The 144,179-nt window shown below is 43.4% G+C and overlaps 4 protein-coding genes across 8 annotated transcripts; 2 read left to right on the top strand and 2 right to left on the bottom strand.

Annotated features, from left to right (window-relative positions):
- Positions 1 to 26,049: 26,049 nt before the first annotated feature.
- On the bottom strand, positions 26,050 to 48,750 carry FTCDNL1 (formiminotransferase cyclodeaminase N-terminal like). Its single transcript, XM_030580936.1, is given in 6 exon segments — positions 26,050 to 26,489; positions 38,104 to 38,295; positions 40,020 to 40,170; positions 43,321 to 43,436; positions 47,890 to 48,013; positions 48,717 to 48,750. Coding segments are annotated over 5 exon segments (1,014 nt in total). The 5' UTR covers positions 48,005 to 48,013; positions 48,717 to 48,750.
- Positions 48,751 to 75,287: 26,537 nt separating this feature from the next.
- Positions 75,288 to 82,473, top strand: C11H2orf69 (chromosome 11 C2orf69 homolog). Its single transcript, XM_030579323.1, has 2 exons — positions 75,288 to 75,587; positions 78,387 to 82,473. The coding sequence occupies exons 1-2, from the start codon at positions 75,288 to 75,290 to the stop codon at positions 79,218 to 79,220; spliced, it is 1,134 nt and encodes a 377-aa protein (XP_030435183.1). The 3' UTR covers positions 79,221 to 82,473.
- A 1,498-nt stretch (positions 82,474 to 83,971) lies between these two features.
- Positions 83,972 to 116,896, bottom strand: TYW5 (tRNA-yW synthesizing protein 5). 5 transcript variants are annotated; one of them, XM_030579327.1, is made up of 9 exons: positions 116,640 to 116,896; positions 113,782 to 113,936; positions 101,955 to 102,024; positions 100,937 to 100,981; positions 100,186 to 100,323; positions 99,046 to 99,133; positions 98,351 to 98,467; positions 84,750 to 84,923; positions 83,972 to 84,034 (listed from the first exon to the last, which is right to left on the bottom strand). In XM_030579327.1, the coding sequence occupies exons 1-8, from the start codon at positions 116,715 to 116,717 to the stop codon at positions 84,790 to 84,792; spliced, it is 825 nt and encodes a 274-aa protein (XP_030435187.1). In that variant the 5' UTR covers positions 116,718 to 116,896; the 3' UTR covers positions 83,972 to 84,034; positions 84,750 to 84,789. The 5 variants fall into 5 exon arrangements, with proteins under 5 accessions (XP_030435187.1, XP_030435188.1, XP_030435189.1 ...); XM_030579328.1 differs by lacking the exons at positions 83,972 to 84,034; positions 84,750 to 84,923 and adding exons at positions 90,761 to 94,834; positions 115,155 to 115,270 and having other exon boundaries at positions 116,640 to 116,726; XM_030579329.1 differs by lacking the exons at positions 83,972 to 84,034; positions 84,750 to 84,923 and adding exons at positions 90,761 to 94,834; positions 115,155 to 115,270 and having other exon boundaries at positions 116,679 to 116,694.
- A 92-nt stretch (positions 116,897 to 116,988) lies between these two features.
- On the top strand, positions 116,989 to 128,090 carry MAIP1 (matrix AAA peptidase interacting protein 1). The gene is made up of 5 exons (XM_030580563.1): positions 116,989 to 117,312; positions 121,347 to 121,418; positions 123,365 to 123,491; positions 125,776 to 125,926; positions 127,820 to 128,090. Exons 1-5 carry the CDS (start codon positions 116,989 to 116,991, stop codon positions 127,896 to 127,898), a joined length of 753 nt encoding a protein of 250 aa, XP_030436423.1. The 3' UTR covers positions 127,899 to 128,090.
- Positions 128,091 to 144,179: the final 16,089 nt, after the last annotated feature.

The following is a 144,179-nucleotide window of genomic DNA, read 5'->3' as shown; positions in this document are numbered from 1 at the left end:
CTTGGTTACTAGGTGATCTTATAGGTGTTGGGGGCAGCTGAGGATAAAAAGGAACTGGGTGCTGCATAAAGGTATTTTGAGGATACACAGGGGGACAAGGAACAGTGCTTTGGGAAGGCTGTGGGATATCACGGTTTATATTTGTCTGCATGGCTACAAGAGACTCAAAAGACTTGGTTTGGCGAAACAGGAGTCTCATCATCTGCCTGGCTATTCTTTTGGCAGACAATTCCTGTCTCCTGCTTTCAGTCAGCCTCCATTCCTGTAAACTTTTTCTCCACGCCTCAGTCTTCCTACTTTCCCTGTCGTAGTGGTTCAGAACGGTCTTTATCAGCTCCTCTTTTGATTTTCTAGGATTGCGCCTCAAATTCTGCAATCTACGTGAGGCTGGTGACACAGCTGCATTTCTCGAGTTGTCTAGAAAAAATAGAGATAGAGACATGTAAAACACAGGGGCATCATTGTTTATTATCAACTTTTGAAGGACACTGGAAACTGTAGGTAGCATCCCTCTCACATACCTCACATAACACTGTAGAGCTCAAGAAAGCTAAGACATGTCTAGCTGTGCGGTGAGTACTTTTGCTTAAAATTCTCCCCTGTTAGTGGGATGCCTTGGTTCCTGCTTGGAAGGGGGGCCGGGTGAAAAGCACCCCGTAGGACACGGTTCCCGCTTGGAAGGGGGGTGGGGGACGGACAGAGCACACCGCAGAGCAGGTTTCACGTTTGGAAGGGGGGTTGGGGGACGAACACACCGCAGAGCAGGTTTCACGTTTGGAAGGGGGGGTGGGGGACGAGCACACCGCAGAGCAGGTTTCACGTTTGGAAGGGGGAGTGGGGGACGAACACACCGCAGAGCAGGTTTCACGTTTGGAAGGGGGGTTGGGGGACGAACACACCGCAAAGCCGGTTTCACGTTTGGAAGGGGGGGTGGGGGACGAGCACACCGCAGAGCAGGTTTCACGTTTGGAAGGGGGGTTGGGGGACGAACACACCGCAAAGCCGGTTTCACGTTTGGAAGGGGGGGTGGGGGACGAGCACACCGCAGAGCAGGTTTCACGTTTGGAAGGGGGGGTGGGGGACGAACACACCGCAGAGCAGGTTTCACGTTTGGAAGGGGGGTTGGGGGACGAACACACCGCAAAGCCGGTTTCACGTTTGGAAGGGGGGTTGGGGGACGAACACACCGCAGAGCAGGTTTCACGTTTGGAAGGGGGGTTGGGGGACGAGCACACCGCAGAGCAGGTTTCACGTTTGGAAGGGGGGTTGGGGGACGAACACACCGCAAAGCCGGTTTCACGTTTGGAAGGGGGGGTGGGGGACGAGCACACCGCAGAGCAGGTTTCACGTTTGGAAGGGGGGGTGGGGGACGAACACACCGCAGAGCAGGTGAGGAAGAAGCACCCCGCCTGGATGCCTACGTGCTGGGAAGGGTGTGGGGGGGGGTGGATTGGGGCAGAGGAAACAGACCGCCTTGCGCTGGGGAGCCGTGCTTCTAGCTACCTGCCCTCAATTATCCCTAAACTATCCACAGGCTTTCATAATGCCAGACATATCACTGCTGCGTGTTACCAAGGAAGAGCGGGAGGGTCTTCTACAGGAATGTGGATACCGCCCTGGCCCCTATGCAGCTCGCCTGTGTGCGGCCATGGTTCCCCCACCCCTCGCTGCACAGTGGATCGGACGAGTTAGCCTGAACGGGACAGGGACCACGGTGGCTCTACCTATAAACTTGTTAAAGCACATTGCCCAAGATCTAGCTGCAACTTTTCAAGAGATTACTCAGGCAGATTACACAGATGTCATAGATCAAATCAATGGGCTATTCCACGTTTAGGCATGCTGGCAGTCAGCCATAACGAGAATCCTGCTATCACAAAGCAGTGCAGTCTACTTACCACGAGCACGACCCTCAGCTTCCTCATCAACGTCCGCTTCCAGCTGCTGGGACTGGCTAGTCTCCTCAGGGCTAGAGAAGAGCTCCTGACTGCCTGTGTCCTGAGACTCCGGGGTGTCCCCCTCAACGCCAGTAGTATCACTGTATTCATCCTCTACACCATCCCCCACGTCTCCCTGCTCTGAACTCTCCATCGTGCTCCTAGGATTCACGGTGGGGTCACACCCAAGAATGGCATCCAGCTCCTTGTAAAACCTGCAGGTTGTGGGGGCTGCTCCTGAGCGTCGGTTTCCCTCACGGGCTTTGCAGTATGCACTCCTCAACTCCTTAATTTTTACTCTGCATTGCAAGGCGTCCCGTTCGTAGCCCCTTCTCATCATGGACTGCGATATCTGACCATAGGTATCGTAGTTTCTCCTTCTGGAGCGCAGCTGTGCTTGAACAGCCTCATCTCCCCACACACTAATTAGATCCTGCAGCTCTGCATTGGTCCATGCTGGGGCTCGTTTGCTGCGTGGAGGCATGGTCGCTGAATGATTGATTGATTAATTGCACTCCACGCCTGACTGAGCAAACAGGAAGGTGATTTTTTAAATTTCCCGGGGTATTTAAAGGAGGGGTCAGGTGAGCACAGGGCAGAGGAGTTTTCTTGATTACCAGAGAGGTATCCTCAGGTATGCTGGGATACCTGCTTATTCCACGGAGGTCAAGAAAAGCGCTGGTGAGTGTCTACATTGCATTACCAGCGCTGGATCACCAGCGCTGGATCCTCTACACCCGAGACAAAACGGGAGTACGGCCAGCGCTGCAAACAGGGAGTTGCAGCGCTGGTGATCACCTGCAGATGTGTACACCCTCAAAGTTGCAGCGCTGTAACTCCCTCACCAGCGCTGCAACTTTCAGATGTAGACAAGCCCTATGAAGGGACAAGGACTCCCACATTAGCAGCCAGCTGCTGCCCTCTAATGTACATGATTCCACAGTGAACCATCTCAGCAGCAGTGAAAGCAAGAGCACAGAATAACTCCACTTAGGACCTCCCCTGAAATGCACATTGGTTTTGCAGGGGAAAAATGAGAAAATTAAGGTGATTAGAGACGCATCTAGCTCCCTCCCAACCCATAACGCAGACTGTGATAGTGATGGGTGACTCAGAACAGGGGTTCTCAACAAATTTTTTGGTGGCCTCAGAGCACAGCCACCAATTCTTGCTGGTGGCCACTCTGACAATTTTTCCTAAAATACTGAATTAACTTTAGGAAAAACAAATAAATATGCACATATGCATGTCCCAATCATTGTAATTTATGTAGGATTTTTTGTTTTGCAGATTCAATACAAATAATGTACAATTGTCGCTATTCTTTACTCAACCTAAATAGAATAGAAACACAAATAAGGTGCTTTGCACATTCTTGTCTTTTTTCTTATGTCTTTTGCTTGCTTTCCTTTAAAAAGACTTGCTAGTTATTAAGTCTGCTGTGAAAAGTGATATTAATAAACATACAAGTATCACTTTTCCACAGCAGACTAACTCAGCTTCAGCAAACCTGGGGACAAATTAAGCCCTGAATGGGAAGATGGATATGGAGGCAGCAAGGGCTAGGGGCTATGGGGGTAGTAGTGACTGTGGAGCCAGAGCTCACCTCTGTATGGCCAAGGAATGGAGCCTGAAGCCCCGTGGCTGGAGCCTGCCACCTGCCCGGCCCTGGGAAGATGGGGAACTCATTAGCTGTGTGCTCCTCCAGATTCTCTCTCTCTCTGGTGGGCACAACCCTGGGGGTGGGGGCCACAGCTACCCCCCCCCCTCACAAATCACTGCCCAGGAGGCTGTGGCCGTAAGAAAAGTCCCTGGTAGCTGCATGTGGCCACAGTGGCTGCATTTGAGAAATGCTGACTTAGAGGTACAGTGCAGGTTTTATGCTGAAACAGAGGTAGCAGCAGGTAACAGTCATATCAATTCTCAGCACTAGTCAGCACTGAAAAAGAAAACACGAGCCGTGATCATAATGAAAGGGAGAAACCCATTATTTTAATTTGCTCAAGTAAGTTTGATAACCCAGGACCTGATTCTCCTCTGATTTACCCCAGTGTAAAAGAGGAGTAACCTCAGTGAAGTCTATGAAGCTACAAGAGGGTATAACTAGTGTGACTGAATGAAGAATCAGGCCCCTGATGCATAAAGGTGCTAAATCTGAAGTCAAGAAGTCAGTAGGTACTTGATGAGACTCTTTATGACTGGATGCTCTCTTCTGACTGTGGAATATTGTCGGAATCTAACTCTATTGCCCTAATAGGCTTCATATGTAAATAAATTGAGGAAACTCTTCATCATATTTTAACTGGGAGTGGAAGGAGTTCATTAAAAAACCCACTATGGCAATGATAATAGTACATTTTCTTTACCATTTCTGATTTATTTTCGGAGAAAAAGGGGTAAACAATTAGAGAAGAAAGGGAAATAGAAAAGCCATCAGCCTAGCAGGCTGGCTCCCCTCCCACTGTTATCCTTCTGATACCAAAACCATGGAGTGTATCACTCACAGTCTAGCAAAGCAAAGCACCCCATTATAATTATGCTTCTAAAAGATGTGGCTAGTGGAGGACGCCAAAACTGGCTTTCAGTGTTAAACAATAAAGTATATTTATTTTATCCACTGTGTCATTTCCCAGATGATATCATCCACACAGCCCCCTCCAGGACTAGGATGACGGGGAGTAGATTTTTGACAGATGCATTTGCAAGGTTCCATGTTTCACTGAGATACAGCACTCGTCGAACAATAGGAGGCCTCATTCTGCTCTCATTTACACCAGTGTGAATCGGGTGTAACTGTTGAAGTCTGTGGAGTTGCACTAAAGTAAGACAGGAACCAGGCCCACAGTGTGCATAAATTCTTTCCACTTTTATGCATTAGGTCAGGGGTTCTCAAACTGAGGGTCAACCTCAACCCCAAGCCCCGCTTTGCCTCCAGCATTTATAATGGTGTTATATACAATTATATAAAAGTGTTTTTAATTTATAAGGAGGTGTGAAAACCAAGGGAGGAGAAACTGGTTTTGTAATTGGCAAGCCATTCACAGTCTTTGTTTAATCCTGAGCTGATGGTGTCAAATTTGCAGATGAACTGAAGCTCAGCAGTTTCTCTTTAAAGTCTGGTCCTGAAGTTTTTTTGCTGCAGGATGGCCACCCTAAGGTCTGCTATAGTGTGGCTAGGGAGGTTGAAGTGTTCTCCTACAGGTTTTTGTGTATTGCCATTCCTAATATCTGATTTGTGCCCGTTTATCCTTTTCCGTAGCGACTGTCCAGTTTGACCAATGTACATAGCAGAAGGGCATTGCTGGCATATGATGGTGTATATTACATTGGTGGACGTGCAGGTGAATGAACCGGTGATGGTGTGGCTGATCTGGTTAGGTCCGGTGATGGTGTCACTGGTGTAGATATGTGGGCAGAGTTGGCATTGAGGTTTGTTGCATGGATTGGTTCCCGAGCTAAAGTTACTATGGTGCGGTGTGCAGTTACTGGTGAGAATGTTTCAAGTTGGCAGGTTGCCTGTGGGCGAGGACTGGCCTGCCACCCAAGGCCTGTGAAAGTGTGGGATCATTGTCCAGGATGGGTTGTAGATCCCTGATGATGCGTTGGAGAGGTTTTAGCTGGGGACTGTATGTGATGGCCAGTGGAGTCCTGTTGGTTTCTTTCTTGGGGTTGTCTTGCAGTAGGAGGCTTCTGGGTACACATCTGGCTCTGTTGATCTGTTTCCTTATTTCCTCATGCAGGTATTGTAGTTTTGAGAATGCTTGGTGGAGATTTTGTAGGTGTTGGTCTCTGTTTGAGGGGTTAGAGCAGATGTGGTTGTACCTCAGTGCTTGGCTGTAGACAATGGATCGTGTGATGTGCCCGGGATGGAAGCTGGAGGCATGAAGGTAGGCATAGATGTTGGTAGGTTTTCGGTATAGGGTGGTGGTAATGTGACCATCACTTATTTGCACCGTGGTGTCTAGGAAGTGGACCTCCCGAGTAGATTGGTCCAGGCTGAGGTTGATGGTGGGGTGGAAGCTGTTGAAATCGTGGTGGAATTTTTCCAGAATCTCCTTCCCATGGGTCCAGATGATGAAGATGTCATCAGTGTAGCATAGGTACACACTGGCCACACTATAGCAGACCTTAAGGTGGCCATCCTGCAGCAAAAAAACTTCAGGACCAGACTTCAAAGAGAAACTGCTGAGCTTCAGTTCATCTGCAAATTTGACACCATCAGCTCAGGATTAAACAAAGACTGTGAATGGCTTGCCAATTACAAAACCAGTTTCTCCTCCCTTGGTTTTCACACCTCAACTGCTAGAACAGGGCCTCATCCTCCCTGATTGAACTACCTCATTATCTCTAGCTTGCCTACGTGTATATACCTGCCCCTGGAAATTTCCGCTACATGCATCTGACAAAGTGGGTATTCACCCACGAAAGCTCATGCTCCAAAACGTCTGTTAGTCTATAAGGTGCCACAGGATTCTTTGCTGCTTTTACAGATCCAGACTAACACGGCTACCCCTCTGATACTAGACTAGATGAGATAATCGACCCACGTTGGATCGACATGTTGACATACTCCAAGATACAGGGGTATGGACAATGCAGGACTGAGCCCTACTGCAACAGGGTGTTCTACTTACTGCTGGATGGCGCCACCTCCTGGCAGTTCTGGGGATCAGCTCAATCAGGCCAACACCCCTCCCCCTGGTTACACCCCATCAGTTTCTCCTCCGCAGCCCCCTCTCGCTCTCAGGAACTGCAGCTGTCTTCTCCGTGACTCATCCCCTCCAGCTAGGTCACTAGTGTGGTTTCTGGGGTAGGGGCTGCATGTATCAAGGTTTGTACTCTCCAGCAGTCTTCTGCTTCACTGCCTCACAGTGCCAGGCTGGCAGGGGAACCCAGGCCCACCCTCTACTCCAGGTTCCAGCTCAGGTAGTTTCTACACAGCAGCCAAGGTCCATTCCCTGCACCTTGCTGCCTTTCCCTGAGCCACTTCCATACCTTCTGACCTTTCCTACTCCTCTGAGTTTGCCAGTCTCTTCACTCCCTCCTCCCAGAGAGAAACTTTAGGCAACTGTCTCTGCAACCCCAAACACTCCTCCCATCTCCCAGGGAGTGACTGCAGCCTTCTCCCTGCTACCCCTTGCGTTTCCATTTTCCTGTTTTTTATAGAACCCCCGCCTGTCTCTCACAGGTGAGCTTCTCTCTGATTAGCTGCCTCCAGCCTAAAGTTTCTCCCTTTGCAGTCTAATTAACTGATTGGGCACACCTAGTCCAAGTCAGCTCTGGCAGGGCCAGTGTGGGGAGCACACCCCATTACACCTACATTCAAAAATTCAGTTATGTTAGAAATATGGACAGATAAGTCTAGAAATTTAAAGTCCAGGTTAAAACCATGTGTGGCTAACATCTCACACCACTTCAAGGGGGAGAAAAGAACATACTGATGGAGACAGGATACTGAGCCTGTGGGATTCAGTCTGGGAAAGAGAAATTCTTATACAATGTCTTATTCTCACACAACCATCCTGGCAGTGGGGACCAGTGATTTCCCTAGACCCCCCCAGGGGGGTTGTACACCCCCCCTGAATTTCCCCAACACACCCCCTAGCTTTGTGAGCTAGTTACATACCAATTTAGTGACTGTTTGGAAATCTGAATTTAAACTGAAACATTAATACACACTTACACTGTATAAGCTTTTATGATAAAATATGTGTATCTGAAAAAGTATACTAGATTTGATAAGTATGAACATAGACTAGCTTCCTTGCTTCCTTATACAGCTGTTGTTTTTTTTGATGTCAGTGCATTCATGATGTTGGCCAACCTAATAATATCAAATGATGATTTGTAAGCAAAGTCTAAATGAGCTCTCCCTGACAGCTAGTGATGAGCTGGGGCTGTGGGGCCAGATTATATTTACATTCACACCTAATCTACCTAGGTGTCCAGCAAACAGAGCTGTGTTGTCCAAGTGATAGATTTTGGCTGGGGTTGGGTTACAAACCACTTGAATGTGGCAGGAAGGGGGGATGAAATGTTGTTCTTATTGTATGAGTAAAGGGCAGTAGAACTGTACTTAGCCTGTGATGATTTGAAGGCATCAAGAGAGAGGGTGGGGACCTGTCCCTCTCCACTGTTTAAAGACAGAGCTGATTAGGCTCCATAGACAGTCTTTTGTTCTGTTAAGTGACCACTGCAGCTGAAATCACTGACAATCAGGTTTAAGTGCTTAGTCCTGTTGTGGGGACAGTGTTCCTGTGGGACAGCGTTTTTGTGGAAGAGACAGCCTAGACTGCACTAGCAGTGAGGTTCCCCCAATGAGAGCTCAGCTGAAATCACTGAGAGCCGGTGGAACCTCAAGAGACCAACTCGCAGAGGTCACAGGAGCTAGGGGCAGGTGGCAGCAGAAGGTGACTGCGCAGGGCCATTGGCAACAGAGTGAAGTGGAGTGAACAGTGGCACAATGAACAGCTGTGGCCAGAGCAAACAGTGAGCAGCTGGAGGAACAATCAAAGTGCCTTCTTGTCCCCCACCTGGAAGGTGTACTCACATGAAAGCACCTCTGAACTCTGAGTGTACTCTCCACTGACCAAGGACAACACCAGTGAGTGGGTTGTAGGGGAGGGAAAAGTTAAATAAACATTTGTTTGTTGGACTATATTTTAGTCACTTTGCTCCAGAATGCTAGATTTGTGACTGGGAATAGAAACATATAATAAATATGTTTCCTAGTAGGCCAAGATTTTTAAAATGCATTATTTGCCAAGGTTGTTATCTCACATTGTTGCTATCTTGAGAGGTCATTATTTTGGGGAGTTTCTGTACTAAACATTTTTATTATTCTAATTAATTTTTACATAAGAATGGTCATACTGGGTCAGACCAATGGTCCATATAGCCCAGTACCCTGTCTTACAACAGTGGTGCTTCAAAGGGAATGAACAGAACAGGTAATCATCAAGTGACCATCCCCTGTTGCCCATTCCCAGCTTCTGACAAACAGGCTAGGGACACTCAGAGCATGGTATTGCATCCCTCTCCATCCTGGCTAATAGCCACGGATGGACCTGTTCTCCAGGAATTTATCTAGTTCTTTTTATAATCCTGTTATAGTTTTGGTCTTCATAGCATCCCCTGGCAAAGAGTTCCCTGGGTTGACTTTATATTGTGTGAAGAAGTACTTCCTTTTGTTTTTTTAAAACCTGCTGCCTATTAATTTCATTGGGTGACTGCTAGTTCTTGTGTTATGTGAAGGATTAAATAAAATTTCCTTATTCACTTTCTTCGCACCAGTCAAGATTTTGTAGACCTCTATCATATCCCCATTAGTCATCTCTTTTCTAAGCTGAAAATTCCCAGTCATTTTAATCTCTCCTCCTGTTTCATACCCCTGATCATTTTAGTTGCCCATCTCTGTACCTTTTCGAATTCCAATATATATATTTTTAGGATGGGTGACCAGATCTGCACACACTATTCAAGGTGTGCACGTACCATGGATTTATATAGAGGCAATGTGATATTTTCTGTCTTATTATCTACCCCTTTCTTAATGATTCCCAACATGGTTTGCTTTTGTGACTGCTGCTGCACAGAGAACTATCCACAATGACTCCAAGATCTTTCCTGAGCGGTAACAGCTAATTCAGATGCCATCATTTTGTATGTATAGTTGAGATTGCTTTCCCATGTGCATTACTTTGCATTTATCAACATTTAATTTAATTTGCCATTTTGTTGCCCAATCACCCAGTTTTGTGAGATCCCTTAGTAGCTCTTCGCAGTCTGCCTGGGACTTAACTATCTTGAATAGTTTTGTATCATCTGCAAATTTTGCCACCTCACTGTTTACCCATTTTTCCAGATGAATATGTTGAACAGCACTGGTCCCAGTACTGACCCCTCATGGATATCACTATTTATCTCTCTCCATTCTGAAAACTGATAATTTATTCCTACCCTTTGTTTCCCATCTTTTAACCAGTTACTGATTCATGAGAGGACTGCCCTCTTATCCCATGATGGCTTACTTTTCAAAATTCAATTTAAATTAAATACATTTTTTTAATTATTTTTTATTTATTTTTTTTTTAGAAATCTAGATCTGTTATGTGTTTTGGTGTAACTTGCATTTTCCTTATGTTAAATTTGCATAATCCCAACAAAACATTTACTTTATTCATATCTCTTTTATATATCTCATTGGACCTGACACCCCCCCCTGTATACTCGAACACCCCCACTAATTTCAGTTCCTGGGGAAACCACTGGTGGGGACAGACTCCAGAAGCAGCTGCTGTGCCCAGCTCTCAGAGGCCAAAGAGAGGGTCACCATGTAGTGAGAAACCCCCCACATGTACAAAAACCTCAGCCTCAATCGTGCATCTTCTGTTTTCTCTTAGAGCTGCAAATCCCCTCTCCTGCTTCTGGTTAAATAAGATGTAGGCTACATTTAATCTGACTCAGTTTTCCCAGCACACAAAAAATTAAGTGCAAGGCATTTCATTTTCAGAGACAACTATAAATTTAGGCTTGTGTAAATATGAATTGAGGCATTTTAAGAAAGCATGTTGTTTATCTGGTTAAAGCCATATTTAGCCTTTTCAGCCAGGACACTGCAGTGGCTCCTCCAGTATATCACCTAATACATGTTTTGGTGCTTGTACTCATTTAGAAAATTATTATATATGCATTTGACCCAGCAGATAGGGTACATCATAAATCAAGCTTATTTTTTTAACCCAATACATTATAACAATCCTTCAGAGTTCACAGACTGTAGCCTGGTAAAACTGTGATGGCTCTCAAGCATCCATAGAACTAACAGTATTTACATGGTGCCTTTCATCCCACAGCAGCCTAAAGTGCTTTACTAACATGTTAAGTGCTTTTAACTCCAACTGATGTCAATGGGATTTGAGAGCACTCAGCACTTCTCAGGACTTTGTTCTTCATGTATAATGTAGCCTCTGGGGTGGAGGACAGCAGTCGACCAACACACAGCATACTGCACAACACTGAAATTTTGACCAAGTTGCCAGAGAAACCCTGACTATCATAAAGCGCCAGGAAATCTCTGATGGCCATGCAGAGGAGACAGGACTTTACTTTTAAATAAAGATCCACTATAATTTAACCTGTTAACCGCTGTAGAACCATACAGTATATGGTGAAAGCAAAATCCTCCTCTCCAGTCCACACTGCAGATTACTGATGAGTTCCTTCTACTTATTCCACTGATGTCAGAGCAAGTTCTGCACATGTAATGACATGCAACAAACAGACAGTGTGAAAGAGCAAAGAGAAATTTACCTTAAGTCTGCTCAAAATATGAACGTGTGTGTGTTTGGTAAAAGCTTGAGCTTGAAACAGTATGCAGCATCGCACAATTTTGAAAATCAGCTACTGTCCATGAGCTGCACATGAACAAAGTATTTGTGACTATTATCACTCAGTCGTTTTCTAGTTTGCTTGTTTTCAAAATACCGAGGAGATCTTGAGCACTGGCCTGCATTACGAAGACGTGACCTGGTAAATTTGAGTTTTAAAGAAAAAAAAAAAGCATTTTAAAGTTTTAGGTGTAGGGGGGAGAGAGAAAGTTAGTTCTAGGACAATGAGACTACTCACATATATAAGGACAGACTACTTGCATAAATAAAGGTTGCAGGATTGGCTCTGGTTTCAAATCCTTAAGGTAGGGAAAGCTGCTAGTTTCTAGTAGAAATACTTAAACTTACGATACTGTACAAATCGCATCACTATAATTTCTTAAGCAGTATCTCTGAAAAAAAGCTGGTAGACCTGCTATAAATTATTCCAGTGTAAATCCAGAGCAATCCCATTGAACCCAGTGAGGTTATTCTACATTTACACTGGGACAAAAAGCAGGATCTGACCCATCTCACTAACTGCTACATTATTTCAGATTCAGATGGATAGAAGCAGAACTGGGAAAAGTACTGAAATTTTTACACACACACACACACACACACACACACACCCCTTTGAATTTTTAAACAAATTCACTTGTGTCCACTTCCTGCAGTTATTCTAGCAATCAGGTTTATTGGCAGGAATGTTTATGAAAACTAAATTCTAAGTGAGTATTGGGGAATCTTTGCACAGTGAGAATTTTAGAACCAAATATTTGCCTTGAAACCTAATTTTTTTTGAGTAAATATTATCCAGTAAGGAAACAGAAATATGCTTATGTAACCTACATGCCCAATCAGAAATAAACAACTCAAATTTTGAATGATCAGATACATGCAATGAACTGCTTGTGCACGACCTATAGACTGCGAATGAAACTCCAAAAGTTACTTGGTGAATAATTAATAAGCTAGAAAAAGTTGTAGACTGCTCACAATGTGGGAACAGAAGGAAATGCAAAAATTGCTTCCTCCAAATTATCTTTGCCATCTGTGTATCTTGAATACTGTTCTTTTTATTTTCATGCAGCAGAATTTGAGAACAGAGTGATGTAAATCACTGATGTTTCAGTTCACTACCCAAACCAAAAAAAATTTCATTTCAGATCAACACAACATGGAAGTTTTTCAGTTTTCTCAGATAAACAAAATGTTTTTGTTTAGGATCAAACTTAGGGTTTCATTTGACCTGATACACCATAAACATTTCATGTTGGGGTATTTAACTGCTTTTTGTCCTTAGAAGTGAAGGAAATTTGGAAACGCTATTCACAAAACCATCACAGGAGGAGGTGCAGTTGTTCTCCCACCTCCAATTTGAACTGGAATCAGGTGCCATCCCTCCTTGGTGAGTGCCCTGACCATCAGGCTATAGAATCATTCTGACTCTCTCATTCTGGCCCAATAAATGAATATCGATTTATATAAAGTAGAACAGCTTCGGCAGGAGCTATTGAGAGACAGGGCCGACCCTACAATACCCCATCGCATGGTTAGGGCACTTTTCCTGCAGTGTGGAAGACCCACATTCAAGTTCCTGCTCCAAATCAGGTAGAGTGGTGACTTGAACATTCCAGATCCCAGGTGAGTGTTCTAACCACTGACGTATACGGTGTAAGGGGGGAAGTGACATCACCACCAGTTTTGTGGATGGCACCTAAGTCCCTTTGCGAATCCAGCTCGACAAAATAATTTTGGCTGAAACTATTTAGTGAATTCATGTTGAGTTTGTGAACAGTTTTGATAGACCCCAAACTGCACATTTTGGCGAATAAACTATTTGAAAATTGTCACCTGGCTCTATTTGAAAAGTCCTAAACCCCCCATATGCCAAAATTCTTTGAGAGAGAGTGTAATTTTCAATGAAAATAAAGAATGCTGCTGCATTTATGCATGTCCATATGGATCTGGCACTTTTCAACAGAGATCTGAATTTATTTCATGTGCCCTCTATTTTGGACATTCACAGAATTGGTACATTCAAACATGCAAATCAGTTTGAAAGTTTGATCCAAATAGTGCACTTCTGCTCTTATATTTCTTAAGCAAAAATGTAGGGCTCTTTCACAATCAAATTATGATGCACCTTGTTATCAAGAATTTTGAATGAGAATGCCTTGAAATTGCAGTGTGCAGAAACAAACACCTCACCCAATATATTCTGTTTCATATGTGCTAAAGGAACCTCACTATCTAGCACAGTACATATTTTTTGCCAGAAGGAGGAGATCCAACACAAGATGCATTGGTATCTACAGCACCAGCTCTGGAGATCAGGGTGCTTTAAATTATTGAGATCACATGATTGATAACCATCATGACCGCCTTCAAAGTTTCTCTCATTAGCTGTTCTGTATATAATGTTATTTTTCACCCACTTCAACCAAAGCTGTCAACAAACAGATATCAGTCTATGTTCCTTTGGGTTATCTTGTCACATCTGCCATCTGAAAACCATTACACAACACTTGAAGCTGAAAACCACTGAACATGCAAAGCTGAACAGCACTTTTGAAGGTATGCCTTCCCGACAATATGATTTCTCTCTCTTCTGAGGTTTAGGGGATGATTTCATTTGCTTTGAGAAAAGTAAACAAGCACCAAGTGAATTAAGAGTTCACTTCCACAGGTTTCAGAAGACAATTAGTTATATGATATTCTATGACCAAGATTTTCAAAAGTGACTTTTGGATGCCTCAATTTATGGCTGTGACATCATGAAGTGGTCTGAATTTCAAAGGGTAACTAGTGAGAAATCTCTGAAAAACCAAGCCGCTTTAAAGTCTCCCTCATTAAGCATCCAAAATTGGAGGTACCTATAATCAGGGGCGGCTCTAGGCATTTTGCCGCCCCAAGCACGGCAGGCAGGCTGCCTTCGGTGGCTTGCCTGCGGAGAGATCAATGGTCTTGTGGCTTCAGCAGACCTCCCGCAGGCGCCCCCCATGGCTTGGCATGCTGGGGCCTGGACCCACCCCTGCCTATAATCATTAGTCAATTTTTAGAATCTTAACCTACACATTTGTCAGGAGAAATCTAACCTTTGTGTTTTGTTCACCAGGCTCCCACAGGGATATATCTGAGTAATAACAAAGTTTAAACAGAATATGGATTTCAGGATTTGGTCCTATACCTTTGTAATGTATAGTGAGGGCCAAATCCTTAGCTAGTGTAAATTATCACTCCATTAAAGCTAAAGGAAGCATGACAATTTATAGCAGAGGAAGATCCAGTTCCAACTGTTCTAGTCTCTTCTGTAATGACAGATTCATATTTCAATTATATCATACAGTAAATATTTATATTAAGATTGTAGCCACAGAATTGTTATTTGGGCTTCCCAAAAAAGATTGTTCTCCACTTATGAATTTAACAGGAAAGATATTCTTTCTGCTGATTTTTTAAAACCAACCATAGAATTTGATAGAGACTGTTACATTCCTGCTAGTAACTTTTACAGGATAGTTCATAACCCTGTAGAAAAGATATTGTCTTGTAAATACTATAGTTTTTTAAAAAGTAATTTCTTTAGAATCATACTAGATTTTAGAGAATTATATTGACTTCTTTTCTATAAAACTTTATAGAACTTTTCCCATCAGGGTTTTAATTGTAATTTAGCAACAACAAAGAGGCTATAAACCTCTTGCCTTTATGAATACCAAGCAACCTTGCTTATGAAATAAGTTACAAAAGAGAAAAGAGATTGATTATTATGAAGAAATCAAGCACCTCAGTATCATTAAGGAGTCTTTAAAAGACACTGTATTGCAATAGGACTAGGTAACAGGTTGGTTTTTGGTTGGTTGGTTGTGTTTTTTTTTAAGATGAAAATTTTTTTTAATAAAACATAATTTTACTCTGGAAGTAGGGAGTGAGATGATCGAGTATGAGAGCTCAAATGGTTGAAATCAATGCTTAAATCAATGCTCAGATGCTTAAAATAAAGCAAATGCTGAAGTACTTTGCTGGATTTGGGGCAGGCTGGTCAGTACCATGCAAGAGCTGAGCGCTCAGTCAGCACTGGGGGAAGAGGGAGGGAAATCAGTTGCCTCACCAGAAACAAACAGTCTTTACACCTGAGTTTCTCTCTTCAACTGCTGTGTTTTTTTTACAGTGCATTGGTTACAAAGAGACAGACCAGACATAACGGTTTTACACCAACAAACAGAAAACCGCCACCTAGGGGTACAACCTACTTCTGTAACAGACACTTTGTTGCACGCTCTCTGCATGCTCAAAAACCTTCTGAGTCTTAAGTGGCTAGTTTTGTAGAGTCTCTTGTATATTCTCCCAGATTCTAACTGGGCCTTCTGTCCCCATCCTTGCCATGTGACTCTACCCTGACCAGTTTAAAGCTTAGTCAGGGAGTTAATGCCACGCTGGGTGCCCAGGACGCTTCCACAGCCAGGCTGAGTTTTTCCCAGCACAATAGAGGCTGAAAGTAAAAAAACCTAATAAAAAGATTAATAGAGTAAAAAAAGCAAGATCAAAATGATCTGTGGCATTAACATTAGAAAAGTGAGTCTCAGAGAGCCAGACACTCAAATGGGAAAGTAAACAGAAACTCTTAATAATAGAGCACTTTATCAGCATCATAGACAATTGCACATAATAGTTGAAATTCTGGTCCCGTTGAAAAAAGAAGCAAACTTCCATTGACTACAATGGGGCAAGGACCTCATCCTTGAGAATAAGCCTGTGCAACTCCACTGAGTTCAATGGAGGGCTGAACTTGCATCTCCATATCACTTGCTATGTGCTGTAGCCCAGCCATGGGAAGGTTTACTGCAATCCCACACTTTGGTGTTGAAAGTTAAACACAGACTTATCTTAAAAAAGAAACTTTTTTCCCCTATTGTTACCTGCAGCATCTAAGTGACAGTGATTTGGCCTAGACGCTTATAACCCTGCAAGGAACTTTGCACAAGTGGAACCCTGCCCCCACATGAAGTCAGTGGGACTCTGTGGAAGTATGGGGCCTGCTTACACAGAGCTCCTTGCAGGATCAGGGCCCTAACGTTCAGAATGAGCCTTGAAGTTGTCATATAAGCTTACCCATCTACAGTGTTATGTGAACAGCACATAAAGACTAGGCCCAGAATGTCTCTCAAAAGCAGGGATTTAGCACATACACTGCCAATGTACTATGAAAACCTTGTACCCTCCTCCCTCCCCACCCCCAAAATTAAATAGTAAAATGAGGATATTTATACAAAACAAAACAACATATAAACTCTGGTTTTGCTCAGCCAGAGGGAATGATAAATTTCTTACAGGCCTCCATTATACTGGTCCTTTGTTGACCACTGACTCCACTTCCAGGGCAGTGGAAACCAATTACTGTTGGACAAGGCTGTACATTCATGGCAAGAACAACACACTTTTTCCCCCCACATTTTCATTTTTTTTAACCCAATTTATGTTGAAGTCCTTTTCCCTTTTGCATTCTAAGCATGTCATCATAAAAAAAACCCTTCAGTTACCATCTGTGTTTTTTTTCTTACTTCAACCCAAAATAAACTGATGTGTGTGAGTACAGAATACATTGTTGGGTGTGTTTTGATATAGTGTTATGGTCTGTTAAAATATCTACATTTTAAATCCAAAATGTAGTTTGTAAAGATAGAGCAGCAATTCAAGATGGAGTCTGAACTGCCATCTTGTGACCACCATCTTGTTGTTTACTGTTATCATGAACCAGTCATGACTAGATCCAACTGGTTTTTCCCGCCACTGGCAACTCCAAGGACAATTTTACCTCAGACTGTTTCTCGCCTTTGCTGGGACTGTACCATACTTTCCCGCCAGTAAATGCATAAAGGGACTGAACTCACCGACAAGTGGCACAGTCCATTCCAGTGGCTGTGCGTGCGTGGTTCAGATCTTCACAGCACCAGTGCATCGTTGAAGGGCACCACCATTCCTGAAGTGAAGAGAATGGGAAGAAGACATTCCATCTTACCTGCTCCTGTTCCTGGGTACATCATCACCAGAGGGTTTTGGTCTGCTTCTTCCCCCCGATACATCGAGGGACTCTCCAGTGCTCCTCCTCGGCGGGTTCCAGTTACCCAAAGAATGCAGGTCCTGGACTTCACCGCTGCCACAGACACGCTGATAGTCAGGCAATTAGGGTTCTCTTAATTGGGGATTTTATACTGTTTATTGCCAGGGTGAATTTGTATTTTGGGCCGGAGCTTCATGCTCCTGTTTTAAAGCTGTTGTTTCACTGTTCTATATTGTTATTTAGCTACTGCTTTTTCTCATTTACCCCTTCCCTTATTGTACTCATTCCCTTAATACACTTTCCTGTTGTTTTTAACTTTACTTATAGTCACTCTTTATTTCTTACACTACACATAGGGAAGATGAAGGGAGATCTATCAGTCCACCAGTGACAGACATGGCAGAGGAAGGGCCTGTTCCTCTGAGTAAAAGGGGCTTGTCTTATCTCTTGTTACCTACACCACTACACATTTAGAGTTGCCTTGGCTCCCCTTTGAGGTAACAACGCAGTATATACAAAAAAGAAGCTCGCTAGAAAAAAATAAACCTACAACATTTCAGCTCTGTTTGCTATCTAGGCAATGATGAGTAGTGGAGCAAGAGTGAACACTGACCTGAAAATATTAGGCAGGATAGCAAAGGAAGAGTGGGCATCAGGAAATTTGAGTTCTATCCCAAACTTTGCTACTGACTTGCTGTGTAGCTTGAGGCAAGTCATTTAATTTCACTATGCCTCGAGTCTCCCTGTTGGTAAAATGTGGATAGTTATTTTGTAATTTGTTTTGAGATACTCAGGCAACAGGAACTACAGAACAGAAGGTACTTATTAGCCAAATTTTTATCTACTCTAGCAAAACACGCAGAATGACCTGAGCCGCCAAGAGGAGCGGGATCAACACCTACATAGTTTAAATTCACTTTTTTCTTAGGTCTTGTGCCATTCAGCTTTGCTTCAATCACTGGCTTCCACTGCCAAGAGCATGCTGGAGCATCATCATGAAAGTGAAATGACAAGTTGTGCAAGTACCAGAAAGATGTTTGGATTTTTTTCCATTTAAATATATGTCAGCTGGCCTTGCTGGACAGTGTCAATCTACAGTGAGGTTCCCCCCAAACACTGAGCTGAGATTCCTGTGGACGTTCTCACTACCTGTGTTCTGTTCTGGAACCATGCCATGGTCATTGCACTACTGACCACTGCAATTTAGGTGCCTTACATTAGTTGAGACAATTTGCTCTTTCAGGGCTAACTGCTCATCTGGTTTGTGATCTGCATGGTGGCCTAAGCCAAAGGACTGGTCATACGGGAGAGAAAAAATGCAGATATTTCCGCACATGTTCTTTGCTCTATAAGGAAAGTTTAATGCAAAACAAGTTGGGCATGAAAAGGGTCATTTATGAGACTTGCAGCCACATCCACTTACTTTCACTTTTGGTGTTGTCTGTTATAGTCAGCATCACAGGGTCCGCACACGTTACTGGCCTTGCGTGCTTGTGTCCCTGTGCTTAGGCTAGTCAAAGAAGGGGTCCCAACGCTTCTCTCAGTTGCTTCATCTGTGTCTTTTTATTTACAGTGCTCAGTGCAGCCCCAATTCTCCCAACATCGATCTCGACTCTGACCCTTCTCTGGGTCTCTCAGCCCCAGAAGCTTCCTGTAGTCAGTAGAGACAAAGCTGCAGTCCCTCTGTCTTCTCCCCTGGCTAGCCTCCTACTGAGCCTTTCCCTGCGCTTATATCTCCTCCCAGTCACCAGCCCAGCTGGTTCCACTTGACTCAGCTGATTCCCCTGAGACTGAGCTCGTTAGGGCCTGCAGCTGAGCTCCTTGCTGAGTGTCTGGGTCCTCCCCCTGCCCCGCACCCAGCTACCCTGTTGAGAAGCAGGGGAGGAGCCAAACCTTTAACAGGGCATCCAAGGGGTTTATACCCCTGCCCTGCCACAGTCAGCTACACTCTCTTAATTGTAGAAAACTTAAATTACAGAAAGTGATGTACTTGGAGCCAGAGTTCTCAAGAGCTGGTAGAAATAAAGCAGCACCTCTTGAAAAAGGCCCAGTTCCTGCCTCAAAAACCTTACAGTCAATGGTCACAAACTCGCCTCTGGCCCCATATGGAGTCCCAGTGAAATCTCTGAGACGCTGCCTGCATGAGGGAGCAGGCTGGTATTGTGAGTGAAGTCTGCAAAGGAGACAAGTTCAGATACAGACTAGGACTAAACAATGCATGGCCCTGAAAGCAAGAACAAGAAGCTAGCACTCGATACACAATGCAAGGGGAAGCCAATGGAGTGATTCGAAGAGGGGGAGGATGTGGTCAGAAATAAAAAAAAGATGATTTTGGCAGCAGCATTTTATAGAATGTGGAGGAGAGAAAGGTGAATATTGTGAAGATGGAAACCTTTGAGGAAAATGATTTTGCTAGCCTGGCTTCTGTCTGAATCACCAACCTCAAACCCCAGAAATGACAGTGAATTGTCTCTCACAATAGTTATCTTTTCATCAATTTTATTTAAAACTAAACCATAGACAAATAGGTGCAAGTCTAAACTCTAGCTTCAGTCAGACAGTGACTGCTCTCCCTGTGAGTCACCAAAAACAACCTCTACAACACAGCGTCACCCATAGCTCCTATCCCATGTCCTGTACCAGAACATAGATAGGTCGCTGATTTCACTGCCATTGATGGCTGGAGGCTGCTGAGATGTAGTTCCAGAGGCCATAGAGAAGTCCCTATTCAATAGCTTTTCCCGTTTCTAAGTACTTGCTGTTAATCTACAGGTTGACATTGTTCTCTGCAGTTTCAATATTATTTTAAAAATCACACTTTTACTTTCCTTCCCCCAAGCTTAATAATTAACAAAAAGAAATAAAGTTCCCAACACTTAGTTTCATCCCCCTGTTTGGGACCTGTCACTAGTCTCATCTTTTACTCTGGAAGGAATCTCCTCCCAGCCATCCATGGCCTAGGAGTGGCCAACTGACTTTTTTAAACTTCCTTCCCTGAAGAAAACATCAATTCAAAGCATAATTGTCCAGCAAGAACTACGCTCCAACCATCATAAGCTCCCAGATTCAGCTAGTCAGCTTTCCAGATCAGGTGAAACTTCATCAGTCCCTCTTTTTGTTGAGCTGTGACAGACCTCCCTTTTGCTGCCAGTCCTCCTGCCACACCTATAAAGGGGTGGTGCATCTCATGCTCCCTGGCCTGTATGCATTAGTCAAGGGTCACCCATTTGTCAGTCAGAGGTCTGGATGTACTGCTATCCCTTCCTCTCCCTGCTGAGATGAGCCAGGGAGCTAGGAGAGCATGTGGGGCTGTCACTGAGGCATGTTCAAATATGGTGCTGGAACTGCTCAGCATGAAGCCAAAGTAGTGGGTCCTCCTGCTGGCCTCCAATCCAACCTAGTGCTGCTCATCTCAGCCTTCAAATGCTGCTGAAGCCCAGGTATATAAAGAGGCATTACAGTTGCTCCTCTTTGCTTCATAGCCCTAATCTACACTACAAGGTTAGGTTGTACTTAGCCACGTTAGGTCGATTTTATAAGCAATGCGGCTACACAACCAACCCAGTTTCATCAACCTAAAGGGCTCTTAAAATGGACTGCTGTAGTCCTCCCTGGCGAGGGGAGTAGAGCTAAAATCAACCTTCCTGGTTTGAATTTAGGGTAGTGCAGATGCAGTGTAGTGCAATTCGATGGTATTGGCCTCCTGGAGCTATCCCAGAGTGCTCCAATGTGACCGCTCTGGACAGCACTTTCAACTCCGATGCACTAGCCAGGTACACAGGAAAAACTCCAGGAACTTTTGTATTTCATTTCCTGTTTGGTCAGCCTGGCGAGCTTAGCAGCACAGGTGACCATGCAGTCCCAGAATTGCAATTGAGCTCCAGCATGGAGCAAACGGGAGACATTGGTGTGATGGTACCTCCGATAAGGCTCTATGGAAATATGCTTAGAATGTGTTTTGTGCTTCATATGCCATGTAATATTTATCTGTAAAGGTTATGATCTACTGAATGTATTAATCCTATTTGCATGCATGTATCATTTTTGTATTCAAAGTTATGAATGTTATGAATGTTGGCTGTGTACTGGCTTGATTTCTAAATAACCTTAGTAGAGCATTTTGTCAGTTCCTGGAGAAAGGAATGTTGAAATTAAGTACCTAATCAAGAAACACTTAAAGGACAATGGATCTTGGAATGCTCCAATTCACATAAGAAGTATACTTGAGGATGTTCAAGGTAGCATGTAAACAATGGATGCTACCTATAAAAACTGTGAGTCATGAATGGACATGTGACTTGCCCAGATGACTCCAAAACTTCATCTTGGAGCTGGACTTTGCATAGGAGTGAGTCTCCACCCATAAGCGAAAGTCTATTTAAACTCCTGGGAGACCCCTCCATTTTGTCTTCAGCTGGCTAAACAGAGAGCATTGCCAACCCACAGGATACTTGGAAGACACTGGAACAAAGGACAGTGTGCAAGGGATGTGAGTGATTGCTGGACCCAGGCTAAAAGGAGATTAGTCAGTAAAAGGGAGCATTCTGGAACTGGTGAGAATCTTATCTATATTCAGTCTGATTAGACACAGATTTGTGCATTTTATTTTATTTTGCTTGGTGACTTACTTTGTTCTGTCTGTTACTACTTAGAACCACTTTAATCCTACTTTCTGTATTTAATAAAATCACTTTTTACTTACTAATTAACTCAGAGTATGTATTAATACCTGGGGGAGCAAACAACTGTGCATATCTCTCTATCAGTGTTACAGAGGGCGAACAATTTATGAGTTTACCCTATATAAGTTTTATACATGGTAAAATAGATTTATTTGGGATTTAGACCCCATTGGGAGTTGGGCATCCAGGTGTTAAAGACAAGCACACTTCTGTTAGCTGCTTTCAGGTAAACCTGCAGTTTTGGGGCAAGTAATTCAAACCCTGGGTCTCTGTTGGAGCAGATGGGAGTGTCTGGCTCAGCAAGATAGGGTGCTGGAGTCTTGAGGTGGCAGGGAAAACAGGAGCAGAGGTAGTCTTGGCACATCAGTTGGCAGGTTCCAGAGGGGTTTCTGTGATCCAACCTGTCACAACTGGATCTGATTGCTGTATAGGGAGAAGAATCTGTGCAGGCAGAACTCTGATCAAAAAGAAGAAATGCTAACATATATGCCAAAATCCCACAGGGCATGGTGGAGAGAGGCTACACCAGGGACACACAGCAGTGCTGTGTGAAAGTTAAGGAGCTCAGGCAAGCCTACGACAAGACAAAGGAGGCACACGGTCGCTCTGGGTGAGAGCCCCATACATGCTGCTTCTATGATTAGCTGCATGTCATTCTATGGAGGGGACCCTACCAGTACCCCACCACTGTCCGTGGATACCTGCAAGGGGGAATCTCACGCAACATGGAGGAGGATTTTGTGGATGAGGAAGAGGAGGAGGAGGAGGAGGAGAATGCGCAACAGGCAAGCGGAGAATCCATTTTCCCTAACAGCCAGGACCATTTCATCACCCTGGAGCCAATACCCTCCCAAGGCGGGTTCCCAGACCCTGAAGGTGGAGAAGGCACCTCTGGTGGGTGCACATTTGTAACTACACTACAGGGGTTAAAAGCAATTGTGTTTAATGTTTGATTTGCCCTGAAGACTTGTGATACATTCATGGCCAGTACAGCTACTGGAAAAGTCTGTTAACATGTCTGAGGATGGAGCGGGAATCCTCTAGGGAAATCTCCATGAAGCTCTCCTGGAGGTACTCTGAAAGCCTTTGCATAAGATTTCTGGGGAGGGCTGCCTTATTTCGTCCTCCACAGTAGGACACTTTACCATGCCAAACTAGTACCAAGTAGTCTGGAATCATTGCAGCACAAAGCATAGCAGCGAATAGTCCTGGGTTTTGGTTGTATTCATGCAAATTCAGTCTTTATCTTTCTGTCAGCCTCAGGAGAGTGATATCATTCATGGTCACCTGGTTGAAATAGGGGAATTTTTGTAAGGGAACAGTAAAAGGACCCCATTCAGGCTGGGCTGTTTGTGCTTGGCTAAAAGGGATCATCCCGGAGAATAGCCACGCGATGAGGGGAGGGGTGTGCAGCATATCCAACCCAAAACTGCAGCTCCCTCCTTTTAAATGGCAAACCCAACCGGCATTGCTTGCTATGGGAAAGGAGGGTGCTGCAGTTTGAAACCATTCCCACATGTTATGAAGGCAGAAGAAGCCAACCCCACATACCCTTTTGCTTACCATTGCTGCCTGGAAACCAAATTCTGTTGTCCAGCCATGTATGTTGTGTCCTGTACCTAAGGTCCATGTACTGTCTGCTGTGAATTGCTTGATTCACTGTGAAAGAGTCTCTCTTGTGTTCTCAGAAATGTACCTTCTTAAATTTTACTCTCCCTTTTTATCTCCCCTGCAGATGCAAATGTTTCTATGCTCCTCGTATCGTCTCCATCCTGAGGTTATCACAGATTAGAAGAAAAAAATGCACTTGCATCGACATGTTTTCAGAGCTCATGCAGTCCTCCCCCACTGATAGGGCACAGCTGAATGAATGGAGTGCAATTGGTGGCAGAGGCCAGGAAAGCATTAAGTGAGTGTGATCAGAACATGCAGGAGCAGATGCTGACGCTAATGGGGGAGCAAACGGACACGATTAGCCTTCTGGTGGAGCTGCAGGAAAGGCAGGAAGAGCACAGATCACCACTGCATCCATTGTATAACCGCCTGCTCTCCTCAAGTTCCATATCCTCCTCATTCAGAGGCCCAACAATGCGGGGGGAGAGGGAGAGGCTGCGGGCACCCAGCCACTCCACTCCAGAGAATGGCCCAAGCAACAGAAGGCTGTCATTCAAACAGTTTTGATTTGTAGTGTGGCTACAATAAGCAATGTGGCCTTGTCCTTTCCTCCTCCCTCACCCCACCTGGGCTACCTTGTCAGTGATCTCACTTTTTTTTAAATAAATAAAAAATGCTTGGATTAAAAACAATAGGCACTTTATTTCCTTTGTCATCTGTGGTCGAAGGGGAGAGGGGGATTTGCTTACAGGGAAGTAAATTCAACAAAGGGGGCGGTTTTGCATCAAGGAGAAACACACACAACTGTCACACCGTAGCCTGGCCTGTCATGAAACTGGTTTTCAAAGCCTCTCTGATGTGTAGCGCACCATGCTGTGCTCTTCTAATCGCCCTGGTGCCTGGCTGTTCAACAATGGCCACCAGGCGATTTGCCTCAATCTCCCACCCCGCCATAAACATCTCCCTCTTACTCTCACAGATATTATGGAGCACACAGCAAGCAGCAATAATAAGGTGAATATTGGTTGCGCTGAGGTCTAACCTAGTCAGCAAACAGCACCAGAGCGCTTTTAAACATCCAAAGGCACATTCTACCACCATTCTGCGCTTGCTCAGCCTATAGTTGAACTGCTCCTCATTACTGTCCAGACTGCCTGTGTATGGCTTCATGAGCCGTGGGAGCAAGAGGTAGACTGGGTCCCCAGGGATAACTATTGGCATTTCAACATCTCCAATGGTAATTTTCTGGTCTGGGAAGTAAGTCCCTTCTTGCAGCTGTTCGAACAGCCCAGAGTTCCTAAAGATGCGAGCATCATGCACCTTTCCCGGACACCCCACGTTGATGTTGGTGTAACGACATGTACCCAAAAACATCCGTAACAATGTTTTTGCCCCATCAGGCATTGGGAGCTTAACCCAGAATTCCAATGGGCAGTGGGGACTGTGGGATAGCTACCCAGAGTACACCACTCTGTGAGTCAATGCTAGCCACGATATTGAGGACACACTCCGCTGAGCTACTGCGCTTAGTGGGGACACACATGATCAACTGTATATAATCACTTTCTAAAGATCAAGTATCAGAGGGTAGCCGTGTTAGTCTAGATCTGCAAAAGCAGCAAAGAGTCCTGTGGCACCTTATAAGACTAACAGACGTATTGGAGCATGAGCTTTCATGGGTGAATATCCACTTTGTTGGTGGACTCTTTGCTGCTTTTTCTAAAGATCGCCTTCTATAAATTAGACCTAATTTCCTCATGTAGACATATAGTCCCTCTGCTGGAATTGGCAGAAAGCATTCAAATGTCAAACATTTTAAATGAGTGAAAAAACAACACATATTTAGTGAAAGATTTCCCCATTTTTTGACCAGCTCTACTAACTGCTATCTTCCCAGACAAAAAAAAGAACGAACCCCTTCCACTGTCCCCTTACATTCAAGGCCCCACTTCCCCACACTCCAGACAAGCAATTTTTCCCCTGTCAGTGTGATGAAGCCTTGAACACTGACGTGAGGTCCAACAGTTGGCACCCAGAGATGGTCAAACTATTGCTAGATGAGGGCCTGCAAACACCTGGATCTCAAGGAAGTGGGACAGTTGATCACTAGACAACCCATTAAAACCAACAGACCCCTAGAATCAGGCATGACAAACCATCTTTGGTTTTCTCTGTTAGTATATAACATCATCCACTGATCAGATCACGGGGGCAATCAATACACACTTGTAAGCATGAAATGGTTCCAACTTTGCAAATGTGCATTTGTGTCTCCCCACATAAACAAAATAATGTGGGTTTCTTTAATTAGTAAGGACCATAATTTAATTAGTAAGGACCATAACATACTATGATTCATAACTGCTGAAGTAAAATGGACATCACATGAACATGCCTCCCCTCATCCTCCAGAATTCTCTAATGCCTTTCTTTAATGCATATGTGGCACAGTGCTTACATTCCTCTGGAGTAAATCCAACTAAGGCTGTCCCGGCAGTATTTATTCCATAGTCGCTGGCCAATTTTTTAATTTGAGCCTCTGTAGATTGAGGGGATACATAAGAAAAAGTCTTCCCAAGAACACAGTACGAAATGTACCCAGAGTCTTCATGTGCAGTCATTGTATTGTCTTGATCTTCAAAGCTCTCCAGATTACAAGCTATTTCAATTTTCTCATTGTGAGGAAAAGCCATAGTCTGTACACCCTTTAAACCACGTGTATTGCTGCCTCAGATAGCACGTGCTATATCTTTTCCTATAGCCAGGTCTTGAGCGTCTATAGTCACATTGCAATTCATCACATAGGGGTTGGCTCCAACACCTATAACCAACAGAAAAACAGATTGGTCAATTAGAACAATCCTCCTTATGAATTCCTGTGACTTTACCTCTGCGTCTGTTTTCACATTTATGATGACCTTAGGCCAGATTCTGGCCTTGAATGTGTCCCAGTGATTCCAACTGACTTCAGTGAGAGCTCTGCAAGCACATTTGAGGCCAGATCGTGCCCCCTAAGCAATTATTTTAAACTCATTTTATCTTTGTAATTCTATGCTCCTTGATTTTAATTCTGTGCTTAAGCTTTTCCTTTTATTCTCCAGTCCAATAACATTTCTTTTGTTCTGCTCCCTTACTCCAAGGTCTGCAAAAGTAGAAATCCCTTTGCAAGTGCAGAGAAACAGGCTTATTAAAACTGAACTAGGCACATTTATGCTTCCCATCACTCCCACATTCTGAAAGAATATTTCAGCTCCTAATGATGGGTCCCTGGGTCTAACTCTTGGGAATTCTGCATGAATGAATTAGATTAGAATTGATTTTATCAATATTAAATTTCCCTCCTTTCAAAATGCAATGGATCAAACATTTATCCCAAACTCTTGCAGAAAGCAAATTAGTTCAGAAAAGAAATGGAATATATATTTCCTTTTTTTTGCCTGGTTAGAAATAGGTTGATGTTTTTTAGCTGCTGCTCTTACAGAGAAAATGTCAACTGTGAATCAACTCTTGATGAAATCTCTCAACTTTGAAAAGGTAATATACACCTTCCCCTAGTCAGCGACCACTACAAGCTATTTTGGCACCCACATTGTTTCAGGGTGCCAGTGTTATTCCTCACAGTTGTTCTGGATGCCATGCTTAACTACTGACTGGAGAATCAGGCAACCTATTTTAAGGCTACTGCACAATCAAACATCTGCTAAGGGATATGATACTGTGTAGGACTTGGGGATCCCTTATGACCATGCCTCCCATTTAAGCCCCTTGTGCTTCAACCAATCTTGCTAAAATTGAGCGCAAAACAAAACAAAAAAGTAAGACTTCACTACAAACAGGATCATTCATATGCATTTTGCTGGTTAACTATATCACAAAATAATTAAGCACTAATTCAACAAATTCAAAATAGCATACTAATTTAAAGCAAAAATTGTAAATACCCTAAAAATGGATTTTAAAATGATGAGTAAGTTTGCATTCATCCACTGACACTGCTGTTTCACTCCCTTCTTTTCAACTTTTGCAGTGGGCTAGAATTTTATTTTGTTCCACTTCACATTTACTGCAATTTTCAAATATCATGCAACAAACATCCTTGGCATTTACTTTACATGTCCTAATGACCAGGCACTCTATGCCTGAATAGCACTTGTGTAGATCCTGACTATGTTTAGTTGATATTTATAATGCATGTTCTGGTGCTTGGATTACCTAGTATTTTCCCCCAGTCATTCTCTGAGCAACCATGGCATTTAGCACACAGTAGGCCTAATTCTGCTCTCAGGGTATGTCTACACTACAGCAACACCGCTACGGCATTGCAGCTGTACCACTATAGAGTGGATGCTTCCTATATTGACAGAAGGGGGGTTCCCATCAATGTAGGTAACCCACCTCTCTTAAAGGTTGTAGCTAGGTCACCGGAAGGATTCTTCTCTTGACCTAGCTTTGTCCAGGGTGGAGATTACATCGAACTAACTACATCATACAGGATGCAAAAATTTTCACCACTCTAAGTGACGTAGCTAGATCGATACAATTTTTAGGTGTAGATCAGCCTCAGTTGCACTAAAGTATATCTGGCCTAACTTCTCTAAAGGTATTGGAATTCACTTTGATTGCATTTGGGATTGTCATGGTATAATCCCCACTCTGAACCTTAGCGTCCAAAAGATGGGGTACCAGCATGAATTCCTCTAAGCTCAATTACCAGCTTAGAACCTGTAGCACTGCCACCAACCGGGAATTCCAGTGCCTGGTACACTCTGGCCACCGCAAAACTTTGCCCAGGGACCCCCAAGACCCAGACCCTCTGGATCTTAACACAAGGAAAGTAAACCCTTTCCCTCACCATTGCCTCTCCCAGGCTTCCCCTCCCTGGGTTACCCTGGAAGATCACTGTGATTCAAACTCCTTGAATCTTAAAACAGAGAGGAAAATTCACCTTCCCCCCTCCTTCTCTCTTCCCCTCCCAGATTCTCCTTGAGAGAGACAGTAATCCGGGCACAGAGAGAAATCAGCCTCTCTCTCCCCCTTCCCTCCTTTCTCCCCACCAATTCCCTGGTGAATCCAGACCCAGTCCCCTGGGTCTCACCAGAATAAAAAAAAAATAAGGTTCTTAAACAAGAAAAGCTTTTAATTAAAGAAAGAAAAAACAGTAAAAATTATCTTTATAAATTTAAAATGGAATAGGTACAGGGTCTTTCAGCTGTAGACACTGGGAACACCCTCCCAGCCTAAGTATACAAGTACAAATTAAAATCTTTTCAGCAAAATACCAATCTGAACTCCTTTCAGCCAAATACACATTTGAACTTCTTCCAACCAAATACACATTTGCAAAATAAGAAAACAACCATAAGCCTAACTTGCTTTATCTACCTAGTACTCACTAGTCTGAACTTATAAGAGCCTGTATGGGAGAGATTGGAGAGAAACCTGGTTGCACGTCTGACCCCTCTGAGCCCCCAGAGTGAACAACCACCAAAACTAACAGCACAGCACAAAAACTTCCCTCCCTCAAGATTTGAAAGTATCCTGTCCTCTGATTGGTCCTCTGGTCAGGTGACAGCCAGACTTACTGAACTTGTTAACCCTTTATAGTAAAAGAGATATAAAGTGCTTCTGTGCTATTAACTTTTCTTATCTGTTTATGACAGGGATATTTCTTGTTTACCTCAATCTCTAGGAATGAATTTTTGTTTGCAAGAAGCAAATGTCTCAAATATTTATATTAATATTTATTTACGCAAAGGTTCCGTCCACTTTATCTGTGTATCTGTCATCCAAAAACGAAATAGAAACATTGCCATGTGACTAATAATAAAGTTTGAATGATTTATTTGTATTACAGTGATGCTTAGAGATCCCAATGAGATGGGGGCCTCATTGTGATAGGAGCAGTACACACATACAGGATAGTCCCTGTCCCAAAGTGCTGTCAATCTAAACAGACTAATGGTGGGAGAAGAAAGAGACACACGGAGAAATGAATTGTCCTGCCAAAGGTTACACAGCAGGTCAGTGATCAAGGCTATCAGAAGCCAGCTCTCCCAATGCCCAATCCAGAGCCCTATCCTAGATTCAAATGCAGCCCAAAACAATTAACCTGGTTATGACCAATCTGCAAACAGCAACAAACAAGGCCAAATTCAGATAAATTATTTGTAACCCTTCTGCCCCTCTGAGTTGGCAGCAACAAGGGCCGGGTTCAGTATCCAGGGGTTCCGTTTCAATAACCCAATTCCAAACCAGCTCGAGCCCCCACCCAGTGACCTGGGAAAATTTTACACACACCCCTAGGCGCCTCAAAGAGGCAATGCTTCCCCTCTCGCAAGCACAGAGTCTTGGTGTAGCAGGAAAGATTTAATACATGAGATAAACAACAAACACTAAATTGGGAAAAACACCTCTACTAGAGTTCATAGACCAAACCGTGAGCCAAGACCCACCCCAGGATTTTGAGCTGTGTCCTCTTTCCTGGGCTTTTGAGTCCAGCAACCCCCAAATCACCCACAGTCCCAAAAGTCTCTGTCCTGGGTCAGTGCAGCCCCAAAGTTCGAGAGTCTATCTGCAGAGGTCTCCCCCGCCCCAGCCTGGTAGACAGGGGCACCTTACGTGGTCCAGGGCCGACTGCCCTGCCTCTCCGTGGGTTCTGCTCCCGCCTTCTCCACGAACTGCTGCGCTTTACCAGCCGCTCCACTCTGCTCCTCCAGCCGTCCTCAGAAACTGCTCCACTCCGCCAGCTGCTCTGCTCCACCAGCTACCTTGTGAGCTGCTCCAGCTGTCCCTGCAGACTGCTCAGCTCTGCTCGCTCTGTGGGCGCTCCACCCATCTCACAGCTACTCCACTCCGCCAGCCGCTCCGCTGCCACCAGCTGTCCCGTGATCCGCTCCAGCCGTCCCCACAAACTGCTCCACAGTATAGCTTTGGGCTCCCCACTAGTTAGCACTGTACTCAGTGCTCTCAGCTCAGTGATTTTAGCTCAGTGATTTTCAGCTCTTAGTGATTTTCAGTTCTTAGTGATTCCAGCTCATAGTAGGGGAGCCCCAGTGCTAGTGCACCATTAGCCAAAAGTGATTTCAGCTCAGTAACCTGTATCTGGGTTCTTAAGGAAATAAAAAATCAACTCTGACATTCCACAGTGGAGAGAGGAGGGGGTGCAACTGGTGCTTCTAGCTCCACAAGGAGACTGCACCACCAGGCACAAATACCTGTTCCCAGCCTCTCTCAATTCTCTGGGTTTTGGAACCCATGTCCCATGTCTAGCCAGTACCACCCAACTGAGGGTGAGCAATTTGTCACCAAGCAATCCCACAGCTTGGGAGTCTGGGATAGGGTGGGCGTGCCTATGCAAATACACTCTCTGACATTCTTTCCACCAGATGTCAGGGTAGAGCTTATCCTGACTCTGCTTACATATTCATTGCAAATACCTCTCCCTACTCTACTTATGTATCAGGGAAACGTACAAAGCCTAATGTCTCTCTCTGACAATTTTGCTGGTTTTTAAAAATTCTGAATCATGTACTGTGCAACTGGTGATCCAGTGGTACCACAAAGAACTCTACAGTTAACTGATAGTGATGTAAACTCTTTATGCCAGACTGTTTAAGAACAAAGAAAACAAATGCACTTAATTAAGATCTGATGTGTATTTTTTCCCCCATATACAAATGCAATATTTGTGTTTGGGCACTGGCAGAAATGACTGTGATCTATGGTATTAATGTCTGGTTTAAAGATGCTTGTGGCAGGCTTATGTCTGGAGCAACAAAAATTAAAATGTATTCAGACAAAACAACGGTGAAACGTCCATTAGAAAAATAAAAAGCAGTGATCATAGAAGAAAAACATGTATTCTTCTCTCAGAAAATTATTCACATATTATAACTTTTCTTAAACAGGATACAAACACTGTCATTCTCAATAAAGTCAAAGGCATTGAGAGTACTCTTTCCTCCCAGAAGTATACAAAGAGCTTTATTTTATCTGGAGGAGAGTAGATAACTCAGTAATGGTTCTGCTTATTTTCCAAGGATGTTTTCAAATTAAATAAATTGATAGTAAGTGGGCAGGGACACCCAGCTGGTTTCATGTACAAGCCTTAAGCATCAGGGAACTTTGGTTCAAGAAATCTAGATTAGACCAGCAAAGAGTCCTGTGGCACCTTATAGATTAACAGTCGTATTGGAGCATGAACTTTCGTGGGTGAATACCCACTTCGCGTAACGGACTGAATCCTCAATAGACCACCATACAACTGAGATGCTTTGGAGGAGCCCACAGTGAAATAGTAACATTGCGTGCTCCAGAATGAAGTATTTGACAGCATTGTAAAGGACATTTTGGAGGATTTGCTCACATTATATATGGCCATAGCCAGATCTACCAAAATTTTACTTGTCTGTAGTGCACACACACGCAGGCAATAACTGCGCCAGTGGTTTTTGAAGGGCATCCACTAGACAAAAGACAGCTGAACTAGAACATTCAAGAGTGTCAGTGACAGGATTCCAATATGAGTTATTTCTTGCTAGAATCACAAGTGAATAATCTGTACACTGGGGAAAGAGGAGATGGAGGAAGGGTCCATGGCACGTTTGCAAAGACATGCAGACACACTCTCTGATCCCTGTGCTGGCTGCTATCATGGATGGCTCTGTGGAGCAGCAGCTCAGCAGGGTTTTGGGGGAGCCAGGATTTGGGTGGATGGAAAATATCCACCCTGTCATCTTCCTGCTGCGTGTGGGTTTTTGGCAGTCATTTAGGTGTAGCATCCTGCCAGAACTGGGACGTTAGTATGGAGATTAATTTTACTGCTTCACAGTCAGCCTGAACAGAAATAAAACCCCACAAAACAGCACTGAGCTCTTGCCTCTCTTCCTCTGGCTAAAAAGCAAACTAGTCGGTTTGTTCCGTGATCAACTCTGCAGTGCTTCTAAAGAACAAAAATGAGCTGGAAACACACTAGGTACTGGCATGCAAATGAGTGGAACCAAAGACAGATTTGAAGCACAGCAGAGCAAAACTTTGGTGTGATGCCCCAAAGCAGATTAAATAGACATAGTTCTGGTTTTCAAGCACAACTTCAGGTGAAGCCGGTCAGCTGTATGTTCCTGCACCTCCCTCACTTGATGCTCCTTGACTTGGACCCAGCTGTTTCCTATACCATAGGGATAATGTATATTGCATAGATGTATGATTACAAAAGCCCTCTAACGTGTTGCACATTGATTAGTCCGTGTAGAACAGGGGTGAGCAAACTACAGCCTGCGGGCCAGATCCGGCCCCTTGGGGCTTTGGATCTGGCCCACAGGATTGCCATCCCTGTGGCACCACAGGCCCTGTGCCGCTCCCGGAAGTGGCCAGCACCATGTCCCTGCGGCCGATGGGGTAGGGCAAAAGGCTCCACATGCTGCCCTTGCCTGTGGGTCCCTCCCCCAAAGCTCCCATTGGCCAGGAACGAGGAACCCTGCACTCCCTCCTGCACCCTAACCCCCTGCCCCAGCCATACATTCATGGCCCTGCATGCAATTTCCCCACCCAGATGTGGCCCTCGGGCCAAAAAGTTTGCCCACCCCGGCGTAGAAGCTGTTGGTGTGTGCTAAATGTTCCCTACTATGCTTTAACGTTGTTAGTTCTGTTTCATACAGCATTTCAAACTATGCTAAAGTGTAGTAGGGAACATTTAGCAGGAACCAGCAGGGTCTAATTGGACTAATTAATGTACAGTATGTCTGTGCTTTAGAACCCACATCTCCATGCACTGCATTAGCCCAGCATGCAGGCAGAGCTCAAATGAAACCGAGATTTTGGAATTTGTTCAGCTGCCAAATTCAAAAGTAAAACTTGTGAGGCAAAAGTAAAGCCAATCCTGCTAATTCTGCAGCTCTGGGAACAACCCTGGTGCCCCTTCTGTTCTGACTAGAGATGAGGAGAAATTGTCAGGGGAGGGAGGTGGCAGACCTTGTGAATTTGGGGTGGTTTCACCGAATTGTTTTTGACTTTTAAAATAAAACCTTTTGAAATTTCCTTCAAATTTGTATTTAAAAAAAATATAAAAATTCTCAAAAAATGTTTGGTTTGACCCAACATGAATTTTCCCCAAAACTTTTAAATCTGACAATTTAAAAAAAAAGTTTTAGTTTGACTAGAAACTAGATTTTTTATTTTATTTTTCAGGGTTGCCAGCAAACCAAAAAATGTATTCTTCACCCTGCTCCAGTCCTAACCTACATGCGTGTGCTCAGAGCTCTCCTACTGTACATTCTGTAAGCAACAGTTGTGAAATTTCCTCAGGTAGAGTTTCTAGGTCCTCACACAAGCGTGAATTTGATAAATTTGTATCATGCTGATGAACTCTGAAAGGATAAGCACACATATCCACAGCTCACACCTGCCCTGAGTAATCACAGAAGCTAAATATTGTGGCAATTCTAGGGGTGGCATTTCGAAAGCAATATAGGATAGGTGGCTTTCTCATGTGCACAGCAATGCCTATGGTGCCCTTCCATCTCAGTTCATTGCAGAGCGTGGTTCTGAGTTCGTGACTCAGGACAGAAAGTCTGACCATGCTTATACATTTCTATATTGTTTTCACTGATTTCAGCAGGAGAAGGCTCAAGCTCTATGCACTCTCCCTTACAAGAGTTTGGGAGTGCTCTCCCAGCTTGTCACTTGAATTCTTTATCAAGATTCAACTAAAAGCAGCAACAATTAAAGGCTTCTTTTGCAACAATTCTCCACAACTGGGGATTTACTGTCAGAGTTCAGGATGAATGGAGAGACAAGTCTATCCATTTAATCAACATGGATCGCGTGTAACTCATAGGGGTGAGGCCACTGCCTGGTGGTTGGTCAGATGCAGCACCTCCCTGATGCCCAATATAATCAGTGTTTAGATTACCTGTCATGGAGGAGGAGCAACTCTGTGATCTATTTTAAAAAGCACACATACCATTTACTGTCAACATACCAGGCTTCAGTGTTTAAATGACTGCATAAATGTTAAAAGGGTTTGGTTGTTATTTTTTAATATGGTGCTTATTTGTAGCCCTGAAAGTCATTATTAATAGATCTTCAACCGAGCTTTGGCAAGTCACTTCACTGACCTATACATCAGTCTCCCCATCTATAAAATGGGACTAATGATGCGGACCTCCTCTGTAAAGCTCTTTGAGAGCTATTCATTAAAAGCTCTATATGAGAGCTAGAGATTATTGTTATAATAAATAATAATAATAAAACATTCACAAAAGGAGGGGCACTGCCAGTTATTTCTAAAGTCTTCTCCTGCTATCTACTTTTATTTGTAAAAACCATTTTGGAAACTTGAAACTGAAACCTGCATCTTTAGTAACTTTTATCCTACATTGTGGGGATGTGGACTAATGTGTTATTGTACTTTTCACTGTAGGAGCTGGACAGATGGCACTGATTTTATATGTTAATCATTTAAACTGTAGAGAAAAAAATATAGTGGGGTTTAATGGGGGAATAAATATAACACACAAGTGACATTCACAGCAGCGATTCAAGTTCAGAAAAGAGCAGTGTCAACACTCCCCACCCAGCTCCCCACTGTTATTACTACCTATACAAGTCTCAACTTGGTCCCCAATCCTACAAACACTTATGCATATATTCAACTTTACACACATGAACAGTCTCAATGGGACTACTCACCTTCATGCCTCAGGGCTTCAGCCAGACACCTACAGGGATCAGGAAGGGATTACCTCCCCACCATGAAGTCGGGATATGTTTGTGTTTTTTTAAACTCCTTCCTCTGAAGGCCACACAGCTGGAAATGGGATATTGGACAGAGTGAGCCTGGGCTCTGAGGTGTTGTCACCAAGCATTCTCTCTCTCAGGTGCTTGGTGGGCTGGTTCTTGCTCACATGTTCAGGGTCTAACTGATCACCCTATGTGGGTTAGAAAGGAATTTCCCCCCAGGTCAGACTGGCAGTCATCTTGGGGTTTTTTTGCCTTCCTCTGAAGCCACTGGCTGCAGGTCACTTGCCAAAATTAGCTGGGTCTCTCTCACTTAATCATTTCCCTGCCACTGCAGGGGCCTTGGACATTGGTGCACTTTGCTCCCTCCTATTCTCTGCCTGTAGCACCCGTGGGCAACAAAACTTTGGTCTCATTTGAGTTGTTAGGTTTAGTTGTGTGGGTGCTGGGTGGTGTTTGCAGACTGTAATATACAGGAGGTCAGACTAGATGAGCTGGTGTCCCTTCCGGCCTTAAACTCCATGACATTATAAAAAGAAGCAAGAGCACAAGTGCTTACAAGATCAGAATCTTAGGGCCTGACTCAGCAAGGTACATAAGCATGTGCAGAACTTTTAAGTGTGTGAGCAGCCCTATTGACTTCAGTGTGACTACTCACCTGCTTAAACTTAGGAACATGCTTAAGTACCTTGCTGAATCATGGCATCCATGGGGAAATCCAGCAATTGCCCGGAATATACCAAGCACTGGTGCTTTACAAATAAGTAAATAATCATAATAATACAAATATAAGTATTTTGTAGGCACAGACCTAATGTGGGATTTTCAATGGAACTTGAGCATCTAAGGGTATGGCTACACTTATAGTTGTACAGCGCTGGAAGTTACAGCTGTCTTCGTACAGCTGTGTAGGGAAAGCGCTGCAGTGTGGCCACACTGACAGCTACCAGCGGTGCAGTGTGGCCACATTTGCAGCACTGTTGGGAGTGGTGCATTATGGCAGCTATCCCAGTGTTCAAGTGGCTGCAACGTGCTTTTCAAAAGAGTGTGACAGAGAGCGTGGGGGAGACAGAGAGAGTGGATTTTTGGAGGTGACACTGTGTCAGCAGCTGCCTTGCAAGTTCTAAGGACTGGAAGATACACAACACCAACCTGCAATCAATTTAAAAGTTTCGAGCCCTTCCCCCACCCCTCTCTTATTCACTAAATGCAAATTATGCGCTCCTAAATAGCCTTCAGACCACATAAGAAGCTGCTCAACATGGACTCCCTCCTCCCCCTCTGCCGTGTGACTTCTCTCTTCAAGCAAACAGCTCCAAACCTTCCAAAGCAATTCTCCTGCCTGCCTGCGCTCAATCGAGCGAACAGGAGCTGTGTTTGTTTTTTAGATAAGCAGCTCGGGGGAGCTCGGAGTTCAGCCATTCTTCCGGTTTGTTGTGAGCAGGCATTCTGGGATACCTCCTAATACCCTGGAGGCCAATAACAGCGCTTTTGGTGGCCACACTTGATGAGCAGCGCTGCAATCGTTACACCCCAAGCAGACCAGGTGTACAGCCAGCGCTGCAGCCAGGGAGTTGCAGTACTGGATGTGCCTTGCAGGTGTGGACAGTTACTAAGTTGCAGCGCTGTAAACCCACACCAGCGCTGCAACTCTCCAGTGTAGCCAAGCCCTAACTCTTTAGCTTCCTTTCTAAACCCCAATCACATCACCAACATCCTGTATACAGACACAACATTCAGTTTCCTAGGTGCCCTTTTTATGGAGGATTTCACATCCCAGAAGGAAGAATATTCTTGTTCTTATCCTCCTCACTTTTTAGCTGAAGACACATAACCCAGTAAATTAAATCTGATAAACACAAGAGCTTGTATACAGACACATTTTAGTATGAAAAATACAGCCTTTATATTTGATTTTTAAATCATTTCTGCCTTGTAATACTGACTGTTTGTCTTGGATCTAGGTAACAATATAGTTGACTACCCCAATGTCTCCTTAAAGGCAGAATGATCAATGGGCAAACTTCCATAAAAACTTAAAAACTAATTGATGATTTAGCCAAAGTTATTTGCATATTTCTAAATGACCATCAGGAAAAGTAGCAGGGAAGAGAAATTCAAATGCTTAGGGAAGTCTCTCTCTCAGATTTCTTCTCAGAGAGCTGCTGGCTGAGAAAGCAGTGAAAAGTACCAGTCTTCATCATCTCTCAGTTCAAAGTACGCTTGTCTCATAAACATACAAGAGATGTAGAGTTCTGCTCCATTTTGAGAGTGCCACAAAACTGTTCAACAGCTTTAAAATAAGCTTCTTATGCTTACAACAATCTCTTTCTGTCACACTCTCCTTACAATCAGAATTTTTTAAAACCGATTCCCTCAATGGGGTTCTCATAGCATCATGAAGATTTATTGCCCTACATGTTTAAATCAGCTACTAAGATTTTCTCAATACATTCTATTAGAGGGCAAATCCTGAGGTCCCTACTCAGGTACAGAGGTCAATGGAAGTTTCTCCTGAGTATGGACTGAGTAAAGGACTTCAGGATTTGGCCCTTTTACAGGGCCTGATCCAAAGCCCATTGAAGTAAGTGAGAGTCATTCCATTGACTGCAATGGGCTTCAGAGCTGGCCCACAGTGAGCATTTTTAACCATATCAGATTCTATATTTTAGCCAGGTATTAAGCAATGGAGTTCCTACCTGTTAAACCGTATCTTTGGGAAGGCACAGCTCCTATATCAGCTTTAACTTCCATTGACTTGAAATCTCTCCCTTTAAACCAACCCAGCTGTCTTCTTCTCTGAACCAGACTTTGTTTCTCAGGTTGATCAGCTTGCCCAAAAAGAAACATACTGCATCCTGGGACACAAAGGGTCAAAATCTCAGCTATGCCTGTAGAAATTTTTTTAAAAAGCACAACACTAATGATTAACTTTACAGCAAAACAGTTAGATTTGAGTTAATTGAATGAGACCAATGCAGTAAAAACAAATAACATGACAATGGAGGGATCAGAATCCACACCCTATCCATACGGAATGCCACTATAATGACCCATCATTCCAGTGCCACTCTGATCCAGTACTATATTTCCATATTCTACAAGGCCATATGCAGCAATGGTAGCATAAAGATTAGAATCTATAACCTCACAGCGACTTCCTACACCAGGATTAAAGCTCCCCAATTCACAGTGCCCTGAAGGAGCCATGCACATTGTGTTTAATTTTTGTTCAAGTGGTCCTAAGGCATCTACTCAGGATTATTTGCTTTCACTTTGAACTATTGCTTTTATGGTGGTTCTGTTTTAACTTTGGATATTTAGATTATGCATTCAGTGACTGTGTCAAGGATAGCCTAAACCAAAATGAAAAGCTTGAATGTACAGTAGTTTAAATAATGCTTATACTGTTATCACAAAAGCTTTCCTATAGATGTAGAACAGACAACACAGTGGTTACAATTGGATTTTTCACTGGGATTTTAGAGTAATAAAAAAGTGCATAAAGTCTGCAGTTTGGAATCCATTTACATTGACTGTGTATGCTCGACTTGCACTAATGTGTATCTTGTGTCTGCAAAGTCACTTAACATTCCCCTGAACTTTGTTTCTTTCAGGTCAGTTAGGGCACGTCTACACTGACCTTTGGAGCGATCGATCCAGCGCGTGTCAATTCATTGTGTCTAGTGAAGATGTGATAAATAGACCGCCGAGCGCTCTCCCATTGACTCCGGTACTCCACTGGAGCGACGGGGGAGTATCAGCAGTCAACCTACTGCAGTGAAGACACTGCGGTAAGTAGATCTAAGTACATCAACTTCAGCTACATGATTATTCATGTAGCTGATGCATAGGTTAGATCGATTTCCACCCCCACCCACCCCACAGCGTAGACCAGGCCTTATTTAAGGCAGCTAGTGTGAAGGGATTTTAACCTTCCAACACTGAAACCTTGTACATGCTTCACTTTTACTACAGGTCAGAAACCCATCTCTATGTGAGGTGTCCACTCTAGCCGTGACACACAAAGGAAGAGTTCGAGTCTCAGTCGAAGGACGTTGATTCCCAGGCCTTCAGGGACTGAGACTGCTGCAGAAGAAGGAGCACTGTTAAGTCACCTGCATAACATCACATGACAAATCACATGATGAATGAAAATAACATTGTTCAGTGTATTTCAGAAAGGAGCTCAGATATTGTGATGAGGGCAGGTACAAGAACCTGAATGGAATAGAATATTTTCACCCTAAAGAGTCCCAAAATGCTTTGCAAGTGAGCTACTCTGTCTAATGCAAAGTATGTCATGGGACGTATTGCTGACCACAAGGTCATTGCTTTGACGCCCAGCATGGAGTTGCATGGCTGTGAGAGCCAAATTTATCTAACCCCATTTTGGTTCAGGTTCCAGTTCAGGAAAGCACTTAAGCACATGCTTAATGCACATGTTAGAATGTAAAGTGGTATAAACTGGTCATGTTAAAGCCTAGGGGAAGTTGAAACACGTACCTTTAAGCCTTATTCTAGACAAGGCCTGAGACAGAATTTAAGGAACAATATCAACCTTGCTCTTCGTCAACCCCATCCGCAGAATTGGGACTCTAAAACTTCCACTTACTTTGAGCCACTTTTCCACATTCCTCCACACCTACATCCAAAAGAGGATAGATAGGAACTAAGTCCACTGCTCCAAGGCAAGGATGGATTCCTTCCTGAATAGCCATATCAATTGACCAGAAAGCCTCAGTGCAGGCAGCAATATTAGTTGCCTAACAAATGCAAAATAGACAATTAGGGATCAGTCAAACCTGAATAAAACACTGAAGATTAGTCAGAAGGACACTTCTGTTCTGAATCACATGAAGGGATTCTATTTGAAAACACAACTAATTAAAAACCAAATAAAAGAGACAGGAAAGTTAAAATTACACTCAGCTTCTTGCTCCAGGACTAAAGTGGTGCACATAATCTCTTTCTAATTCACTTTACCCATTAATAGCACCATTTCCCCCTGCTGATCTTAGAAGAGATGTGTTGACGAAATGTCAAGGTCCTGTAACTCTTAGAAATGTGCTTACCTCAATAAAGCTGTGCATTAAACACAGAAATGGACTAAAAAACATTTGGAATGAAATAAAAATCTCATCACAAGGCAATTAATTTTGTATCCTGCTGTTTTTGGTTTCAGACCAAACTCAGTAACAGTTTATTTTACTGAAGTACTGAATGCTAAAATGTGTAATATTTGCTGCTGTTTACATTCTCATTCTGTTTTCTACTCAAAATACTGTTTTCACTTACATGTCAAATATCTGGATAGCGCCTTTTTAAGGGGGAAAAAGGAGTCTTTTATTTCTCCATCATAGTTAAAAACAAAATTAAAAATCATGTTAAGGGGACTGTGCGACAACAATATACTTACTTACCACATCATTTATTAAATAAACATAGCACTTAATAGAGGAAATTAATACGTAAGAGGAAAAATCTAATATTGGTCAGAATGTGTATATTATGTGGGCAAAGAAAGAAATGTATTCTCCTCAAAATAATCTTATCTATACAAAATAAAAACCCAGGAGCATTTTCTTGTTAAGAAAACTGTTAAATGGGAACTATCAATTGATTTATTTTTACAACAAATTTTTAGAAAAAGAATTTACAATTGCTCTTTTATTTTGGAATAATATTGTATATGTGGTTTCATAAAAAAGTGTATAATATAATTTATAGTAAACTTATTTATGTGAACTAGCATTAGAAATTGATCAACAGGGAATATTAATGAGAACATATTAATTTATGTTTCTCTTTCAGAAGGGCACTGTGCTGTGTTTATATTCTGAGATTACTAATGGAAGAACGGTATTCATCTGGGGTCAGAGTTAAGCTTGTTGTGATGTATGACTCAGGCCATGTCTACATCTAAAATTTTGCAGCGCTGGTAGTTACAGCTGTATTAGTACAGCTGTATAGGGCCAGCGCTGCAGAGTGGCCACACTTACAGCAACCAGCGCTGCAAGTGGTGTTAGATGTGGCCACACTGCAGCGCTGTTGGGCGGCTTCAAGGGGGGGTTCGGGGAACGGGAGAGCAAACCGGGAAAGGAGACCAGCTTCGCCGCGGTTTGCTCTCGCGTTCCCCGAACCCCTCTGCAAACCGCAGGGAAGGAGACCAGCTTGCTCGGGGTTCGGGGAACGAGAGAGCAAACCGGGAAAGGAGACCAGCTTCGCCGCGGTTTGCTCTCGCGTTCCCGAACCCCCTGCAAACCGCAGGGAAGGAGACCTGCTTGCTCGGGGTTCCGGGAACGAGAGAGCAAACCGGGAAAGGAGACCCGCTTCGCCGCGGTTTGCTCTCGCGTTCCCGAACCCCCTGCAAACCGCAGGGAAGGAGACCTGCTTGCTCGGGGTTCCGGGAATGAGAGAGCAAACCGGGAAAGGAGACCCGCTTCGCCGCGGTTTGCTCTCGCGTTCCCGAACCCCTCTGCAAACCGCAGGGACTCAGACCTGCTTGCTCGGGGTTCCGGGAACGAGAGAGCAAACCGGGAAAGGAGACCCGCTTCGCCGCGGTTTGCTCTCGCGTTCCCGGAGCCCCTGCAAACCGCAGGGAAGGAGACCTGCTTGCTCGGGGAACGGGAGAGCAAACCGCGGCGAAGCTGGTCTCCTTTCCCGGTTTGCTCTCGCGTTCCCGGAGCCACCCAGGAAACCGCAGGGAAGGAGACCTGCTTGCTCGGGGCTCCGGGAACTAGAGAGCAAACCGGGAAAGGAGACCCGCTTCGCCGCGGTTTGCTCTCGCGTTCCCGGAGCCACCCTGCAAACCGCAGGGAAGGAGACCTGCTTGCTCGGGGTTCCGGGAACGCGAGAGCAAGCTGGGGAAGGAGACCAGCTTGATTACCAGAGGCTTCCTCCTTCCACGGAGGTCAAGAAAAGCGCTGGTAAGTGTTTACATTGGATTACCAGCGCTGGATCACCAGCGCTGGATCCTCTACACCCGAGACAAAACGGGAGTACGGCCAGCGCTGCAAACAGGGAGTTGCAGCGCTGGTGATGCCCTGCAGATGTGTACACCTTCAAAGTTGCAGCGCTGTAACTCCCTCACCAGCGCTGCAACTTTCTGATGTAGACAAGCCCTTTGTAAAATGAAAGTAAAAAGCACAAAAACACATCCTTTTTTGAAACAAAAGGAAATTCTGCCTGGGGATGGTGTAAAGATTAGTGTAAAATATCACTGTAAACTTTACCAAATTGCTAAATAAATAAGTCCGATCATGCTAACAAGGAAACCACAGATAATTCTGTTTTTAAAGAAATGGCATTATATAGTTTTAAGAAAGCATCAGTCTCAAGTAACTTTAGAAATATATACCACTTTTAGTTATTCGGATATCCAAACAAGATCCATGTTAACTTCACATGAAAAGCTCTGAATAACTTCCTTTGAAGTGTATAAACAAAATGGATATCCATTTTGGAACTGAGCTTGCAGGTAACTCTTACCAAATGTAATCTGAGTGTAACCATTCTTTTCATGGAGTGATCCATTGGTTTTCCCACTGGAACAACAGAAACCTTATTTATTTAGCAGGACATTTTTAGAGGCATGAAGGAGAACTGAAGGAGAGCTACTATCCATTTGTGTGTGTGAAAATCTCCTCAACAATTTGCTAGAGTTCACATGGTTATTTTCCAAGGAGCTTTATACCATCACTAGGCAGTTTTCCCATTTTAAAAACGGTGTGTTTGAGGCTTGCTACTTACAGAATGTTCAATTCCAACTCCCAATTTATCCAGGAAGCCTCCAGGTAGTTACAAAGGGCAGGAAACCAGAGGTGAGCCCTGCCTTTCCCCAGTCAGTCAAAGCAGAAGTTATCTGAAAGTTCACAGAAAGCAAGAGGATTTTTGAAGTGTAAAAATATTTAAACAATGTAACAGATCCTCTTACCTAACATATCAACGGGAGCTGCTATGGTTATGACTGATCTGTTGTAATTATAATCAGAAAATATATTAAGTACTGTGGCTTGAGAATGTTTGTGTCCTGTGAGAGGAAAAACAAGAAATTTCAGACTTTTCATACACATCAAATGGCAGATGTTTAAGGGCTTGGCTACACTCAAAACTCCAAAGCTCTGCCACGGGAGTGCTCTCTTGGCAGCGCTTTGAAGTGCGAGTGTGGTCGCGGCGCCGGCTCTGGGAGAGAGCTCTTCCAGTGCTGCAGGTACTCCACCTCCCCATGGGGATTAGCTTACAGCGCTGGGAGCCGCGCTCCCAGCGTTGAGGCACTGTTTACACTGGCGCTTTGCAGCGCTGTAACTTGCTGTGCTCAGGGGGGTGTTTTTTCACACCCCTGAGCGAGAAAGTTGCGCTGTAAAGCGCCAGTGTAGCCAAGGCCTAAGACTCCGATTCACCAATCACTTAAGCATGTGCCAAACTTTATGGGGCTTAGGCACATGGTTAAAGTTAAGTTTTTAGGGCCCATCTCCTCAAAGGTATTTAGACATCTCATTGTCTTTGTATCTAGGCCTAAGTGCTTTGCTAAACAGGGACAGACTTAAACATGTCCTTACATACGTACTTTGATGAATAGAGGCCTAAATTATTCTCTCTCTTTATTTAGAGTATTCTTGATATGTGTATTGAAACCTTCAGGAGTTCCAGTCTGCTACCAAAGAGTTTGTTCCTCACGCACATAGTCCATTGACTTCAACGGGACTGCTTGTATGAATAAGGGTTCAGGAGTGAACTTCCCAGGCCTGATTCTGCAAGTCCCTCAATGCCTCCTTCTGTCGGCTTCCCCACTGACATCAAGTGCTGGGGGGACACCAATGGGAATTGTGGGATCAGCATTGCACAGAAAGCACTCTGCACGATCAGGACCATACTCTATAGCTCTACTCCATTTGAATCTAATCCTACTTTAACCCCCCACCTTACAAACGGCACTAACACAGAGCCCTGAGCCTGCACAGCCTGAGTCCCACTGAGGCCACTAACACTCTGTGCTAGATAACTATTTGCAGGATTAGCATCTAATACCAACTATGTCCCAACACACTTTGGAGAACGAAAGGCTACAGGAGAGAGGACCCTGGTATAAATTACTGAAAACCATGGTGCAAAGATGTGGTGGGAGGCCAAATTCTGACCCCATCTTTGTGGTTGCAGCTCTCATCAAAGCTAATGGGAGCTGCATGTGTGCATGTGAAGGCAGAATTTGGCCCTCTGGTGAATAAATTATAACATCCAGACAAAAGGCCAGAATGAGAGGAATAGAGAAACAGATGCAAATATTTTAGGAGTCATATCCACATTACCACTGCCAGACAAACCATAGAATATAGAAGTGCTTATGGGCTAAGCATCAGCCTAAAATTTTAGCCTAAAGGGCCTGATCCAAAGCCCAATGAAATCAATGGGAGTCCTTTAGAACAGCTTTATTTGAATTTCCTGAGTTATGTTGATTTACATCAGTCACCTTGAAGCTATTTAACACACACGTTTTTCTTGTTTAATTGAAAAAATTACAAAAAACACAAAAATCTCTTTTCTTAACAATTAAACACTAAATTCCTTATCACCTCACACCTATTCCTTCTGTGGTGAAAAAAAAACAGAAATGAGATCCTGCTATTTTAATAGTTTTTCAACATAGCTCCCGATGGGAAAAAAACATGAATGTATTTTTCAATTTGAAAAGCTTTTAGTCTCATTTTCATCCTATCCAACTGAGTAAATTGCTGAAAGAATAAAACATTCTTTCCTGAATGTCCATATAGAAAAAAAAAGATGGCTGGCAAACAGAGCTGTCAGCAGAAGTAAATTGTTTGATATTTGTAATGGAGTATAATAGCTATAATTCCATTTGAACTATTGCCACTAATAAGATAATAAAACTATGACTCAAGACTTAGCCATCCATCAGTGTTTGGCTGCCGCATATTTCTTTGTACACGCATTTAATCACAGAGCCAAGTAACTTGAAGTGTTGCTGTTTCTGAAAATGATGAGCCAGAACTGGCATTTTCTCTCTGTTAACAGCAAAAAAACTACAGCTGCATATCAACTCCTAAGGAGTTTTCTTCAGCATTTAACAGGTGTTTTCACAGATACTCCAATCTTCTTCCAAAATGCAAGCCAGTATTTAAATGCACAGAGATCAGAAAACAGCTGGAAAGAGAATACAAAAAGAAATGTTAAAAATCAATGCAACCGAGTGGCATGCTTAATATGCATATATGTAGACAGTAAATTCTTTAGGACAGGGAGCATAGGTTTTAAAAAGTCTTTGAAAAGTGCCATGCTGTGTTCTGGCTGCTATATAAACATGTAATCATTAAGAATTAATTCATAGGTTACTTGGCTGTGGGGATAATGCTGTCTATAACCAGACATCAAAACACCAGTTAGGTAAAAACCAAACTGCTTCATTATAAATGGTTTGATTAAAACAAATATATATAACAACATATGCATTTTCTCAGACCAAGAAAATTAAACAGCATTTCTCATATTCTGGATTGTTTGTTCATGTTCCCAGCAAAAGCATCTGATTAGCAAAGATGCTATGAGGCAATGAAACATAGCTGACTCCAGCTGAGTCTTTGACTGCACTAAAGTTTACCCTCTCAATGGCACACATTCCTCCCATGAACTATGGGTGCATTTCCTCTCAAAGGTGAAATTCACCTCTCTGCAGACAGCCAGCACAACATATATGCACACCACAAACTCTAATTCGAGGCACCTTAGAGACTAACAAATTTATTTGAGCATAAGTTTTCATGGGCTACAGCCCACTTCATCACATGCATGCAGTGGAAAATACAGTAGGAAGATACACACACACACACACACACACACACACACACACCATGAAGCAATGGGTGTTACCATACACACTCTAATGAGAGTGATCAGTTAAGGTGAGCTATTACCAGCAGGAGAGAAAAAGACTTTTTGTAGTGGTAATCAAAATGGTCCATTTGCAGCAGTTGACAAGAAGGTGTGAGGAACAGTATGGGCTGTAGCCCACGAAAACTTATACTCAAATAAATGTGTTAGTCTCTAAGGTGCCACAAGTACTTCTGTTCTTTTTGCGGATACAGACTAACATGGCTGCTACTTTGAAACCTGTCTAATTTGAGGGTTTACATGGGATTTAAGTGGTGCATAGGCCTTAGGCTGACTCTCTGCAAAGGGACATATTTATCTAACATGCATATCTACATTCAATACAATCAACCAGGTAGGGTGACCAGATGTCCCATTTTGTATAGGGACAGTCCCGTTTGGGAGGATTTTTTCTTATATAGGTGCCTATTAACCCCCACCCCCTGCCCTGTTTTTTCACAGTTGCTATCTGGTCACCCTACAATCAGATATTTCTGACCAAAATCATGGTGTCAAACTCCCCCTAAGGTACACAGTCAGACTTCTGCAAAGTCCAGATGCCCATGGGCTCTTCTCCTCCCCTCCCCAGGGAGTGTTACACAGTACTACACCCTGCTCTCTCTCTATCAGCCAAGCCAGTGCTGCTGTACTGCAGCCACTAGGGAGAGAGGGAGCTTGCAATAACTGGCTGAGAGTGGAGAGTCTCTGCCAGGCTCATCAGAACAGTTAGAGGATGAGGAGAAAGACCTGAAGGAAAGAGGGAGGGAGGAGCAAAAGATAAAATAAACTGCAAAAAAAAAAAAAAAAAAGTAAGATACTTTTTTCCCACCTTTCTGTCTTGTTTTGTAAGTAAGGGACAGTAGAGGGCAGTGAATGCATGGGAAAGAGAACAGACAGAGACAAAGGTGAGACTGTGCTTCCCTTCTCCCCAAGAGGTTTTCCCAAGCACCAGTCTTAGGGAGGAAGAATGGTGTTCAGATAAAGCCCAGGAGATCTATTTGTGATGCTGCCATTGACTGAATGCATGACTGGGAGTAAATCACTTAACCTGTCTCTGAGTCTTAGTCTCCCCTGCCCTCTAAAATAAGGATAATACTACCCACCTATCCCACAGGAGGTATGTGGTTCACCTCAAGTGTGTAAGCACTTTGAGACTCTGCCTTGGGAGGGGCTATAAAAATGCAGTTTATTACTAATCCATCATGAGGCCATCAGCAAAAACTATCTGTGTTAATGGATGTTATGTGACAACAGGCCACATAGGTACAGGTCATAGGTTCTCAAGGTAGGGGTGTGTGTGTGTGTGACCAGATTCATGTGTTCCCTTTTTCTCTTGTAACTCTGGGTCATAGTACAGAAACGGTTGAGAAACACCAGTATAGATTTTTTCTTTGGTGCCCCCTGCAGAAATATAATGTGCTGGAAAAACATTAGGAAAAAAGAGCCAAGCAGCAAAAAAGAAAAACGACCATTAATTGAGAACATCACCCAAAAAAGTTAAACTATTGTAATAATTTATCTCAAGGATAACAGAGCATGCAATTTAATAAACATCATATTGAAATGCTCCTATTCCAACTTATTCTGTTTGCTGCTCTTACCATTATCATCATAAAGTGCAGCTTTAGCTATTTTCTCAACAATGTCTTTTTTTCTGGCTTCTGAAATGTTAAGTAAACAGGCAGCCAGATGAAAGCCCACTTTGGTGGAAGACATTTTCACTCTCTGAAACAGAAACATAAGAAAATATTTTCTTCTCTCATCCTCATGCTTTCACTCTTGCTTATGTTTTCATTTCTGGACTTCTTTTTTAACCCATATACTTAAAAAAAGGACAATTATTTGGTAACTAAGCAACCAATCCTGCATAAATTTTCACCTCAGCATCTTCTTTTCACAAGGAGGAATGAAATCTTGAGGTTTATTTGAGAAGCCATTACATGTTGCAATAGCCATGCACACATCATCAGTTTAGCAGCAAACTCAGTACAAACACTCAAGCTATTAAAAACTGGACTATGCCATAAAACTGAAATTATTTGCCGTTCAGTGCAGGTGGAAATGAGGAGTGTGCCAGGTTATCTCAAGGACCTTTTATGAGCTTATTCACACTTCACTGGCATCAGATTTAAACATTTTGTTAAAGCTAATGTTAAAAAATTATATAGTACACAGGTAAAAAAAGAAGTGTCTGCACATCCGGGTATAGTGCTTAGATTATCCACAAACACAAAGTTTGTTTTTAAAATCATAAGATACGTACAGTCCATAATCAGCAATAACCCAAATTTAGGTGAATACATTGAATTACACATGACTGACATACTATCCAGGCTAGGCACAAAATGTTGGAGAAGGGACAGTGGGTTAAAGCAGTTAACCATCCATGACTTCACCTTGAACCAATACATTTCAAACGTTTCATTACCTACCACAGAAAGATTAGTATTTAAATATCAGTTAGAATGAACAGACATCTAAAGCTTTTATTCTATTGGATAGGTGCTCTTCTCTTTTAGTTGTGAAGTACTGTATGTAGTTAGACAGCTGCCACCTTCCATAACAGAGGAGACTGCATTTCAGTGTCAGGTATCGTGATTTTATATATAGCTGGATAGATATAAATCTCTCTCTCTCTCTCTCTCTCTCTCTCTCTCTCTCTCTCTCTCTCCAATCCAAGTTCTGCCCTCAGATGTGGCCAACTTGTAAGCCATACCGTAAATTTCATGGCATGCGTTGAGCTCTTCCAATGGAAGACTTTACACCTGCATAAGTGTCAGTCGTTATTATTGTGGCCTTTCCTAAGCACTCTGGCCAACAATGTTTGCATCATGATGGACACACATTTGAAAACAAAATTTGTGTCCCATACTATGGCAATAATACTTTTAGTTAGTATTGGTGATTGTCACTGACAGATCTGCAGTGTTTTGTGAACCCTATTAGAAGTTAATGACTAACCTGGAGAAGCACCAGGTTAGGGCAGATAAGAATCAGATTTTCATGTTATAGAAAACAATCAAAAGTCTATTAATCTATACAAATTAAAGCCTTACTCCTGCAAACTAATCCAGTCTGATGGACCCAGGCACCTTCATGAATTCAGTAGGGTTCCATGCAGGTGCCAGGGTCTGCCCACATGGATCAGCTTCCAGGATCTCAGCCTGAGCTTTTATACAAATATGAATACTAATAAAGTGCCCTAAACCTTTGTAACCAGATAAAACAGCCGGCACTACTTTTATAAAGCAGAAAACTTCTGCCGTTCACTTGTTTTCATTGTGTTTGTATATTTTAAGCTCTTTTATCTGGCATTTAGAGCAACCCCTAAGGGTATGTCTACACTGAGGGTGGAAGCAAGCCTCCCCGTCCAGGTAGGCAGACTGGAGCTAGTGGGGCTGGAACAAAACAGCTAAAAATAGCAGTCTGTAGACTGCTGGTGGGGCTGCTCAAGCCCACCCAACCCTCTAGGCTAGAGAACCAAGTCACAACTCCCGTACTGCTATTTTTAACACGTTAGCTGGTGCCCCACTTGCAGGAGTTTGCCTGCCTGGGCTGGGAGACTCACTTCCAGCTGCAGCGTAGACAGATCTTTTCAGTGCAAAATACAGGGTTTAATTCCCCATGATCCCACCTCTCATTCTAAGTCTGGATCTCCCCTGGATCTGAATTGCTCAAAGAGGTGCTGGAAAATCTACCTCCACCGCAGGAACTGAAATAAACAGCTGCACAGAGGAACTAGGAGTATTTTGTTTATGCAGCATGCTCATATTTTTCCCCACTGGAAATAAAACTGAGAGAATCAGTTATAGAACATTTGTTCACATACAATACATACAATAATAATTTTAAGCTTACACAGACTACCAGTTAATATTTTGCATATCTACAGTGCCTTCTATCCAAGGATCTCAAAACTTATTATAAACAGGCTTAAGCATTTCCACGACCAGAGCCTTAAACCTCACAAAGCCCTGTGAGGCAGGGGAGTATTGTCCTCATTTTGCAGATGGGGAACTGAAGCACAGCAGAGTTACACAATTTTGCCCAACTGTAAGTGAATAACACAGCAGAGCATAGATCCAGCTTTGCAGCTGATGTCCATGTTGCCAATTTTTGCTAATTTTATCATGAGTCTTGCAATATGTGGTGTTTTTCTAAAGCTCCAGCTCCTGGAACCAAGTGATTACAGTAACTCCTCACTCAAAGTCATCCCGGTTAATGTTGTTTCATTGCTGCAATTAGAGAACATGCTTATTTAAAGTAGTGCAATGCTCCTTTATAACATTGTTTGGCAGCCGCCTGTTTTGTCCACTGCTTGCAGAAAGAGCAGCCCGTTATGGCTAGCTGGTGGGGGCTTGGAACCAGGGTGGGCCGACAGCCCGCCTATCAGCTCCCCACTCCCCTAAGTTCCCTGTGTGGCAGCTGCCCAATTGCCCTATCAATTGCCAGACAGTTCAACTGTTCCTTCCCCCACTGCCATGTGCTGCTCCTGCCCTCTGCCTTAAAGCTGCTCCTGGGAGCCTCCTGCTTACTGGGGGGTGGGCGGGGGAGAACAGTGCAAATGTCATGGTGTCCCCCTCCCCACTGCTGCTTTACCCCATCCAGAGAGTGGGCGGGACATGACAGGCCTCAGGACGGAGGGAGCTTGCTAGTAGCAGCTGCAGTCTCAACTTGCAGATCTACTTAAAAGGGCAGTGTACTTAGAGTGGGGTCGCCATACTTACAGGGGCAATGTGCATCATAGGGTGTACGTCTCTGCCTCTCTCTGCCATGCTGTCTCCCCTCCCTCCATTCCTGCCGCCTTGTAGAGTGTGAAGGTACATTAACGAGTTAACCCTTGAGGGCTCAGCTAAGTGCTAGTTCATCATTTAGCAGTAAGGCATTCCTGGGAAATATCCCACCCTCTGACTCCAACTAAGCTTCACAGTCATCATTGCTGTGTACAGTATTAAATTGTTTGTTTAAAACTTGTATTGTGTGTATATGTGTATGTGTATATATATATATATATATATATATAAAAATACAATCTTTTGTCTGACAAAAAATTCCCTGGAACCTAACCCCCCATTTACATTAATTCTTATGGGGAAACTATATTCACTTAACATTGTTTCATTTAAAGTAGCATTTTTCAGGAAGATAACTACAACGTTAAGGGAGGAGTTACTGTATGTGAGAATCTCTGCCTCCGGTGAAATAATTTCTAGCTGTGGTGCACAGTTGCAGAGAAAGGCTTGAAAGAAACTGTGAACCAAGTGCACCCTAAAGGCTCAGAAACCAGGCAGTAACTAAAAAGGAAGGAGAAAGAGAGATAGATTTTAAGCCACTGTCATAATTTTAGGCGTCTGACGTGATTTTTGAGTGGTTGGGGTTAGCAGTATGGTGCATGCCAGACAACTAACACACATAAACAGAGACATGCTCTGGGCCATGCAGTTCAGATCTGGATCCAAAACCAAGTTTCCCCGAGCCCTGATAGCATTTGGAAGCCTCTCTCCCCTTACAATGACAAGGCTGCTGCGGCTGATTTCGGAGCCTGCGTTTGGCTGGGCGGAGTCTTGCCGTGGGGGTCATTGTCCAACTGCAAAGGCCCAGTTCAGCACTATGCCGTGGCAGGGGCAGCCCTCGGTGTTGGAAGTTGGGAAGGGATCGCTGCGCTCCCCGTGTGGGGATGGGAGCTGCGGCGCACCCCGCTGCTGCCCAGGGGGATACAGCTGGCCGATCTGTGGAGGGCGAGTGCAGCAAGGGGAAGCTGGCCGGGGCTGGGTTGTTTTACCATGGCACCACCTCTTCCCGTCCGGGGCTCTAGCTCCCACCTCCAGGGGTAGTCGGGTCCCACTCCCGATCGACGCCAACCTGCCAAGGGGGGGACAATGTCTGAGCACAATCCGCAGCCTCTTGCCTCCCTCCTCCGGCGGCGCCCGCTTCGCTGACCTGGCTGGGATCCAGGAAGCACATGGTTTTCCATGGCGGGCATTTGCAGCTTCGCCCCGCCTCCTGCACCTCCTTGCTCCATCGACCGGCTGGGAATTCGCTGCTAAGCTAGAGACCTGTGGGGAAGACCGTGCGATACGTCCATATACATGCAGCAAAATAGTTGATAACAACAATATTGACCCACCCTAGGGTGGGTTATTTCCCAGATCACTGGGGGACATGAGTGCAAAACTGGATTCCCTTCCTGCAAAGACCGTGCTGCTCCCATAGCAACATGATGTGCAGTTGGCCCTGCTACTTACCACTTACAAAAATGGAGGAGTAGCTTATGTTTTCTTTCTGCATTTTGCATGATGTATACATATCTGCCAGCCAGAAACAGGAAAATATGGATGGGCTTCTGAACTTAAATAAAGTACACTGAGGTAGGAGAGCATTCTGGCAAGGCAAGCATGGGAATATGCCAGCACCAAGATTTTCAAAACGGGCATAAAGCTAGGCTCCTAGATTCATATTTATGCATGTAAGGCCTCAAACCTGAAGCTATATCCGTGTAGGCTGTTCTTTACCATGATACAAAATCCCATTGACTTCAGTGGTGGTCTCTATGGGTGCAGGAGCCCACCTGTGCAGGGCTCTTTGCAAGAATAAGGCCCAGATACAGCAAACATGCATAGTATTCACAATAGTCAAGTTAAGCCTGCCTGTAAGTGTGTTGAATGAGGGCCTAAGTGGCCTGATTTCCAGTATAAGTGGCTTGAGCATCCAATAATTCCCACTGAAGTCATTTTTTTAAAATCAGGTCACTTAATTATGTGCCTAAATTTTAGGCACCTGTTTAAAAAGAAAACAAAAACTTGACATAAGCATTTTGTATGATCTATTCTACAGCCTTATCGATGTCTGGCCTTTCTAACATAGGGTAGCCAGGAACCAGTTACCCTGGTGACTGTGCAGTCAGACTAAATGCGAGTGACTAGATCATGCTAGATCAGAGGAAAAGTGTGCATATGCCACTTAGAGCTGTAAGCTCTTTGGAGCAGGGACTGTCTTTTTGTAATGTTGTGTGTACAGTGCCTAGCACAGTGGGGACTCAGCATCTGATAAGCCTTAAGGGCTTCCAGTTCTACTGCAATACAAGTAATAGTTCATTGCTGTGTCTACACTAAGGCTTTAAAAAAAATTTCCACCATTGCTGTAGCTCCAGTGCAAGTCCACCAGCGTTAGCAGCAGCGGGGCGGAAGCACTAGTGTAAATCAGCTTGCGAACTTTTTATCACCATATCAAGTTAAAAGGTCAAGGGCCATTCACACCTTGTCTACACCACTGCTCCCACCTACTGTAACCCACAACGGGGGAGGGGGAGTTAAAGATCCCCCTCTGTGTTGATCCACAGAAGAAGAGTTGCTACAGAGCTTTAGCTAAAGCTGTGGCAATTCATGGTTTTAGCTCTATAGGTTCCTCAGTTGTATCCCCATATGGAAGGCCAAGAGGGTAGCTGTTATGCTGGTACCTATAGGCCTGCATTGGAGCTTGCAGCAACAGTATGAGATTTTAAGGAAAAGCTTAGTGTCAGAGGTGAAAGTAAGCCAATACGGTCCAGTACAGCATACCAGCAAGAGCCAGTACACCGTGCCAGACTGCACCGGCTTCTGTGGCTAGGATTTAAAGGGCTCAGAGCTTCCACAGCTGCGGGCAGCCCAGAGCCCTTTAAATCCCGGCCGTGACTCTGGCGGCTGGGCTGGGGCCGGGATTTAAAGGGCTCTGGGCTCTCCGCAGCGGCAGGAGTTCTGGACCCTTTGAATCCCAGCCCCAGCCTGGCAAAGTTTGGGGTTCCTCATGGCGGCCAGAGCCCTGGGCCCTTTAATTTGCCCTTGAGCCCCAGGGGGCTTCCAGCCACCACTTCAGCTGGGAGCCCTTGGTTGATTTAAAGGCCTTGGGGCTCCCAGCCACAGCCAGTGCCCCAGGGCCTTTAAATCTTGAGATGCCCTGCCTCTCCTGAATGAGGCCATCCCCCCCACACGCCCCCGGACTTCGGCAGTACCTGTAAGTCCTGTAAGTTACTTTCACCCCTGCTTAGTGTAAACAAGGTCAAAGAGAAAGTGAGAAAGCTCTGGGTGGGGAAGTATGTGTGCACTTGAGCACATTAAGAATCAATGCAGTAAGAAACAATGGATCTGATCTTTGCATCTGCCCAAGCTGTGCTTGGTGTGGGACGCACAGGGCAAAGATGGTAGTGTGTCACCTTTATACTCTCTTGGTCCCTGAGGCTACTAAAGACTAGTATAACTTGCCTAAGGAGTGCTTTAACTTGCATCAGCAGCTGATGTCCCCTGAAGAGTTATTTTATCAGCCAGGGAATGCTGGAGCACAAAAGTGTGATAGCCTTTCCTCCTCCCTTCCTGCCTAAGATAGCCCTATGGTATGGGCTGTGTGGGGAGGCATAGAGCCAGCTACTGAGAACCAGCCCTATTACAAATCTCCTAGTGGTGCTGCTTAAATTAAGCTGTTAAAATTAGAAGAAAAGAGCTTCCTTGTCTGTTCCACCAATCTTAGCTTTCTAAGATCCTACTTTATAAAGCTATAATAATCAGATGGATGGTATAGTAAACATGATTCAAACAACACTGCACAGCACCATCTTGTGGTGATCAGACAGTTCATCTTTTCTTCTGAGTTTGAGGTTTCCATTTGAGTTTGTCATGTCAAAGAATTTTCACATTAAGAAATTGTGATGTTTCTGAGGAAAATTTAAAAATGAAGAGATTTCTGGTGTAAGTGCACTGTAAGTCTCAAAACAGAAAAGACACAGTGTTGTGTCAAAAGTATGTTTTATAAACCTATGTTTCTTATAGCAATTTAGACCAAAACTGAAATATATATATATAAAAACATATTTTCCATCATTCATACCGTTTGCTCACTCCTAATTTCATTCAACACATCCATTATCAGTTTTGTGTTTCTTTCTTTCTAAATCAGATTTCTGGCCCAGAGGGAGTGAAAGTTCTTAAAAGGCATTATATGGCTCCTGTACTTGTAATTAAAAGAACTGTATCGGTAGGATAAGTGAGAAGCATTTTCTAAAAAGGGGACAGGAAACATGCAAATAGATAGAACTATCTAAAGCAGTGGTTCTCAAACTTTTTTTTTTCTGTGGACCACTTGAAAATTGCTGAGGGTCTAGGAGGACCACTTAATGATCTTTCCAAATGTTGTTTGTATGGTTAGCTAACTATTGTAGAGTGCTTTAGATAAAAGTGCTATATTAAAAAAAGTAGTAATAATTAATTTTTTTGTTCTACAAATAAAAGCATATAATTCATTTAATACATTTCTAATGTGATGGATGTGCCCTCTCTCCCCTACCTGGCAGCTCCTGAGCTGAGGCTGGGAAGAAGGGCTGTCTCTCCCTGGCAGCTGCCACTCTGGAGCTGGAGAAAGTTGCCATTTTCTCTGGCTGCCGCAACCCTGCACATCCCAAATTCCCCCCAACCCCTCTTCTCACCCCACTGCCATTCCCACCTACCCCTATCCCCACAAGGCCACCACCTAACCTTACATATGCAGCTTCTCCAGGGTCCAGGCACTTAATTAGTGGAGCCATGCCTGCGCGGCTCCACTAATTAAGTGAGTGGACCTTCATTCTCTTGTGTTCGGCCATCCAGGCACGTACCTTAGAGGGAACTATCCGCGGACCACAGTTTGAGAACCTCTGATCTGAAGTGAGGAACTTGCAGCAATAGCTGATGGGCCCCCAAAGAGTTTTTTTTATCAGTCAGGGAGCTGGAGCACAGAGGTGCTATAGGCTTGCCTCCTCCTTTGACTCCCTCCAGCAGTCAAAGCTGGAGGTAGGAGAGTTTCCAAAAAGGAAGAAAATGGAGTTGTTGAGAAAAATTCCAAGAACTCTGGAAAAGAGAACACAAGCTCAATTGCTAGTGTTATAACAATGGAGGAGGCAAGCCTATAGCACCTCTGTGCTCCAGCATTCCCCGGCTTGAAACCCTGAATGTTGCCTTACCTAATTTATCTGCATTTGAGGAAGTGGCATTCCTTGCTGGTGCTTAACCTGCTCTTTTTACAGTAATGGTTATTGTTTCATTATGGTACATTTTCTTTTCTGCAATGCAACTACTTTGTATTTAGTTTAAGTATTTTTAAAGTATTCCTCCAAGTGTAACAACACAGTTACCATATGTTATCTTTAATTTTTTGTCGTATTTCCAGAGATTGCATGCAAGTACAGCAGAAATGGAATCACTTACCCCTAAAAATCAGTTCACATTTTTCAATGGGGAATAATTATCACCCAGATCCAAATAATGGGCCAAATCATGCCATCGGTTATTAAGTGGAGCTCCCCATTGAAATGAATAGAGATTCACAGTATGGTCCAATGGGATTAGACTGTCTAGTTTTTCTAGAACAGCAATATTTTTAACAGACTATACCTGGGTCCTGCAGACTTTCAGAAGAGACTAGAATCCTAAGTAATAAGGCCATGGCTACACTAGAGAGTTGCAGCGCTGGTGAGGGGGTTACAGCGCTGCAACTTAGGATGTGGCCACACTTGCAAAGCACGGCCAGCACTGCAACTCCCTGGTTGCAGCGCTGGCTGTACACCCGGTCGAGCCTCGGGTGTAGGTGTTGGGGGTGCAGGGCTCCAGGTAACTGGCAATATGGCGTGGGGTCAGAAGTTTACATTCTCAGGCCTACGACTGCCTTTCGAGCTAAAAAATATGTTCCTTTAAAGTTAGCATGAGTACATGTAATCATTTATCATTTTCTTGTGTTCTTTTGTTTATGGTACAAGATGTAATCAATCAAAGGGGGGGGGGGTCAGTAGTATGGGTTAAGGATATAGTTAATTAAAAGATCGGGTAGTTAATGAATTGTAAATGATGAATTGTGGCACCTGTGAGCATCTTTGTAAACAAGTGGGGTATATAAGGTGGGGAAAAGGATAACGATTCGTGCATGATCTGAGATTTTATATCTCCTTGCACCTTATTTGATTCAAATAAAAATACTTGCTTCTCCACTCCAGTGTGGTCATTGGGGATATGCACACTGGGCAAACGAACCCCAACTGTTGCCCCCCTGCAACAGCTTTGGCGACCGCGGCAGGATGGTCTGAGGCTGAAAAATTAGCCTTGCCCGGACCCTCTCCGGTGGCCGACGGACTGAGACAGTCACTGATGCCCAGCGCCCACCGGTGCTTTCACCGGGGGCTTCAGTGAAGTCTGGTATGGTCGACCCCGGGAGGCACAACGGTGCAACGCCCCAGAAGGTGGAGAAGCTTTGGTCCCGAGTGACGGTGAGGAACCGGTCTCGGGGATAAGGCAGGATAAAAGTTAAAGGGTTTAATCTGTCACCTGCTAAGACCTGGGGATGCCCAGGGTCTCCCGGTAAGGAATGGGACAGGGACAGTCACAGGATAAGGTAGCGTGCACGCCTTTAGAATGCATTCTGGTTGCATTCTCGGTAATTGGAAAATCTTTGGAATGGATCCACTAACTAAAGGTAAACTAAAAAGATATTGTACAATAGACTGGCCTCAATATCAGCTGGAGGATCAGGAACGGTGGCCACCGGAGGGTTCAATTAATTATAATACAATCCTCCAACTTCTTTTATTTTGTCAGCAAACTGGTAAATGGAATGAGCATATGTATGGTCAGATATTTATGTCATTATGGAACAGAACAGATATTTTGAAGCAGTGTAATTTGATTCCAACAGGCTTAGGGAAGAGTTGTGAAAATGTTTAAAACTCATTTACTGTAATAGCAGGAGCGGGGCCACATTCGGCCACAGAACCCCCATTGTATGGTGACAAATTCCCATCAATCCCGCCAATTGAGCCCACCACAGGTTTGTACCCTTTAATTACTCAAACCCGAATCGCTCGCAATGCTACGGCTACTCAGGAGTTAACCACTATGCAGGTGTATTCTCATGTTCCTTTTAACCCTGTGGATTTAGCGGCTTTTAAAGCACAGGCAGGGGAATTCTCTACCAACCCCTCCCGATTCATTTCAGTTTTTGAAGGTTGTCTGGTTAGTCATAAACCTGACTGGGATGATTGCCAGGTACTTCTGCGAACACTCCTTTCGGAAGTAGAGCGGAACCAAGTTTTAGCTAAGGCACGGGCAGAGGCAGAAAGGAGACATGAACAGGATCCGGCTACCTATAAGGAGGCAAAAGATCAGGTCCCTTTTACTGACCCCCAGTGGAACCCTAATAAGCCTGAAGGTATGGGTCCTTTAACTAATTACAAAGAACTGTTGCTGTTTGGCCTACGTCACTCGGCAGTTCGCCATAACAACTGGGCAAAGCCTTATGAGATAGTACAGGAGCCAAAGGAGAGTCCGGTAGCCTTTCTACAGCGCATCCGGGATGCAATTAGACAGCATACAACAGCCAACCCTGAGAGTCCGGAGATTGAGGCAGTCATAAAGGGTATTTTTACCAGTCGGGCTGCCCCAGATATTAAAAGAAAATTACAAAAGAAGGAAGATCTCATGGGAATGACTATGGCTCAGATCCTGGAAACAGCTAACAAGGCTTACAGTCTTCAGGATGTAGAGAAGGAGAAGAGGCAGGTAAAAATGATGGTCACGGCAGTTCAGGCTGGCCGAGGGCGGCCCCCTGTGGGTGGAAGGGGCCATGTATATAGGGGTCGAGGTCGAAGGCGCCCTGGTTCCCAAGAAAGACGGCTGGGTCGAGAGCAATGTGCACTCTGCCGACAGGAAGGACATTGGAAGAATGAGTGCCCAAACCGGGAGTGTATCCCCCAGATGACAGCAGGGACCCTGACAGATTAGGGGGGTCAGGGGAAACGGATTACCCTACCCCCGGAGCCCCGAGTAAAAATGAGGGTAGGAAGCACTGAACTGGACTTTTTGGTAGATTCAGGAGCAGCCCGAACTGCTGTAAACCAGCCCCTCCCCTTGCCCATAGAGAGCTCTCTGGTGGTAACTGGGGCAATTGGAAAAGCAGCTTCGTGCTCAGTTTATGCCCCTGCTGAATGTGCTCTGGGGAAGACTATTACACACCGGCTTGTTTATCTCCCTAAATGTCCCACTCCGTTGGTAGGACGGGACCTCCTATGCCGGTTAGGGGCTACGTTGCACTTCTCTCAAGATGAAATTGTTCTCACTCTACCCCCTGAAAATGCCTGGGTTATGGTTTTGGAACCTGAATCTGAATCTACAATTACCTGCATCCCAGAATGGGAGGAATGGGAAGGCCAGGTGTACCCTTTGGTTTGGGCTTCAGGGACCCCAGGAAAAGCCGCTCATTTAAGTCCCATAACGGTGCAGCTCTTGCCAGGAAAGGGGCCAATTTGGATTAAGCAGTACCCCATCAAGAAGGAGGCCAGGGAGGAACTACAGAAAATCATAGATAAATTCCTGCAGTGCGGGGTATTACGGGAGTGTCACTCGGCTTGGAATACCCCTATTTTACCAGCCCAGAAACCTGATGGCAGTTATCGGTTGGTGCAGGATTTAAGAGCCGTCAACGAGCGGGTTAAGACTTTACACCCCCTGGTGCCCAACCCATATACCCTGCTAGCCTCTGTGGGGGGACAGTATTCATATTTCTCAGTTCTTGATTTAAAGGATGCCTTTTTCACGATCCCGGTGGACACACAGTCCCAGGAAATTTTCTCCTTCGAATGGGAAGATGCAAACAGGAATAAAAGGCAGCTGTGTTGGACGGTGCTGGCACAAGGATTTAAGAACTCCCCCACTCTTTTCGGTCAAGCTTTATCACGGGACTTGGAAGGATGGGAAAATGAGAACAAAGTCCTTCTCCTACAGTACGTTAATGATTTATTAATCGCAGCAGTGGGACTAGAAGTATGTCTCCAGGCAACCATAAGTCTTTTAAACTTTCTCGGGCTGCGGGGGTATCGCGTGTCAAGAAATAAAGCCCAAATTGCCCTCCCCGAAGTACGTTACCTAGGCTTCCAGATCAGACGGGGGAATGCCAGCTTTCAAAGGGGAGGCTTGAAGCTATTTGTCGAGTTTCTACTCCCCGGAATCGCAAGCAGCTCAGAGCATTCCTGGGAATGGCAGGATTTTGCCGCATATGGATTCCAGAGTTTGGATTACTAGCTAAGCCACTGTATGAATGTGTTAAAGGGACCGATCAGGAACCATTTTACTGGACAACAGAGGCAAATAATGCCTTTACCTTAATAAAAAGAAAATTGATGGAAGCCCCAGCTCTGGGTCTGCCCGATCTTTCTAAGCCCTTTCAATTGTATGTACATGAAAGAAAAGGGGTGGCCCTGGGACTACTTACACAGTTATTGGGCTCTTGGAAACGCCCAGTGGCTTATTTCTCTAAACAATTGGATCAGGTTGCTAAGGGGTGGCCGGCATGCCTACGGGCAGTTGCAGCTACAGCTCTGGTGTTAGAGGAAGCAGAAAAACTAACTTTGGGGGGGGGCTGTTCAAGTATACACTCCACATATGGTCCAAGCCTTACTGGACACAAAGGGGGGTCTCTAGCTCACCCAAGCTCAGGTAGCCCGGTATCAGGCTAAGCTCTTAGAGAACCCCGAAGTTACCCTGCAGGCTTGCCCCTCCCTTAACCCAGCCCTTGCTGCCAGAAACAGAGGGCCAAGAACATGACTGCTTGGAAGTTATAGATGCCCAGTATTCCAGCCATCAGGATTTGGAAGATCAACCTCTCCTTAACGCAGACTATGAGTGGTACACGGATGGCAGTAGCACTGTTGTAAATGGACTTAGAAGGGCGGGCTATGCTGTTGTGTCTCTCCATGAAACTGTGGAGGCAAAAAGCCTGACCCCTGGAACCTCAGCCCAACTAGCCGAAATAGTGGCTTTAACCCTTGCACTTGAATTGTCAAAAGGAAAAAGAGTTAATATCTTCACGGACTGTAAATATGCTTTTGGTGTGCTACATGCCCACGCAGGTCTGTGGAAACAAAGGGGATTACTGATGGCTCAGGGCTCCCCGGTCAAGCACGGGTTACAAATTCTTCGGCTTTTAGAGGCCGTACAACTCCCCTTAAAGGTAGCAGTAATGCACTACAGGCTCATCAAAAGAAGGATCACAGAATTAACCGAGGAACACTGCTAAGACTGTGGCTCTTAAACTTGTTAAAGAGATTTTTCCTAGATTTGGCCTGCCTCGATGGATGGAGTCTGACCAGGGAACACACTTCACCTCAAAAATTGTCCAGAATGTCTCGGATATCCTCCAGCTCAACTGAAAACTTCACACCCCTTGGAGGCCACAGGCCAGTGGAGTGGTAGAACGCACTAACCAGACACTCAAAAGGCACCTAGCCAAAATATGTCAGGAAGCGTCTTTAAAGTGGCTCGATGCTCTACCTTTGGTTTTATTCCGCATTCGAGCTCTTCCTAAGGGAAGAACTGGTTTAAGCCCCTTCGAGATTATGTTTGGAAGGGCATGGCCTATGAATGGTACCCCGATCCTGCTAGGAGAATGGGAGGCTGGGTGTGGATATTTGTCTCAGTATATGTGTTCTCTGTCCGCTGTTTTATGTTCTTTTTACAGGTACATTAAGGACTCTCAGCCACTCCCTTTGGATGCACCTGTCCATTCCCTACAGCCAAATGACTTCATCCTTGTCCGTACCTGGAAGGACGAACACCTCCTGGAAAAGTGGAAAGAACCCTATCTCGTTTTACTGGTGTCCCACACGGCAGCTAAAGTAGAGGGACACAAAAGCTGGATTCACTACTCCCGACTAAAAGCTGTATCTTCACAGCAGAATCCAGACCCCGAGCAGCGGACGGTTCAGCCTACTGGGACCGGAGCATCGGAAGATTTGGGACTCAAGTTATTATTTAAATGCAAATAACTCTAATTTGGCCATGTTTTTAATACTTGTATGGGTGTTTACTGTTTCTGGACAGCTGGCCCCTTTATCCTTCCGCTTCCCAGAAAATAACTGGTGGGCCCTGTTAGCTGTTACAGCCTCTAATTCTTCCCACTTTTGTGTAGGGAGTGGTTACACTTTAGGGTCTGTATTTACTACTTGTTTTGTGGAGGTGGCTATGCCCTTGCAAGAAATTCACAAATATATGGAACTTGCTGGTTTCAATATTAAATTGACAGCTGGGCATCTGTCTCGGTTTGGCTCTATCTCAAATCCTAAGCCCTATACGAACCAGCATCGTCTTCAGATTAGGCTAATGGCCGTGTCCTCAAATGTTACTCCCTGTTTTACTATTGTAGGGGCACAGAAGTTTGATACTAATTTAACCAACCATGAGATGAATTGTTCTGTTTCCCCAACCCCGACTTCTTATTTTTTTGCACACTTATACCTTCCCGTGGGTGGTTTTTGCTCTGCGGACTAACCGCATTTACCTATGTCCCAGCTAACAGTTCGGGAGGCCCTTGTTCTCTCGGACGATTAACCATGGGGGTTGTCCCTGGCCATCCTCTAGTTTTAAAGACACCTAGACCTACCCGAGCCCGGAGGGCTTGGCGTGGCCTGCCTCTGGACGAAACATGTGATTCTAAGGTAAACTTGGTGCCTAAATCTCAGGCCATAGCCCTTGCTACTTCATTGGTCGGAGTCCCAGGCCTGGCCTTAGATGCAGAGCTCTAGCTTGCTAAAGTGGCCTGTGCCCTTGCCAAGTCCATTAATCTAACTTCCACTTTAATCTCTGACTTGGCCTCGGAACTCACAGGGGTCCGAGAAGCGGTACTCCAAAATCGCGCTGCAATAGATTACCTCCTCTTAAGGCATAATCATGGCTGTGAGGAATTTAAAGGTCTCTGTTGCTTTAACCTTTCTGATCACAGCCAAAGCATTAAAAATAGACTAGCTAAGTTGCGTGACATTGTCACTCACATAACGCAAAATAGTGACAATGATTGGTGGGGTTCTTCGGGTTTTGGTAATTGGTTTGGGTGGCTTAAAAGCATTTTTACCTCCCTGCTAGTAGTCATAGCGATTGGTTTGCTCTTCTGCTATGGTCTGCAGTTAGGAGTGCCTTGTTGTAAAAGTTGTCTGTCTGCCCTCCATCAGCCAACAGAAATGTACCCTCTTAGGGCAGTCTCGCTGCCAACATCAGGTGGCTTGCCCTTTGACCTTATTCTAAGTAATGAATATGAGAAAACTCAACGAAAGGCCTTTGAGTATTCTCAAAGGGGGGATTGTTGGGGGGTGCAGGGCTCCAGGTAACTGGCAATATGGCGTGGGGTCAGAAGTTTACATTCTCAGGCCTACGACTGCCTTTCGAGCTAAACAATATGTTCCTTTAAAGTTAGCATGAGTACATGTAATCATTTATCATTTTCTTGTGTTATTTTGTTTATGGTACAAGATGTAATCGATCAAAGGGGGGGGTCAGTAGTATGGGTTAAGGATATAGTTAATTAAAAGATCCGGTAGCTAATGAATTGTAAATGATGAATTGTGGCACCTGTGAGCATCTTTGTAAACAAGTGGGGTATATAAGGTGGGAAAAAGGATAATGATTCGTGCATGATCTGAGATTTTATATCTCCTTGCACCTTATTTGACTCAAATAAAGATACTTGCTTCTCCACTCCGGTGTGGTCATTGGGGATACGCACACTGGGCAAACGAACCCCAACTGTTGCCCCCCCGCAACATAGGGATTCCAGCGCTGGTGATCCAGCGCTGGTCAGCAAGTGTGGACGCCCACCAGAGCTTTTATTGACCTCCGGGGTATAAGGAGTTATCCCAGAATTCCTGTCCACAACAAACCGGAATAAAGGGAGAGCTCGGAGTTCAGCCAAACTGCTTATTTAAAAAACAAACACAGCTCCTGTTTGCTGAGCGAGCGGAGGCAGGGAGGGGAATTACTTTGGAATGTTCACAGCTGTTTGCTTGAAGAGAGAAACAGCACGCTCACACGGCGGGGGGGGAGGGGGAAGTCCGTGTTGAGCAGTTGCTGATCTGGTCTGACGGGTATTTAGTAGTACATAATTTGCATTTAGTGAATGAGAGAGGAGTGGGGGAAGGGAGTTAGAACTTTTAAAATGATTGAAGGTAGGCACAGTCCTTAGAACTTGCAAGGCAGGGAGCTGAGAACAGTGTCAACTCCAAAAATCCATTCTGTCTGTCTCCTCCACGCTCCCTGTCACATTCCACCCCACTCCCCTCTTTTGAAAAGCACGTTGCAGCCACTTGAATGCTGGGATAGCTGCCCACAATGCACCACTCCCAACAGCGCTGCAAGTGCTGCAAATGTGGCCACACTGCAGCGCTGGTAGCTGTCAGTGTGGCCACACTGCAGCGCTGGCCCTACACAGCTGTACGAACACAGCTGTAACTACCAGCGCTGCAAAACTGTAAGTGTAGCCATGGCCCGATAAGTAAGGCTTATCTGTCTTTCTCTCGTCATGCACTTCTATTTCCACAATAGGTAGAACTATCTTCTTTCTGGAGACTCCTACCATCATAATTTTAATATATAAAAGGATCCTTACTGTTTTAGTGTTTGATATTAAAAATGTTATATATTAAACATGAAAACAGCAAGGATCCTTTTCAAAAGCTAATGTGTAATGGCCAGGATCAACCAAGATACTACTTCACACTTGGATTCCCTGATCCCATCAAAATGGAGAGGACAATATGTGCCTTAAAAAATGTTCTAATGACTGCTGTTTTTAAACAATCTTTCAATACTGTTGGCGCTTCACAGTCATATAAGGAAGTTAGTTGTTTTTTTTAATCTATGGTGCACGTGGAATCTTATTCCACACAGTAGCTGAAGTTGAATTAGGAATGCATAGCCCTGCTTTATTCTGTAGTCTATTCACATGTGGGAGTCATATCCTATGGAGCCTTGCTACATTTAATACACATAAGTGTGCATTAAATGAAACAAAGTCTTGCCTCTCTTTTGAAAAAGCACTATAGAATGTAACAGGGATGAAACCAATAATGTTTCGTATACATTTAATAGGGTTCTCTATATATGACTATGGAACCTATAGGAAAATACACATGCTATTCTGTTCTATGGATTATTTTTTTAGCCACTATGGCTTCTACAACAGGGGTTTATCTGTTAAATTCTACCAGATGGTAGAGCGGGGGAAAAACACAAACACGCATGCCACTGGAAAGGTTATCATTTCATCAAATTATATAGTATATTTCCTTAAGTGCTCACTAAGCACCCATCTTGTGTAGGACACCGTTCTGCTATAGAAAGTAGTTTTATATTATGGAATGTCTTATTTTTATTTAAAAAACACAACAGATTTCATACAAAAAGTGGATGAAAAGAAAATTAAGATCCTGATCCTGTTTTCAGTGGGCATCCTTGCTGATGTAGGTATCAGCCCATGTAGCTCCAGTTGCAGGATCATGGTCTACACATTCAGACTGAAGCATTCCAAAATCAAGAAATTATGAAGTTAAAGTTACTTGTGCAACCGTAACTCTGTCACCTTGTATGTATGTATTTACAGGAGTCCTTAACTACATAATCACCTTCTTGTTCCTCCAGGTCTCAGATCACATTTAGTGTGCTGTGAATGACCCCGGGGTGCTCTCACTGATTAGTGAAAATAAACATAGTTCAGTTGCCTCATTCACTGTGAACCATGCAACCTGCACATTGACTGAGGCACGGATCCTTTAGAAATAATAGTATGGGATCACATAATTAAAGATTGTATTGAAATGCATAAGCAAACGAGGCCAAGTAAAGGTAAGTAGGCAACCTTAAATTTGGCATCCCCTGACTTCTGACGACTTCATTTTGCAACCTTAATGTAGAATAATATGATTTTACATAAGGAGTTTAAATATATCTTGTTATAATGGTCAAGGTCCTTTTCTCCTTAAATCTGCCATTAGCACATGGTATTTTGCCAAATTTTCTAGGAAAGGTTACCACAGAATCAAAAATAATTGTTTTTTTTAGTAGCTGTTGTATGTTATGGTCGTTGTGCTTGAGTTGACTTTTCTTATTGATATTTAGCCTAAACAATTATTTTGTTAGGTTGCTATCCACAAATATGGATTTTATAATTATAATTAAGGCTACATTTTAGTCATGAGTATTTTTAGTAAAAGTCATGGACAGGTCACAGGCAGTAAACAAAAATTCACAGCCTGTGACCTGTCCATGACTTGTAGTATAAACTCCTGACTAAATCTTGGATGGGGGGCGACCTAGGAGTGCTGTGGGTGCTCAGGGGGACATCCTTGGGGCCGCTGCCACAGCTGCTGAGTGGGCAGCCTGGGAACCCCGCTGGTGCTTGGTGAGGGGTTGGTAAGGCTGGCAGATTACCTACCTGGCCCGCACCTCCCCAGAAGTGGTGACATCTCCCTCTGCTCCTAGGCAGAAGTGTGGCCAGGCAACTCTGCGCGCTGCCTCCATCCTGAGTGCCAGCTACCATTGTCCAGGAACCATGGCCAATGGGAGCTGCGGGCAGTGTGTTCAGGAGGAGACAGTACACAAAGCCCCCTGGCTGCACTTCTGCCTAGGAATGTCACCGCTTCCAGGGAGCCACTCCGAGGTAAGCACCACCCAGAGTCCTCACCCCCTCCTGCGCCCTAGCCCTCTCCCACACCCAAACTTCTGCTGCTGCTGGAGGAGAGGGCACGGTGGCCCAAGACTGTCCCAGCAACAATCAATGCGGCTGACCCAGGAGCTGCCTGACCTGCTCAGCCAGGTCCCAGGCTAGCTGCACCAGCTGCTGCAGAAGTCCTGGAAAGTCACGGAATCTGCAACTTCTGTGACAAACTCATAGCCTTAAATTATAAATGAACACGCGTGGAGTGGCCACATGTATTATAATACTTAACTTAGTTCCCGCAGCCAACCATCCAAACTCTTCTTCCATAACTCTGCCTACCTCTGTCATCATAGTTTACACTTGTCTTGATCCTGATTTTGCTGGAAAAACTTAATTCACTCATTAGGAACCAATTCTGCAAACCTTTGGTCATGTGAGTAGCCCCACAGACTCAATGGGGCTACTCATGTAAGAATTACCCAGGAGTGTGGCATTTGCAGGATCGACCTAATCACTTCCTCTCTGCATGTCAGTCCCCTCTATTATAATATTTTCAAAATCTTCATTCACAAAACTTAAGGAGCAGAAAAAAAATCCAATCCAACACACACATCTGGACTACTCTCTCATTCAAAGAATTAATGCCATTTCACCCGAGAGTTCTAGTTGTCTCAGAGCCTAGTTCAAAACTGATTTGGAAATCTCTCACTCCACCTATAGATCAGCCATGATAATGATGATTCCAGAACAAGGATGCACAGCAATTTTTTCTGTTCTAAGCCTTGAGGTAAGAAGTGCTGCATTATTTTCATCTAGGAAATGTCTTAACCTTTTAAACCTTTATCAGAACAGATCTTGCGCCAGCTTTCTATGTGTAATGGCCACAGAGTAAGGACAATATTGTAATCCTACTGTATCTTTATTTCTTTGAATGAGTGTTGGTAGATAAGCATTTCATAATGTTGCAGTTCAATGAAAAGCCATGGCCTTAAGATTATCATCCATTTCCACTGTATTTGGAAGAATCCTAAAAGCTAATTCTCTCTTTCCTTTAACTTTCCTCTTCTAGTCAGATATACTGTTTCACGCAAAACCTTAGGCACTGCAGAGCCTGGATGTGGTCCGTGCAAATAGGGGGAAAAGAGTTGATGTAACAATTCCTAATGACACCTTAGAAATTCACCAGTCTTCCAGTGGATACAGTATGAAAAATATATACCTTGTAAACAAATCAAATAGTTTAACCTTTGCTAATGGAACTCTTAGTAATCAATATACACAAATTTTAGAGACCACATAGACTTATTCTTCATACAGAAAAGTGTGAATGGCAGGTAATATTGTTTCACTCTTGGCAGACAGCAGAGTAAATCAATAAGCAATCAATGCCTTCTCTAATGGTTACTTTGACCTAACATGATTCTAAAGTTATGTAAGTGATCCATAACTGGAAAAACTATGCAATGCAAAAATTCAGTACCAGAAGATTATACAGAATAATAAATAACCAAAATAATTTATGAAAATACAACTTCAAATATAAACTGAAATAGAGTTGTAGGATATCTTTATTTAACTCTGATAAAGCTTGATTAAAGGATGACAGACACACCAATAAACATTCAGTCAGCAGCAACTACCTATTTCTAGGCACCTTTGAGTTAACAGAAGGCAGCCTTCATACACCTAGCCTGTGTCCAGGAGTGGTGCCAGAGTTTCTGGCACCCTAGGCAGAATTCGGGGGCAGCATTTTGTGTTCGCCCCACGGGGCGCGCAGGAGCTTCCGGTTCTGCTCCCATCGTGCAGCCGAAGAAGGAACCATCCGCCGAAATGCCGCTGTCGCCTGCGGCAGTCATTGAGCTGCTCAATTGCCTGCCACCATTTTCCACAGCACGTTGGCAGAACGTCCTTCTTCCGCAGCGTGACGGGAGCGGAAATGGAAGCTCCCGTGCGCCCCATGGGGAGCACACAAAATGCCACTCCCTGAATCCTGGCACCCTAGGAGACCACCTAAGGTCACCTAATGGAAGCGCCACCCCTTCCTGTATCTACTTACTTATATGTATCTCATCACCATAGCATTTTATCCACACAATATTTATGTGATATAGGGAAATTATTATTCCATTTTACAGATGAGAAACTGAGGCACAGGGTAACCGAAGTTACTACAATACTACAGGAATGCTATGGCAGACTCAAAAATGAACCTAGACTACAAAGTCTTAGCTCTATGCACTAGATAACCCATCCTTCCACCACTTACTCCGGAAGAGATAATGAAATATGTACTGTAGTTTACAGGTCTGGATTTATTATCATCTGTGTACAGTACTTTATATTTCACTTAAACAGCAACAGAAAAACTAAATGCTAAATCCACTCTAGTTAGCAAATAATAAGGTACACAGTTGTAGGAGCTACAGTAGAGATAGAAATGAAATAACATTAAAGTCAGATGTTATTATCCCTCTATTCTCACCACTATTGCAATTCTCATCCTTCTAGACCAGACGTGGGCAAGCTACGGCCTACAGGCCACATCTGGCCTGCGGGACCGTCCTGCCCGGCCCCTGAGCTCCCGGCTGGAGAGCCTAGTCCCTTCTCCCGCCACCATGCCACCGCATGGGCTGTGCTCTGGGCTGCCACTCCCACTGGGCAACATGGGGAGTGCAGCTGGCTCTGGACAGGTGTCGCGGCTGCAAGCTCCTGCTGCTGATAAGGGGGTGGGGAGTGGGGGAGTTGGGTAAGGGAGTGGAGGGTTCTGGAGGGCAGTCAGGGAGGAGTGGGTGGTTGGATGGGGTGGAGGTTCTGGGCGGGCGGTCAGGGGATGGGGAACAGGGAGGGTTGGTAATGGGAGTCCCGGGGAGCCTGTCGGGGGCAGGGATGTGGATAGGGGTCAGGAGGGCCATCACGGGACACGGAACAGGGGGAGGTTGGATAAGGGAGTGGTATCCCGGGAGGCAGTTAGGGGCAGGGGCCCCCAGGAGGGGACGAGGAGCAGAGAGCGGTCAGGGGACAAGGAGCAGAGGATGGTTGGATAGGGGGTGGGAGTCCCAGAGGGGATGTTAGGGGTAGGGGTGTGGATAGGGGTTGGGGCAGTCAAGGGACAGGGAGCAGGGGATTTGGATAGAGGGCAGGGGTCCCAGGAGGGGGCGGTAAGGAGACAAAGAGCATGGGGATTGGATGGGTTGAGGGTTCTAAGGCGGGCAGTCAGAGGGTGGAAAGTGGGAGGAGGCGGATGGTGGTGTGGGCCAGGCTGTTTGGGGAGGCACAGCCTTCCCTACCCGGCCTCTCCATACAGTTGCGCAATCCCGATGTGGCCCTCGGGACAAAAAGTTAGTTTAGAACAGGGGTGGGCAATCTGTCTAGTTCAACCATTTTCTGTAAAGCCACCAAGCAAACAAAATATCCGTAAGCCAACTGCCTTAAAATCTGGGGTCCAGAATTCATAATTACAGAACACAATTACTCTGCAGTGTTCAAATTGTTACCAAGTTGCTATGCTGTAGATTTCTATTATATAACATATGTATAATATTGATAATCAGCTTGGATTTTCTGTACCTAGATGAATTTGTTGTGTCTTGCTGCAAGAAGATACCTAGTAAGCAGTGTGACATAAAGTACTCAAAGTACTTTTTATACAGTTATGATCTCATCCAAGGAAACTGCCTGCTGTTGTTTGTTTTTACTGGATTCAGGGAAAAATGACTTTGGGTACATTTTTGTGTATAAACAAGATTACACCAAGAATATACCTGACTCCTACCACCAATTTCTCTTCCAAAGGGAAACAACTATGAAAGGCCTCATATTTGGCTAAATATTTGGGCCAAAGGAATAGTAATACTTTGCACTTCTATATTGCCTTCCATTCAAGAACCTCAGAGTGCTTTAAGACTGTAAGGGTTTGTCTACATAGAAAAGATTTTTTTTTTCGGTATAGGTATTTCCACTATAATTAAACTGGTATAACTATTGCAAAAAAAATGCATCCATGCTGCTTTGTTTATGCTGGCTTAATCTACTTCCCTTTGAAATCACTGCACATACGCAAGATGGAATATGTTTTTCAAAATAACTCCTCTGTATTCTAGGTAGATATCAAATGTTCTACTATTAGGCTCAATGCTTTCTGGGATTTTTCCTCACACCTTATTGTGGAATACCTACCATAACCTAACAGAAATCTGGGACTTGTACTCAAAGTCAGAAACTCCCATGATTCCTTTCCTGGTACCCCATAATTCATCTGGTTTTAGCAGAGCAGTACCATTTTCAAACTGATATCAGGCAGAATGGAGGAAGCACTGCTGCGCACCACAATCTTGATCATCATTAATAAGAGGCAGGGTCCTTCAAACGTATTGGCAATCACGGAGGCTGGTGGCTTTGGATGAATTGGAGGATGGCTTGGCAGTCGCCATGAGCATTACTGCCGTGACACCATGTGAATACTGCTAGAGGAGGAAACTCTCCTGCTAGCTCTGCATGATAATTTCCTGGGGCAGCTTCAGTTGATGGAGTGCCACTTCTGGGCTTGGCCAGCTAGCACCAATTAGTGGTACAGAATAGTGCTGTTGAACTCTGATGACGCTAGCAGTGCAAGCAAAGATTCAGGATGCAGAAAGCTACTTTCCTCAAGATCTGTGAACAGCTTACCCTAAGGATGCAGTAGTGAAACACCTACATGACAGTTCTCCTCAGCATGGAGCAGCACATGGAAGCTCGCTATGCACGGTAGCAACTGCTCAGTAACTAGATTCCAGTTTGGTGTTGGTAAGTCAGCTGTCAAGGCTGTTCTCATTGAGAGGCTGCTGCTTCCCCAGATTGTAAAGCTGGACAATGCACAGGCTGTTGTTTTGGATTTGCATTGTTGGGGTTCCTGAATTGCATAGGGACCTTTACTGGGACCCACATATCTATTATTTCTCCCCATCCACTGCAGGCTTCAGAGTTCATCATCGAGAAATACCTCTTGCTGTTGATGATACAAAGCCTGGTGACCTCCATGGTAAGTTCACCACTATTAACATGGGCTGATCTGGAAAGGTCCATGATGCCAGGATCTTTAGAAACTCACCTCTGTTTTATGCAATGAAAAAAATGGAACTTTAGCCCCTAAAACTGCTCTGGACACTAACAGTGTTTTGATTGCTCCTGTTCTGAGAGACCCAGCTTAGCCATTGCTTCCCTAGTTTATGAAACCTTTCACTGGCCACTTAGAAAGAAGCTGTTTAACTATACTCTGACAAAATGACAGTGGAGCTTCCTTGAAAGCCTGAAGGGAAGGTAAAGGTGTCTCATGACAAGACTAGAAGTTTGAGTAATATCTACCTTTTACATAGATGTCATGGGTGCCAGCTGTGTTTTGCACAACATCTGAGGGCGAGGGAGAGTCCCTCCCTGGTGGGTGAGAAGCAGAAGTTAAGAGACTTTCTAAATTATATGAACAGTCAAAGAGGGTGCCTTTGCAAAATGCCCCAGCTGTTCAGGTTTGGATAGGCCTGAGGGAAGGGATCTCGTCTGTCTGACAGAGGACCTGCAGCAAACAGGATGCTTTCTGGGGGCAAACTGTCCAGCATATAGAGGGGTTTCATGGTGGCCTGCCTGGAAAAAATACAGTCCAGCTGCTCATAGTAAATGCATGTGCTGTGAGCATTCTCAGCAATTTCATTTTTGTCTCTTGTGTTCTTGTAATTCTGCCAGAGCTCTTTGGCTTTTGGCACAGCACTGGGCCATGCCCCAGAGTACCCCTTCTGCATTTTCTGCACGTGCTATTCATAAATATTTGCATTGCAGCGATTCCTGTTAAGATGAGACAGGACATGCCCTCTCCTCTCCATAGCTTCTGGAAAGGAAGTCCAGGACCTCAGAATGGGACCAAATAGATGCAGGGTCATGACTGGTATACTAGATTCAGTATATGAATTTGCCAGTAGCCAGAGTTGCAAAGGAGTGTGTTGAGGTGTGCGCTAGGGTTTAAACAGGAAAGTGGTCAAGATAACCCTAGAGCAGTGGAGTGCACATGGATGACCAAACGTGCTCACCCAGATGTGAGGCAATGAAGTGTGGAATAATAGCAGGAGCGAGGACTATCTGAAGCAGCACAGCTAATTCAAAATGAGGATGCATCCACCTGAACCTAATAGCAATATAAAACTTATTTTGAAAGTTCTGTTGCTTCCAAAGCAGGTTTAATGAAAACAGGATAAAGACACCAGCTAAACTGAGAAAATAACTTTTGTGTATGGATGTAAGGTAGTTTGTGCCAAAGAAACTAAATTACAGTAAAAAAACAAAACAAACAAAAACCCCTCTCCTGTATACACAAGCCCCAAAATGCATATGGATGGTGCAAATGTACATGGATTGTGCACTCGGGAAGACAGGCAGAATCTACCACCAGTCCAGGCCCCAGAACAGCCACTCCGTGGCCACTACTTCAACCTATGGGCTGAAGTAGCCCATCGTAAGTGAGAGCATCTAGCCAGTGGATCTACTTGCCCAACTCTCTAAAAGATCCTCTGTGCTATCCTGTCACCACCACCACCCCAAACACAGAGAAGCCTGTTCTATGCCTTCCATGGCCTAGAAGGGAAAATTTGTCTGTAACAGAGTCCTCAAAAGGCCAGGTTGCCTACTGATTAGCACACCCAGTTTCCAGTGCCACACCTCCCAGAAGAAAAGGTCTTCAGTCCAGTTCCTAACCTTTGCATGTGGCTTAGCTCCACATCAGGGTTTTCAACATCTTTACTCTCTCCTTACTAGAGGCGTGTGTGGAAATAAGGCTTGTGCCCCTCCTGCAACAAGACAGTTAGCAGGGGAGCCCATGCCCTCCCACTCCACCAGGCTCTGACTCAGAGTCCTATGAGAAACAGTGTCAGGCACTCTGGCACGCCCCCAGAGCTGCCTCCTTGGATCACTTCCTACTGTCTCCCCCTACAGCTTGCAAGCCCAACATGAGATAGAAAAAGATAAGTGAACCTTCAGCCCCAATCAGCCTCAGCAGGCAGTCTTTGTCCTCACAGGGAGGCTTTTTCAGGAGCCCTCAGGATAAATAGGTCAATCATCCTCCCTCATCTCAGTTTAGTTGCTCCCTTCTAAGCTTCATCTCCATTTGGTGCATGCTCTGCAGGTTTGGATGGCTGGAGCTACCTGAGATGAGTATCAGAGGGGTAGCGGTGTTAGTCTGGATCTGTAAAAACAGCAAAGAATCCTGTGGCACTTTATAGACTAACAGACATTTTGGAGCATGAGCTTTTGTGGGTGAATACCCACTTTGTCAGATGCATGGGCATGCACTGAGATGAGTACTGTCCTTTAACCCTTTTGGGCCAGTGTGGGGTTTGGCCATCCCATTTACATTGTCCTCTATTAATTTAATAAATTTCAAAATGTTTTAGGCTAGGTGGAGGCTCCTGATGGCCACACATTGTCAGCACCAGCCCCCTCTCCTATCAGCCAGCCAGAAAGGAAGCAAACCTCCAACAATCAAATTAGCCCAATACCATGATTTTTCCAACAGTGGAGATGCAGAAGCAGACATTCCCCAATTCTGCCTCCTTGTGGTTGGACAAATCTCGGTATTGGGATAATTTCAGGATTTCCATGCAGTCTGTGAAATCGTCATTCACACAGGGGCTGACCACAACTGCACCCACCCTGAGCGCCGACCCTGCCAACTGCGGCCAATGGGAGCTGCAGGGGCAATGCCTGTAGGCAGAGGTGTGCAGAGACCCCTCCAGCCCCCTGCCTAGGAGCTGCTGCTAGAGAGGGGTGCAGGTTGCTTTCGGGAGCAGCCTAAGGAAAGCACTGCAACCCTCACCCTCTCCCACGCTCAACTCCCTGCCCCAGCCCAACCCCCACACCCAAACTCCCTCCCAGAGCCCAACTCCTGCCCCCCCAGACCAGAGCCCAACCCCTGCCCCAGACCTGAGCTCCCACCCAAACTCCCTCCCAGAGCCCAGCCCCTGCCCCCCCAGACCAGAGCCCAACCCCTGCCCCCCAATCCTCTGCCCCAGACCTGAGCTCCCTCCCAGAGCTTTGGGCAGGTGTGGGGGGGGTCGGACCCGTTCGGGGCAGCTGGCCCAGGGAGGCCGGGCACCCTCTGGGCCTGGCTGCCTCCCATTCCCCCTCCTGCGCTGCCTGCAGGGTCAGCAACGGGCAGTTATCCCGCACTGCGCTTTCACTTGTACTGCCGCATCCCTCACGAGGGAACCGTTGTGCCTGTTGCAAAAAGTCTGGGACACGAACAGGACCAGTGCGCATGCGTATCACCACCCTCCCTCAGCCCTTTCACGTTGGTCCGTCCTCTGGTCCATTTCCAAGAAGACGCGGGAAGCGAAGTCGCCAATAGGGGGACAGCACCCCCGGACCACGCCCCCTAAATCTCTCTCTGTGGATAGGACCTACCCCCTCCGCTCCGGCGGCATCGCCCCTGGTCTTGCGCATGCGCTGTACGCCGGCGGCAGGTGTGGCCTGGTGGTGCGGCCGCGGCGCGAGGCCCAGCGCGGGGCTGGTGGCTCCTATGAGCAGGCGCTCGCGCTGCTCGCCCGCCGCCGCCAGCTCGGTGCTGAGGGGACTGGTCAGCTCGGCTTTCCTCTGCCTGGCCCGGGCCATGAGCCTGTGCCGAGCCCCGCCGAGCTGCGGGGCGGGGCCCTCGGACGCCGGCTCCTCCCCCGCCCGCCTGAGCCCCGCTTGGCTGCGGCTGCCGCAGGTGCCGGGCGCCGACCCCGGCAGAGCCAACGACCTGTTGCTGCTGCTGCCGCCGCCGGAGCAGCCGCAGCCGCCTCGGCATCATGTCGTCTATTTCCCGGGGGACGTGCAGGTACAGGTACCGGCCGGCGGGGCGGGGAGACGGGCCAGGAGCCGCACCGAGCCGGCGCGGGGGCCGAGCAGACCGACCCGCTGCCCCGCGCTGTTCCCTTCCCCAGCGCAAACTCATGGGGGCGGGGCGGCCTCCTGCCCCCCTCCCAGGGACGGGGGCAGCCCTGGTGTGGTCTCCCTGTGCTACTAAGTCAGGCTAAACCCACTGGTGCAAGGGGAGTAGAGTTATGGTGTGTTGGGGGCGGAGCCTGCTGCCCTCATAGCTCCTGGCAGTGTGTCCATTGCAAACAGGTCATACCCACATCAAGTGTTCATACAATGGAGGAAGCTAAAGGCATGCTGTGAAGTGGTGCACATGGGAATACTGCTCCTTCGGGCAGGGATGGTGTCCCTAGCCGCTGTTTGCCAGAAGCTGGGGATGGGTCACTTGGTGATTACCTGGTCTGTTCATTCCCTCTGGGCACCTGGCATTGGCCAGTGTCGGAGGACAGGATAGTGGGCTAGATGGACCTTTGGTCTGACCCAGTATGGCCATTTATGGTTAAGTCCATAAATGGCTATTAGCCAGGATGGGTAAGGAATGGTGTCGCTAGCCTCTGTTTGTCAGAGGGTGGAGATGGGTGGAAGGAGAGAGATCACTTGATCATTGCCTGTTAGGTTCACTCCCTCTGGAGGTGCCTGGCATTGGCCACTGTCAGTGGACAGATACTGGGCTAGATGGACTTTTGGTCTGACCCGGTATGGCCATTCTTATGTTCTTATTCTTATGGCAAGCATTATAAAAATGCTGTGATAGATAAATACAGTCCTGTCCACTAGTGTGGAATATTAGTGTGATTATCTTATATGGCATGCATTGCAACTCATTGTTAAATATATTGGGTGTTTGGATCTACTAGGAGCTACTTACATTAGGATATGGTGAGAGTGTTTACAGTTAAGTAGAGTGAAAGTTGATGCCTGATTTGTTTCATCTCCCTCCTGTGCGCACTGCAGTTCTGGTTAGAGTGAACAGCTCTGTATTGTACAATTGAATTGTTTTGTTAGGGTGAAAATAGAATTAACTAAGATGATGTGTACATGTGTATGAAAATTATTTAAAAAATCTAATAAAACAAGATTGTTGTGAAATCGAGTGGTCAAAAATTAAGGTTGCTCTAGAATGTTAGCAATTTACCCATACGTTATCAGTAATCTAACAAGAAACAGGATATGATAAATCTCAAACTGTGGAGCAGCTTTAGCTCCTATAGTCTTCTGGCTCTTGAGTGCTTGGTTTAAGGTTCAGTGAACAGAGGGGAAGCAGGCATGGATCAGCATTCATGTTGTGCTCCCTGTCAGTGCCTGGGCAAGCTGAAGCTCCAGAGCAGACCAAATTCAGTGATTCACTCTGGTCACAAGCAACCTGAGGCACTTGTACATGTGCTAAGAAGAAAACTGTCTCTCTTTCTGACAGTTACTCCCCATGCATTAATGAATTATAAAATGTTAAGTCTAGCTATTTAGATTTGGAAGCTAATAAGCTACACAAGTGAAGTTTATAAACTGCTTGAACCAGGGCTTGTAGGCTTGTTCTTTCACAAACTCTTACCTAAAACTAGTAAGTAATGTTTCTTGGCCTGAAAGTTCTTGACACTGGCATCAATAATTGAGCTGTTCAGTTACAATAACTTATTGTGACTTCTGTAGTTACTTATTGTGGCAGTTGGGAGCATTTGAGTGGTTTACAGTCACTAACAAATTCATACTTGCAATGTATTTCTGAGGTAATGAAGTATTATTTATTGCACAGATGGGGAACTGAGACTTAAAAGAGATTGAGGCCCTGATCCTGCAAAGGCTTACTCACATGTTTAGCTTTGTCTCTGAGTAGTCCAATTGACTTCAATATTTCTATGGTGAAGAAAGCACAAGAGTAACATTTTGTTAGGGGAAAAAACCCTTTTCCTCCATAACCAGAATGAAGCAAAAAAATCCTGCACAAACAAAATTTTTTCTGGCTTTTTAATGTTTTACGGTTTGTGACTGTGCAAAGAATCATAGACTTTGTCCTCTGTAAACTAGGTCTGGCTTGTCAAGAGTCATGTGTCATTTCTCTTGCATTATCCTTCATGAAAAGCTAATCAATTCTAGTCCATTAACAGAAATAGGGCTGTAGAAGACCACCCATATTTCTGAGAGTTGTTTTTGTTTGCACTACTAGCCAGTTGGATATAAGTGGAATGCATTAACCTATCTTAAAAAGAAATGAGATCAGTGATGTCTTTGATTAGTTTCCTGTGTATTCTTTATCCTTAAAGTGATAAAACTAGTTTTACATTTTAAATTTTAAGGCCAAACAATAATGGTGAATTAATATTTTTGTGAGGCTGAATATAATTTAATGTAATCTGTAGTCTACAGAATCTTAGCCTTTTGAAGTGGGAATTCACCAGAACACAATAAAAATCAACACTTGGAGACTGAAGGCTGTATTTGGATAACATTTTGCTATAATATGTGTGCAGTGAGCAACATCTTTTCTTTAAGACTTGTTTAAGTTTACATATCTTACTTATCAGAAAGAAAACACATGCTTCCCATTTTGAAGATTAACCATCCTGTGATCCTGGGTATTGACTGTCTCAAAGACATACTTTCCCAAAGACAATCATGTATCCCTTTCTAGCAGCCAGCCATAGCCCTTTCCATAAGTGCTTGTGCTAGAGAGTGTGAAACAAACCGAGAGTTAAACCTTTGCTCACCAGAAACACTGCACTCCTACAACATAGTAATGTGTTGTCTGTCTCGTTTCTTTCAGAACTATCGTGACGTTATGGCCTGCCATCCAGAAAACTTTCAATGGGAGTGCTGGAGTTTAGAAAACATTGCTACTATACTCGCTCGCCGATTCCCTAATAGTTATGTTTGGGTTGTAAAATGTTCCCGTATGCATCTGCACAAATTCAGCTGCTATGATAATTTTGTGGCAAGCAATTTGTTTGGCGCACCAGAACACGGCAGTGGCTTTGGAGCTTTCACACACCTTCATGCATTGCTAGTTAATGCATTCAGTATCACCCAGAACATTTTGCTGTCCCAAAAGAGTATGTACAGTTTCAACACGGATGAAACAATAGCTGTTTGTAAGTCAAAATCTGTTCCTACGACAAATGGCTGTCCAGCATCAGAGAGAGAGAGAAATTGGGAACATTCTGATAATTCTGCTATGAGTTTTGGTACACCATCTGCTATAGGTGAAACATCATTTACTTTGATTGGCTTCAGTAAAGGTTGCGTGGTTTTGAACCAGCTGCTTTATGAGTTAAAAGAAGCTAAAAAGGACAAGAACACAGATGCCTTTATAAAAAACATAAGAGCATTTTACTGGCTGGATGGTGGTCACTCTGGAGGAAGCAATACTTGGGTTACTGACCCTGAAGTGTTAAAAGAATTTGCAGAGACAGGGATTGCAGTTCATGCTCATGTTACACCTTACCAAGTGTTTGATACAATGAGGTCATGGATTGGGAAGGAGCACAAGAAATTTTTGCAGATTCTTGAAGAATTTGGTGTGCAAGTAAATAAACTGCTTCATTTTGCAGATGAAGTCCCTTCCTTAGATAACCACTTCAGAGTTCATGAAGTGTTTTGAGACTTTGAATACACATCTGTGTACTGTTCTTTGCAAAAGCACTTTTGACATTATAAGTCTTGTAAGGTTGACTTACAATTTGTTGCGCGCTGACAGTCTCTAAAGAAGAGTACTAGATCCATTATAACGTGTTAATCTGTATATATATATAAATTCATGTAGTTTAAGAAGGGGCTTGGCCAAAGAGCCTAGATGTTTTTGCTGATATTCCTACAGCAAGAGAGATTGTATGACTCTTGGGGAAAAAGTAACAACTGTCCATAAATAGATGTATTTTTTAACGTAACAGATGGACATTTTTGTGTAAAATGTTTGTATTTTCTCTGAAACTGATTTCTGTGGCCAAAATTTTCAACCGTGCTGCCTGAAGTTAGGCTCCTACATCATATATTGCTGTCAGTAGGAGTTGTAGATGCTCAGGACCTCTGAATGTCAGGCCACTTTTAGTGGGAAACCTAATTTTGACCTCTGCTAGTAGAAGACAAGAATCTTTAAGCTTTTTGGCATAAAGGAAAAGATGATAGTTGGAACAGTCTTGGTTATATACTTCAGTGCAAATTGTACTATCTGGATAGTTTAAATCTGGTTCTGTAACTTTCCCTAAATGAAGCAAAAATACAAATGACATTTACTTTTGAAATAATGGTGCCAATCTATTCTTCCTAATAGCCACAGAAAGGGCATGGTACTTATGAAAGTTCCATTAACTAATTGCTAACCATCTGCCATTGTGTAGCCTTTCATTTGGGGACTAGAGAATATTAAACATGTAGGTATAACTTTTAAAATGACCAAGAATGCTTGTTAATGTTTAGTTTACAGTTGTTTCAACGTTCCCTTGAGGCTTGACTAACTTTTACAACTCATATGCTTTGACTATAACTGTTACCTGTGAGGTGTGTCAGTCCATTTGTATCTGAAACTTGGGCCCTTTTTGAAATCTGTAACAAATTGCTGATCATCTAAATCAAGCCATGAAATATATTGCAAGTTATGTGGTAAATTCTAGAACATGTTCTTAATTTCACAAAGAGTTTTGAAAGATCAGTTTGTGGAACCATGAACGTTTGTTAGTATATTGCACACACACACAAGAGCTCTATAGCTTTATTTTCAGAAGCATAATTTTCTATGCAATTTTTTTCTGACCAAAGTGCAAAACTCGATAAGTACAAAGGATGCTGTCAGCTAGTTTAGGCACAAAAGTTGAATGTATTTCAAAACTGCTACAAGATAGGTGAGGGATAGAATCTGTTGCCTTACAAGTCTTTTTCATATTTATCCAAGTGATAAATGAATCTTGGCTTAGAAAATCATAACCCTAAAGATAGCCACAGCTGTTGATGAACCCATGGTGGTTTGAAAAAATATTTTTGTCTGGAAGTACGTAAAACAATTGTTACAGCAACCCTTGGTTGTGAAGATGGAGCTACCAAAAATTAGTGTGGGTCTACTTTGAAAAGAGAATGTACAAATTGCACCATACTCAACTTGGTCCTTACTTAGGGTTATATCTGCTTGCTTAGCGACAGTTTTTACTTTTTCCTCCTTTTAGCTCTACAATGCTGAAAGAGAGAGCTGGATTCTTTTTTCTTCATGCATAATCACACAATTGTTTAATTCCACTCAGTTACCCCTTTGTAAGAACACTGGAGGTTAAATGGATGTCACAAACAGAATTTGGCATGTACACATCTTACTGATCGTGGTGGTATGCAAGAATGAAAAATCCAAGCTAGACTCTAGAGAAATCTTTTTTACTTGTCAACTTAGCACAATTGATATGGAAGCAAGTGAAAAACATTGCACACCAGATACCATGTTTTACAGAGTCACTTTTCAGAGTAAAACAACCCATTGAGATTAAATCTACTTTGACAGGCTTAAATGTTTGCTCATGAACAAAAAAATTAGCCTATTCAGTAATTATACATTAAAGTGCTTTAAACTATGGAGAAAATTATAGTATATAGTATGTAAAATGAATTCATAATCATTAAACTTTCCACAAGGATGTGATATCCAGCTTCTGCTGCTGTTCAAGTTTCATTGGAAGTTTTAGCCAGCACTACCTATTGACTATATTTTCAATATATTTTTAATAACTTTTTTATATACACATTCCGAAATAGAGGATTACCCCTGGTAGCACTCTTAACTACGCAAGTGGGAATCAGGGTTTTCCTATTTGAAATATATGCTTTAAAGACAACAAAGCACACATATTGTAGCCTGTTTAATAAAAATCTACTAATTGAGAGGTCTTAAGCAAATCATCCATGCTTAGACTGAAAAATACATCTTATGTTCCTTACTGGTGGGGGGTGTGTGTGTGTGTGTAATGAAAAATCTTTTCCAAAGTTGTGCAGATATTAATCTTGGTACACAAAGAAAAGAGAATTGTCTATTCTGTAATAGGCACATTTCAAAACAATATTCAGTGCTAGCCACAGTGGAAAGCTTCACTTTTAAAAGGATATTACAAACCTGTGAGAAGAGCTATTTATACTGGTTGGCAGTGCCCTCAAGGTATCTGGATGGTTGTCCTAAGGAAATCTGAATCAGTACAGCAAAAGTGGTTTACAGTAGCCAGTACATTTGATCATATTATAGTTTCCATGTTACTTTGAAGATAAATGTTCATATAAAATGCGTTTCCATCCTTAAGAGTGGTTCTTGTTCTAAGATTTGCTATTTGTCCCTGTTTTTTAATTGGAAATATTTTGACTGTTTTCACTTTCTCTAGACAGTTGCAGTATTCTATTGGACTGTGCCCCTGTCATTCACTTCAGTGCATGCTAAAAATATGTGCAAACAATGTGGAAAATTAAACATTTTTATGGGGGAAACCACCTCAGTGTGAATGTAAAACTAACTGTATTAAACAAGGAATCTGCAGTTAACTGGTGTGAGGTATACTTTGTGGATTTGTGTTCATGTACTCCTTGTATTGAATGTTGTCAAAGTGGCTTACTTAAGAAAGGCATAAGGTGGTCTGCTGTTTGTCCTGAGGGATAGTAAAATATTTCGCCTAACTGTATATAGTAAAATGCCCTTTAGAACAAGATTCAGCTCTGTGAAACTGTCAAGGTTCCTCATTACCTATTTAGTGTAGAAGTGTATATATTTTCAAATCTTGGAAACTTCGCTGTAGCAATTTTTTTTATCCCCCTTTGTTTTACTGATATAGCACCAACATATGAGGATATGTGTAAAAATACCATTCAAACATTAAAATTTGAACACTTATTTATATTTGTATCCATTTAATTATGCCATCTTTTATTTAAAAAAATTCTAAAGGTGACTAAATGAACCATAAAACAATCAAGATGCTTTATACAAGTGCAAATGTAACAGTGTAGGTTTGTACTAAAATTGAATGTAAATTATGATGGAATTGTGGTACAGCAGGTTAAGCAGTGAAACTATCCTAGTTCTACTGTAACAGTTTAAAGAGAGAAGCTCCCTTGTGAGAAGTGGTCAGATAATTAACCACTGTACAGTAGTACAGGCATTTTGTTAATTTAGATACTACAATATTTCTATATGCTGTAATGTACATTGCAGGCCTCTTGCAGTGTGGGATCCCCCCCTTGGGCTCTCCAACTGGGTCTTGGTCTTTCTCCCTACCCCTACCCCTGCTTCTGCACTGGTCTCTTCATCACACCTTCCTTATTCAGCTAGTCCCAGTTTCCACCTTCCACACAGTAGATTCTTCAGCTCATCCTTTTTAGCTCAGTGTCTTTGAATGCCCCTTGTTCCTGATTTTGTGGCAGAGGGTGGATAAAGTTTCAAATCTACTTTCTCTCTACCATTTATCATTTTGTATACTGTTTTCATATCCCTTCTGTCTCTTCTAAACAGTCCCCATCTTTTCAATTTCTTTATGGAAGCCTGTCCAAGGAATATACACTGGCTGTACACCTGTTGTGGATTGGGGGAAGGAGGAGTGTGGAACTGTGTAATCACAGATTTATAGGCCTAGTCCCAACCCCTGCAAGATGGGCTTTGTTACATGTAGGGGTTGTGCAACGTCTGCACTGCAGATAGGGCCTTCTGCAGCCATAGGCGCTGACTTCCCCTGTGCCTGGTGGATGCTTGGACCCACCCCTGGCCCTGCCCCCATTCCATCCCTTCACCAAAGTCCTAGCCCCCCCTTCCATCCTCTTTCCCCAAGTCCCTACCCCTGCCCTGTCTCCTCCCAAATGGGCTGTGTCCCTGCTCCTCTCCCTCCCTCCCAGAAAAGTCCTAAATGCCACCAAACAGCTGTTAGGCAATGGGGGGCAGGAAGCACTGGGAGGGAGGAGCAGGGACGCAGTACACTCATGGGGGGAGAAGGAGCTTGGCTGCCAGTGGGTGCAGAGCACCCACTAATTTTTCCCTGTGGGTGCTCCAGCCCTGGAGCACCCACAGAATCAGCACTTATGTCTGCAGCTCTGCCTGAGTACACTAATTCTTTCTGCTAGCATGAAGTGGTGCTGACAGTTCACTATTATTGTAGCTCAGTACTAGACTGAAATGACATCCAGTCTAATCCTACCTCTCTGTTCTGCTAACAGGACCCAGAGGGGGCTATTTACAAGATGAGATCTTAATTCATTTTAGCTTAGCTATGCTACTTATCTCTTACCTTTTCTCCATAAACACCCACTAGACTGCTTACCTCACATATGTATTTTTAAAAAGATGCATTCAACTTTCAGGAAAATACTGGGTGGGAATATAAATCAAGAATGGTGCTGTCTTGTCCTGGGTACTTAAGTTTATCCTTGTTTCTATTTTATTCCTCTGCATCCATTTGTCTAGCAACCCTGAAAAAAAATTGGGGAGGGGGGTGGGTTTAAATTCCCTTTCATATCTACCTTTTGATATGATACCTCAACATAGTCCCAAAGGTTATTGATTTAAGCAAAATGAAAAATCTTCTGTTTTGGACAGACATGATAGAACAGACAAAAGAAGAGTAAACTTCAACAAATGGTGATCTAGTGGCGGGGGGAGGGGGGGAAATAACCCGAGGATTTGGATTGAGTGCTGATACTAAAGAACCCTGGAGAGAGTTTTGATCTTTAGTTGCAAACAGCATAATGTCTCTAGTGACCTGCTTGTGTAGCAGGGCTGACACACCAAAAGTTCAAAATAATGGCATTAGTAAATCCATTTACATGTCATCAACTGGGAACCAAAATCTTGATTGCTTTATATCTTGTCAAAGTACCCCAGGTTTTTGTGATCTGTGATTAGCTTAGTTTGCTTACTGCTGGATTTAGCTCATTTTGTACTTTCTGCTTGAGCTTTGTTTTTAATACATAGAGAGCCCACAGTACAAATATAATTTCCATTATTCTTAATGTTGAAAAGGAAGAATCTGTTTGAGAGAGTGTTTGAAAATGCCCTCCTCTAATTCTCTCCTCATCCCTTCATGTTCTCTTAGGGAGGTACAGTGAGTTTACTGAAATAGAGGATTAAAGAGATTGGAGCTTAGATGTGAGAGCTGTAAGCAGAGATCAAGAGGAGGTTGCTCACTGTGCCAGCATTCCAGGATGGGGTTTTCCACACCAGCTTCTTACAAGGAAACAAATACTGGATGGGTGCGTGAGTTGGGATTTTTTTCAAAAGAGTTGTGCCTTTCAGTTGCCTGGAATGAGGTTTTGTTTTTCTTTTCTTCTCCAGCTGATAGTAAAACGTTTCCCATCATATCTGAATTGTAAAGAGACACAGTTAAAAGTAATATATATTTGAGTCCCTTTGAGAACAACCTGTGCATCTTGTATTGGACAAGAGATTCACTTTGGTTATTTCAACAAATCTTGTCCTTAATATTTCAGAAATTATGTAATTGAAGCTACTGCATCCTTTACGGTTTTCCTGTTCAAGAAATGTGCCATATATACAGTATAAATACTTTACTGGATGAACTCAGAAAACCTTGATTCATAATGGTAAAAGGGGAATTAGCCCTAAATCAGATTCCCAATGTTGTTAGCTATAGACTAAATACGTAGTTCAGAACTGAGTGTTCATCTTTATTTTAATTCAAATATGATGTAAAAGTTACTGTTTCCAAAAATTACTAGTGAAAGTTATTTTTCCTCAAGGTGGGTGGGTGTGTGTGTGTGTGTGTGTGTGTGTGTGAGAGAGAGAGAATGAACTAATTCCCTCCAAATTGTGTTCCAAAAAGCAGCACGCTTCATTAGCAAAGATTTAGGGATTCAGGTAGACTTTACAACCTAAGTACACTTAATGCCAGAAATGTAGGACAATTACATTCATTTAAACAACAACTGGTGATGTTTTATTTTGATTGAACTGAAGTCTGACTATTAAAGTTTAATTAGGGTTTAATTTTTTCGGGGAGGGGGGAAGGAAGCTGGAGTGGTGGAAGTATAATTGACATTACTAATATATTACTTCAAGCAGTAATGCAGTGCCAATTGAAGGACACTTAGTCACCACACTGATTAACATTTCTAATGAGAGCTTTCTAGTAGTTTTAATTTAATCATTCAACACAGTAGGGGCTCGCAAATGTGAAAGTATATTAGGAAGTTGTTAAGCATTCTATTAATAAGATCAGTTGAAATCACTTTATGGAAATGTTAACCCTTTCCATGAAGGTAACAAAGACCAGATTAACAAAAGAGTTTAGTATCCAATAGCTGCCATTGGCCATGACTCTGGAAAGCAACCCTATCCAGGAAAACACTTACGCATGTGCTTAAGTGCCTTCTTGAATTGGGACCATTGAAAACAGTGGATGTGGCTGTGAGATGAGCACTTTGACCACTTCAGTTAAGTGCCTAAATGAGAGCACAGCTCTCTTGCAACTCTCCACTAAAACTGTAGGTGCTGAGCACTATGAAAAGACAGCCCCATGCTATTTTCTCCTTTGTGATATTATGTTTATATTCCATAATGATATAAATGATGTAGTAACAAGCATTTCATTACTACAATTCCCACCACCATCCTTCCACTAGTAATACTTGAATTTAAACAGATCTAAATTACTAATATCCTTTAATCTAGAACAGGGGTTGGCAACCTTTCAGAAGTGGTGTCCGAGTCTTCATTTATTCATTCTAATTTTAGGTTTTGCGTGCCAGTAATACATTAATGGGTTTAGAAGGTCTCTTTCTATAAGACTGTATTATATAACTAAACTATTGTTGTATGTAAAGTAAATAAGGCTTTTAAAATGTTTAAGAAACTTCATTTAAAATTAAATTAAAATGCAGAGGCCCCCCACCCCCCCCAGCCGGTGGCCAGAACCCAGGCAGTGCGAGTGTCACTGAAAATCAGCTTGTGTGCCGCCTTCGGCACCCGTGCCATAGGTTGCCTACCCTGATCTAGAAGAAACTCTTTTGATTCACTATATTCAAGACAAAAGTCTCATAGTGGATAGTTGACTTCATGGTGGAGTACACCTTTTGCCTCAATAAAAACTCAGCTCTCTGTTTTAATATCCACCCACAACCCAAGCGTTCTCTAGGAAACATGCTCTTAGTCCAGCAATGGCTTATCCGTCAGCAGAACAGCAATTCAGTTCTCAAGTACATTTCTTATGTTCAAACTGGCTCTGGACTGGTTTAATGGAAAGCTCTCCTAGCTGTTCAAATAACATTTTCCATGCAAACAGGTACGTCTGTGTTCTTGTTTTCTCAGGCGCTCTCTCATCCTTCCAAAGGAGTCTTGAGTTTGGTAACTCTCTCAAAAGATACCTCGCAGAACAGTAACACTCCTTTCCACTTCTACAGTACATTTCAGACAAAGAACTCAAAGCACTTTGCAAACATTAAGCCTTACCAACCCTCTATTAAGAAACGCCTTCACGACACAGTTGCCAACTTTCATGTGGTAAATAAGCACCCCAACTTCCACAATAAGCCAATCATCAAGCTAATCCCATTTCAAAACAAGCCAATCTCTAAGAACCCCAGCACTCTATGGGACTAGATCCCCCTCGTGTTCAGTCTGGGACTGTGGTGGGCCTGCTGTGAACCCTTGACTCTCTCCCCCACCTTGCCAGGAGCTGATCAAAAAAAAAAAAAAACAAAAAAAACCAACACAGCTACAAGCCCAACAAGCAACTCGAGCCAATTAAGCCAAAAACAGCCCAATTTTTATTTGTTTTTTTCCCATAGGTTTGGCATGTCTGCTTCACAATTGTCTAAAAACAGTCATGATGAGTCAGCACCTTTGTTTATTATCTGTCAAAGGGCTGGTCTACAGTTTTTGTACAGATTTAACTATATAGATTTAGAAACTGCAGCCTCTCATGTGGATGCAGTTATATCATATTCTACTTTCAAGATCTCCATTTCAAATATAAGCAAACATTTCTCTCTTCAGAGTTTAAAAAAGGAGTTTTGTTTTCTTCTAACAGATTTTGAGGGGAGCTCTTCTGTTTGCTGTTTGTCCTGTTCCTTTCAGCACTGGAGTGCCAGATTTTTCCAAATTGCTGTCACCAAAGGAAGCTTTACTAAAATTTGGTCAAGGGACTAATGCAGCAGGCATCCCAAAACTGGGGAAAGGCAAATCAGTGGATTTTAACTTTTTTTTCATTTGCAGAACCCTAAAAAATTTCAAATGGAGGTGCAGACCCCTTTGGAAATCTTAGATATAGTGTGCAAACGCACAGGGGACCGTGGACCACAAGTTGAAAACTACTGCTTTAGCAGGGTTTTCAAAGGAGTGGCTACCACATGAAGTTATTAAGTCCATTCCAGCAAAACTTCCCTTCCCCAGCCATTATTGCTGGAAATATGTTGAGTTTCTGTAATGAAAGCTTTAAGCTTGACCTCTGAAACACAAAAAATCCTTTCACAGCAAAAATTGTCAGTTATGATACAAATATGCATTAGTGCAGGTTATACCCTCTAATTTTTGCTTGAGCATAGTACCATAGGGACCAGCAGGGTGATTTGCATGAGCGAGCTGTTCTTTTGTCTTAGTGTTTCTAATCCACTCTAAAATGTTAAATAGGAATGTGTTAACAACACAAACACCAGAAAAAGAAATAGTCTGATCTCAGTCCCTGCTGCTCCGTCTCTCTGTGAGGGAGCAACACGTGTCAAACCTTTCAGACAGAGACCAGAATCTATCCCCCACACCATTAGCTGTCTCAAAAATAAGTTGGAGGAAGCGTACATGTATTTGCACTCCAATCAATTTTTGGAAATTGTAGGATTTCATGTATCCTTCCCATTATCATTAGCAGAATTTGCACTTATTATTGATGTTGGCCTGTGGGTCGAGCCCTTGTATATAAGCTACATTATAGGAAATACACTGCCACTGGGTGCTGTGCATCTGTAACATATTTAGCCTATGCTGTGCATTTACGAGATGTCCAGAGACCTAAACTGGAAAAACACATTCACACTCAGGGATTTGGGAAGTGACATCTGTGTACAGAGAGTAAATGACAAACCTGCCAAGTAATTATTTTTGAAGTGGTGAAATAATGGACATTGGTGCTGTTAACAGAGTTTAGTATAAGGGCCACTATGGGTAAAATCCAGCTTGCCTTACTTATGCTATTAGCCCCCCAACAGGACTACTTGTATAAGTGAAGCAAGTAGAGTTTCATCCTAAGCACTTAGAAGGGCTCACCCTATTTGTCTACGTCTGATCTTAAATATTTTCATGACTTGTTTGGGTAACACAAAGGGTCAAACTTCAGTCCTGTCAACAGAAAGATAGGCAAGGGAGATGAATATATAAATGTCTGTTGGACATTCCATTACATGAGGTTTTTATTTCATTTTTTAAAGTGTCACATTGTTCAGCCAGCTCAGTGCTTTATGATGGATAGTTTAGATAGCCCATGCTAATAGTCTGACACTTATATTTTGACATGCATGTTTTTCATTTGATTTTTTCTTTTCCATGGCAACTATGCTAAGAAAAATATATAATGGATATCTAAAATCAAGAGTTGCCCTTTGTAATCCCACCAAGGGTAAATATTGTTTTAAATTCTTTCCAGATGTTGGTTAGCAATAAAATCAGTTACATTTAAGATATCAGTCACCAATGTTGTTGCAGTGTAACAAAACATAAGGAGGTGGCCAATTTTTGACTAGTGTTTTGGGGGGTTGCCTACATTTAACTATCTCAACTTCACCTTCTCTTATGACAGTATCATCCATCTTTATTGCTATGTTATATATGCTATTTGAAGTATTTGTTTAGTATTCTTTGTGTAGTTAGGTTACAAAAAATAACATTTTGGTAAATACCCAAACACAGAACTTTCTGGTTTATTGTGGCAAAATTCCATTTTGCTTTGGGACCCAGAAAGCCAAAATCCCACACAACACTAACATGTCCACTTCCAAGCATATTATTTTAGTAACTTTAGTGATTTTTAGGTTGATATATAGTCACGAATCATCTTAGCTTGAAGTTATTCCTTGAACACGTTGGACCTAATCCATCACTGTGCTACTTCAGTTTTACACCGATATATATGATATGATGAAACAAGCTGAATTTACTTCTACATAGTAGCTTCAAGATTTTCACAGCTAATCAGGTCATCATCAAACAAAAGAAAAAAAATAGATGATAACGAATGCTCTCAGATGATAGGCTTAAGAAAAGGAATGATCATTGCTTCATTAAAGAAAAAAAAGTTATAAAAAGGAGGATTTAAGATACCAGTTCAAAATGGGACCATGCAAGCAGTGGTAAACTGTAAACTTTTCCATTGACCTGCCTGGAATTGTGGGTAATCTCAAACCACTTTCTACTAGACAAGTATCCACAACACAATTGGCACCCTTATTGGCAATGTCTGTAGAGAGGCCTTAAACTACAGAGCCTTAGAGAGGAAATGATTCATCCCTAGAGAGCTCCACCAGAACACTGATGGGGGAGGGGGAATGGGAGTTAGTGTTGCCAGAAGCAAGAGGACATCATCAGTTTCTATGTTTAAATATAAAAATGTAATGGTGCCACTTTAAGACAGGTTGTGTGGACAGCATGTTTAAATGAATTGTTTTGTGTAAGACAAATAGCTGCATTTACTATAGCATTTGGTTCACATATTGAAATATTCTGTGCCCTCACCAAAACTTTATGCTATACTAAACGAGAATTATTTCAAACACCACACTGGGCCGTCTCAGCTCTTGATTGCAATGAAGTTACATATAGGATTCATTTGGGGTTAGAATTTTTACTTATAATAAAAACTACCGAAGAAAAATATTTTAAAACCTCATCCTGAATAATTGTGGCCTAGAAGCCATTAAGGCATGCCTTTAGATGCTACAGTAACTAGTACTATAGAAAACCTTAACACCTCCACCAGCGGGGACAGCAGCAGGAGAAAGGGCATTTAAAATCCACAAGGCCCTTCCTTCTTGTTAGAAGGACGGAAAGGCAAAAGGAGAGTGTGTGTGTGTGTATAAAGACAAGAGACCCTTATGCTTTCTGTCTCCCTAGGTTCAGCCTCCTTGTCCAGCATCTGTCATCTGGTAGGATCCCTTCCCGACCCATCCCACCCTAAATAATGAGGAGTCAATTAATAAAGGTAAAATCAAATTAAGTGTATTGAAGGGTTCATAACAAAGAGTGGGACAGATAAAAAGTGGGAATAAACAGCAAAGTGGTGTGATACAGTGATTACCCCCTCAAACTCAACCCAATAAACAAATTAAAACCTTCATAGATCAAAGCGACGGCAGGTGCTTGGGACCTCAATCCTCTGGCTAATGGCAAGCCTTTGGAGAGGAGCTCCAAGGAGTCCCTTGATGTTCCTTCGGGATCATGGGAAAGCAGAACAGATGAGACACCCGGGAGATGTTGTTTCTTCTCTTTCTCTCTTCTTTTTACAGGTGAGGAAGCTGTTGGAGAAAATCTCTAACCCTTCTACTACTAGGATGGATAGATGCCTGCAGGTGAGACTCGTGACTGTCCCTGACACTCACTCAGATGGACAGCCCTGAGGCCCTGTCCAGGGCAGCCTTTTATACACTTGCCCAGAAAACCCCTTAGAAAAGGCAGGAAACTCCTTCTGGGAAACCCCTTAGGAAAAGAAAAAAAAAAACCAAACATTCTGACTGGAAGTTGTTTAGAACTCCAGAAGAAATAAAAGAGCGGGAAAAGTAATCCATAGCTCATGTGAGCATAAAACTCCATTTTGGAACCAACATTGATTCTTGTAGTTACAAAACATCTGAAAGTGAACCCAACCTAACATTCTCTTCTATTGCCCAGCCCCAAAGTCTTTCCTCCTCTGTCCCCCATAAGACTATTGTCCTACCAACAAGCTCTGAGACTCACAGATCAGTAACATGTTGACTGCTACTTGATGCAACCTTCCTTCCTTATGAATTATTTGTGTTACTGCAGCACCTAGAGGGTCCAGCCATGGCTTTGTGGCTCAGGTGACCAAAGGAGGACACCAACCACTACGTCAAGCTTGATCTTCTTCCTTTGGGTATAGTTGGCCAGCAGAAGTTAGAATGATCTACTGAGCTGGGCACGGAGGAAGAAGGAACAGTGCAGCCCCCTGCAACTCTGTGGGCTGGCATTCTGGAAAGCTGCTGATGTCTGGCTGAGAGCAAGTGAAGCCAGAATTACCAGAGTGGAAAACAGCTGGATGCAGAATGAGGTAGTGATTCTGTGGTGGAGCTTGGCCCCCAGCCTGACACTGCTTTCTCTTTCTCCCCAGTTCCCAAAGAGGCCTCCAGGATGCTCTGCACACCCTTTCCTGAGATCCTTTGCTCCAATCTGAGAGAGTCCTTGAGTCCTTTCCAAGTCCAGTGCCTGGATGCACAGATCCTACCTTAATTCCTCCCTCCCCCCATCTATCTCTGCAGTTCTTTTAACTACAGAAGTGGAAATTTAGAGGAATCAAGTGTTTCAGTGTTCTCAGATTGCAATTCTGCCCTCAATATGCATAACTTATGCACATCAAGATTGCCTGGCTGGTTACATTCATGCCTATTCATTAGGATGGCATTGTGCCCATACACATGGTGGGAAGTTATTTTCTTTAAGTTACAGCTGCCAACAAAAATGGATTTAGATGAATAATCTGCACAGTGTTGCAAGGCCAAGCTTCTGCAGGAAGCCCCTGTTCTGTCTCCTTGTGGCACATACCTCTTAAGTCCTGCTAACAGCTTTTGACAAATCACAATTCTCAACACTGTTGGAAGTATCAGACCAACCTAAATGGCAGATAAATGACAAAACCTCAGCTACATTTATCTTACGCTGTAAGTAGTAACATAGAGATATTTAAATGGACAATGGCAGCATGTCATATTTGTCAGATGTCCCCTTATCATTCATCTTACAAAACAAGAGCAACATTATAGCTCCATCCACCAGGAAGCAACAGGCTTGTCTCTCAGGAATGGAGTCCACTTGACAGATGCTACTTCTATTCATACAGTCACACAATACATCTTAACTAGTGGAGAGTTCTTGAAGTGCTCCCAACTGATTCCATATTATGACAATATTACCAGGGCCTTCCTCTCAAATCCCATAGCTGTAGAATAAAAACCTCACCCTGATTTACCAAGTACTGTACAACTGGCTGCTGTCAGCAGTAATGCAGTTTGGTGTAATAGCAACAGCTGTGGAGATAGTGCTCCTTATATAATAAAACTAAGCAAGTTGGCAGGTCCTTTCCTTTAAGCTACAGCATACATCTAAACTTAAAAAAAACAAACTGGCATAAACTTTGCCTGTAGTTTTTGCTTTCCTGTTGGTGTCTGTGATATGATGTCCTTCTCTGTGATGTCACCACAAGGGGAAGCTGGGTGGATACTCTGTGTCTGCTCCAGGCTGTTGCTCATAGGACTGAGTTATAGAAGCATTAAGAGGAAGATCTTTCAGAACAAGGGCAGTAACCATGCCAAGAGCAATCAGCTCACTTGGACCTTCTCAGAAGTGATGGTGTCTTTACTGAGCTTTTACCGTCTGAGCTGGGATTAAGGGAGATGCATTTAGTAGTCCCTGCATGCCTTCTCTGAACCCAGCCCAGAGATCCAAGTGAGCTAATATTGAAAAGACTGCTTGAGGTTAAGTTCTAAGCCTTAACTTGTGAGAGAGCATATTTTTAAATGAAGACAGCCAGAGATGTGTATTTGACTCTGTTCAAGCATCAGAATAGCTGCATGAGTTTCTCCAGCCATTATTTCTATCCCCTGTTTACTGAGTGTTGGTGTAGGAAACAGTGCTCCTCTTGGAGTATCCAGAAATCACGAGGCCCTAGTCTGGAAGTATTTTATACACTGATTATCAGACCAGTGGTTCCTCAACACGTAAAAAGAATTGCTGATTATAGCCACCCAAGCACTCCCTTCTCTCTCTCTCTCCACACCCCACATAAAGGAAATTGAACTAACCTTCACTCTGACTTTTTAGGGAGCCTGAATTGTATAGGTTTGACAGACAGCACTTGTGAACTTTCAATACTCAGTTCTAATACAACTCTCAGCTGAGCTGGAGCATGGCTGGGAGCCCCAGATTTCACATCCATTTTAGGTTCTAACAAATCCCATTTCTTGGACTTGTGTTGATTCAATCTGTCTGCAAATAATTCCAAATCAGGGAAATTAAAAGAAAAAAAAATCTAGAGGTGCCACGTTAGCTTATACCCTACTCAAACTAAAAATTAATGCATGTAAGCAAAATACATACTCACACAAGCCAGTCAGGGCATTCTCTCTCCTTTCCTCTGCTGAGAAGAACCACAGGAATACACCTGCTGTCCCTGACTGGGTCCTGCTAAGAGCACAGCTCCTTCTCATCACCCCATAATTAGAGGAAAGGGAGGTGGCTAGTCAAGAACCCTGGCTGGTTGCTTGCCTTTTCCTATAGCTGTCCAAGTCCCACAGATCAACAGTTTCCACTACTCTAGAGAATAACCCATTTGGGCTGGAACATTCTTTTCAATAGCCACCCTGAAAAAGACACCAGGATCTAAAACAGAATTTAAGTTGCCAATGCTCTAGGTCTTATTCAGGACTATTTATTTTCTGAAATAGTTATTTGAAAGTAAACTACCCCCGAAAACAAAATGATTGTTCTAAATAACACAAACTTGGGTGGGTGTGTATGTATATGTGTGTATATATATAATTTTAAATTGACCCCTTACTGTTGTATGGATGAGACCCACAGCTGCATCAAGCAGACTATACTGCATATGGATTAATAGAAATGGGATCTATTAAAACAACCTCTATGGGCTATGAAATAAGTATTCATCCACAAACAATGAGCACTACTGTTTTTATCAAAGTCTTCTCAAAGTGTCTTCAGGTACAGTATCCATATCTGTACTTCTCCCTACTTTCAGAGGAATTTGGTTGACTTGTTGACTGTTTATTCATAGTTAGTGCTATAGGCTTTTTCTTGGATGCGTAAAACCATTCTCCGGGCATAAAAATCCCTATATTCCTCAGGCAGTTCCTCCAGTGTTTTCAAAGCCCTGTCCAAAATCTGCACAGCTCTGGAAGCAGCTGTAGGATCTTTGTTTCCGTAAGTGTCTGTTTTATCATAGCACTCAGAAGGAAGATGCTTCCAAAAGACATTCACTCCCACTCCAAATTCTTCAGAAATTACATTATGGAACCATAAAGCTGTAGGAAGAAAAAAGTCTAAAAAGATGAACTGCCATTTAAAACTTGATTTCATTTACAACAAAGATGTTTGAACCTTCTCAAACTGAATGTAACTGACATAATCACTGACATTCACTTATGTATAGGTACTTCTGACTCACTACATCATATGCTACAGCATATCAAACAATGAGTTCCTGATTCTGAAGATACTTATAAGCATGCTTAACTTTATGCATGAGTATTCCCACTGAAGTCAATGTAAAGGTAAGCAAGTGGGTAAGTGTTTGCTGGATCAGGGTCAACAGGCTTCTTTGTCCCTTATTCTTGTCATTTGTCCCATTACCTTGAATGGGAATACTTGCATAAGTAAAGAGTGCAGGATTAAGCCTTAAATCCTTAAGGGCTCCACTCCTGCAAACACTTACGTACATGAGTAACTTCACTCATTGCATACACATTTGCAAAATTAGAACCTTAACTTGCATGGATTCTCAACATGCCAGTTTAGATTACCAATATCAGTCAGTATCAGCCTTGCAAATTTCTTCTCATCTACAGCTACTTTTTTGATGGTCCAGCAAATAGTAAGGATTTTTCATTTGAGACACTTTTGCCTGGACTGCCTGTATTTGTAATTGTGTGTCATATGTATCATGTGTCAGCTTTAACTTGAAAGCTACAGCATTGCATTAGTTCTCCCATTTCAATTTTGGAATATTGTTTTTATTACTTGTTTTATATTTAGTGAAAGGAACATATCAGTTTTTTGGGTCTGCATTGTTCACCTCCTTGACTCAATCTTCCACTTTTGTTCTCGAAGAATGCCTGTTTCTGCTACAGTTTTTTTGGGATGCAGTTATATTTGAAACCTACCATTTTAAAACAACGTTTGATTTTAAGCTATTTATAACAAGGTAATCAGTAATTCCATTTAAGACAGTGCAGTAACACTGATGTGAGATCAAAATCAAGCCAAACAATCCTATTTTCTGAAATTCAGGACTGTAGTGAGGGGGCGTGGCCTTCCTCCGAGACTGACAGGGAGGGAATATACCCCCTGGTGGGCGGAGCTGAACCAGCCACACCATACCTTGCCACACTGTCCCCCTCATTTCCCACCCCACTGGATGCAGGGGTCAGGATAGGAAGTTTAAAAGGCGGGACCGACAGTTCACTTGTGCAAGAGCTGGGGAAGGGAGCAGATGTTGCTCGCCCGCTGCCAAGTGCTGCTGCGCCAAGGACAGCTGACTGACCAGTACCTGGAGGAGTAACAGGACTGCCGCTAGCCGTGTACCCTTGGGAAATGGAGAAATTCCAGGAGCCAGAGAAATACTCAGAAGGGGTAATAGGAAGTAGCCCAGGGACACCAGACATTAGTCCAGTTGTGTTGCCAGAGTCTAGGTCAGTGTTTCGGTGGGATCCCTGCTCACGCAATGGTGGAAAGCTCCAGTTCCTACTCACAGAGCTCTTAGCTTGCTTGTTACTTTGCCCTGCTCAGAGAGCCAGAACCCATAGCCTGCTTGTTGCTCTGCCCTGCACAGAGCCCTTTGAGTGCTAATTCCCCTGTTGGGCATTGCACTTATAGGCACAACATAGTGAGCTCTCTCAGAGACTGACAGGGAGGGACGGCTAAGGACCACTACACAGACTCTTTTCATTCACATAAAATGGTGCCACTTAAAGTCTTCTTTTTTCTGTGACATTTATCTTGAGTGTTTTTAATTATCAGTCTCATTTTACAATATCTGCCAAACTAATGCAGAGGCAAATATATTTTTAAATGCTGCAAAATACATTGATATAGACAAAGATCCAGTAACATAAAATAAGTATCAGTTTTCAAGATCAATTATGCTTTAGCATATCTGATTCAAAACTGAAAAAAATTGCTGACAAAAGTCAGATAGGAAGTTCTACACTGCCTAGATCAAAGAGAAAACGTGTGCAAATGTTTGTAGAATCTGGAACATTACAGCTAACTGTACAAAGTCAGTTCTCTTTGCAAGGTAATCACCTATCTTCTTTAATTCTGTTCAAAATTTAGATATAATGTTTTCTTAAAGTAATTCCTACGTCACTGAGCGATGTTGCATAGTAAGAATCAAAGTGATGAATACTAAACAAAAACAGATTTTTCATAAAATCTACATCACAATCCGCACAAATATCAAAAGAAAGGAGGAACAGGAAACACCTTCCACTAACCTACGGAATATAAAGTCTGGGTTTTTAAAAAAAAACCGCATAGCAATGAACACACCAGTGGCCAGCTGAAAGCTGAATGACAAGTTTGTTCCTGGTATATATACATTGTCTTCTTATATAACTATCCCCATTTTCCTTAATAAGAACATAAGAATGGCTGTACTGGGTCAGATAAATGATCCTTCTGTCTTCTGACACCAGCCAATGCCCAATGCTTCAGAGGGAATGAACAGAACAGGGCAATTATCAGTTATCCATCCCCCATCATCCACTCCCAGTTTCTGGCAGTCGGAGGTTTAGGGATATCCACAGCATGGGATTGTGTCTCTGGCCATCTTGGCTAATAGCCACTGATGGACCTATCCTATATGAATTTATCTAAGCCAGAGAATGATAAAATAAGGTCCAATTTTTTCATAAAGTAGTTGAAATTCATGGTTCCACAAATAATAATAATTCTTCCCTATTCCCATATCCATGACCTAGGTACTGCTTAGAACAGCACTACAATTACAATTAAAACACACACAAAGATTGTAAGTCCAAGCCCCAATCCTGTAGACACTTACACATATGCTTAACTTTAAGCAGGTGAGGAGTTCCAGTAACTTCAATGGGACTACTTAGGTGAGCAAAGGTAAGCATGTGCATCAGTGTTTCCAGGATTAGGGTTTTAAATGATCACTTGTAATTAATGGATTACTCTTTGTTCATTGCCTAGAGATGAACTGCCCTTTACATTGCTTCCCTCTTAAATACTTCAGTAAGTCTCAGGTTCTGATCCTGCAAAGTGCTGATGATGTCAGTTAAAAGATGGGTAGGCCAGCAGGAATAATTCAGCTGCCTGCTCCTGATCCCCAGTGCTGTCTCACCTTGCAAAGCAAGCAGTTTTGTATTTGCTACTGTTGCAGAAAGTTAGAAGCAGCTTAGAACAGAAAATATTCTGATTTTATTTTCAAAACTGAAAATTTGTAATTAAAAAAAAAATGTAAGGACTTAACTGTTCCATCCCTAATGGACATTATGGCATTTGCCTCTTACTTCTGCAGTGAGAAAATGTTAGCACTACAGAAGAATGAAGTGCCCATTCCCTGAATCTAAAGAAGCCATGTCAGGGAAGGGAAGGGACAAATTGATTTTAACAGAGTAAGGCTATTAAAATATACGCACATTGAGTCAAACAAGAGTATAATTTTGGTCATATGCAAAGTGTCATACATCTAGAATTGCATGAAGAGTTACAAATAAGTAATTCACATGTGGAAATGAGAATTCACAAAACAAAATTATTAAAAATAATGTGGGCCAGAGCGATTTGTCACTTACCCGGAATGAACAACACATCGCCTGCTTCAAGAGAACATTCATAGCGCCTGGCTTTCATAAAAAGGGGATATTTCTCCAGGTCTGGGTTATCCACATTTAGGACCTCTGATTTAGTGCCTAAAGAAGTTTCAACAAAATAATAAACATTCATGAATTCTTTTAACACTGCCCAATGTAAGTTACAACACTCTAAGATATAACAATTATTGGGCCAAATTCAACCCTGCTGGAACTTTATTAACTTGAACTGAGTTCCACCTGGGTTGAATGTGGCACTCTGTGCCACATTTCAAGTACAACTACAATCCTGCTGATACCAGAGAGTTTTCACTGACCATAATAGCCACCAAAGCCAAATTTCACTGAGACAGTAGAAGAACTCTATTAGAACCTAGTTACAGCCCTCTACTCCTATGCAGTTAAGAACCAGAATGCTTTATTAATCCACAGAACAATTTGAGCACTGGCAGCAGGAGTGCAAGTTCCCTAAATTACCCCAGCAATGTTCCTCAACACTAACTTGGAGGGATACTGTTAGAAATGAGAGACTAGATTAGTCAATGTCACCTCTCTGCTGAGATTTCTAACAGAGTTGCCAATTATGGCAAAGGTTTTTATATATAATGGGACACTTGCCTACTGGAAACTGAACTGAGTAAACCAAACTCAGCTAAATGTGTATGACAAGAACATACCTGATAAATACAAATATGGTGCATCTCGAGGATTGTATAGTATAACTCTCTTTTTTCCTGTTATCTGGATTAAGAAGTTATCCATTATCTGAAAAGATAACAATATACTACAAGCATACATAGCAGATAGATGTTATACAAGAGGAGAATGGGCAATATATATTCCATATAATCATTCTGTTATATAAAATATGCCATGAAAACAAAGACAAAGACAATATGAAAAGTTGTGTGTGCGTGTTTAAAAAAAAAATTGCTACTCCATATCAAATTACCCTGAAAATCTGAATCATATGGCGTATATTTTCACTCTTAATCTTACATTTTTGGCACATGTTAATTATAAATGGGAAAACTGCCTCTCCATATTTCTTTTTAATAACTTTTACTTGTTTTTTTTCTCTTTAAACTAGAACTTACAAGATTTATTGTTAAAAATTCAAAGCAATTATCTGCCTTGACTATCTAGCAAAGCAAAATATAAGGCAGAATATATTTAGAAGTGCTTTTACCATCTTTCAAACAGCCTTCTTACCTCATTTTGCTGACCAGCCACTAATAAACAGCAATGGGTTTTGCAGTAGCTCAACTACACAACATAATATTCCTGTATCTAACCCTGTCTGGTATCACATGATAGGCTCTTACTAGACAAATATATGTGAAATCAACTACAGCAGATGAGCATGAAAACCCACCACATAGATTAGCAAGGAAAGGGTCTTGCAGAGTAGCAAAATAAGCTACTTCTGCAAGGCACTGCATAGCTTCACCTCCACTGAAGCCAGCAATGTTGAGAGGTTGTTTTTTGATTCTTGGCTGCTATTTGTATGAGTAAAACCCAAATGAGTACAATGAGTAAAACCCAAAAATCCAGTCTTGCAATTTTTACTCATATGAGGCAAGGGTTTCAGGGCTAGGAAATAAACTGAGAACCAAAATGTGCTTAGAATAGCAGCTATACTTAAAATATACAATACCTAAAGTCAGTTGTTATTTACCTAGTACCCAAAAGCATGCAAGGCACCTCTCTAACCGCCAGCAGGCCCCTGCCCCCTGTAGGGCTTGTATCCTAGTGCCCCAATCCTGTAATGAGATCCACACATTTCGCCAACAAAGGCACAAAGATTATTTGCCTACATCATAGTGTGTCCAGAGTTGCAGTCCTGCTGAGCTGATGCGGAAGACACTGGAGAAGAACTGTTCCTTTTCAAAATATTCTGGGATTCGAATATCTTCTGCCAATGAAGGAAACTGCTTTCTGATATCTGCTATATCCTGAATCAAAAGGGATATAGTTCAGTGTTCCAGATAAAATCATATATTTGAAGTGAAAGCAGGGGATTAGCTCATAACTGTGTTACATCATACAGGCTAGGTCCTTAGCTGTGGCCAAGGAGCACCTGGCACTGCTGGGGGTTTGGACACAAGGGGGCCTTTTGCACACAATCTTCAGCCATCTGAGTGCTGGTCCTGTCCTCAGTATACATTAGGTCAGCCTGAGGGCTGCTCTGATTTAAGCTATCGGACAACAGTTCTGAGGGGATGCTACAGCAGCCAGGGATCATCAGGACACCCCAGTTATGCTACTGTTCTCCTGATCAATCTCTTTATACCAACAGCTGAGTGATGAGAGGTGAGGCATAGGAATCATAACGGCAGCTGTATGGCATCCCGAAAGCCTCTTATGGAGGCTTGGTCCTTCAGTGATCAGCTAAGCTTGGATTTAAGTGCCTAACTTTAAGCACTCATGTTTAAAATTTTTGGCCTACATTAATTTACAAGACAAAAAGGTTGTGTGTCTGCGTAAAGGCAAAAGCTCAGAATACGTCCCTTAAAGATTTTAAACTGCTGCTCTGAAACACGTGCCGTGCAGTCCCAAGTTACTCACCTTTCGTGGGTCTTCACCCAATGATCTCAAGTAGTATTTCTCATCCTTAACACAAACACAAAAGAGAATGATCATTAGCATGCAAGAACAAAGAATTAGAACATACAGAGCTTTGACCATCTCATTAGTTTAATGAAGAGCCTCGTTAAAATTTGGTACAACTAAATCTCATTTACAAATTCAGCTATTCTCCTATCCTGCCCTTTCTTCTATTGCTCCCTGCTGGCTACCTGAAGAAATGGAAGAAAGTGAAAATATGTTAATTAAATGAAACAGGCAAATTCAAGGGGGCAGGGAAAGATCTAAGGGTATAAAACACATGTTGCTCCATATGGAGACTTAGATCACAAATTGTCAGCAACTTCAACAGTGCTTTGAGTCTATTCAGTAACAGAGCATATGTAGAAATTAAACCCTTCAGAACACTGACACAGGAAATCACAACAATGTATTTCAGAACATACTGCATGTTACAAATAAATGATGGAAGGAATATTTGAAAAATCATTTGGAGCAGCCTAGCTTCTACTCCTATGTAAACATTGTATAACTAGATTTACTTGGGGGAGGGTGAATTCCTATTAACACACAAACCATTCAATAATTTTTGGACATAGTTATGTTAAGATATCTACTCAATTATTTAATCAATGAGTATGTTGTAACATCTCTGTATTTTACTTTGTACCTCTGATAGTTGCTATAGCTTAATTAAACACTTGAGTATTTACTTCTTTTAAAATATCTAACATATACAGTTGCTATTTTAAACATAATGTGTTTTCTTAGTCTCTTATCTTGAAACCTTTACTCATATAAAGTAGTCCTCGGTCACACAAGCAAGCCCACTGTAGTCAGTTATACAGTACACATGAGGAATGAACTCTTGAGCTCCGATCCAGCAAAGCATGCTTAATTTTAAGGTTAAGTGCTATGCTAAAATAAAAAAAAAATTTTTCAAACCAAATCTCAATATAGTGCCCTAACGAAAGAAGATGTGACACCTTAAGAAAATTACCTCAGATATAAAGTACTCGTTATGTTTGACTTCAGCTGCTCTCCGTACAAACACATCAAAAGGCAATGTTCTGAAAATATAAATATAAAAATTAATAATGCTAATCAGTGTAACAATGAATTATTTAACTACTGGACACACAATACTTAGTACCAGACCAAATTCATGTCTCTGGCCTATAACAATGTAGCAGGACAGATGATTTAATTTGTTTTAAAAAATCATCATATAGACTAACAATTGTTTGCAACAGGATGTCAAATAACTGCCAAGATAAAAATCATATTTAAAAATCTTTCATTATTATCCAGATTGTTCCTGTACTAGATCCAAATATTTTTGGCTGTAAGTCAGCTTGTAAAAAGATAATTATTTGGGATCAGATTTTCAAGAGTGCTTTATCCAAAATTTTTTTGCTCAAACTCTTGTGCTCAATGGGAGCAGCTGAGCTGGGTGCCAAGTTCTTCTGAAAAATATGGCATTTAATTTAGATGCCTAAACTAAGCTCTATTGCAAATAGGAACCCAGTTATAGGTGATGAGCATTTTTGAAAATCTGGGTCACAGTTTGTGCTGACTTTTTTGAATAAATGGGTCTGTGTTTTATATATGCTGCTGTCATAAACAGATAGCTAAGGGATAACATCTCTTTCACCTGGAAAGAAGTAATTTGATACACCTGACCAGAGGACCAATCAGGAAACAAGACTTTTTCAAATCTGGGTGGAGGGAACTTTGTGTGTGAGTCCTTTGTTCTTGGGTCTTCTGCCTGTACTCTCTCAGCTATGAGGAGTGATTTTTTCTATTTCCTGCTTTCTAATCTTCTGTTTCCAAGTTGTGAGTACAAAGATGGTTTGTTGTTTTGTATTTACATGTCTATAGTTGCTGGAGTGCTTTGAATTGTATTCTTTTTGAATAAGGCTGTTTATTCAATATTCTTTTAAGCAAATGACCCTGTATTTGTCACCTTAATACAGAGAGACCATTTTTATGTATTTTTCTTTCTTTTTTATATAAAGCTTTCTTTTAAGACCTGTTGGAGTTTTTCTTTAGTGGGGAACTCCAGGGAATTGAGTCTGCAGCTCACCAGGGAACTGGTGGGAGGAAGAAGTCAGGGGGAAATCTGTGTGTGTTAGATTTACTAGCCTGACTTTGCATTCCCTCTGGGTGAAGAGGGAAGTGCTTGTGTTTCCAGGACTGGAAATAGAGAGGGTGGACTCCCTCTGTTTAGATTCACGGAGTTTGCTTCTGTGTATCTCTCCAGGAACACCTGGAGGGGGGAAGGGAAAAGGTTTATTTCCCTTTGTTGTGAGACTCAAGGGATTTGGGTCTTGGGGTCCCCAGGGAAGGTTTTTGGGGGGACCAGAGTGCCCCAAAACACTCTAATTTTTTGGGTGGTGGCAGCTTTACCAGGTCCAAGCTGGTAACTAAGCTTGGAGGTTTTCATGCTAACCCCCATATTTTGGACGCTAAGGTCCAAATCTGGGACTAGGTTATGATATGGTGGTAGCGGTGGGATAGACAGAATCCAGAAGCCAGTTGGAATATTATATTTTTCTTTTCTCTGCTAGGGGCTTTTTAGCAGAGAGAAACAGTTTGGTTTTAAAAGGGAACCAGAGAGAATTTTTTTTCTGCTCTCTCTGGCAGCTGTGGCTTGCATATTAAGCAAGCAACCATTAAGGAGCTATTAAGGGTCTTTTGTCACACAATAGCACTCCCATTAGTAGGCAGATACCAGCACTATACTCATGCAAATAAAGTGGTTTTTCTGGTTTACTTTACATTGAAAAAATTAGCTAGAGGAAAAAAGGGAAAAAGGCACTGTTGCTAGGCAGACCCCAGGAGGCAACAGAGAACCTGCAGTTCAGACAACAAACACCGGAGGGCACCCCAACACAAGAAAACAAGATGTCACAAAAACCAGATGCAGTACAGCTGAGGCAATGGAAAAACACATAGAACTGCTCAGAACACAGATGGCCAGAGATGAGGCAACTCACAAACAAGAGATGGAAAGGCTACAAAAACAAGAAAAAGCCAACAATGCAGCCCACCAACGAGAGTTGGAAAAACAAGAAAAAGAAAGTGAAGAGAAGGAAAAACAGAGAAAACATGAACTGGACTTAGCGCAAGCTGGGCTGAATGTGCCAGCCAATCCTAACAACCCTTCCCCAGTACTTGTTCCACATCACAGGAAATTTCCCACCTACAAGGCAGGTGATGACACCGAGGCCTCCTTGGAAAATTTTGAAAGAGCCTGTCTTGAGTACAGCATCCCTGAAGACCAGTACATGGTAGAATTGAGGCCACAGCTCAGTGGACCTTTAGCAGAGGTGGCAGCTGAAATGCCTAAGGGGAACATGAACGACTATAAACTTTTTCAAACCAAGGCCAGATACAGAATGGGGATAACCCCGGATCATGCCCGTCGGCGTTTCAGAACCCAAAAATGGAAACCAGATGTGTCATTTCCCAAACACGCCTACTACGTTGGGAAAAATTATGAGGCCTGGATATCAGGACACAATGTTAAATCCTTGGAAGAACTGCACCTCCTCATACAAATGGAGCAGTTCTTGGATGGTGTTCTTGAGGACATAACACGGTACATACAAGATGGAAAACCCAAAAATCTCACTGAGGCGGGGGAGATTGGAGCCAGATGGATGGAAGTGGCAGAAAGCAAGAAAGCTACGGTCCAGGGGAACGAATACCCCAGGGGGCACACCAACCATAAACCCTACAACCGAGGACAGCCAAAGACCCCACATACAACCCAAGTCAAGCCACAGACGCCCTATTCTTCCACCTCACCAGTCTCCAGTAACTCACCTCGGCCCAATGACCCATCAGATGGAAGATGCTTTAAGTGTAACGAACTGGGACATATCAAGGCCAACTGTCCAAAGAACGCCATCCGAGTGCAATTCATTACACCACCATCACCCAAAAGATCCCCTGGCCCAGATGCCTCTAAAATACCCTTGGAGCGAAGGGAAAATTTGAGAGTGGGTGAAAAGAAGGTTACTGCATGGAGAGACACGGGGGCACAAGTGTCAGCTATCCACCAATCCTTCGTAGACCCCAAATTCATCAACCCAAAGGCCCAAGTGACAATTTACCCCTTCATGTCACAAGCTGTAAACTTGCCTACAGCTCAACTGCCTGTCCAGTACAAAGGCTGGTCAGGAATGTGGACTTTTGCAGTCTATGACAATTATCCTATCCCCATGCTACTGGGGGAAGACTTGGCCAACCAGATGAAGCGGGCCAAGCGAGTGGGAATGGTTACACGTAGCCAAACCAGGCAAGCTCCCAGCCCCTTTCCTGTTCCTGAGCTGTCCACAGACGCCCCGTCTGTGTTACCAGAGACCCAGACAGAGGTAGTGGACCCGGATACCATGCCAACCACTGAATCAGCCACAGCACCTCCAGTCCCAGGCCCGGAACTGGAACAGCAACCAGCACCAGCAAGTGCAACCACATCTTCAAACTCAACGCCAGAGGGCGCCAGCGAGCCACAACTGGCAGAAGCAACAGACAGCCATACCCAAAAGGCTCAGCCAGAGCCTAAAATACCCTCAGGTGCACCAGCAGAGAGCGGTTCACCAGCAACGGAAACAACCCCATCACCTACATCACTTCCAGAGGGACCAAGCCCAAGTCCACAGTCTGAGGAAGAACTGGTAACCCCAGCTTCAAGGGAACAGTTCCAGACTGAGCAGGAAGCAGATGACAGCCTTCAAAAAGGTTGGGCGGCGGCACGGAGCACCCCACTGCCTCTCAGCTCTTCTAATTGATCCCGGTTTGTTATAGACCAAGGACTTTTATACAAGGAGATTCTTTCTGGTGGACACCGGGAAGAATGGCAGCCGCAAAAACAGTTGGTGGTTCCAACTAAGTACCAGGGAAAGCTCTTAAGCTTAGCCCATGATCATCCCAGTGGCCATGCTGGGGTGAACAGAACCAAGGACCGATTGGGGAAGTCCTTCCACTGGGAGGGGATGGGCAAGGATGTTGCCAAGTATGTCCGGTCTTGCGAGGTATGCCAAAGAGTGGGAAAACCCCAAGACCAGGTCAAGGCCCCTCTCCAGCCACTCTCCATAATTGAGGTCCCATTTCAGCAAGTAGCTGTGGATATTCTGGGTCCTTTCCCAAAAAAGACACCCAGAGGAAAGCAGTACGTACTGACTTTCGTGGACTTTGCTACCCGATGGCCGGAAGCAGTAGCTCTAGGCAACACCAGGGCTAACACTGTGTGCCTGGCCCTAACAGACATTTGCCAGGGTAGGTTAGCCCTCCGACATCCTTACTGATTCAGGATCTAATTTCCTGGCAGGGACGATGCAAAAACTGTGGGAAACTCATGGGGTGAACCACTTGGTTGCCACCCCGTACCACCATCAAACTAATGGCCTGGTGGAAAGGTTTAATGGAACTTTGGGGGCCATGATATGTAAATTCGTCAACGAATACTCCAATAATTGGGACCTAGTGTTACAGCAGTTGCTGTTTGCCTACAGGGCTGTACCACATCCCAGTTTAGGGTTTTCACCGTTTGAACTTGTGTATGGTCACGAGGTTAAGGGACCATTACAGTTGGTAAAGCAGCAATGGGAGGGGTTTACGCCTTCTCCAGGAACTAACATTCTGGACTTTGTAAGCAACCTACAAAGGACCCTCTGACACTCTTTAGACCTTGCTAGAGAAAACCTAAAGGATGCTCAAGAAGAGCAAAAGGCCTGGTATGACAGACATGCCAGAGAACGTTCCTTCAAGGTAGGAGAGCAGGTTATGGTCTTGAAGGCACAACAGGCCCATAAGATGGAAGCATCATGGGAAGGGCCATTCACGGTCCAAGAGCGCCTGGGAACTGTGAACTACCTCATAGCATTTCCCAATTCCTCACTGAAGCCCAGAGTGTACCATGTTAATTCTCTCAAGCCTTTCTATTCCAGAGACTTACAGGTTTGTCAGTTTACAGTCCAGGGAGATGATGCTGACTGGCCTGACGGTGTCTACTATGATGGGAAAAAAGACGGTGGCGTGGAAAAGGTGAACCTCTCAACCATCCTGGAACGTCTGCAGCGGCGACAAATCAAGGAGCTGTGCACTAGGTTCGCCCCATTGTTCTCAGCCACCCCAGGACGGACTGAACGGGCATACCACTCCATTGACACAGGTAATGCTCATCCCATTAGAACCCCACCCTACCGGGTGTCTCCTCATGCCCAAGCTGCTATAGAACGGGAGATCCAGAACATGCTACAGATGGGTATAATCCGCTCATCTACCATTGCATGGGCATCTCCATTGGTTCTGGTACCCAAACCAGATGGGGAAATACGCTTTTGCGTGGACTACCGTAAGCTAAATGCAGTAACTCGTCCGGACAACTATCCAATGCCTCGCACCGATGAGCTATTGGAGAAGTTGGGACGTGCTCAGTTCATCTCTACAATAGACTTAACCAAGGGGTACTGGCAAGTACCGCTAGATGAACCTGCCAAGGAAAGGTCAGCATTCTTCACCCATGCGGAGGTGTATGAATTCAATGTCCTTCATTTCGGGCTTCGAAATGCACCCGCCACCTTCCAGAGGCTGGTAGATGGTCTACTAGCAGGACTGGGAGAATATGCAGTTGCCTACCTCGATGATGTGGCCATTTTTTCAGACTCCTGGCCCGAACACCTACTACACCTGGAAAAGGTCTTTGAGCGCATCAGGCAGGCCGGACTAACTGTTAAGGCCAAAAAGTGTCAAATAGGCCAAAACAGAGTGACTTACCTGGGCCACCAGGTGGGTCGAAGAACCATAAACCCCCTACAGGCCAAGGTGGATGCTATCCAAAAGTGGCCTGTCCCAAGGTCAAAGAAACAGGTCCAATCCTTCTTAGGCTTGGCCGGGTACTACAGGCGATTTGTACCACACTACAGCCAAATCGCTGCCCCACTGACCGACCTGACCAAAAAGACCCAGCCAAATGCAATTAAGTGGACTGATGAGTGTCAAAAGGCCTTTACCCAGCTTAAGGCAACGCTCATGTCTGACCCTGTGCTCAGGGCCCCGGACTTTGACAAGCCATTCCTAGTAACCACGGATGCATCTGAGCGTGGTATAGGAGCAGTTCTCATGCAGGAAGCAATGGATCACAACTTCCATCCTGTTGTGTTTCTCAGCAAGAAACTGTCTGAGAGGGAAAGTCACTGGTCAGTCAGTGAAAAGAAATGCTACGCCATTGTGTACGCCTTAGAAAAGCTACGCCCATATGTTTGGGGACGGCGGTTCCAGCTACAAACTGACCATGCTGCACTAAAGTGGCTTCATACTGCCAAGGGGAACAACAAGAAACTTCTTCGTTGGAGTTTAGCTCTCCAAGATTTTGATTTTAAAATTCAGCACATCTCAGGAGCTTCTAACAAAGTAGCTGATGCACTCTCCCGTGAAAGTTTCCCAGAATCCAGTAGTTAAAAAAGTGTTCTTCCACTGTAAAAGTCTGTTAGTTATATACTTAGTGGTATATGTAACGGTGCATGTGTTGTATTAATCTGTTTAAAGTTCTAGGAGGAAATCACCGCCAATGAGCTTCCCCACTGTCTTCAATTTGGGGGGGCGTGTCATAAACAGATAGCTAAGGGATAACGTCTTTCACCTGGAAAGAAGTAATCTGATACACCTGACCAGAGGACAAATCAGGAAACAAGACTTTTTCAAATCTGGGTGGAGGGAACTTTGTGTGTGAGTCCTTTGTTCTTGGGTCCTCTGCCTGTACTCTCTCAGCTATGAGGAGTGATTTTTTTCTATTTCCTGCTTTCTAATCTTCTGTTTCCAAGTTGTGAGTACAAAGATGGTTTGTTGTTTTGTATTTGCATGTCTATAGTTGCTGGAGTGCTTTGAATTGTATTCTTTTTGAATAAGGCTGTTTATTCAATATTCTTTTAAGCAAATGACCCTGTATTTGTCACCTTAATACAGAGAGACCATTTTTATGTATTTTTCTTTCTTTTTTATATAAAGCTTTCTTTTAAGACCTGTTGGAGTTTTTCTTTAGTGGGGAACTCCAGGGAATTGAGTCTGCAGCTCACCAGGGAACTGGTGGGAGGAAGAAGTCAGGGGGAAATCTGTGTGTGTTAGATTTACTAGCCTGACTTTGCATTCCCTCTGGGTGAAGAGGGATGTGCTTGTGTTTCCAGGACTGGAAATAGAGAGGGTGGACTCCTCTGTTTAGATTCACGGAGTTTGCTTCTGTGTATCTCTCCAGGAACACCTGGAGGGGGGAAGGGAAAAGGTTTATTTCCCTTTGTTGTGAGACTCAAGGGATTTGGGTCTTGGGGTCCCCAGGGAAGGTTTTTGGGGGGACCAGAGTGCCCCAAAACACTCTAATTTTTTGGGTGGTGGCAGCTTTACCAGGTCCAAGCTGGTAACTAAGCTTGGAGGTTTTCATGCTAACCCCCGTATTTTGGACACTAAGGTCCAAATCTGGGACTAGGTTATAATAGCTGCCTAAGGTGAAACCGACATTTACAATAGTCCCAAACTCCTGTCTTTTAAATTAATTCTCCTAAAGTTGCTTCTTTCAATGATTCTAGAGGGAAAAGAACTTTAGCTTTTCAGCTGGGAGGACAGCTTCAAGTAAGTTCCTATTAAAAAGAAATCACTAGGGCCCAAATCCTCAAAGGTATTTAAGAACCTAACTTCCACTGAAATAATGGGAGTTAGGTGCGTAAGTACCTTTCGAGGTCTGGGCCTACGTTCCAAGCCCAGACCCACTGAAGTCAATGGAAGTAGAATCAAGTCCTAGATGACTGTCAGTTTCACAGGGTGAGGAGGTCCTCCTAAAATGTCAATTCTTTAACAACTTTAGCAGATACTGCAATAAATAATGGTTTCTACAGATACATATTTGGGTAAGTTTGCTCCTGGTACAGAGTCAGTACAAACATAAAACATTAAAGGTCTCTTAGATCTGGTCTTCAATAGACCTTTGCCTGAACAGATATTGTAGCATTTGGCCATGCTTGATACTGGAGCAAAACAACTGCATGTAGTACTGTGACGGGTTCGGTCACAGGGACCCCCTTGGGACTGTCAACGGATGTGCTGAAATTACTTCTGAGCCCATTTTCCCTGCCAGCTTGGGACTCCAGAACCCTGCCTTGTTGAGCCAGACATGCTAGCCTGCTGCAACACAGACTCAGGGTCTGGGCCATGCCCCCAAAGCTGAAGACTTTAACCAAAAACAGCTCAGCAGGTTATTTCTCCAACACCCAGACACCCAGCTCCCAATGGGATCCAAACCCCAAATAAATCCATTTTACTCTGTATAAAGCTTATACAGGGTAAATTCATAAATTGTCTGCCCTCTATAACACCAACAGAGATTCACAGTTGTTTGCTCCCCCACATATAAATCACTTACTCTGGGATCATTAATAAACAAATGTGATTTTATTAAGTATAAAAAGTACGATTTAGGAGGTTTCAAGTAACAATAGACAGAACGAAGTAAGTCACCAAGTAAAATAAAGCAAAAACACACAAGTCTAAGCCTAATACATTAAGAAACTGATTACAGGGCTCATCCTCAGAGATGTTCCAATAAGTTTCTTTCACAGACTAGATGCCTTCCTAGTCTGGGCCCAATCTTTTCCCCGGTACAGTCCTTGTTAGTTCCAGCAGACATCTCAGATGGGATAAGCAGGGGCTCTCTCATGACTGGCAGACCCTTTTGTCCTGATCCATCCCTTTTATAGGTTTGGCACAAGGTGGGAATCTTTTGTCTCTCTAGGTCCTCAGCCCTCCTTTTAAATGGAAAAGTACCAGATTTAATATGGCTTTCATTATCAGGTGACATGGTCACATGTCACTGTAAGACTCCTAGTCTCCATTCCCTATGGGCTGGCCCACATGTACACAGGAAGGCTTTCAAGTAACTAAGACCATTTACAACTGATAGTTTCTGGAGCACCCTTAATAGCCTCCACTTAATATGTTTACACCAGTGATACAAGTTTATATCTTATTCTCTTAACTCCAGATATAGAAATAATACATGCAAACAAATAGGATGAACACACTTAATAGATTACAAGCATTCTAATGACACCATAGTGTAAAGCATATTCCAGATATGTCATATTCATAAGCATATTTCCATAAAGCCTATGGAGTGCAACGTCACAAGTACCAAATGGATTATTTTATGGTGGTTACTAATGTTTATAGCATCTATCAGCACCAGCTCATTTGAGTTCCACCCCACTACAATTTAAATTTTGATTTTTTTAAACAGCAAGAGGGTAGGGGTAAAAAAATAACATAAATAAACATATATACAAAAAAAACCAAACAACTAACTAGAACCTAATACAGATTATTTATCATAAGATTCAAAGTAGACGACGACAAATATGATGCACACTTCTCAGGAATCAGCCTATTGTTAAATATCCTGAATTTCTCATTCATCAGGAAAGATTTTTTTCCCCAGGCTGTAAAGATCACTCAAATCACTAGCTGGTACTGGTATATAGCAATTTATTTCAAGCTTCACAGAATGCAAGAACAATTAAATGCCCAGTGTTAGGAAGAAAGTTTCCCCATAGGCAAAGTTATCAATTACAGAGGGTTTACATGTCCTCTGAAATATCTGGTATTAGCCATTGTCAAATAAAGGACTAGATGGACCATTTCCCTAACAATATACAATTTCTATATTCATGTTCATGAAAAGCTTGGTCCAGCAGCTTCTGGAGTTAACTGAGAGAATCCCACCAACACTAATGGAACCGGATCAGACCCCCAGAGCCTAAACAACTACACCTCCCACTAAAAGCAATATGAGTTGCTTGCATTCAGTATATGTCTGGATCAGGTCCTTAGCAGGCCATAATGATGTCTCTGTATGAGAGCGTTTTTATTCTTGTAGTCATTTTATTTATTTTCCCCACATATATGAATACAGGTTCTGAGTTCCCCAAGTCCTCTAAAAGTGGTGAAAGTCACAAATACTTCACAACTCTAAAGATCAGATATTTAGAGAGCATCTCCATAATGCCATATACAAAAATGCAAATTTAGCCCCTAATCTGCAAAACCTAACACACCTGAGCAAATTTATGCATGTGAAATATCACCACTGAATTAAACAGAACTACTTACACGCATAATGTCAGGAAAGTACATCAGGAACCTGCAAGATCAGACTGTTAGAAGGAAAATGCAAGGATACTAAATTGCACCTCCCGTTTATAAGCCTATTTGTGTTTCATTTTTTTCCCTGGACAGTGAGATAAACACTAAACAATATATATGAGGCAAAGATGTATGACAATTTTATTTGCAGTTCAAAAAATAGTTTCAAAATGTTCAGCAGTTCAGCTGTGAATAAAGAGTGTACTGAATGTGACACCAGGGTTCACTCATTACAGACTGTAGAACATTTGATTCCATCACGTCTTCTTTCTTAAACTTTATTAAAATAATAAATGATTGAACACATCTTGTTCACACTTTGGGAAAGCAAACAGCAATTAAAATGAAGACTTTACGATTGTAGAACAACAACAAAATGGCTGAGATGCATTAGACTCTGAAGAATGTTTTAGTAAACTACGTGACATGGACAAATCTAATGAAGAGTTTCTCAGGACATTAGACATTCTCTGTGACCTGTCTCCAGACTAAAGGGCTGGTGAAATGTGTGATATTCCGTAGTTTGAGGACACTAGAAACTGCCTTAAACTTTGAAGTTGTTTGTTTTTTAACTGCTAACATCCCTCCAGCCTAAGTCTGTTGAATTAACATATCTGTAACATAACAGCATTCAAAGCAGTTCAGGTACTGAGCAGCGCTAGCTTCTAACAATATAATCACCAACACTGAGAAGGCATCAGAGAATCAGAATGACATGCCTAGTTTCAAAGTTCTTGTTGCAACAGAGTTTTTCTCAAACCCTCTCTTGGATTCCTCCATTAACTCCTTCATCTTCACTATTTCAAAAACAGATTACTTATCTTCACTTTTAGGCACTTCACGGTCTATCCCTGTGCTACTTATTAACTCTTATACAGTATCGAGACATTGACTCCTACATTCATTCATTCTTCATCACCCACTTTTAAATTTTCCAAACAAACATCTTTGCAGTCCTTCCCGGGCTGCCCCTTATGCATGGGAGGCGCTCCCTACAAGTATCTGCAGAACCACCTCGTTGTCTTCCCCCAAATACTCTTAAAACTCCTCTCTGCTGTTAGGAGTGGGGTGCATCGACAGGAGAATGTGGGGAAATTTGATTTACCACAGCCTATACTGTACCTCATCTGTGAATAAAGGGTCAAGTTTTTAAGGCCTGATCATTCTGACATCTTTCATGAACAATAAAGGCATGTTAAAAAATTGCTATCTAGGACTGCCCCCCCCCCAAAAAAAGAGAGAGAGAATAATGACACACCCATGAATTCCAAAGCCACAGCTGAAGGACAAAACTGTGATGAAATATTTCTTCTAGTACTGAAATATCTTTACCTTTTTAAATTTAAAAAAAAAAAAAAACCTTTCAGACAGTGGCACCTGAATTCAAAAGCATTTCTTTAGAAACAGAAGCTCTATAACATATCTAGTTAATGCAGTAAATAGCAATAGAAACAGTAATTATAATTAATACGTTTACAAAAAGCAAGAGAGCACCAACTTGCTGAGTGGTAATACCAACAGACCCAGGCAACATAGAAGAGTATACTTTGTATAAAACTTCAAAGCAATGTAGAATGTTTCTAAAAGTTACCAGTATGTCCCTTTAAAACAGAGGAAGCCTTGGAATAAAGTACCTATATATAAAGTTCTTACTGAGGAAGTCCATCTGTGGCACTGTGGAAACATGAATCTTTACTTCTTTAGTTCCTGCGGTTTGGCTGAGGTAATCCACTGTCCATTTGGTTGTGCAAGTGCCCAGATCTATTCCTTTCAGTACTGCTGGCTTTCTCTGAGAAGTAAACAAAAGCAGGTTTATGGCATGGCACTGAATTGGTGACAGAATCCAACAAAAACATTCAGTACTAATTTGTCAAGTTAAGTACAAGAACAAATCAATTGAATATGTACACCTGTTGCACATTAGCCAGAAGGCTCCATGAGTTTGTGCACCGAGTGTGAAAACAAAATCTGGGAAATCATGGGCCTGATTCTATTATTATACTCCTTTGCCTGTGGCAGGAATGGAATGAGAGAAAAGGTTCTTTAACCAACATTGACATTCACCATATTCTGGGGCCATGGAAGGATTTGGCAAGGCCCTGATATAACTTCAGCTCTTCTTCAAAAGGCTTAGTAGAGCACTTAGGCCATGCCCCTAGTCCACCCCCTTGACCCAGATATTGGGAGCTGGGGGCAATATTACACCAGTTCTAACACTGTCCAGGGATGCCCTCTATGCAAAGGGATATTTCCACTCATGCTAAGTCCTCTTTGTGCTGGCACAGCCTAAACAACGATTCAATCTCCATTAAAATCAATGGAAAGATTTGTTTACTTCAGTTCGTTCTGGATCAGGACCATAGAGAGCAAGGGGTCAATGACAATTACAAGAACACTTCACACTCACACAACATTTTATACTTTCAAAGCACTGCCCAAACTTTAACTAATCTTTAACTAATCCTATGAGATAGGCATTATCATCCTTTTACTGTCAGGAAAACTGAACGAGGGAGAGGTTAGGGGTCTGAGACACATAGGATGTCAGGGATAGAATAAAATTAGGAACCAGCAATTTCTTGCTCCCAGCCCAATGCTCACTCCACCGAGCCTCTCTGCAAAGACACAAAAGACCAGACTGGTGGAATTAAAGTAAAGTCCTAAGGAACCAAACCACCTGATTACTACAGAACTGTCCCAAACCATTTTCACTCATTTGCTGAATCTGTTTATAAATAGTGGGTTTGGAGAAGTTTGTTTACTTTATATATGCAGTCTTTATAAACTCAGTTCTGTAATAACTTTTTAGATCAAGAAGAGTGGAGCTGGCTCATAGCCCTCATGAGTTTCTGGTTTTAATGTAACATGCTTGATGAAGGAACACATGAGGTTAATTATCCCCTTTTATTTTTAAGCCAAACTCCAAGAGAGTAACAGACAGGCTTGCATCAGTAGCTATAACAACAAACAAAAAAACATACAAAGAAGAAACGAACACAAACCTTACCCCAATTTTAACTAATTAGAATCCCACTTGTTTCAGTAGGAGTTTTGACACAGAGACATCCAGGACTGAGCTCATCATTACATCACATTCCAGCTGGCAGAAGAGCGAGCAGTGCACTTTCAGGATGAGAAGCCAGGCAACCACGTAAGCAAACTGGGATTGTTGTGAGGATAGGTTAAAAGGAGACATTACTCCATACCATACTCCAGGCTCGGTCCTGATCCTGCACTGAGCTGTATGTGCACAAAGCCCTGTGCTCCAACCCAGCATTCAGAGAAGACAACAGAGCTGTGTGCAGGGTCTGTTTGCATGGAGCTCAATGTAGGATCAGTGCTTTAGCCTCTTTCAGCCTAGTGAGAGAGACTCCTCAGTCTTCTTGTGGCAAGCCAGGCGATGAACTGTTGTTTCAGTTCCTCAAGATCTATGCCAGCAACTTCATATAATGGAATCTGTCCCTCACCAGTATTTTTCACTTATCCCACTACTAGGAAAACATTTCATATGAACACCACATACATCACTGTTAAATGATACCAACAAAAACACTTAGCATGTCCCTTTTTTTTCTAATTATGCGGCAGCTCCTCCTTCTTTCCCCATCTATTCTCACCACATCATCTCTGTTTAGAAATACAAGCCATTTTTTTGTCAAATGGCTACCATTAGGTAAGTGAATTTGTAAAATATCAGAACCCTTTTTAGAAACTGACATACCACACAAGCAACACACTCCACAGTCTCTGATGCATCTTCATTATTTTGTTTAGTTATAATAGGTATTACATAAAAGTGGCATTCTAGTTTACATTATTTTTGAAAAATCATTTTAAAAGGCAACTTGTACACTCTTCATTTCAGTTAAAAAATCGGTTATTTTTAGATTTGTTATATTTCTTGTTTTCTTTCTCTCTCTGGGGTCCGACTGTGTTAAAACAGGAAACCCAGAATCAAAGGGTGTTCAAGTTCCAATAATTTTGGATCAAAAAATTATTTATTGTGTCAAAAGAGCCAGACAGCTGCTGTAAAGGGGACACGACAAGGAGGATGGGTAAAGGATTGCAACCTCTGGCTATACTTGGATTTCCACAGACCAGCTAAATCGCTCCTGCTCATTTTGGACATACACTGGATTTTACAGCGCTGCAACTTTCGCGCTCAGGGGTGTGAAAAATCAGTGCTGCAAGCTACCCCCGTAAGGGATGTGGTTTACGTGCAGCGCTGGGAGAGCTCTCTACGTGTGACAAGGGGACGGGAGAGGCGAGCTGCTGGAAGATGCAAGCACCGCCCTCGGATCAGGGGACCTAACACCCGGCCTGTGGCCGGGAGCTGAACCCCGCACCTCGGCAGCTGCAGCCCCGCAATCTGCAGCGCGGAGCGGGAAGTCAGGCCAGGTGCAGCGCCCACACGGAGCAGGAGTCTCCGGCCCCGGGGCGCGGGCGAGGAGGGTCCCGCCCCGAGCACACCCATCCCTCCCCCGGGCCTCACCAGCGGGTAAATGTCCTGCTGAAAGCGCTCCCTGCTGACCTCGCTGTGCCAGGCCACGGGACCCGCCGGCTGCGCCATGGCCGCCGCCCACGCCTCACTCGCACACTCCCCCGGGAAACAAGGGTTCGCCCGCCCCGCTGCTGCGGCTCCACGGGGATCTCCGTTTGCCCCCGCGCTGGGACCCGATCCTGCGAGGGGCGCCCGGGGCCGGCCTGCCTCCCTCGCGCCAGGGAACGGTGCTTCGGGCGGGCCGCTGCACGCGGGGCTGCCCGGCTTGACCTGGGCGCGTTTCCCAGGCAGGCCGCTTTCCACGCGCACCGCGCGGGGCGGGGCGGGGCGGCTCGCTAAGATGGCGCTGCCCAGCGGGCTCCGGCGCTGCCCCGGGCCGGTCCGCGCCTTCTCCGCCCACCTTCTGGCGGCGCCTGCCAGACCTGGCTGGGCCGGGCTGGGCCCGGCTGCCCTGACCCGCGCCCGGGTCCCCGCGCGCTTCTGCGCCAGCGACGAGCGGAGCCGGCGGCGGGGTCCGCCGGGGGCGGGCGGCGGCCGGAGCGTGGTGGTGGTGGGGATCCCCAACCCCTTCATCTGGGTCCGCACCAGGCTCTACTGCTTCCTCATCCGGGCCTACTTCGACCAGGAGTTCAGCGTCGAGGAGTTCACCCAGGGGGCCAAGCAGGTGACTGCGGGGCCGCCGCGCCTCCAACCTGGGGGGGGGGGCGGCGTTATCTCTCCCCCCAAAATGTGTGTGTGTGGGGGGCCGTTATCCCCCCTTCCCCCCCGCCTGGGACCCCCACTGTGTGGGTGGGCTGTTAGCCCCCCCTTCTCCCCTGCCCGAGACGCCCCCAAGTATGTGTGTGGGGAGGCGTTATCCCCCCCTTCCCTGCTGCCTGGGACCCCCAGTGTGTGTGTGGGGGGGGACGTTGGCGAACCCCCCAAGTGTGTGTGAGGAGGCCATTATCCCCCCCTCCCTGCTGCGTGGGGCCCACCTTCCTGGAACCCTCCAACTGTGTGCGTGGGGGGGGTGTTACCCCCCTTTCCCCCACCTGGAACCCCCAACTGTATGTGTGGGGGGCCATTGTCCCCCCTTCCCTGCTACCTGTATAGCTGGGAGGGAGGCAGTTAATCCCCCTCCTCGTTGCCCAATACACACACATTACTCTGTAGGGCAGGAGGCCTTTTAATCCCCCCTTACCCTTGTCTGGGACTCCCTGTGTGCCCCAGCTATGTAGGGGGGAGGCCTGTTAACCACCTTAACCTTTGGCCTGGATGCAATCATGCAAGGAGCCCTGCCACATCTTCCACTCCCCCCCCCCCCCGTGTGGATGCAGTGAAACTCCATCCTGTCACCCCATTATGGGGCCCACCCCTTGGCATATGTGGCCACCCTGGACCTTATCCCTCACTGCTCCGCTCTTCTTCTTCTCTTCCTGGTGATCTCTCTCTTTCGCCCTTTCCCCACTAAATACTGCTGCCCATTGGCTCTGGGGACAGGTATTTTGTTCAACTGGGATGAACTGTGTGTTTTGTTCATATTGTCCCAGTAGTGAGACCCCTGTGGGGGGATATTATTGCTGACAGTGGCATCATAGGAGTTGTCATTTATCCCCTTAAACCAGGAGTCAAAATTTGACAGGCTTTCCTATGTATTGTAAGGCATTAAAACAGTTGCAAACATCTATGAGAGTGATGCAGTATTAGGCATAAATGCAGTGCACTATGGTAGGCTCCAGTGTAATTTGGGAACAGAAAAGACCAATAAAATTTCAGACTGCAGAGACATCTAGTCACAGGGCAAGGAGGCCATTCAATGTGATTCTCATGGCAGCAGCATTCTGAACATTGCATTCAAGTTCTGGGTAAGTTCGCCAGCCCTCCAGGATTGTCTCCAGGAATTAAAGATTAATCTTTATAATTAAAGATAACATCATAAAATGAAACCTCCAGAAATTTGTCCAAACAAAGTTGGAAACCCTAGTTCTGGATGCCACATTACTGGAACTGTACTGATAAAATAGATAGTGCTCAGAGCAGAGCAACAGAAACTAGTTTAGCTAAAATGACTGAGAGAATGGGAATCATATGCCATTATTGGATCTTTCCTGGTGCTTGGTACCACTGATCACTGGGGCTGGATTTAAGGCATAGTCACATCTGTAGCGCTCCAGGTTCTGGAATTGCATAATGATAGAATCTCTCAGTTTTCACACTTACTTTTTTTTAATTTTTTTTTCTATTTTTTATGATTCTAAAGAAATCCTTAAGAACATGGCCTAATTTAACTGCTGTCTGCTGATTGTCACCTGCCCACTTTCTCATTATTCTAACTCTGAAACTTGCTTCTCTGAGGGCCCCCCAGTGATGGCACCTCAGCAGAAGACTTAGATGGGGATAGCCTTTGCTTCTGCCTCCACCTTATGGCTCTGTTTAGGTAATGTCAGGAGGTGCTTCCCACACATCCCCTTTAGGTAGATGGTGGCTGACTCCTCCTGGTATGGCATAGATCAGTGGTTTTCAAACTTTTTTTCTGGCAACCCAGTTGAAGAAAATTGATGCCCGTGACCCGATGGAGCTGGGGATGAGGGGTTTGGGGTGCAGGAGAGGGTAAAGGTTGGGGTGGGTGGGGCAGGGGATTGGGGCATGGGGTTAGCTTAGGCGGTTCCCAGTCAGCTGTGCAATGGGGGTGCTAAAGCAGGCTTCCTGTCTCTCTCCTGGCACTGCAGACTTCATTGCACCCCGGAAGCAGCCAGCAGCAGTTCCAGCTCCTAGGGGGAGGTACGCAAGTGGCTCTGTGCAGCTCTTGCCTGCAGGCACACTCCCCCCTCCAGCTCCAATTGGCTGGTTCCCAGCCAGTGGGAGTGCAGAGCCAGTGCTTGGGGCAGGGGCAGTGCATGGAGCCGGGTAGCCCCCCTGCTTAGGAGCCAGACCTGCTGCTGGCCACTTCCAGAGTACAGTGTAGAGCCAGGACAGGCAGGAACTAGCCTGCCCTAGCTGGGCAGCACCACTGATGGGACTTTTAACAGCCTGGGCAGCAGTGCCAACGAGAGCCACTAGTGCCTTACATTCTGCGACCTAGTACTGGGTTGCGATCTGCAGTTTGAAAACCATCAGCATAGGTGGTCTGGGGGGAGGCCTCATTCCTCCAAACAGGAGAGGTAGTGGCCCCCATAGATAGCTTGTGTGTGTGTTGGGTGGAAGACTGTGACTACCCCTCAAGCAGAGGCAGAGCTGTGTAGGATTTGCCTAGGACATCAGATTGTCTTAATCCAGCTCTGTTGATCACACACTTCTCTCTGACTTTAAAGATATAACAACAGCAAACAGGAAAGCACTGAGATGGCTCCAATCCTTCCTTTCAGGCTGCACCCTGAGTAGTGCTGGACGAACATTCTTCTGCCATCAGAGCACTCGGTTGTGCAGTTCCACAGAACTCTGTTCTTTCCTCATCCTATTTAACATCTGCATGAAGCCACTATGTGATGACACTCTGGACTCAAGTTCCACAAGCGCACAGATGACCCCATATCTCATTTATTTCCAGTGCCAACTGAACCATCTCTCGGCTCTCTTGTTGTCTAGCTGAGATCAGCATGTGGATGAAAAACAGCTGGCTAAAGTTGAACCCAAGCAAGATGGATATGTCATCTTAAAGATCTAACTACCACTGTAACTTCACTCTGTTTTGATGGAGCCTGCTCTCAAGTACTCAGGCTGGTTCATAGCCTCTGTGTTCTACTGAACTCCTTACTACTGCTGGATACTTGATAGCAATGGCTGCTAAAAGTGCTTTTTTTCTGCATGTACCTCATACTGCTGCAGAAATCATTTGGCCACAGTGATTCATGCCCTTGTGACCTGAAGACTTGACTGCTGCATTTCCCTGTATTAGTAGTTCACTGACTGGCCTCAGTTGGTCCAGAATGCAGCACCATGTTTCTACAGCAAAACAAATTAGCAACATCACCCTGGTCCACTGCTCACTGTACTGGCTTTCCCATAGAATACAGTCATATTCAAGTCTCAGCTTGAAGGCCTGTGGAATTGACCCAAGATATAGATCTCATTGACAGTTATGTTTCGTAGGAAAAGTATATGTTAGTTGTCGCGTATGAGATGGGGAGATGGTTTTCTTGGCAGATGGCCAGGGCTTTGCCGTTTTTCTGGAGGAAGTGAGAATACTCAGACTTTGCTGTTTTCAGAGCAAAGAATAAAACTTGTTGTGTAGGGAAGGCCATTTCCAGCTGCTTCTAGGGAAGGACAGTAGAAACTAGTCTAACTTTATGGGAGGGCAATTATACTATGCTTTTGCTGATGTGTAAAGGGTCGATACTCACGAGTGGTGTGAATACTGAGAAGGCATTCACACCCTTTGTGTATGGGTAGAATGGAGAGAGATTATACAGGGTGGTATTAGGGGATAAAGACTAAGAATGGGGAAAGCGTAAGCTAAACATCCGGAAAAAAAATATTTTTTGATCTGGAGTAGTTTTGTAAGCAAAGTGGCCATGGTCCCATTAGATGGATTGCCTAAAACTAGATGGAACAAGACACTAGAAAATATACTGGAGGCAACAATCCTGCCCAAGCAATGTGATGGAACTAGATGATTTAATGAGTGTTTTTCTATATCTAATGTCTGATTCTCTGGTTACTGGAAAATGAGTTGACCTGGAGTTAGTGAAATGTTTGCTTATCTATTTTTATGTTTTGTAGGCCTTTGCTCTTGTTTCAAAGCTGTTGTCTCAATGTAAACTTGATCTGTTGGAGGAATTCGTATCAAAAGAGGTAAAGAGTATTTTATTTCTTTTCTAAAATCTCCAACACAGAATGAAGAATATTTCTCTGTCTCACCCTTTAATCTGCCAATGGGTTGCCAGTCATCTAAAGTGAAGTTTAGCTTGTTGTTAAACACAAATAGTACCAATTTGGTCTAACTGAGGAAGAACTCTTTAATAAAGATCAGGAGAATCTTAGTCTTCAGACTAAAGGAGGACCGACAAGCTTATCTCTAAGGGCATGATCAGTTACTGTATAAGGAAAATTGTCCAATTGCTCTTACTATTAGGACAATGGAGCAGCTGCCAGAAGAGTCCAGTGAGTCATCAAAAAAGGATCAAAAAATATAATCCATTGCAGAAGAGGGTGGATAACAGGGGCAGACTTGCAAACTTCTATTCACATGGGGCAAGTGAGTGGAAGTTCCTACTGTGACCACCAGTACCATTCACTAGTGCCAAAACTTTAGGTGAGCAACATAGACCTGCCCAATGGAGAATTCATTTCTTGTGCACTCCCTGTCTAACTGGTTCCCGTCCCATGTAGGTCACACTGCTACCTAGTCCTAAACTGGAGACCTTGATCTTGCATCAGGGCCTCAAGAATATAGCCAAACTGGCCAGTTTTAATTGTCAGTGTGAATTTTGAACCACTGGGACTGTTTTCGTGGTCACCTCCGGAGAGGGGTGTCTCAGATCCAGAAGAGTCTCATGTGGGAGCTGCTTCAGCTGTATGTTTGTGTTACTGTGTGCCAGTAGCTTGGGCTGCCTGGTGCCCCTCATGCCTATGGAGAGAGAACCCTAATGCGACTGTGGTGTAGTGCCAATGCACCATCTTGCCTCCTCTCTCTGAGTAGAAGTAGCAATGAAATGTGAGTTTGTTCCTAGTGAGCTCTTTCAAGAGGGCATTGCCCCTTCCTCCTCCCACCCCAAACTATGGGTTCAGCAGGTTTTCATAGAAGCTCTATCAGTGCTGAAAGGAAGCCACTCACAATCAGAGGAAGGGGAAGAAATGGGGAGCCATCCCACAAAGGAGGAGAAAGGGAAACAATTATTAGGAGCCATGTGTGACCCAAGGTGGGGCAGACTGAAACTGCAAAACGGTGATTGCAGTTAGGGCCAGCTAGTCGACTTCTTCTTGTTCACACCTATGTTGATGAACATCATGACAATCTTTTGCAGGTTAGATGGTGCTCAGTGAATGTGGTTTTGAAAATTGTGAATGGGGTCTGGGCTCTGTGTATCCAGGCCTTGTTTTAAGACAAATTAAATTTTGCCATTATCGCAGTGTGAACAAATTTGGAGGATGGTGTGTAGAGAAAAAAGGCAAAGTTCCACTGTCCTGTCTGACCTGTGCACTGAATGAGGCAAGGGTCATGGACAATTAATATAATTATAGACAACTGTAATGTATAAGCATAAGGGCACTCACATACCATGGTAATGTGTAGTACAAAACTTAAATATAGAAAGAAGCAGAGAGAAGGTTAAATAGAAGGGGGGAGCAGAGTTTAGATTTTGAGGAAAACTTTAACCGATGCTTTCTGACATGAGTGTTTCACTTTGCAATGTTAATGTTCTTCAGATGTAGCTTTTTGTGTAGAATTTGGATATTCTGTCTTAATTTGTTTGTAAACCCACATTGCACAGAATACATTTAAGTTAGTTACTGTGAGCATTTTAATTCTTTTCATGTCCTGACTCTTGTGCATTTAAATGTTGCATTGATGTAACTTTTTACATTTAACCATTCTTCAGTCAGAAGGGAATACTATGGGATATTTTTTTTGGATGAACAATATTTCTATTTTAATTGTCTAACAGCGATGTGGATTAGAAATACTTCAGTAGATGTATTGGGGTAATACTGGACTGTTACAGAGTTTACGAGATCAGTGGTTTCAATTATCTAGTGAATTGTAGGCTTAACAAAAGCTACAGTTTCTCTAAATTCAGGTACTTCAAGTGTTGTTGGAGAAGCTTCCTTCGTTGTCTGAAAACCGCAGGAATGCCCTGGCTGCTGACATGGATGAAATAATGTATACAACAGCAGGAGATGTTGGCATTTACTATGATGACAGTGGTATGTATAGAATTCTAGAACATTCACGTAGCATAGACAGAGAACCTTTTGTCATGGTTTTGCTTTTTACAGCTTTTCTACTTACAAAGGTGTTCATGAGTCCTATTTCTCATTCCTAGGAGTAACGTTTAAAGCTCTCTTTATGTACTTACTTGTTCTTACTATAAATTGTCATTAGTATGAATCATTGTACCAACTTAATGCCTGTTCAAATTTTTCTTATTCTCCTTCACTTAGATTTTATACGCTTTCCATTCATTTCTCCCTATTCACTTCTCAAAAAAAAAAAAATAAAAAAAATCCCCTCACAGGTACTGTATGCAGAGTGCTAGGCCTTAAAGTGTTGTATGTGCTATAAAAACATGACAACTCCCAATGTGTGCACTCCTGCCCTTTCTCTTATAGAGTCGTCGTCTTCTGGTGTCTCTCTTTTATTTTCTTCCCCCTCTTTTCCCTACCCTGTGCTCCTGCCAAAAATCTTGCCTTGTGGCAGATATTCTTCTGCTGGAGAATGGCTGGATATGAATGACTTTGGAGCTTTTTAGTGCTGCTGCTTCTGTCAGCCTGAGCCAGGCTTCAGAAAGGTGACGAACAATCTGTCTTTTCCTATGTGGGCCGAGCACTGCTTCTGCAGTGCTCCAAACTCCTGCTGGCCTGGGAAATGAGGGATCAAATTTAAGACCGATTTTGAAAGTTTAACTGCAAAACCTCTCAATTTTTCTGTCTTCCTGCTGCATCTGCCTTTGTAATTCATTCCTCTTGTCTGTCTCCCATCCCTGCCTATTGCCTTCTAAAAGTTTGCTTCTGTGGTGTTGATGGGGATACAGCAGCTGCAGCATGAAATGGAAATGGTCTGAGTCAGTCTGATTGCTTTCCTTTTGTACCACTAAGGGCTTGTCTACATCACAAAGTTGCAGCGCTGGTGAGGGGGTTACAGCGCTGCAACTTAGGAGGTGTACACATCTGCAGGGCATCACCAGCGCTGCAACTCCCTGTTTGCAGCGCTGGCTGTACTCCCGTTTTATCTCGGGTGTAGAGGATCCAGCGCTGGTAATCAAGCGTAGACACTTACCAGCGCTTTTCTTGACCTCCGTGGAATAAGAAGGTATCCCAGCATACCTGAGGAAGCCTCTGGTAATCAAGCTGGTCTCCTTCCCCGGTTTGCTCTCGCGTTCCCCGAACCCCGAACAAGCAGGTCTCCTTCCCTGCGGTTTGCAGGGTGGTTCGGGGAACGCGAGAGCAAACCGCGGCGAAGCTGGTCTCCTTCCCTGGTTTGCTCTTGCGTTCCCCGAGCAAGCAGGTCTCCTTCCCTGCGGTTTGCAGGATGGTTCGGGGAACGCGAGAGCAAACCGCGGCAAAGCTGGTCTCCTTCCCCGGTTTGCTCTCGCGTTCCCCGAACCCCCCTTGAAGCCGCCCAACAGCGCTGCAGTATGGCCACATCTAACACCACTTGCAGCGCAGGTTGCTGTAAGTGTGGCCACTCTGCAGCGCTGGCCCTATACAGCTGTACTAATACAGCTGTAACAACCAGCGCTGCAAAATTTTAGATGTAGACATACCCGAAGTGCTGTATGCTGGAGTAGCAGCATAGGCATCATTTCCCCCCCATGCTGGCTGAGAATATTTAGCATAGAGAAGTGGAGTGGGAATAATCTCATATCACACTGTGTGACAGTTTCTCCATGTGGATCAAGGACAGCTTGATATTATATATTATATTTTTTAAACTAGCAACCATCTGCTTTATTTTGTTAAATGCCAACAGTGTGTGCTTGGCTCATTATAAAATACAGCTGAATTGGTTCGTTTCCTGAACCTAACCTTGTTCTCAGCCTGAAATAATGAGGTATGGATGGATATCTAATACATTGAGCTTCTCTTATTCTATTGTTTTAATAATCCTACTTCTGCACATCTCATTCACTGTCACTCTAAGTACCTCTTCAGTCACAATGGTCATTCTATAATCTGGAACATGACCGCCTTCCATACAATGTGATCATATATAGTGCCAGGAATAACTCCTGATGACTTATGCACCACTCTATAGAAAGTATGACTTTGTTTTTACTCCTGCCAAACCTTATGAAGATGGCTTTAGGGTGAATTACTGTAAGTTTTAAGTATCACTTTCTTTTCCTTATTCTTTTGTGCTTTGTGTAGCCATTTGCTTCTGTAGAGTCTTAGTAAAACGCTTAGTGGTTTGCAAGTAAATATACTAGATTGCTGAGGTATATGCGTAATTCTGGAATGTTGGCTTATGGCTTAGTTTTCTTTGTAACAGGAAGGAAGTTTGTTAGTATCCTGATGCGCTTCTGGTATCTAACCAGCGCTGATCTTCCTGATGAAGCTCCAGATGGAACCAAAGTTTTCCAGGTTGTATTTGGAGATGAAACTGTGAAAGAAACTAAACGTCTTCTAACAGCAAACTATGAGTAAGTCTCCCTATCTTTTTTTCCTTCTAGTTGTATTTATCTTGGCCTTCAGCATAAGAGTTTCCTCATTCAACCCAACTTTTATTCTGGGGAGCAACTCTTTGGGGTGTGGTGGTTTTTTGTTTTTGTTTTTTGACAAAATCACCTTAAGGTTGTCACATTACAGCTTTGTTTCTTAATTTCAGACTAATGCTACTACACTCTGAATCTACTAGCATATCACAAACTTTGACCCCTCCTTATCCCCTCCTCCCTTTTGAAAAGAGGCCTATATCAGTTGTCAGTCCAAGTTTTGTGCACCAAATAACAGTGCTGCCAAGCCAATCAGCCTGCTTTGTGCTGCTGCTGTAACACTACCCTCCTGCAAAGGAGTCAGTATTGTAGTTGGCTTGAGAAGATGAAAGATTTAACTGAACATTTTCTGAAGCAAGTTAGAACAACACAAACATCATCTGGTGTTTGACTGGTTCACATGGATCTGATCTAAATCCTCTGAGCGTTCACTGGTCAAGTGGATGTATTTTCATAGAAATGTACATGTATAACACTGGTTATAAAATGTGCTAATGTCTGAGAGATGAAAAATATTTGCACTCTTGTCAAAACAATAGAAAATAGTCTTCAAAATTGTAAAAGTGGTGGGGAAATGGCATATTTTTGCCTACGTTATGATAGGGTGGCTCTCTTCTAAACTCTTTCTCAGAGAGAAGAAACTACACAGGGTCCAGGTCCAGATAAAATACAAATCAAAACCACTTGAAGAGCATCCATGTTCCCTTTCCTCCTATGTTCATCTCTTGGCCATATTTATCACATATCTTAGAGTCTTGTCTGATTTCTTTGAGGGTCCTGACTCCTTGTGGTAGGGGGGAAATTTGTGAGTTGTCTCAGTTCCTAGTGGCCAGGTGTCCTAATAAATCATCTGAATTGGCACTCTTTCTGGCTTCTCAGCAGAGGTCAAGGACCAAATGGGCAGAGAGACTTCAAATCATTTTGTAAAGCACCCATCACCAGAGTAGCTAGGTGTCTAGGGATGGTTCTGCCTAGGCCAGGATTGGAACACACTTGCAGGACAATATGGATTACACTGCTGCTGCCCTTGCTGTTCTGTTTGTGATTTAGGCATATAAATGCTGTGTTAACACACTAAAAACTAAAGGCTTCACTTAAAATACCTATCAAAAAAACCTTACAAACTAAAAGGTACCAAAAGGTTCCAGCACTAAAGGGGAAAAGGTTTTTAAATGTAGGGTGACTACTGTTCTTTCAAACAACTGTAGAACTCAAATGTGTAGAAGGATTCAGTCATACACTTAGGGTTTTTTAGTATATCTGGTCTAATCTCTAAAGAGATCTACTAACTTCGTATTATTCTGTGATTTTATTTTTTTTTAAATGCCTAAACCAAATATCTTTGGGTAAAAAGTACCTAGTTCACCATATTGATTTGCTGATGCCTCATGGAAAAATGAAACCCTTACTTTAGAAACTAATTTTTCTATAGATCATTTTCTGGGATTTTGAGGGTATTAGCATGAAAATGGGGTGCTTAAGGCTTCCTCTGCTCTTGTTGTTTTATCAATCACTTGTGGCCTGAGCCAAAGCCTACTGAAGTTAGGAAAGCCTCCTTTTGACTTCAGTAGGCTTTGGATCAGTCTCTTCTTAGAGAAATAGTTTTGATGTCACAATCCTCCATAGGGGGACTGAGCGGTGGCATCTAATGATCTCTTATAAAACACCTGGCTTTCATAAGATCGAAGGACGAGTGAAGAGTTAGAGAAAACGATAACAGAATAACTAAGGAAAATATTTTGCCAAGTTTTTTCAGTAGCATTAGGCACCCTTTAAAGGATTACGTGATCTTTAACAATTTATTTGTCCTGCTTTACCTAGGTTCCGAAGGGAATTTACACAAGGAGTGAAGGCAGACTGGACTATTACACGGATTGAGCATCCAAAGCTATTAGAATAAATTTCTTGTACAATGACTTTTATGGACCTTTATAAATCCTCGGGCATACCAAAGGTGTCAAGCTTTTTTGGTCTCCCCACAACAATCTCTTTTCAGGATTAATTTTATATTTTTTAATTCCCAAAATACTTTTGAATTTATCATATACAGTATATTGCTCTGAAAGAATAACAATAAAACCTTTTCCATGAATCTCTGAAACTACATAATACAAATTTAATTTGTAATAGTTATCAGAGATGTCTGCATAGTAATTGGGTTACAGGCCAGAGTTACAGATGTATTGATCTGTTACGAGTCTCAGAAGAAATCTTGGTACTAATAGGATATGACGTGTAAAACAAAAGACGCTCTTATGACTGGCAACCCTTCTGAATAATACCACTTAATTTATTATGAGTATTTCCCCAAAGCTATAACGTGCAGTAGTTAAAACAGAATGTTTGAAGGAGGGGTACAGCTTGTTACACTTGTACACTTCCTAGCTTGTTTGAGGACCGCAATATATTTGATTCTAGTCTTGAATTAATGAATTGGACATTTAGAAAATTAGAACTAGATTCTAAAAAGTGTACACTCTTGACTCTAGTCTAAGCTGTCATAGACATATAACATTCTGCTATGGAAGTGATACAGAAAAAATTATTTTAGTATTCTGATTAAGAAACAGAAGTGATAAAATTCCTTCAGACTAAAGAACCTGGACAGTTCCAAATTTGGGTATTTGGAAGAAAACTTAATCCAAAACATGAAACTATAGCTGAAGCTGGGGTTCTGTGTCAAATCAAACCCTGGCAAACTGGAAGGCTTGCCATCAAAGTAAACCAAAAATACTTAAAAGCATTGCGGCACTGTGAACCAGAAGCTCTGAGTTTCGCTCCCAACTCTGCAACAGATTTGCATTGTATCTTGGCTATAATCTGCCTTTAATATCTCTGGGCCAAATTCAACCCTTCTCTAAGTAGCTGTAACTTTCATTGCATCTGACTTCCTCTATAAAAGGAGGGGCACTATTAACCTACCTCACAAGAGGTGTTGTGAGGATTAACTAAGGATACAGTATTTTGAAGGTGTTAAGTGGCAAGTATTATTACTGTATGCAGTATTGTTGTAGCCATGTCTGTCCCAGAATAGTAGAAAGACAAGGTGGCTGAGGTAATATCTTATATTGGACCAACTTCTGCTGGTGAGAGAGATAAGCGATCAAGCTTAGACAGAGCTCTTCACCTCTATAGCTCTGTAAGCTTGAAAACTTGTGTCTCTCACCAACAGAAGTTGGTCCAATATAAGATATTACCTCACCCACCTTGTGTCTCAAGGTATTCTGTGTGAGTCAGTGTGTGGCCTAAACTTACTAAAGAATGGTGTGATGAGGGTGCCTACACAGGGCCTGAGTAAAGAGAAAGGGCCAATTAATCCTGTGACAGGCTGCACCAGGGAAGGAATCAGGTCTGGTAAGTTTTTAACTGAGGATGAAACCTAGCTGGGCAAAAGGCAGGCTAAACTGCTATAAAACAGGAAGTGGTGAGTAAGAAGGGGCCTGTGGGCTTAGGGCTTGGCTACACTTGAGAGTTACAGCGCTGATGGTGGCTTTACAGCACTGTAACTTACTCCCCGTCCACACTTGCAAGGCACATACAGCGCTGTATCTCCCTGGCGACAGCGCTGGCTGTACTCCACCTTGACGAGAGGAATAAAGAGAACAGCGCTGCTCTTGCAGCGCTGGGATGCCAGTGTAAACGGTGATTAACCTTACCATGCTGTAACTGACCTCTGGAACCTTCCCATAATGCTTTTTAAGTAAAGATAACACTCTCTTTGTTTTGTTGTGACGCCTCTCTTTATTTTGTTGTGAACTCGGGGCTCCTGGAGCTGCTTATCTAAAAAACAAACACAGCTACTGTTTGCTGTGAATGAGGCAGGCAGGGAGATGAATGTCCCCAGCCAGTGTTTGCTTGAGGAGAGAAGCAGCCCGGGAGTCGGTCCGTTTTGGAGCAGCTGCTTATTTGGTCTGAAGGCTATTTGCATTTAGTGAATGAGAGAGGGGTGGGGGAAGGGGTTGAAACTTTTAAAATGATTGAAGGTTGGTGCTCTGTATCTTCAAGTCCTTAGAACTTTCAAGGCAGGGAGCTGACAGAGTGTCAGCTCCAAAAATCCACACTCTGTCTCCCCCACGCTCCCTGTCACACTCCACCCCACCCCCCTCTTTTGAAAAGCACGTTGCAGCCACTTGAATACTGGGATAGCTGGCCATAATGCACCACTTCCAGCACCGCTGCAAATGTGGCCACACTGTACAAAGACAGCTTTAACTCCCAGCACTGTACAGTTGCAAGTGTAGCTAAACCCTTAGAGAGGGAAAAGAGGAAACGGGGGGTGGGGGGGAGAATAGAAGTCCCGGGATCCTGACTCTGAGGGAAGGGTGCACTCAGAGGAGGATGGCAAAGGAGCCTGATAGAGGTGAAACAGGAAGTAGCCCAGAGAAATGGCAACAAGATTTGGGACAGTGCAGACTGTTGTTGCTGAGCATATGATCCTTGGGCTGGAACCCAGAGGAGCAGGCAGGCCTGGATTCCCCTACCAGTTACTGGGGAAGTGGCACAGATGAGAAAGTGGAACAGAAGATTGCCTGGGATGCTCATCCAATAGGACTTTGATACTCTGGAAGGGGAGAACTATAGTGACCTGGCTGGGGTCACCAAGTCATAACTTGACTCCAGAGAGAGACACAACAGGGAGAGAAAATGAAGGAGGGGGCATCAGACTGGTGGTGAGCTAATCCCAGATGGGCCACAAGAAAGCACCACAATGGTGAGTAGTGAACCCTCTGACAATAGGATTTACAGCTCCTAACAGATGTCGCCTTGGCAACACTAAAATGAAGGAGCTGTCTGTGTAGTTACAGAACAAATGCAGAATGGTCAGCATCAGTGTAAATTCCCTATGCCTTCTGCCAACTTCCTCAATTTTGAGCAGGAGAAATCTTTTCCTCACCTTTGTCTTCTCTCTCTGACTTCCATGGCTGGTGTCTTTTTGTCTGTATTTGAGATGGTAACTCTTAGAGCAGGGACCTAGTTTTTATATTCACCTGTAAACATCATGCGCGTCTGTGGCTCTACAGAAAGAAGTGATGCTCTGGCCTCTGAACCATGTGCAGTTTGATCTCTATTCCCACGCATTCCTCAAAACAAGGCTACAGATTTCGGTAGCCACTTTTCACAAAGTGACCTTTTGTTCACGAATAGCAAACCTGCGGTCACAAATTCATTTTGGGTACAGTACCAAAGAGCAGACAGATGCTAACATCACCAGAGGTAGATCTGAATTGGTGACCTCAAGGTGAAAGACTCTATTACCACTCTGCTGGGTAATATATTTCTTGGGTACACAGGTTATCTATAGCCATGACATTTGTAGTTGTTCCTCTTGGGATTTTTGGAGGTTTTATTTTTTTTTCTTCATCTGAATCTACAGTCATACTACTTACCCACAAGCCCTTGTCAGTAAACAGCTGTTTGGCACAGTTTCACTGTGTGAGTCAGTAAATCATTAAAAATTCTCATTAAAGTTAGCTACACAGAAGTTGTTTATTTGCACATATCCCATTCACCAGTAGATGTCCTCAGTCACAAAGCTACTGTACCATGGTAGTGCAAGTGTTGGATAGGACTGGTGAGGAGCCAATTTATTGTTATGACTGTAGGCTTCAGATCAACCCTATTTAAACAGTCTCTGAACTCTCTAGATTTGGCTCTTTAGTGAACCTTTGCATATTCACCCGCTTTGGTCCTAGGCTCCCCTGATGCCCTATAACCTTTTCACATGGATACGAAGGTGACCAAAAATTCCTAATATTTAAGATCAATTGTACAAGTAGATTCATCCAGAAGTCAGGCCCTGGTTTATGTTGCCATTTGAAATACTGTGGTATTTTTCACATGGCCCTGATCATTTGGGGGCTCTGTCCAAGTTTCCCCACTCTGTCTTCAAGGCTGGTTCCAGGTTCATCCTGTCTTCACTTCAGGTTATATATAGGTCACAATTTTCCAGTCTCCTATGTGTTGCTCTCCAGTGATCAGCACTCAGGGTATGTCTATGCTGAAGCAGGGAGTGAGCTTCCCAGCCCAGGTAGACAGACCTGCAGTAGTGAGACAGCATGCTAAAAAGAGCAGTTTGGACATTGCAATCTGGGCTCTCAGGTGGACTTGAGAGCCCAAGCCACAAAATCAGTAGCGATGCAGCTCTCTGCCTTGAGGAGTTGAGAGATTTAACACATGGGGGAGACAGGTGGTGTTTTTTAATGGAGGTTTTCAGCTAGATTTCATTTTGACCTGTCAGCCTTGTCCACATCCCTATAAATGACACATTGAACCTTTTTTTTAAGATTCTGACTTATACATCATAGTGGGGCTTGAGCTGCAAAGATCAGATTCAGAGCCAAACTTTCCCAAAGCTCTCAGAGGTTTTGGTTTTGGTCTGTCCCTGCTATATCTTCTTAAAGGCAGGAGTAGTTATTGCATCAAACAGGTATGACATTAACTACACAGGCTCACTTGTCAGACTATCACAGACAGAAGTTGTGTTTTGCCAGCTTCTGGTGGCCAGAGGTCCTATGTACTATATATATATACTTTGTAATAGAACATTGAGAATAAAGCTTTCCTGATGGTAACCAACTCCTTTCTCACCGGAAAAGGAGACAAGAAAAGATTAGGGGCTCTATTCTGGCCTTTGCTGCAGCCCCTTTTTAAAAATCTTGGTCTTAATTACCAGTCAGACCAAGTTTCTCAAGAACTGCTCAGAACAGGTTTTTTAACGTTTTTTTTTACACATTATTTTTGCCCCAAAATAGGAACAATGTCATTCCACCTTCTACTGAGCTCAGAATGCACCTGTTCAAAACCCTGCTGCATGTGAACAGGGCCAGTTCTACTAAGGTGGGAGCATAGGTGGTTCCTTAAAGCAGTAAATAGCCCATGCCCCTCTGTGGATGGCTGTTGGGCAGTGAGAAGCAGACCTCTCAGCACAAAACTATTCAAAGTAAGATTTCCTGCTCTAATATTGACTGTAGCCTTGACATAACCTTAGTCCCAGATTTGGACCTTAGCGTCCAAAATATGGGGGTTAGCATGAAAACCTCCAAGCTTAGTCACCAGCTTGGACCTGGTACCTGCTGCCACCACCCAAAAAATTAGAGTGTTTTGGGGCACTCTGGTCCCACTGAAAAACCTTCCCTGGGGACCCCAAGACCCAAATCCCTTGAGTCTCACAACAAAGGGAAATAATCCTTTTTCCCTCCCCCCCTCCAGGTGCTCCTGGAGAGATACACAGACACAAGCTCTGTGAATCCAAACAGAGTGACTCCCCTTCTCCGTTCCCGGTCCTGGAACAAAAAGGACTTTCCTATTCCCCCAGAGGGAATGCAAAATCAGGCTAGCCAATTCAACACACACCGATCTCCCCTGATTTCTTCCTCCCACCAATTCCCTGGTGAGTACAGACTCAATTTCCCTGAAGTAAAGAAAAACTCCAACAGGTCTTAAAAGAAAGCTTTATATAAAAAAGAAAGAAAAAATACAAATGGTCTCTCTGTATTAAGATGATACAATCCAGGGTCAATTGCTTAACAGAATATTGAATAAACAGCCTTATTCAAAAAGAATACAAATCAAAGCACTCCAGCACTTATATTCATGCAAATACCAAAGAAAAGAAACCATATAACTTACTATCTGATCTCTTTGTCCTTACACTTAGAAACAGAAGACTAGAAAGTAGAAACTACTCCTCCAAAGCTCAGAGAAAACAGGCAGACAGAAAACAAAGACCCCAGACACACAATTCCCTCCACCCAAAGTTGAAAAAATCCGGTTTCCTGATTGGTCCTCTGGTCAGGTGCTCCAGGTGAAAGAGACATTAACCCTTAGCTATCTGTTTATGACAAGCCTTAAGTATCACTGTTTTTTCTACACCCTAGTTTCTTTCCTGCAGATCCATGTGAGGGATGTAGAGACGGCCCTGTCTGACTTTGCCAGTTAAAAGATGGAAAAACATGTCTCTTTGTGCAGCCAGGATAAGGGAAAGCAGAAAGTGCTTTCTGCTGTGTATACCTCTCCCAGGTGAGAGCCAGAGTTCTGTTAGCCAAGGAGAAGAACAAATGGCCTAACCCCCCACCCCCACCCCACCCCACCCCCGCAATGCATTCATCCTCTGACAAAGAAAACCAACTGGTGTGAGGTTAGAGCTCCCAATAGTAGAGGATGACACACTATTGATGTGATCACTACAAGAGACCCACTTTCATAATGAGGAAAGGAAAGTCTCTTCCCCCTGCACCATCTCCTCCTTCAGCTATTTGTTTTAATTTGAAAGAAATTGTCTATAGGCTGGGGCCCCAGTGCAGTACAGGGTGGACTGCAGAATTTCCCTTGGGCCATTAAGCACTCAGTGTAGCTATCTGGAACTACATGGTGTAGGAGGTGGGGAGAGTCATTTACATGCTCTTTTCAGTCAGTGAGCTCTCCCGTTCTTGGGCAGAGAGCTGTGATTTCTTTTGTTTCTTCCTCCTGCAGCAAGCTGCCTGTTCTGCTGAGTGGGCTGGCCTGCCATGAAGCTGGTATCCACGACCTTCCAGAGTTTGTGTACCCTAGCTGGCCACAGGTCTATCTTGCTATATCAAGACTACGGAGTGTCATCTGCATAGCAGGAGGCTTCCTTAGCTTTAGCACAATTCTGTGCTTTTCTCTCCTGATTTTCTTTCAGTGATCCAGCATTGCCAACCCCAGCTGTGCAAAACTAATGTGTTAAGCTCCCAAAATCATGAAACTGGCTTAATAATCATCGCACTTATTTTAAAAAATGAGGTGCTTTCTCTTTGCCTTCTGGTTTCTGATCATTCAGGGAGTGCTTATATCACACTTCCAAGCTTTTCCTCCCACAGCGATGAAGGCCAGAAACTAACTTCTTAAATGGAAGCAGAAATTCTCATCTAGTCACATGCCCCCAGGAATAGGGGCTTTAAGAATAACACCAAATATTGTGAAACTTGTGATAAGATCACTAGAGGTGGCAACACTGCTGATCTAAATTTGGGAGAGGGGGAGAGAGATACATGTGTGAGCTAATAGACCAGGCCTGCTTGTGAAAACAGAAAGGACTCTGATCTTTCCATCAATGATCATGGTGGTGGTCTTTTGTTTGAAATTCTTTTTCTCTTCCATGCACAGTATGTACGTTAGTCTAATAAATTAAAATGGTAACATAATGCTTATGGCTCTGCTATACTATAGTTCTAATCAAGTTAGGAACTTGCTAACAAGAGAACCAAGTTTAAATTCATTTCTACCTAACACAGTTCCCCACACTAGGGCTTTTCTATGTGTCTGTGTTCAAGGAGATAGTAAACCCTACTAAAAATGGCTTCCTGTTTTTTTTGTTTGTTTAGCTCAGTCTTATTTATGGAAAAAAAAATCCATAATTTTCCACCTAGAAGAACTAAAATCTTCTTCATTGAGGGGGAAAAACCCCAGTTAACTTGTGCTGCAAGTAGAGCTGGTCACTCTCATCAGTCCTCTTTAATACACGTTTTTAACTTTAATGAATCACTAGCAAAATGGCCACCCAATTATTAAACTCCCAAAAAGCCACAGTCATAAGGTCAAAGTTCATATTACCCTATTGGGTATTAAAAGCTCCAACTTCTGACCTTCCCTTCATTAATGGGTTTTAGAATCCTTTGCTCCCATCTAGCAAGACATAGCTGTGCAACAAAACATACAACTTACATATATTTAAATTATTAACTTTACAACCACCCTTTCTGGATTGCAGAATATACCATTCATTTTTATAATCATCCTTTTGGTTTTTTCTAGGCAGAAGTAAGTAAATAAATCACTCCTCTTAAGCGCAGAAAGACCTGTTAAAGACAGAGCCATTACTTTAAAAAAACAACAACACAGAACAAAACTTCTAATCCAATATATTTCCTGCCCTAGGCTAAAATTTGTATGTTTCGGTATTACTCTATCATTCACCTTCCCCTCCTCATCTCTGTCCCTCTCACACATACACATTCACTCTCTCTCTCTGCCATTCTGCTCTGCAACTTCCTGGAGATTTCATTTAACTAAAACAACTGGACATCAAACTGAACAATGGCTTGCCTGGGAAGGTAAAGACTATAGGGATCAAAATGTTGGAGGACCTGGAGAGGCAAACATCTTTAAGGCCCTAAACTTGTAAACAGATCCATATGGGCTGTCTCTGTCTGGCCCCTGTGCAGAGCTCTGTGAATTGTGGTTTTAGCTACAGTTGAGCGCTTGCTTGACATCTGTTTGGAACTCATTTGGAAAGCCATCTGAATTTAACTTGGCCTCTATCCTTTTAAAAAAAAAAAATCTTGTTCATGCAAGGCATCCAAATGTTTAATGGACTAATTCTAGTGTAATCAATTTAAGACTCTCTCAGGAAAGAATTGTAGAGAAAGATGCCACTATTGTGGGAAAACAGTGGATGGCACTGTTGGTTTGTAGCTATCAATCAATAAAAAATGCAAGGCTTAAGATGCAGTATTTTAAAACAATTATTAAACAGTAAAAATGCAGCTGGGCCCAAGGCTGTCAAACCTGTGATGGAGGAGTCATAACAAAGACATTTAATTCCTATTTTGGAGATGCTGCAAATGAACATCTTTGAGAGCACAGGTTCTGAGAGCAAATGACCATCTCAAATCCAGTGTTTCAGAGTGGCCTTTTTGATCTGGGAACTTGGCTGCAAAAGAAATACAGCTTAGTTGATAATTAGGCTAGTAACAATCATAACAGCAAAGGAAGCTGTGCTGAGAACTGCATGCACAATGCTGAGATGTTTGCATGCCTGTCCCAAATGGCATCCTATGATCATGGTTTTACTCAGATAGAAGAAGGAAGGGATGTTTTTGAGGACATCTTTGAAGCCTTATATTGATTATGCATGCAAGGTATGCTTCTCCTTAGCAGTGTTTGTATCTCCGTTGCAGTGAGTGAGTGTGTGTGCGCGTGCACGCAGTTGGACTGAACTAATCTTGAAGGGTATGAAACAGGGATTCCTCAGTGGTAGCGTTAAACCACGCTCTGTTTTCTCTTAAGGGGGGATGGGTTAGGTTCCTTTAAACAAGTTGTATCTTGAGATTGGATTTGTCAAGGGAAAGGCTATCTTCTCATACTGCAAAGTACTTTGTATCCCATGTCTGTAAATTCTAATTTAAATTGAATGCAGAAGAGAAAAGGGAGGATTTAGTGGTGGAAAAAAGCAGATCCATCAAACATGTAAGGGTCCAAAATATGGCTAGGATGCATAAAGCTAGAGAACTAGACACTGAGATATGTTTCTTTCTAAATGACATGATCAGATAATTCTGCAAGGTCATAAGGTCTGTATCAGTGATATGTAATAAATCTCAGATCAATCCCTCTTAATGGCCCTTTGCCTAAACTAACATTTTTGAGGTTTCCATAGAGCCATATGATAAAAATCTTATAATAATCTTACACTTAATACAAATTGTTGACTTTCATTGCTATGGATGCAGTACAAAAAGCACTTACAAGATTGAATCGCATGATTTTCTATAGCAGCAGATGGAAGCAATGATCCTGAAATCAAGAACTTTCCTATGTTAAATTGTTGATTTTTTTTTTAATTTGCATTATGAGCTAACCGAAACTGACTTTCTTAATATGCCTTGTCTCTAAATCATGCAGAAGCTGCTCACATTGTCACTGTTTTGGGTGAAACATGAAAAGCATTAGATGGATAATGTGCATCATTTGTGTCAGACAAAGCATCTGTAATGCAAAAATAATACAATGGCATTTTTTTAAAAGAAAAGTTCCAGCTGCTAAACTTTGGACCAAAGTCATCCTGATGTAACTAGGCTGAAGTTAACAAAATTACACCAGGGATAAATAATAATAAACTGAGTTGAAATGTGGAGTGGATCCTAAGACTAATGTGTATTCTTGGGATCTTTAATGACAATGGTCAGAACCTTGGATTTCTCCTGTGAGAGATGACACGTTCATCAGCATAGGGTCTTCTCTAACACCATACTTTGGGACTAGAGCTGGCTGAAAAATGGGGATTTTCAAATGTGCCTAACTAGATTAGGTAAGCATCACTGATTTTGACTGGAGTTTGGTGCCTAACCTGCTTAGGTGCTTTTGATAATCCCACTAGATGACTAAAACTTTTTGAAAATCTGCTAGTTCAAGCAGCAGAGCTCATGCTCTTACATCCTCAGGTCCTGGGTTCAGTCCCTGCAGACAGTGCAATCAGGGGCATCATTATACACTCGTAATGAAATCACCAGAGCTCTGAAACCTTTCCACGCTAAATGATCTACAAAGCTGATGTATCACATCCACTGATTGATGTGCTTGGTTCAGAACTTCATATGTCATGCTCAGCCGATATGCTGAGCTAAGGTGTTAGCTCAGCTCCATACATACTGTATCAGTTTTTAACATGCCTCAAATGTAACCTTTGAGGAGATATCTTGCCTGTTGGGCAGCTACAGAATGTATTTAAGCCTGGTATGATTTGCTAGATAATCTATTTGTCTAAATAAACTTAATGATGTTGCTGTCTCGTAGATAGTGATTTTGATGACATATGTGTCTTCCACAAGATATGTCTGCTTTCACAAGATAGAGAGAGAGAGAGTGTGTATCTGCATTAATGTGCTAGAAAATGTACATGGGTGAATTCTGTCACACTTCCAGTGTGCTGTATTCAGTTTTCAGTGCACTGCCAGAACCTTACAGTGTAATGCATGATTTGGATTACTAAACATTGGAAATTAATGTATTCACATCACTGAATGATTAATTTACAGTTTAGGACTGAACAAAACTGCATACTGCACTTACAATATTTGATCGGCTGCAAACACAAAAACTAAATACATTCTTGTAGAGAATTGCTGGTTCATCCCCTAAAATAATACTATTTCATTACTTCTGGAGAAAGGGAAGCACCAAAATAGCAACATTGGTCATCCGAGACAGTTCCAGAAAGCTAGAATAGGGGGAAATAACTTAAACCAAGCAAGTTCTTTAATACATGATGCTGGAAAGCAGCCCTGTGAAAACTGGATCAAGTTAATAATTAAAATGATGCATTTCTTAGCAAAGTAATATCACAGCAAAGAAGAGTGATGACAACCTAAACATACCTGTTTTCTCTCAGATTCTGTAGGTTCCTTGTGCCCTGGAGATTTCAGTAAATTGGAACATCTCCATCCAGGGAATTCTGCCTTTCTGGTCTCTCCATTGTATACCATTTGTATACACAGCAGAATGAAATAATGGGAATGTGAGGCCTGATTGTTTAGTACACTCTAGTAGTGAACTAGAAAGTAGAACTTGCACAGCATACTCTGGATAAAGTTGTGTCTCTCTTACAGAGCATCAAGACTACTCGTAAGCACTGTAGACCTAGTCAAGGAAAAGTGAACGTAAAGGGTGAAGCAGCCTCAGCTGCTTTCCAGTCACTTATCACCTGTGGGAACAAGACAGAATCCCTGTAGTGGCCACATCTCTGTACAGGATGCGACTGTTTTTCTCTAGTTCTTAGTTTAGTTAAACCCAGAGGCAAAAAAGCTTAGGGGTGCCTCTGGTAACAGCTCCCCAGAAGAGGCAACAATTCCAGAGGAGGCAGAGACCCAATGCCCCTTCCCCCTTTGCCATGCAACCTGCATCAGCAGGTTTGACAGAGCAGGTGAGAGCTGCACAGAACCATAAGATCTGTCCTCCCCCCTCCATTTGGGAATAATCTGTTTTTTTGTTTTCAGCAGGCCTGGAACCAGATAACCTTGGACCAATTTGGATCCTGGAAATAGTGGATAGGGGATACTGTCCCTCCCTACCCATATTCCCCATGCCTCTCAGGGACCCCTTGTCACAAGGCCCTACTAAAGGAGGTAGACTCCCTTCAGCAACTGAGTGCTGTGCAGAAAGTACCCATGGAGTTCCAGAGCAAAGGGTTCTATCCACATTATTTCGTAGTCCTGAAGAAGTGGGGTTTGTAGTATTCCACTGATGAGTAGATAAACTCTTCATTGTGAACAGGAACTATGTACAGAAATGAGGTAACAAAACTTTCTACTGCTCTGTGTAGCTGCTGCCTATAAATGCCCTGGCCTGGGTGTCTGTTTCTGCCCTAGCAGGGAGTATGTCCCAGAAAACCAAAAACTGTATCTAGGGTGCACAGGAAGTGTGACATTTCAATACTTCCTGGAGGACTTGCTACAGTGTTGATACCTCATTCTGGCCCTCCCACTCAATGCCAGCTATTCTGAATTACACAGTAGTCCTAAAGTGTTCGGGATTCTCCATCAGTTCCACAAGAGTATACCTGGCAGCTGTTTCCGCTTATCACAGTCTTCTCACAGTGGTTAAAGGAAATTTTCTGCTACTCAACAAAAGCACAATCTCAGTATTTGTGGATTCTGAAAATGTAAATCCTTACATTCATTGAGTAACTTAAGGTTTTTGACCAAGTGTCTTGTCCTTGTATTCATTTTGACCAAATGCCTAGGAGTTTGTCACTTGGCAAAATGAATGGTTTGACAGCATTGCTATATCTCTATGTGAACTATACCAGAAACTTGCAACAGCGTGCATCACATTTTAATAGCAACAATGTCTCGTGGACACTTGCCCTTGCATTGATGGGAAGGCAGACCACGTCCCCTAACGCTATGATCACAACTCCTCCCAGAGGCAACTTCAGCCAGTACATGGAGAAGTACTATCATTTCATATGTTTTTTGATTGTCCTTCTAATGCAATTAGCATTTTGTCCTTTGGAGAAAAGTTTCTCTCCTTTAGCTCTGATTTCATCCACTCCGTTCTCTTCTTGTCTGTCTCCACATGCTTCCTAGACACCTGGGAGCTGATTCTCCTTACCTATACTTGAGTAAATCAGGAATAACTCCATTGGGATCAATGGAGTTCCACTGGTATAAAACTAGTGGGAGTGAGAGGAGAATCAGGATTCCAAGTCTCTTGCCCTCTGCCTATACCTATCATGCACCTGCTTGTCTTCTCTCCTGCACGTACTGTCCACTGGTTCCACTCACTCCTTGTCCTCTGGTCTCATAAAGTGTTGTGCTGTCCATAGCACCCAGTCTGGCAGTGCCAGCATTACACAGTTGTTACAAAAGGAATAGAAGAGCAGCCTCAATATTCTGAGCCATTTTTTTCAGGGATAAATTTGGGTTACACAGGACCCATAAATGCTTCTGTGTCATAAACCTAAATCTTGTAAATATCCTGGTTTGATGTGTCAAGCTAATATTTGCTATTCATTATTAGTTTCTTTTCTAAAATTTGGGACAATGAGGGGAAAATTAACCAAGATCAAATTGCCCAGTCAAACATCTCTTTATTGTTATCTGCGCTGCTTTGTTTTTTTCCAGACTTTGTATTTCCTAGCAATATCTTGGCAATGCACCTCACAACTGAGCACCCTTCTTGAGAAGTGTGCTTTATCCAAATGGATTTACTATTGTTACAAGCATGACAGCCTCTTAAGTTAAATTAGCATTTCTCCAACGATTATTCTTTCTCTGTGTCAATACAGAACTGAACCCATGCCTTTCTTTAAGACCATGTTTCTAATCTTGCTGTCTGCAATCTATGGCTACAAAAATATATTCACCATCCAGTATGAAAGCTTTCCTTTTAGTCGTCTGTTTATTTTAAAACCTGACCAGCTCGACATTAACAAGATTAGACAGCAGTCAGTCCAAGAATCACACTTTCCTTTTTGGTGACCACTTTGATAACACTGTGTGTCTGATGTATTGCAGCATGGTTATACTGACATTTACAGGCCAGTTCCCCAGGCTGAACTGTGCTTGGTGCAGAAGGAGGAAAAGCAGCTTGGTGCCTGATATGAGGGGAGAAAGCGGCACTAACTCACTTTATCTGCTCCCATGATCATCTGAGACTGCACAGCCCAGATATCAGATCCAAGCATGGACTGAAGAACTGTCAGCATACATCACTGCTGAGGTCCACCGAATACATATGGAGTTAATTGGGATTAGCCCTGATTGTATTATCTGTCCCACTATCCCTAACTGAATTTGGTCCCATCACACATAGAATCATAGGACTGGATGGGACCTCAAGAGGTCATACCAAAGCTCAAGAAGCCTTGAAATGTTAGAGCCATCAGCTGTTAAACAGATCCATGCTCCTCCTGGCTGCTAAAAGCTAGGAAAGAACTATGCCCATGACTAATGGAAGTCTCTGCTTCTTTCTGAGCACAGCTACCAAACTCCTTGAACAACATAATAGTTCACCCAATCCTCAAGAAGCCAATGCTGTACCTTCTACATCTTTGTAACTGCCATCTCATCTCTAGTATCCCATTCCTGGAAAAAATAACTGAGAAAGCAGTACCCACCAATCTCCAACAACATGTGACATCAGCCAACATCCTGGGTACCTCACAATCAGGGTTCACCCCAGGATACAGCACAGAAACCATTCAAGTGTCACTGAAAGTCAACCTCCTCAAGGCCATGGACTCAGGCGACACCTCCAAGCTCATAGTGCTGGACCTCTCTTCAGCCTTTGATACAGTGGACCACAAGACTCTGAAAACCCACCTTCTGATTTTTGGATGGCTTGGGACCAGGCTGGTTTGACTGCACTGGCTGCCAGGAGTCCACAGAGCTCATTCTGGCAGTCAGGGCTTATTGGGGCACAGGGACTCACTGGCCACGTCTCCTTTGAATGAGACACACCACTTACACTGGGGATTGGATGGCACAGAAGCCGCTCCAGCAGCTTTGTATATGGGATTCTCCTCTGCAGAAGGAATGCCTTACTGGGCAGATCCACCAGTATTGGGGCAATGCTGCTGAAACTGTCAACAAGGATGTCAGTTAACACAATCATGGTGATGGTTTTAATTATGTAAAAACCGGACAGAGACCAACAAACCCATTTCACAGGCTGCCGGATAATCTCTAAATAGAGGTAAGATTATGATCCCTGCTGATACGGCTCAGATGAGAACTAGAAACCTAGCTATACAATTAGCCACCAACCTCTCTTCCCACCCCCCCCATCCCCTGCTACTCAGACTTTACTTTTTAAATTACACATTTGCCTCTAACCTGAATTACTTTAACATAAGAACAGAAGAACAGCCATACTGGGTGAGACCAAAGGTTCATTAAGCCCAGCATCCTATCTCCTGACAGCAGCCAATGCCAGGTGCCCCAGAGGGAATGAACAGAACTGGTAATTATCAAGTGATCAGTCCCGTTGTCCATTCCCAGCTTCTGTCAAACAGATGCTAGGGACACCATCCCTGCGCATCTTGGCTAATAGCCATTGATGGACCTATCCTCCATGAACTTATCTAGTTCTTTTCTGAACCCTGTTATAGTCTTGGTCTTCACAACATCCTCTGTCAAGGAGTTCCACAGATTAACTGTACGTTGTATGAAAAAATACTGCCTTTTGTCTGTTATAAACCTGCTGCTTATTAATTTCATGTGGTGACCCCTAGTTCTTGTGTTATGAGAAGGAGTAAATAAAGCTTCCTTATTTACTTTATCCACACCAATCATGATTTTATAGACCTCTTTCAGACCACCTTTAAAGGTGGCTATCACCAATTTTTAATACATTTTAAATATTTAAAGCAGTTTTCATGTTCATAAAAATATAAAAGGACAGACAGTATAGGCAGCTCCTCCAAATACTTTCATCCTGATTTACAACATCCCCTGCTGGGCCATTTCTGGACTACTCTTGGGCAGACACTACCATTCATAGGCTCTATCTATACCGAGGTTTCTCTGAATATCTCCCACCATTCCTGACTCTCCATCAGCGTTACCTGTGGTAAGTGTGCTAGGTATAGGCTCAGCTTTTAGTATCTTTACCACCATGTCATCTCATAGCAGGTCTAGGACAATTGTGGGAAACCCTTTTGGACAGGGTAACAAGCCTTGAGGATGTGGAGAAGCAGTAGAGGTGATATATCTCAACTTTAGTAAGGCTTTTGATACTATCACGTGATCATCTCATAAACAAGCTACAGAAATATAGCCCAGACCAACCTATTATCAGGTGGGTGCACAACTGGTTGGAAAAACATACTCAAAGAGTAGTTATTAGTGGTTCACAATCAAACTGGAAGAGCATATCAATAGGGATCGGTCCTGGGTCTAATTCTGTTCAATATCTTCATAAATAATTTGGATAATGGCAT

This window comes from Gopherus evgoodei, chromosome 11, assembly GCF_007399415.2.
Source record: "Gopherus evgoodei ecotype Sinaloan lineage chromosome 11, rGopEvg1_v1.p, whole genome shotgun sequence".
NCBI lineage: Eukaryota > Metazoa > Chordata > Testudines > Testudinidae > Gopherus > Gopherus evgoodei.
The sequence above is the reverse complement of the archived record's forward strand: the minus strand, read 5'-3'. Positions and strand labels throughout refer to the sequence as shown.

What these genes read in the sequence shown, in the direction of transcription:
- C11H2orf69 (XM_030579323.1), top strand. Translation starts at nt 75,288, where the DNA reads ATGAGCAGGCGCTCGCGCTGCTCGCCCGCCGCCGCCAGCTCGGTGCTG. An exon ending in ATTTCCCGGGGGACGTGCAG is followed by an intron (nt 75,588 to 78,386) that starts GTACAGGTACCG and finishes CGTTTCTTTCAG; the next exon opens with AACTATCGTGACGTTATGGC.
- TYW5 (XM_030579324.1), bottom strand. Translation starts at nt 116,717, where the DNA reads ATGGCGCAGCCGGCGGGTCCCGTGGCCTGGCACAGCGAGGTCAGCAGG. An exon ending in TGGGTGAAGACCCACGAAAG is followed by an intron (nt 100,324 to 100,936) that starts GTGAGTAACTTG and finishes CTTTTGATTCAG; the next exon opens with GATATAGCAGATATCAGAAA. An exon ending in ACCATATTTGTATTTATCAG is followed by an intron (nt 98,468 to 99,045) that starts GTATGTTCTTGT and finishes AAACTTCTTTAG; the next exon opens with GCACTAAATCAGAGGTCCTA.
- MAIP1 (XM_030580563.1), top strand. Translation starts at nt 116,989, where the DNA reads ATGGCGCTGCCCAGCGGGCTCCGGCGCTGCCCCGGGCCGGTCCGCGCC. An exon ending in AGGAATTCGTATCAAAAGAG is followed by an intron (nt 121,419 to 123,364) that starts GTAAAGAGTATT and finishes CTCTAAATTCAG; the next exon opens with GTACTTCAAGTGTTGTTGGA. An exon ending in CTTCTAACAGCAAACTATGA is followed by an intron (nt 125,927 to 127,819) that starts GTAAGTCTCCCT and finishes TGCTTTACCTAG; the next exon opens with GTTCCGAAGGGAATTTACAC.